At 38.4% G+C, this 144179-nt stretch overlaps 3 protein-coding genes, 2 long non-coding RNA genes and 2 other non-coding genes across 9 annotated transcripts; 4 read left to right on the top strand and 3 right to left on the bottom strand.

Annotated features, from left to right (window-relative positions):
* Positions 1–11603: 11603 nt before the first annotated feature.
* On the bottom strand, positions 11604–11676 carry trnar-ucg (transfer RNA arginine (anticodon UCG)). The gene has a single exon. It is a non-coding gene; the product is annotated as a tRNA-Arg (tRNA).
* Positions 11677–40312: 28636 nt separating this feature from the next.
* On the bottom strand, positions 40313–43871 carry mrpl46 (mitochondrial ribosomal protein L46). Its single transcript, XM_067445180.1, has 4 exons — positions 43578–43871; positions 43075–43276; positions 41127–41297; positions 40313–40809 (listed from the first exon to the last, which is right to left on the bottom strand). Exons 1-4 carry the CDS (start codon positions 43815–43817, stop codon positions 40562–40564), a joined length of 861 nt encoding a protein of 286 aa, XP_067301281.1. The 5' UTR covers positions 43818–43871; the 3' UTR covers positions 40313–40561.
* Positions 43872–44080: 209 nt separating this feature from the next.
* Positions 44081–55712, top strand: mrps11 (mitochondrial ribosomal protein S11). Its single transcript, XM_067451955.1, has 6 exons — positions 44081–44262; positions 44765–44881; positions 46069–46167; positions 46978–47107; positions 47903–47968; positions 55273–55712. The coding sequence occupies exons 1-6, from the start codon at positions 44183–44185 to the stop codon at positions 55378–55380; spliced, it is 600 nt and encodes a 199-aa protein (XP_067308056.1). The 5' UTR covers positions 44081–44182; the 3' UTR covers positions 55381–55712.
* Positions 55713–75528: 19816 nt separating this feature from the next.
* kif7 (kinesin family member 7) lies at positions 75529–113173 on the top strand. 2 transcript variants are annotated; one of them, XM_067445176.1, is made up of 19 exons: positions 75529–75678; positions 78910–79300; positions 79704–79904; positions 82513–82900; positions 83896–84436; positions 84611–84754; positions 85519–85716; positions 88655–88803; positions 99690–99814; positions 99948–100109; positions 102158–102360; positions 103766–103963; positions 105685–105810; positions 106209–106385; positions 106487–106702; positions 107994–108200; positions 108688–108886; positions 109935–110096; positions 111860–113173. In XM_067445176.1, the coding sequence occupies exons 2-19, from the start codon at positions 78973–78975 to the stop codon at positions 112231–112233; spliced, it is 4098 nt and encodes a 1365-aa protein (XP_067301277.1). In that variant the 5' UTR covers positions 75529–75678; positions 78910–78972; the 3' UTR covers positions 112234–113173. The 2 variants fall into 2 exon arrangements, with proteins under 2 accessions (XP_067301277.1, XP_067301276.1); XM_067445175.1 differs by having other exon boundaries at positions 84587–84754.
* Positions 113174–113819: 646 nt separating this feature from the next.
* trnar-ucg (transfer RNA arginine (anticodon UCG)) lies at positions 113820–113892 on the top strand. The gene has a single exon. It is a non-coding gene; the product is annotated as a tRNA-Arg (tRNA).
* A 4510-nt stretch (positions 113893–118402) lies between these two features.
* LOC137076596 (uncharacterized) lies at positions 118403–133295 on the top strand. Of its 2 annotated transcripts, XR_010905264.1 has the most exons (5): positions 118403–118921; positions 120027–120212; positions 122490–122557; positions 124068–124308; positions 132440–133295. It is a non-coding gene; the product is annotated as an uncharacterized lncRNA (long non-coding RNA). The 2 variants fall into 2 exon arrangements; XR_010905263.1 differs by lacking the exon at positions 118403–118921 and having other exon boundaries at positions 119452–120212.
* On the bottom strand, positions 132000–138487 carry LOC137076612 (uncharacterized). Its single transcript, XR_010905265.1, has 2 exons — positions 138361–138487; positions 132000–132581 (listed from the first exon to the last, which is right to left on the bottom strand). It is a non-coding gene; the product is annotated as an uncharacterized lncRNA (long non-coding RNA).
* Between the last annotated feature and the right edge of the window lie 5692 nt (positions 138488–144179).

Below are 144179 nucleotides of genomic sequence, written 5' to 3'. Positions count from 1 at the left end.
AGTTTTAGAGCACTGCTGCTGATCAACTTTATTGAGATGCAGATGTAATTTTCCAACAGGATTTGGCACCTGCACACACTGCACACAAAGCAACCAATATTTGTCTTAGGGGCCATGGTATCTGTTCTTAATTAGCCAGAAAACTCACCTGACCTTAACCCGAAAATCTATGGGGTACTGTGAAGAGAAAGATGCGATATGCTGGACCCAACAATGCAGAAGAGCTGAAGGCCACTATCAGAGCAACCTTGGCTCTCATAACACCTGAGCAGTGCCACAGACTGATCGACTCCATGCCACGCCACATTGCTGCAGTAATTTATGGGAGTAGAAGATAGTAAAGATTCATGCGTGATACGCATAGATAAACTTCACAAGTTATATGAAAACATACATAATACCTTAGTATATGTTTAAGGCGCCGCTGGGTGGATTAATTCATATTATTGAATCTGAGGTTTAAGTTTATTCCTCGTGTCTGCATTGGTATGAGGTCTTTGTGTGATGTTCAAAGAGCCTTTGGAATGTGCGGGTTGAGGGAGGAGGGGGACGATGAGGCGTCTGTATAGTATAGGTTGATTTTGGGCCTTCAAAAAGCTCTTAGTGACTGTGTCGCGACAACAATTTAAATTTATGTCTGTCTGTAATAAATGAGTCTCTTCTTCACAAGGTTATGCCAGCTGTTATGCTTGTAGAACAAAGGGGATCACGTCACGTGACTCATCTTGTCCTTGTGCTGCTTTTGAGATAACGCAGGTAAAGGGGGAGAGATGTTGTCTTTGGGCCAGTTGAGGCATCCTTGATTAGTTTTACGATCAGTTCAGGGTTTGGAGAGGGGATCTCTGGAATGCTTTGTTGTGTCGACTCGCTGCTGTAATATACATATTCCTACACAGAAAACCTTAGATCTCTGACATTGCCAACAAGGGGTATATAACAAAGTATTAGGATGAACTTTTGTTATTGGCCAAATACTTATTTTCCACCATAATTTGCAAATAAATTACAAATAAATAACAATGTGATTTTCTGTATTTTTATTTCTTATTCTCTCATTGTTCAAGTGCACCTATGATGAAAATTACAGGCCTCTCTCATCTTTTTAGTGGAAGAACATGCACAATTGGTGGCTGACTAAATGCTTTTTTGCCCCACTGTACATAAGTATTCACAGCCTTTGCCATGTCACTGAGCACAGAATTTGCATCCTGTTTCCACAGATCATCCTTGAGATGTTTCTACAACTTGATTGGAGTCCACCTGTCAGGCAGGTGACCAAAAACCTGATGGTCACTCTGACAGAGCTCCAGCGTTTCTCTGTGAAGAGAGGAAAAACATCCATCTCTGCAGCACTCCACCAATCAGGCCTGTATGGTAGAGTGGTCAGACTGAATCCACTCCTCAGTAAAAGGCTGCTCAATATAATTCTCTGATCTGATTAAACTAAGATTTAATACTTTAGCCTGAATGGCAAGAGTCATGTCTGGAGTAAACCAGGCACCACTCATCACCTGGCCAATACCATCTCTACAGTTAAGCATGGTTGTGGCAGCATAATGATGTGGGGATGTTTTTCAGTGGCAGGAACTGGGATTGAGAGAGATGAATGCAGCAATACAGAGACATCCTTCATGAAAACCTACTCCAGAGCTCTCTGGACCTCAGATTGGGGCAAAGGTTCATCTTCCACCAGGTCAACAACACTAAGCACACAGCCAAGATAACAAAGGAGTGGCTACAGGACAACTCTGTGAATGTCCTTGAGTGTCACAGCCAAGACCCGATTTACATTGTCATTAGGGGGCATTGTTCATAGAATTGAGGGATACATGAATTTAAATATGAATTTAATCTATTTTGGAATAAGGCTGTTATGTAACAAAATGTAGAAATACTGAATTGCCGTAAATACTTTCCGGGTTTCACTGTAAGTTTAGACAGCCAAATCCATTTAAACACTAGGTTTTAAATAAGAAAAATTCCAACATCCACCCACTCAATTTTGCTCAGTTCATTTATTTATTTTGAAAGAGGTCAGGATTTGAACCCAGGATACCTTATAAATTAACTGAAAACAATTTTAATTGACAAGCATGTCCAAAATATGTCTTGCATTAAGAAAAACTACTTTAATATCTCATTTAACCAAGATTGGCACTGATGGCTTCTCAAAAAAACATTAATGACACCCCTTAAAAAATACATCATTACTGCTTTGAAGTTGTTTTTTTTTAAATATAAATCATCATCAAGGACTTACCGTTTTGTACGACAAATGTACTCTGAACACATTTTGGTCATTCATTAAATGAGCGAATGCTGTGTCTTGTACATGTGGATGAGTCAGAGGCCCATGCTTGTGTTTCATTTCACAGGTGTATCAGAGGCCTTGACAGTCAACAAGTATAGTCACAGAGTGCTTCTGACTTTTCCCCTGACACTCACAAACTGTCTTCAAGACATCTCCAAGGACACCATTCAATTCTACTGTGAAAATGCGTCAGCCAGCAATGCCGTGTATTGAGCAACTTCCTGTCGTTTGGGCCAAGACGGTTGTCACTCCATTTGCTGTGAAGATACAATCAATTGACATAAAAGAGAGGAAGCACCCACTCCCGTCCATTTTTGATATCTCTAGAAGTGAGTCATCTATAACATTTGATTCAGTCTTTGAGAAATATAGCAAATATTAATTGTGTAATACAACGTGGATATTTGACTAGCTCCGAGCCCTGATTATCTGGTGCCTTTTATGAAGTAATATGAATATAAATGCATAAGCACTGCATCTCTGGTTTTACACAAACATGTAAAGGTAACGTCTGACACAGGGCAAGTATGACCATGGCAGAGCCTGCAGAGAATAAAGCATTCCTTTATTCAGGTTAAGGTCACATCCATGGTGGAAACGCCTGATTGAAGGAAAACTGCAGTTCTTAAGTTTCAGAGCACTGAATGGAAATGTTATTGAAGTGCTGAACAGACAAAAACCAAGCGCTGACACTATACAGTCAAAGAAGGAGCACATTTTGTGCAGGGAGAAATACTGAATACGGTACCTTATGTGCCATTTGGCCCAAAAGGAGATCACTTTGCATAAACAGGTACACCTTATCCTTAAATTATATACATATAATTTCTCATAATATTTGCACATTTGTACATGGAACCTTTCCATTACACAAAACAGTACTATCAGGACTTTATCCCATGACTCTATCTGGATGCTTTCCTCCCCCGCGGAGGCACAATGTAAATGGACTGCATTTATATAGCGCTTTTAACAGACCCTATGGCCATCCAAAGCGCTTTACATTTTGCCTCACATTCACCCATTCATACACCGACGGCAATGTCAGCCATGTAAGGCACCATCCAGCTCGTCGGGAGCAGCTGGGGTTAGGTGTCTTGCTCATGGACACTTCGACACTTGGTCAGGTGGAACCGGGGATCGAACCACCAACCTTTCGGTTTGCAGACAACCTACATGAACCACTGAGCCACTGCCGCCCCGAACGCACAATATACTAAATTGACAACCTACATGAACCACTGAGCCACTGCTGCCCCGAACGCACAATATACTAAATTGATGTGTGGTTAGTAAAGCTGCAAGCTCCTTTGTTAACAAAGTGATCTGGCATTGTCATGTTGGAAAATGCAAGGTCTTCCCTGAAAGAGATGACGTCTGGATGAGAGCATATGTTGTTCTAGACCCTGGATTTACCTTTCAGCATTGATGGTGCCTTTCCAGATGTGTAATCTGCCCATGCACTCATGCAACTCCATACCATCAGAAATACAGGCTTGTGAACCAAGTGCTGATAACAACTTGGGTTGTCCTTGTCCTCTTTGGTCCGGGTGACATGGCATCCCAGTTTTCCAAAAAAACTTCAAATTTTGATTAATCTGACCACTGAACAGTTTTCCGCTTTACCACAATTCATTTTAAATGAGCCTTGGCCCAGAGAAAACGTCTGCGCTTCAGATCATGTTAGATGTTAGATATGGCTTCTTTTTTTACTTATAGAGTTGTAGCCAACAATGGAGATTGGCACAGTGGATTGTGATCACCGAAAATATTTTCTGAAAGTATTCCTGAGCCCATGTTTCCATTACAGTAGCATTCCTGTATGTGATGACAATCCGTGAGAAGATCTGTCTCTGTGCAGTCGTCCCAAAGCGCACACTCGTCTCACAGTGCAAATATTGAGTTTTCTTTCAAATCCTGTGCTTGAACGGACAAACTCACACAAGAAGTATGTCAAAATGTCCATCTTGATGAGTATCCAAGACATAGTCTGTAGCCTACTCTGTATATATCTTAAGTGAACTTTATACAAAAAAGACGACGACTAGCCTTGCATGAGGTCTTAAAGGGGCAGTAGCCTTTACTGCTGTCTGTTTAATGTCAAACAAAAGATAAAGACATCACTCACTGCTCTTGAATGAATAGCTTTTTTACGTTTAATAAGGATACATTTTTAATTTAAACAGTTGCAGTTATTTTACATTTGATTACTTTATTCCATTTCTCTACCTAAAATCTAATGTTAGACCTACCTGAAAAACCTGAAAAGCATTGTTTATTTTATTCATATATTTGCCCAATAGAATTTATTTGTGCTGCTGCTTGTATTTAAGTTTTCTTTATTTTCATGTCAAATGGTAGTAGTCCTTTTTTCCCTGAACATAGCAAATACCTAACTTAACTGAAACCGTGAACCTAAAACTGTGATACAAAGCAAACCGTGAGCAATACTGTTACACCCCTAGCGTAACTTTTGCAAGGGGGTGCCACAAAATATTGGAAATTTTCAAAGGGTGCCTTGACTGAAAAAAGGTTGGGAAACACTGGAATAGACAACAGCTTCACTATACAGGTATTTGCAGCAATTTTTGGGTAAACAGTACAGAATATGTGCATTGATTATTACATCAACTGCTTTTAAAATGGAGAGTGATGGAGATGCAACATTGTAATGTTATGCTCTTGTATTTAGCCCTGAGATATTCCTTACTATCATAGTCAAATGTGAACGTACACCATTTTTCAATTAAATAAATATTATTTAAATAAACTATATTTTAGTTTAGTAATATTTATTGAATATTTTGAGGAGTTCTTTTGGTACTAAATACTATTTGTGCAATAATTATGGTCCATTAATGACCACTTAAAAAAAATGTCTTCTAATATTGATATTATTTATATTACAATTAGTGTAGTAATTAAGGTTAAAATAGAGAAATCCAATGCAAAGAGGCCAATTAGAATAATTTTGTGCCCGTAAAAAAATGACACAAGCAGCGATAAAAGGGCCCTCGCACCCAGTGGCCTCAGGAACACAGCGAATAGTGGGCGACATGAAAATCCAGACAACTTCCGGCAAATTTAGATTTGCTCTGTAAGTAGTCTGGCAAAGAGCTCATTCAAACCATATGTAACCGAGGCCAGCTAGTTGCTGTGCGAGTAAACCTCACTCCTCTGATCTCGAGAGATGCTCTAGCGACTGAGGCTAGAGGTCAACTCTCATGCCGGCGGACCCGGGTTTGAGTCCCGGAACACACAGTTCGAGTGTCTGAACAGAAGGGTTACACATAGACTGTAAAAAATATGGACTTAGTGTCTGTGGCATCCCCCCGATAAGCCGTTTTGAAACTTAAAGTAGAGACGAGCTGGTCTTACGAGTGTCGAACGACATGAGGGTAAGTAATAAATGACAAAATTTAAATTTTGGGGTAAAATAAACCTTTAAATTAATATGTATTTATTATTTATTGATACAGTCTAGTAATTTAAAGGTTAATACTTTAAAAATAGCAAAAAAAACTAAAAAGAATGAAAAAAACAAAAAAAAAACTAATCAATTGCATAAAATATATATCAAAATGAAATTAAATAAGCTTTCTGGACAATTTTCATCACAAATTTAAAAATATTCAATCATTCAATTCAGGACAGTTTTGAATTCCAGCACTAGCTCACATGCAAGAATCTGCCCTTCATGTTAACTTTTAACAGATATAACAGATTCATTTAAAAAAATTATGTTTTGTGATCATGTTAAACATTTCACATTTGACTGATCTTCTGATTGTTTCTTTAAAGTGCAGATTATTTAAGGACATCAAGATCACCACTGCACTACGATTCAACAAAGGTAGAACAATCCAATTCATTAGATTTAATTTACTCATTAGCTTTGATTTGAGCTGATTCTCTGTTTATTTCATAAAATGATCAGGACGACATACAGCTTCCATGAGAAAAAATGGTTACATTTGAAGCAAGGTATTCAATAAAGCTTATCAAGTAATTTAATTATCCAATAAAGGTATTGCATATTCATGCCATGGACTATATGAACTTAGAACTGAGCATGATTTTACCGCCAATTTATCTACAGACATACAGCAGACAATGCCATTTCATGAATGCCACTAAGCATTAAACATGGTGATATAGATCAGACTCTAATTCCCTCCTATAGTCTCAAGATTGTGTATATCCATCAAGGCTGCCATTGGGAAGTGATTAAATGTAAATTATTGAAGATAAAGGAACCAATAGATAGGCAAAGTAATCCATTTTTGTGCTCATCTAGTGTTTAATTAAAAGGCTTGGGCATGCTATTAGCTGTACCAACAATTAGCTCTGTGGATTATGCTTGTAAAGCGCTGCGTACCTATAAGTGAGGTCATTATGGTTGTTCAAAGACCTTTCATTTATAAGACATTTTATTAGCTAACTAATCCACAAAGAGTAGAGATGAGGGCATTATTATGATATTAAATACGCTCCCTAAAATTAATTTATAAAACAACAAAGTGCCCTGTGTCTGCGTCGTGATGAAGTAATTATGAAATTTGGAATTAAAAACAGACTTTTAAACAAAATGCACTTTCCCTGGGCTTCATTTATCAAAACCCTTTCCAGCTAGACAATTCACGGCCATGTCATTATGTAAGAGACGGTGAAGGTTGAGTTGTGCTGGTCTGCAACATTAAGACATGAGATGATAGATGACAGTACAGTAAGATGACAGTATAAACTGTTTGCTCATACCAAAGTCTTGAGGAAGATAGATGGTAAACTACAAATCTAGAGCGAATACTTTCAGGGTCTGAGACATTTACAGCTCGATACTCCACATTCTTAATGAATTTAGACATTATCAGATATAGATTACATTTTTAATTAATGGCAGTCAAAAGACCTAATTAACAAACAGTTTTTGAATTATCCTCATTTGTCTTTTTCTTTTTTTCTTCTCTTTTTTGCTCTATAAACCGGTGCGTTTATGATCAAAATGAACATTTTAAATAATTAAAATATTATGATAACAAAAAACCAGTTTGCAACATCAAGCAGCATAACAGACTACTTTTGTCCTGCTGAAATAATTATGGCTGTCACCGCAGGCCTTGCACATTCAAGGTAAAAAATGCTTTTTACTGTTAAAATAAGGTAAAATGCGGTGCATTTTGGGGTCAACAATTTTAAACGAATTTCATCAAAAAGAGTTTTAGATGTCTGTGAAATAATGTAAAGGTTATTATACAGTGTGCAATCTGTCAAGGGCCCTTTGCACAATGCAAATTATAATTTGACATAATTTTACCGTGATTAGATAAACGCCATAATGACAGCACTTTTCTTGCTTTATCAACATTTCCGGATCACAATAAAAAGCCCTCTAGAAGTATACTAGCTGTGATTACCCACACTAACTTTTATCATGTTTGAAAGCTCTGTTGAACAAGTTAACAAAAATATATTTTAAGAGCATTTTCATTAAGTTATAAAAATGCTATTTCTGTGCACATATAGCAATATAGCAGTGTATGTATAATATGTATACAATGTTATAATGAACTATGCCTTTCTCCGCTGACATTCTATGATGTTCAAAGCGTTTCTAAGGATGCTGATTTTTAGAAGGCAGACTGAGATGGTGAACGGGAACATGTTTGTGTAAGATCAGCAACACATTATTAGAGGTTCGATAACGTAGTCAGGCAAAAGGCTAATCATATTAATTGACGGAGAGCGAAACTCTGAAGTGCTCTGCAAGTGAAAATATATATATGCTAAACGTATAGGCTACTCTAACACACAAGACACACACACACACACACACTGGTGAGTAAAATCTAAGAATTTATTTGGCAATGGCTGATGATTTTTACATTTTTAGTCACCCAGAGTGAAGATTTACTTGCATATGTAAGGGATTTACTCACGTATTATGTGTCCGATGTTGTAAAAGATAGATACCATTGTGCTACGTTTACAATAGTAAAGAAAACTGAGCGGGGGTGAGTGAGTGGAGGCGGGGGGATAATTAGCATATTCTCGATCAGCACATACTAAATTATAGCCTGGTCTTACCAGACTCTCGTACAGCATTTGTACATAGAGTCTGGCCACTCTCCATTGACATATGTTTACTTCTGCGAAGGAGGGAAATCCGTTGAAGTTTAAAACTATTGGATCTCCCCAGAGCCACTCTGGATCTGCCATAACCAATCGCTAACGTTTGGTCGTGACGTATGTCATGCGCCTTTCTTACATGGAAATCCTGCAAAATAAAGGTGCATGCATGCCACCTCAGTGATAAAACTTGTGCATTGAGAACTTACTGATCACGTGGTCTGTAACATGATTGTATGCTGTAAATAAAATAACATATGCTTGGTATGTATGATAATAAATGCTGCTATAAATAACGGCCCAATTCATATGTTTACGTGCTATTATTTAAAAAATTTGAGCAGTGATGAAAAATATTGCTCTTGTGGCATGGCAGCATTTTAAAGAAATAAAAGGGCATCTATAACAGCAAAGTGCAACCATACGGTGCTCTGCAGTGGTCAAAAACGATTATTAAACAGTAAATTTTGAAGTGATATATTCTTCTATATATTCAAATCACCCGATCCAAGCGAGACTCGAGCCCGGTTCCGCCGGCATTGGAGTCGGATGCTCTAACAAGGAGGCTTAAGGCTGAAACCCCTATTGTCAATAGCTAGAGCGTCTCTTTAGATCAGAGTGAGGTGTACTTGCACAGTACCATTACACTAATATGAGGTAACGCAGCACTCTTTTATCATATTAGATACATTATTTGAGTGTGTTGAAAGTTATGTTATAATGCTACTCAGTGGGTTCGCTCAGCAGCTACTTACTGAGACACTGCTGTAAGCTAACACTAGAGCAATATTACCCATGGTAAAACTTGGAACCTGCGGTAAATCAAGAAAACAAGATTTACAGTTAGACTAATCATTGTTATATAGCTCAACACAGTTAGTATTCTGTCTTTCAATGTATCCAAACAGTTGCTCCTGTCTAATAAAACACATAATATATTAAAGCATTTCTGGTATTTCCATGGTTTCTACTAAATAAAACCGGAAACAAGGGTAACGCAGGTATGATGTCATTGATAGGCGAAGCACGCACATGGTCTGTTTCCTGGTTAAAATAACTTATTTCTCTGGATTTAAACATTCTGGGAAACATTTGGGATAATGTAAGTACACAAGTCAACAAAATATATAATTTAGTTGTTTTTGGATATTTGAATCCAAAAATCTTACATATTGTGCCTTTAATGTTACTGGAAAAACATTTGTTCATAACTTTGAGAGAACCTTGCCAGAGCATTCTAAGAACCATCCCTGTTAGCATGTCAGACCTGTAGGGATATACTGTGTACACTGTACTGTCTTTGTCTCTTCCTCTATCGAAAGTATTCTTTTCATGCCAGGTGAAAATCATAAGTCAGACTACTTAAAAGCAACATCACACCTTTCCTTTACCAGCCGCACAATTATTCACCATGTCCATTTGTGTCTTATGTCCATATTGCACAAATCCCTAACTGGGCAATAGTAACAGTGATAGATTAAGTACAAAACTGTGTTGTAAGCATTTTCTCGTATGCTTAGAAAGAGAAAAAAAACAGTAATAACAGGTTTTCCAAGGCTACTGAACTTTTTCAAACTGTAGTGGACAAAAATAAGCTACTGAAGATAAATAACAGTAATACAGCAAACTACAATGTGCAGCAAGGTTGTTGTTTTTTTTTAAAGTTATTTATGGTGTAGAAAATCTGCATTCTCTTTTGTAGACCTTAGTTTGCTTTACAGTTCTACTTAAGTAAACCACAGTTGTCTCATAAAATTGTTTTAAAACAGAGGAAAACGTGCTTTATACAATTAGTGCTGAATTGTTCTTTTCAGAACATCTCTTTGCTGTGGTCCAGTTTACCAGCAGAGGCCATGAAGCTCCTAACAGGGCTATAAATCTATCGAGGTCAGGTGCAAAGACAAATCTGTGGAGCTCACAAGCCCTTTGTCATACACAAAAATGAAAGCCTTTATTTAAGTAAGCAGTCATTTTTAATACAATTATAAGACGCAATTTCACACTAATGCTAGTAGCTCTCAAATTATTCTCTATAGACAAATGGTTTCCAGTAACCAAAACCACCTTTATCAGCATTTTTCAATCTGATCAAAACCATTAATGTGAGTGTTTTGCATGCTATCGACTGCATTAGTAAGTCTGTAAGTTTATTAGGTTACGTTAGGTGAAAAATATTTGTAGTAAGTTAATCTTCTCCTCTCTAATGTGTTTGGTAAGCCTAATGTCCGCTTAAGTGCTGAGTTGCTGTTTTCTACTTTAAAGAGAGGCATTAAATTGATTAGAAATATATTGTGTCGCCACAACTTAAATTAGTGGTTATTTATGTAAGGAGACAAATATATTTATAGCTGATGTTTAGATGTATGAATCTAATGTAGATGTTGTTCTGGACAACAAAATGGGAGATATGTTAATAATATTTGTGCAATAAACTATATAGAAATATTTAACAGTTTATATGTCACACAAGCCCTGAATGGATTTCAGTGTCTTCACAACAAACTGCTCGTTTTTTTTTATACATAAAGCTCACAAAGGTTGTGCACAAATTGCATTTTTCACACTAATATATTTTAGACCACATTTAGACACTATGAATTAATATTTGATTTTACTTGGGACAGTTAAATTGAGACAGTAAAACAAGCAAGCAAGCAAATATTTTCTGGTTTAAACTGTTGATGAAAGGCGTTACATTCTCATTCGGGCAGAATTATACCTTTAAGAATACTGGGTATTCACAATAGGCTAATAATAATGATACATGTGCACACCAGATACATGTACACAAATAACTATTAGGATGTGCTAACGTTGTATGTGGCATGGAATCCGAGATGGCATTTTCCACGCTAAACAAACACCCTCAGCGGTAGATTGCGCCCCCCTCGTTTAACCAAACACATTGCGCTTTGTTAAGCGATAGTTAGCGTTTGCGAAATGCGGGCCGTTTCCTTCTATTAACCCAGCAATTTGCACCGACGAAAGGGGGTGATGCTCGAACGAAACGGTTGTTGAAAACGAAAGTGACCTATCTTCCGTGGAGGAATGGAACTTGCCGTCAATTGCGATGTGAGCAGAGAACAACAGCCCTCAATTATGACTAGAATTCGCATGGAGTCTCAGTGGGTGGTTGCTTATGGTTCAATTTATCCTTTTAAAATGCCGACCCCGGCAGGACTCGAACCTTCAATCTTCTGATCCGAAGTCAGACGCCTTATCCATTAGGCCACGAGGTCAATGGATATTTGCTGGCAATTGACAAGAAAAAATGTGTTGTAAAAAAGAAAGAAAAAAAAGGATGTTTTAATCCTTCTCTTTGCATTTTTATTTCCACTGCTCTGGGTGTGTGTTCGATAGATTAAATGCAGAGGCAGAGCACAAATTCCAAGTAGGCCTATGGGCCACCATACTTGGCCACACGTCATGTCACTTTACTGTTTTGTCCACCTTAAACCACTCGTGTCCTCATTTTTTCAAGGGGAAGGTTTATGGGAAGATAAATGTAGCCTATGGTTGTTGTTTTTTGTTTTTGTTTTTCTTGGGTCTTTTTTCAGTTCTTTTGATTTAATGGACATACTTGAACATTTTACATAGGCTATGAGTTACACCCGGCCGGAGATGATGGAAAAACACATGGAGAGCAGCAGCTTTCATTTCAGCTCTGATCACCAATGGTGAGAGAACATTCTGCTTGGTACATTATTTTTAAAAACACACTTGGGTCTTCGCCCAACAAAGTTCTGTCAGGCTAGCACACTCCCATAATGTTTATGTGTTGGGTCAGGAGGCGGAACTCCGTCTGCAGTCTTTTGAGGCTGTTCGAACGCATTCTGGTCAAATGCTTTTTCGACTACCTCAGGAAGTGGTGGAATGCGGACAAGCTAAACATGTTTAAAAACCCTGTTTATAATTATGTTTAGCATTCTCCACTTGTGTTCGGAAGAATGTTAGTAACCATGTCAATCTCGGCAGCCACTGACAACCATATGTGGGGGGGGAAATTATATGGTAGTCAATGGCTGCCAAGATCTGCTTGGTGTCAAACATAGTTCCAAATATCTCCCTGTGTGTTCAGCAGAACAAAGAAATTCATACAGGTTTGGAAGAACTTGAGGTTGATCATTTTAATTTTTTTGGGGTGGACTTTCCATTTAATACCTGGTGTAAACAAACAGGGCTTAAGAAAGCAATCCAGTTAAACAAGTGGACAAGCTCAAAACGCTTTAGACTTTGTTTACACCTATATTTATTTTTAACACAACTTCTTAATACCTATTACCAGCTATAAACAAGGCCTGAATGTCCAATTAGTTCTATTGTATCATTAAAACGGGCATGAACAATACACTTGAGCAGTTCTCAAGTCACTGACTCATTATGGCATGAGAACAACTCTGGACATATTAGTCTATGAATGATGAGCACAATAGAAACATTTGAAGCGTAGAGAAGACTTGTTTGATGAGGTAATGATACACTTGTTTTTATTAAATCATTTAAATGGAAATACATTTCAGGATTTTTTAATGATACGGTTAAGTTTTAAATACTTGTTTTGTTCTTGTGAGCTGGATTATGCAACAACCTGGGGCCTATTGCACAAAACTAGAATAAGGGATTAAGCCGGGATATCTTGGTGATCCTGGCTCGATTTATCCACCAATAAAGTTATTTTTGGTTATCGTTATCATGTTTGGTGTGAGTGTACCTTCAGGGTATGTTTACATGACAGTAGTGTACTACATTTTATATACAGATGACAAGATCACCAAGATATCCTAACTTAATCTCTTATCCTAGTTTTGTGCAATAGGCCCCTGAACCAACACCTGAACTGGAACTTATTAAATACTGTCCTGTAAGCACGACTGTGGTTGCTGACTAACACAGAGAGAAGTAGGTATATGTGACAACGCTGCCTTTGTTCAGCTTCAGAGGCAGTCAGGGGCATTTTTGCATGCCAATTCCAGCTTAATCAACATTCTCTTTCTGAAGGCTCTGTGCACCTAGTGGATAAGGTATCTGACTTTGGATCAGAAGAGTGCAGGTTTGAGTTGCTGCGGTCGCAGTTATGCGGCAATGCACCCTGCAGAGAGATCTTTACACGTGCTACGTGGTGTAACAAATGTACCCAAATAAAGCTGTAGTTTTAAAAAAAATGAATCCCTTACATTGGAGCAGTACTTGTTTACAAATCACAATGGAGAGAAGCAGTTCTAAATGAACAGATGTAAATGCCATTAGTGCAGTCTATTACTAGATGAAATGTTATAGCCTATACAACCGCCTCTAGCATAACTTCATTGTTTATTAGTCATGCAGAGTTCTCCACATTTGTGTGATTTATGTAAGTCTGACAGATAAATAATTTTTACAGAGCCTGACTCTAGCAGTGAGTTTAATAAAAACACATTTGTTCATGTTAGTTCACAGTATTTTAACTAATGTTAACAGACTGGTTAGATTTTAATGATGTATTAGTAAAGGCTGAAATTAAGATGAAGTAAAATTAATAGATGCAGAAAAATGATTAACATTTTTCATTGCTATTTCTAATGTAGTTAACTAAAGTTAATAATGTCTGTGTACAGCGTTACCATGTCATGTATTTATCATTGTGACAAAATATACATCTGATAAATGCTGCAGCATAAAAAAACGCTTGTTACTTACAAAACAACAGCTATGATGACAAATGAGTGTATGGTTTTCTACCCCAGTGGGGACTTTAACCTGAATGCACACGGACTCATAGGGACTCGTGTCTCCGTGTGGACCTAAATTGAGGTCCCCATGAGGAAATAAGCTTTTTCTTGAAAATTTAAAAATACAGAGCATTATTTGTGATGGGTAGTTTTGGGGTAGGGTTAAAGCTTGGAACATACTTTGCAAAAACAAAGAAATTAGTTAGTTTTCTCGAGGTGGCAAAAACAAGAACAAAGTTCGTTCTGGCAGTACATTCCATACTTCACGAGAAAAGCAGGTGCCGATCATTCTGCGTTTCTCTGTATTAACCACGCCCACTTTAAATGTCTGACCAATCACACGATAGTTCTCGGACACCCGCAAGAAAAAAGTGTCGAAAAAAGTGTCGAGAACAAGCTGCAAGAACTCCCAAACCAGGGCTGCTCATGCAAATATGTCATTTTGTTCTCACAGCCCTGGGAGCGAGAACTTTTTTCTCTGTTCTTGCGGAGTATGTTGCAGTCTTTAGTGTAAGACAGGGATGGTCAAACTCAGTCCTGGGGGGCCACTGCCCTGCAGAGTTTAGCTTTAACCCTGATAAAACTCACCTGCCTATAGCTTTTTCTAATCATGAAGCCCTTGATTAGCTGGTTCAGGTGTGTTTGATTGGGGTTGAAGCTAAACTCTGCAGGGCAGTGGCCCTCCAGGACCGAGTTTGGCCAAGGGGATAGAATACAGTCCCCACAATAGTAAAGCTTTGTGACCCACAAAATTTTTTTTAGTATTGAATGCACTTTGCCAAAATACAGATTATAGGATACCAGTGACTCTGAGCAATAAAAGAACAGACTGAAGAATATTGTAGACTGGCCTGCAACGTCGTTAGTGGGGTATAAGGTTGTGACAATTATAGGGGCAATTATGTTATATATAACAATGTAATGATAAAAATTCAACTTTCATATATTTTAGATTCATTGCACACCAACTGAAATATTTCAGGTCTTTTATTGTTTTAATACTGATGATTTTGGCATACAGCTCATGAAAACCCCAAATTCCTATCTCAAAAAATTAGCATATTTCATCTGACCAATAAAAGAAGAGTGTTTTTAATACAAAAAAAAAATCAACCTTCAAATAATTATGTTCAGTTATGCACTCAATACTTGGTCGGGAATCCTTTTGCAGAAATGACTGCTTCAATGCGGCGTGGCATGGAGGCGATCAGCCAGTGGCACTGCTGAGGTGTTATGGAGGCCCAGGATGCTTCGATAGCGGCCTTAAGCTCATCCAGAGTGTTGGGTCTTGTGTCTCTCAACTTTCTCTTCACAATATCCCACCGATTCTCTATGGGGTTCAGGTTTAGGAGAGTTGGCAGGCCAATTGAGCACAGTAATACCATGGTCAGTAAACCATTTACCAGTGGTTTTGGCACTATGAGCAGGTGCCAGGTCGTGCTGAAAAACGAAATCTTCATCTCCATAAAGCTTTTCAGCAGATGGAAGCATGAAGTGCTCCAAAATCTCCTGATAGCTAGCTGCATTGACCCTGCCCTTGATAAAACACAGTGGACCAACACCAGCAGCTGACATGGCACCCCAGACCATCACTGACTGTGGGTACTTGACACTGGACTTCAGGCATTTTGGCATTTCCTTCTCCCCAGTCTTCCTCCAGACTCTGGCGCCTTGATTTCTGAATGACATGCAAAATTTGCTTTCATCCGAAAAAAGTACTTTGGACCACTGAGCAACAGTCCAGTGCTGCTTCTCTGTAGCCCAAAGTGGCTTGACCTGTGGAATGCGGCACCTGTAGCCCATTTCCTGCACACACCTGTTCACGGTGGCTCTGGATGTTTCTACTCCAGACTCAGTCCACTGCTTCCGCAGGTCCCCCAAGGACTGGAATCGGTCCTTCTCCACAATCTTCCTCAGGGTCCGCTCACCTCTTCTCGTTGTGCAGCGTTTTTTGCCACACTTTTTCCTTCCCACAGGCTTCCCACTGAGGTGCCTTGATACAGCACTCTGGGAACAGCCTATTCGTTCAGAAATTTCTTTCTATGTCTTACCCTCTCGCTTGAGGGTGTCAATGATGGACTTCTGGACAGGGTTGGGTCGGCAGTCTTACCCATGATTGCAGTTTTGAGTAATGAACCAGGCTGGGAGTTTTTAGAGTTTAGAGTTATTTAGTTGATTCAGATGATTAGGTTAATAGCTCGTTTAGAGAACCTTTTCATGATATGCAAATTTTTGAGACAGGAATTTTGGGTTTTCATGAGCTGTATGCAATAATCATCAGTATTAAAACAATAAAAGACCTGAAATATTTCAGTTGGTGTGCAATGAATCTAAAAAATATGAAAGTTTAATTTTTATCATTACATTATGGAAAATAATGAAATTTTTTGAGAAGGACCTGTATATATATTAATTTTGTAATTTATAGTAATATATATACTAATTAGCCTGACAAGCCAGACCCACATCAAGATGTTTGGTCTGGAAACTCACCATAGGCAGGGCTCAATCCGAGGGGCGGGATAAACGGTTGTCTTTCAAACTCCCTCTGCACGCGATAGGATAGCGCTACACCAACCGGAGCAACGACGGTGAAGTGGAGCTCACTGACTGATTAAACATTCGCCGTATCCGGTCGGCTAAACTCCGAACACATCTTCCCTTTTTAAGAATGACTTCAGTGCCACTCTTTGTTCTTTTCTCAGAGGAAAGCTTAACTCCAAGTCTACCGGAGGCGCGGGCAGAGCTGATTCGAAAGACCGCCGCCGTTCGCCAGTTTCTGTGTTGACTAGAAGACTGTGTTACTAGAAGCACGCAAACGCAACTCGGCCGTCGTCATTATGGCCCCGCCCGCCCACTCTATAGCCTACACGATGTGATTGGGTCGTCCAGATTCTGAGGAATACAGTTCAGATAGGAATTGAGAGTTGCTAGACCACACTTGCGGGCAAATTAAATTTGCTGCCGCTAGGGTGCGTCTAGATTTCTAGGCTATATAGTAATTTGACCCTGTATGACCCTATATATATGAAATATATAGTAATTTTGTATATATGTATATATGTATATATGTATATATATATATATATATATATATATATATATATATATATATATATATATATATATATATATATATATATATATATATATATATATATATATATATAATTATATTCCCATATTGTGAATCATATACATTTGTAGCGACTTAGGCGAATCAAACACACAATCGCCAGTTACATTTAACAAATATGTTTTGAAAGTTGTGCTCACTAGCAGACCTTCCCCCAACACAGCAGAGGGAGATTCTTCAGTCACCCTGGAAACCATCTGATAAGGTGTTTTTATGGCCCCGAAAGGAATTTGGCCACATGAAGTTTCAGACACAAAGACACAGAGCTTTTGCCTCAAATTATAGACAAACCATCTATAAATGAACATGCACCCCAGGACATTATATGTAAACACATAACTGTCTTGTAAAATGTTTATTCTGTATGGTATTTTGCATCTTTTTATCTTTGTCTTAACAAATTACTAGTTCAGATAACCTCATATATGTCATGTCTCCTATCAAATTAATGCTCACTTCACGACTTACACTTCCATGTATATCACTTATTCAGAAAATGCAGTGTGTGTTTGTTGCATTAATTATAGTATGAAGACTCAGAGACCCACTGAGTCGAACTTTCAAACAAAGGGCAATAAAGTCTGCTGAGGAATTTCCCGCCGGGAAATCCCAACAATCTCATTGGTTAAGTCTAACCCTGGAGGGTGGGACTACGGCCAGCCCATAAAAGGAGGACCTCGGATGCCCTCCTCCTCTTCCTCTCCTCTCTCTTCTCTCTCTGGCTGAACCAACACGTCATCGTGGCTGGCCCTTAAGCCATGCCACCAATGCAGGCCCTCCAAGCAGGCCTCATCTCTTCCAAAAATCTTCTCTTCTACAATCCGATCTTCAAGAACACGAAGCATCGCTAAAGCAAACAGCCGCTTCCCTCCCAACCTCGGAAAGGACCGCCGGACACGCAGAGACACGCAGAGACACATACGCACACAAGCGAGAAGCCAAAACGAAACCAAAAAGAATGCAAGTATTCTTATTCTTACTGCTGTAAAGAGGGTGTGTTATTCTCCCGTTGGGATAAATTAACTCCGTGAAGGTCGTATTTGGTTGAACTGAAGGAAAGCTGTTTCTTACCCTCCCCCACTCTCTTTGTCTCTCTCTCTCTCCCTCTCTTTGTCTCTCTCTCTCTCTTTTATCTCTCTCTAACTTCAGTCTATTCATTATTCTCTTTTATGTATTCTTTCGTTAATATCTATACTTCTACTCTCTTGATGCATATTTAGTATGTACTTTCTGTGTGAATTGTAGTGTTATTTTTAGTCTGTGTTTATTAAACCTTCAAAAGACATTTAATGAGTTGAATCTGTTATTCTGCCACATACACAAAGTCAATGAAACTTGCGATCTAAACGTTACCTAACTGCTTATGCTACTATGTTAGTAAAGTAAACTGTATGACCATTTGAAATATTGAACTTATCCTGATCAGTAAAGTTAATGTTTCTTATGCGTTCGTAAAGCAGTAATCCCTTTATTGAGAATTGATTTGAAAAGTCTATAACTAATTTGCAGGACAAACTTAGTAGGATAATTTCAAGCAATTCCGTAAAGGGTTACTTGTATTTAATTAAACAATTTTCCCTATCGGAAAATTTTAATACGTAATGAACAACTGGCAAATCATATTCATAAATTCATGAATATTGAATATTAAATCCCTTTTGAGTTAATTATTCCCCGAGACATTAAACTCATAAGTCGTTGTTGTTACATATTGTATATGGTGGAGAAATATCGGGCAAGTTTCAAACGTTTGTGTATGTGTGAATGATATTCATATTCTATTCATTGTGTATTTTTGGAGTATTAATAACCTGCACGCGCGTTTTGTTTCGTTTTTGTTTTGTTGTTGTTGGTGAATTATGAACGGTACGCGGAAAGCGAACACAAGCATAAACAGATGCTGAGAAATGTTGAAGTAGCCGGATTATATTAATAAAAATATGAACGGTACGAAAATCCGCGTGATCTCCGAAAAACTCTGCAGCCCGTAGGCGCAATAGGTTTTATCCGCGTGATTTTCAAACAAATGTATTGTAGGAAACCCATACATTTGACTCGAGCAATATATTATGTGTTCCATCAAAATAATGAGATTTTGATGTGGTCTGTAGACACGTACGTTGCGTTATCCCGCTTGATCTGAACTACGGAAAGTTTCTATCATTGCGGAAGATTGGGACAGGGCGAGACTCTCCTGTACAATATAAGGGGCCTCAGAATAATTATTATATCGTTAAGATAAACGATAACTCCTGGTTTAAGTCTGGCTTAGCTAACCAAAGACTTGAGACCTAAAACATTTGAATCAGAGATGCTGAAAACCGTCAGCCATATTGATAAATGTCTATTGGAGTCCATGTAAAATGCGTGAATAGGCAGACGGAAAATTCCTGCATTCACCCGTCTTGTTACGCGTGCATCTAGAGCACCAGTCATTTGTAAATGATTTGCAAGAGCCAGTAAAGCACAGAACGCCAGGGCGACCCAGAAATTGCAATGCCGCTTGCAAACCGCCAGAGGGCGACTCAAGAATTGCAACGCCGCTTGCAAAACGCGAAGGCGACTCAGAAATTGCAACGCCGCTTGCAAACCGCCAGAGGGCGACTCAAGAATTGCAACGCCGCTTGCAGCACGCCGGAGGGCGACTCTAGAACCAGACAAAGCCATCTGGTGAGCATTTCCGCCTAACTAACTCTAGTCTAGGGCGGGCGCAACAGCGCCATCGTGTGGATAAATTCGGATAGTTTCACTCTCCGTTATTTGATTCGGCCTTAACAAAATAAGTTTGAGCCTATAAATTGTTTATTGCTTACTGTTGTACACAGTTTCATTTATACAATTTTTCTAGCAACAACCAAATCTCCTTTCTCGCTGATTAAACACCCTTATTCGAATTTGAAGTTTAAAAAGAAACATAACTTCCTCTAACCCAAAGTGAAATTAGGTTTAAGTCACAGACAGTCCAATTGGAAGGGAGGACGCCACCGTGTGGCTATACCCTGTTAAGTCAGCGCAACACTAAATCCCTACGCCCTTCCTGATTAATTCTTTTATTTGGATAACTCCCATTTAGAGATTAATCGTTATAGGGTAGGATTTTTGATTGGCTTTCTTTTATTTGATTTTCCTTACAGGCTTAGTTAAATTTCATTTAAACTTGCTTTGAATTTAATTTGAATTAAGTTGAGCGTCTAATTTTTTTTATTTTATTTTATTTTTATTTTATTTTTATTTTTAATTTTCAATTTTCAATTTTAATTTTTAATTTTAATTAATTTTTTTAATTAAAAATTATTATTATTATTTTTTTTATTTTTTTTAATTATTATTATTTTTATTTATTTTTTCTCTCTGCAAAAGTTTTTCTTTTCCCCTACCAGTGGGAATAAAGCTCAGTCTGGTAATTACAAACAGTATCAAAAGTGCTTTTGTTTATCATTACTTGACAGAAACTTTTGCCTTTTTCTAAATTGCTCTTGATATTTAATCTTCCACTTAAGCGACCTCAATCCACCCCGGATGAGCTAAATGGGATAACCCATAGTACAAGCCGAATTTTAGTATATCTTGAGCATTTAGCCAATTAATTTCCCTAACACTCCCGGCGCGCACGCTGACATTCCTTTCATTACAGACCAATTCATCTTGTGTTTGTTTCCACTGTGCTCTTTCCTATCCTCACTGTTGGACTATCACGATTGTGTTTCTTTCAGTTCACCAAGAGACCCCAAGGAGAATTAAATAGTCCCGGGACGACCGAGCAGCAGTTCACCAAGTGACCCCCCAGGGCTACCGCCCACCTAATTGTCTGAATTGTCTAATTATCTAACTGTCTAGATCAGTTAGCCAAAATTCCCAGCTATCCGTACGATAGCTCATTAGCTTAGAACAAGCTTGCATTGGCTCTCTCTCTGTGTGTGTGTGTGTGCTGTGTTTCTTTCGTCCGCAGTAATGTTCCGTGCACCCAGTTCCGCCGTCCCGTGGGACCGCCTAACGACATGGCTGGAAGCGCTAACGGCCACCAGTCAAGGAAGTCTGGTGCAGCTGAGCCAGGGACAACTGGACACCGAGCTAGACCAGCTGATGACACACGACCCCACGCAGAGCTACTCCAACAAGGAAGTGGCCAAGATCCTCGGAAGCCTCGCCCACGTCCTCATCGCACAGGCACGGCTAAGCGAAGGGAGCTACGACAACCTGGAACAGGAGGCAGCAACGCTAAAGCTTCAAGCCAAGGAGGCCCGGAGAGACCAAGCCCTCACCCAGCTTCGTCTAGATCAGCTTCTAGACACAGAGAAAGACGACGAAACAGACAAAGAACAAAGAAAAGAAATAGAAAGACTTCAAAAGACCCTGAAGGAGCTCCGTCGTGACACCGACCGACGAATACAGTCAGAGAAAGACACCAGGAAACAACTCGACGAAAAGCTTCGGCGTGGCGAATCCCTCCTGGAGAGAGCCACTGATGAACTTAAAGACAGAGACATTAAAGCTAAAGTCTATGCAAAACATTTGCAGTCGGCACAAGCCGAGATCGACGAGCTCATCCAGCAAAGACACGAGCTCAAAGATGAACTTGACATGGTGCAAAGAGAACTGAGACAATCATATATAGTGCAACGTTACCGGAAGGGGGAAACACACAACACACAGTTTCCCCTGACCAGTTACTCCGCACATTTTAGCCACGAAGCAAGAGCTACGAAGGGGAATGACAGCCCCCTGTTTAAAAGAGCACCCGCCAGTCTCCACGAATCCCCGTCAGCAGCAAAGGAAAGGACGCCCTTCCAGGAAGTCAAGGTCAACAGCCACGAAGCTTCAAAGAACCTTGACAAGCTGGCCAGAAATATTCCTACTTTCAGCCCAGACCCGGCAGGAGGACACGACGTCCACGCGTACTTAAAAGACATAGACTTTTACTTGCAAACTGTCGCTCACGCGAACAACTGGGACAGACTGTACCTGCTCAGGGCCACGTCTAATCGGGACGTACGCAGCTTTCTGGATCGACAACCAGAGGCCATCAAAGCGGACTACTGGCATCTACGACAAGCTCTAATTCGTGAGTACTCCGATCCCGAGTCAGACCAGGGGTTCATCACTGCCATGGACCTCAAGCAAGCTCGACGTGAGACCTCACAGAACTTTTATAACAGACTGCGACGTGCCTACTTCGGGACACGTAACGACCCAGGCATGGAGGAGGACATCAACTTCAAAACTCTTTTCCTCCGAAACCTGCACCCTACCATCAGTTACCACCTGGGGGTGCTGGCGTGCCCGCGCAGCATGGGCACGCAACAGTTAAGAGACTTGGCTCACAAAGCTTACGTCAAACAGAAAACCATTTCTGAAAAGACTGTAAAACAGCCCACCATCTGCCCTGTCTCTGTGCACCACCCAGAGCTAACCCTAGAGGGTGCCAAACAGAACCACAGTTACCGACCCGTCAACAAAGAGTCCAAACCACTCCAAGCCAGCAGAGGGCAGCGTGGTCGTAATGGCGACCGTCCACGGTACCAGAGCGATCGCTCTGAAGGATCCTGGGACCCGCCTCGCCCAAAAAGCCAGCGAAGAGGCCACTCTCGACGGGACAATGGTAGGCCCAGACCTGAACCCACGTCTGGCAAAGAAAGTGTAGCTGCTTCTGAAGTTACAGAGCTCATAAAGATCCTGAAAGAGCTCCTCCGACAGAAACCTCACAAGGAAGACAAGAAGGACGGACCAGGTACAGCACGACTAGACATGATACCTGAAATCAACCTTCCCGCCCTTCCTGCAACTGAATCATCCACCCTGAACACTGTTCCCCAATCACGGACTAGTGTACTAACTGTTGCACACCCACACGTCAGCAGCACACCCACACGACAGCTGACAGCAACAGCCTCTAATCAAGACAGTATCATGGCGCAGCCCAGCGTACCAAAAAGCGCTGTTTTGATTGTTTGCACGCATAATGAGACACTTGACACATATCCAGACGGCTTATCAAGCAACACACAGGTCCCCACACCAAGACTCCTGGGAAACCTGATCGAGAAGGGGATGGCTCGAAAACTCTATCTGACTATCACTATGGAAAGGGAATTTAAGCTCGAAGCCCTAGTTGACACTGGCTCCGACCTCACGCTTATATCCGCCCAACTGTTTGAAAGACTCAGATTTGAAGCACAGAGGAAAAATCGCACCCTTAACCTTCACACTTGTAAGCTAAATGTGCAGTCGTATAGCCAAAACGACATCCAGCTCAAGCACGTAGCTTCCATCCACCTGACAATTGGACCTATGAGGCTGATACACCCAGTCTATATCTCCCCTATGAACACTTATCCGTTTCTCATCGGAAAAGACCTGCTGGACCGCTTCGAACCCGTACTGGACTTCAAACAGCTGAAAGTCTGGGCTCAAGTGCGTGACCCTCTGCCCCTTCAGACACACACATCGTCTGAGCAAGACTGTCAAGTCACAGAGGTCACGGGAACTCCCACAGAGCCAGACTGCCATGTCACAAAGGCCACGGGACCCCCTGCAGCACACTGTGACAACACAGCCTCAGCCCCAAAGCCAAGTTCAAGTTCGCTACTTTGCACATTTCAGCTATCCAAAGACTCTGATGCCTTCTGCCCCCAGGTCATGAATGACCTACAGCTGAATGACATTATCACAACGAATAGTATCCCTGCACTGTGGGCAGACAACTCAACCAAAAGTCTACCACTGTGCAATGCAATCAGTAAAAACACAACACACGGCGACATGTGGGCACCCCCGAACCCCACATCCTGCCACATTGTTGCAGTGCTAACCCACAGCAAGCGATCGACACCGGCTACAATGCCGGCCTTGCAGCTGCTATCGCTAACTCCGCAAATTTCCAACAACGATATTGCGGATATGCAAACCTCTGACACTGCAATAAAGACAATTCTTGACCACCTCTCAGACCCCTCCAACCACCCTATCACTGACTCTGAGCTCATTGATGACTCTAGCCACAAGCATCTACATAACTCCAGACACATGATGCGTATTATGGACAACATTCTCTGGTGTGCACCCGATGGCAACACAGCGCCACAGCTTGTAGTGCCACGGTCGCAAAGGGGGGTGATGCTAATGTACGCCCACAACACACCATGTGCGGGACACCACGGCACCAGAGCCACGTATGACACACTGAAACAGGTGGCATATGGGCCTGGGATGCATCAAGATGCGGCAGAGTATGTTAGAGAAGGGCTAGTTCGCTGCCGGTTCCAACCAGCAAACCCGAACCACAGAGCCCCACTGCAACACAGAGGGACCACGTTCCCATGGTCAAATCTACAAATCGACCGGGTAGAACCCCTGCCCAGGTCCACAAAAGGCAAAAAGTACTTTCTCACAGTGGTGTGCCAGTTTACCAAGTGGGTGGAGTGTCAACCAGCACCCAACGACACCGCCCAGACCACGGCATACCACCTGATGAATCACATCTTTTTCCTGTCAAGATTGCCACTGAGAATCAACTCAGACAGAGGCATCCACTTCACTACTGAGGCCATGCAACAGATCTGGAAATGCCTAAGAAACGCGGCCGTGATCATGCTCCTGTGCCTCCAGACAATCAGAGGCCAGCCACCACCAGACATCATCACACCGGGTCCAGCCTCGGGCATCGTACTGAGAGAGCAACCTGGACTGCTGATCACCAACTGCAAATGAATCCTCAAAAGAAAGACATACTCTCCTGAACTTCACATCAGCAGCGCAAGCTCCTCCAGCCCTGCACACAAACGCAAAGGGGGGGGAGGAGCCCAAGCCCTCTGCCTAACCTTACACCAGCTTCAAGAACCTTCTCCTCCAGCACCAGTTAGTCACCTTGTAGGCAATACTGCCAAGCCCCACACTATATCATGCATGTGATTTGAGAAAGAAGGCCTTAAACGAACACAAGGCCGCCTCTGAAGGGATTCTCAAAACCCCAATGACTTTGAACTTTGAAACAGAGAAACCAAAGTGGATCACCAGAAGGCACCCAGCCTGGCCACAATGCGAGGCACGCTCTGGAAAAGTTCCTAGTCAGCATAAGACATAAAAGTGTCAAGATACACAGTCCATCTTCCTAGGCAGGAGACCTAAAGGACTGACTGGCCATTGCGAGGAACATGGTTCCACCCAGGGCTGCAGAAAGCCCACAGCACACCTGCACTACACAAACGGACTTCTGGATGACAGGTGACGCACCGTCAGGGCACCTGCTGCCTCGACACCTGCTGCACAAGCACAGAGACCTGAACTGGCTACTGTCTGCCTTATCTGCCGTGGAACGACCATCACTTCAGGAGACACAAACAACTGGAGCCTAACATGGCTATGGTGTGTCTGATCTTCCTGAATCTTTGATATCGCTCGTTGTTGTCCATAGGAGGGACAACAACTAGCGAAAGGGGGGATTATGTAGCGACTTAGGCGAATCAAACACACAATCGCCAGTTACATTTAACAAATATGTTTTGAAAGTTGTGCTCACTAGCAGACCTTCCCCCAACACAGCAGAGGGAGATTCTTCAGTCACCCTGGAAACCATCTGATAAGGTGTTTTTATGGCCCCGAAAGGAATTTGGCCACATGAAGTTTCAGACACAAAGACACAGAGCTTTTGCCTCAAATTATAGACAAACCATCTATAAATGAACATGCACCCCAGGACATTATATGTAAACACATAACTGTCTTGTAAAATGTTTATTCTGTATGGTATTTTGCATCTTTTTATCTTTGTCTTAACAAATTACTAGTTCAGATAACCTCATATATGTCATGTCTCCTATCAAATTAATGCTCACTTCACGACTTACACTTCCATGTATATCACTTATTCAGAAAATGCAGTGTGTGTTTGTTGCATTAATTATAGTATGAAGACTCAGAGACCCACTGAGTCGAACTTTCAAACAAAGGGCAATAAAGTCTGCTGAGGAATTTCCCGCCGGGAAATCCCAACAATCTCATTGGTTAAGTCTAACCCTGGAGGGTGGGACTACGGCCAGACCATAAAAGGAGGACCTCGGATGCCCTCCTCCTCTTCCTCTCCTCTCTCTTCTCTCTCTGGCTGAACCAACACGTCATCGTGGCTGGCCCTTAAGCCATGCCACCAATGCAGGCCCTCCAAGCAGGCCTCATCTCTTCCAAAAATCTTCTCTTCTACAATCCGATCTTCAAGAACACGAAGCATCGCTAAAGCAAACAGCCGCTTCCCTCCCAACCTCGGAAAGGACCGCCGGACACGCAGAGACACGCAGAGACACGCAGAGACACATACGCACACAAGCGAGAAGCCAAAACGAAACCAAAAAGAATGCAAGTATTCTTATTCTTACTGCTGTAAAGAGGGTGTGTTATTCTCCCGTTGGGATAAATTAACTCCGTGAAGGTCGTATTTGGTTGAACTGAAGGAAAGCTGTTTCTTACCCTCCCCCACTCTCTTTGTCTCTCTCTCTCCCTCTCTCTTTGTCTCTCTCTCTCTCTTTTATCTCTCTCTAACTTCAGTCTATTCATTATTCTCTTTTATGTATTCTTTCGTTAATATCTATACTTCTACTCTCTTGATGCATATTTAGTATGTACTTTCTGTGTGAATTGTAGTGTTATTTTTAGTCTGTGTTTATTAAACCTTCAAAAGACATTTAATGAGTTGAATCTGTTATTCTGCCACATACACAAAGTCAATGAAACTTGCGATCTAAACGTTACCTAACTGCTTATGCTACTATGTTAGTAAAGTAAACTGTATGACCATTTGAAATATTGAACTTATCCTGATCAGTAAAGTTAATGTTTCTTATGCGTTCGTAAAGCAGTAATCCCTTTATTGAGAATTGATTTGAAAAGTCTATAACTAATTTGCAGGACAAACTTAGTAGGATAATTTCAAGCAATTCCGTAAAGGGTTACTTGTATTTAATTAAACAATTTTCCCTATCGGAAAATTTTAATACGTAATGAACAACTGGCAAATCATATTCATAAATTCATGAATATTGAATATTAAATCCCTTTTGAGTTAATTATTCCCCGAGACATTAAACTCATAAGTCGTTGTTGTTACACATTTGTATATCTGTGAATCAACCACAAAAAATTGCAATACAAACAAGTTTTCCAAGTCTCCTCTTTCTCCCCTCCCTAAAAGATAGTTTAGTCCGACGGTTATTAGGCCTATTTATTTCAGATCAGTTAGCAGCAAAAAGGAGAGAGATCCCAAACAAATGCAAGTCCTACCCCAACTAGTGAACAGGACCAATGCTCCGAGAACAGTTGAAGTTAGAAAAAACTTTGTACAGTTAGACTGACTGAAAATGAAAATAATGTTATGAAAAAGAAAGGGAGGCCAGGACAATTGCTTAATCAGTCAAAACTTTTTTTTTATTATTGATTTATTTGTCTGTTTTGTAAGAAATCCTTATTATAATCCCTATTACCAGATGTGGGCCCATCTTTTAGGCCCACTGTATATTATATGAGTGGCGTCGGGGGCCCACATCAAGCTTTTTCCGGGGGGCCATAATTCCCAGCTATGGCCCTGACTGCATGTATTATAAAGCAGCTGAGTGCTGCCACTCTACTGTATGCCAGTAAGATGTCTCTCAGCTGAAGTGAGAGTGGATCATGTAAAGATACCACAGCAGGATTACGATGCCAGACGTTGAGATTTAAGCAGTCAATAATCCACAAACCATGAAAATTAAATAAACAACAATAAAATATGTACCAGCTGTATTCATAGTATGATTAAACATCAGCAGTGACATTCAGATGTGACAAGTTTAACTTATGGGAATGTGACATTTGCGTAATTTTCACTGCCTGAGTTTCCTCAATCATCCTAAATAGACAGAGGGTAATGCCAAGCTGCCACTCATCCAGACCATGATGCTGGTACCATATAAAGTGAGTGGTGCTTGTTTGCTTGTGCAAAATATTGTCTGAGTTTGTAGGTAGTTGTCAGGATTGTCAATGCTGTTACTTAGGTGAACTGGTTGCTAGGGTGTTGCTAGGTGGTTACTATGGTGTTCTTGCTGGTTGCTCTTCAAGGTGGTATTTTACTGATTTCAAACAAAAGTGTGAGTTTAAAAAAGCATACCTTTCCTCTACAAGACTCATGATTTAAGGTATTATTGAAGTTCAAAATTGGTGTGGGATGCAGTTTAATACATGGGTTCAGGTAAAGTAAAAAGAACTGTAATTGTTGCCTTAAAAAGCACAAATGGTCTGTAGATTAAAGCCATAAACAAAAATAATTCTGTGATTGACAATCTGAAGTTTTAAAAAATATATAGATTTTTGAGATGGACACATAATTGGATCATTAGCTTGTCAAGATATATGCCTTGAGAGAAAACTCAGAAAAAAACAGGAGGAATGCCAGTTCAGTGTTGCCAAATGAGAATCTGCCAGAAAGAGATTGTCTATATTATATTGGGACAATGTTATTAATCTATCTGCAGTGAAATGAGGTAGTGAAACAAATTAAAGATTGAATGCAAATGTATTCAGACACTATGTGCCAGAAGAGATGCAATATATAAGTGTGACCAGGAGTGTGGAAAGATGCAAATCATTAAAAAAGCAGCAGTTCACTTTTGTGTTTTAGAATGGACTGTTCATAAAAGCCCACCAATTCCAGTTTTCCTAATTCACACTCTAGTTTGAAATACCGTTTTCACATCCAAACTAACTGATGACAAACACACTGTTCTGGAAAGCTGTAGTGTGAAGTGCATATTGATTCCATGACAAACAAGACCCAGCGTTTTCAGACAACGTGATGGAGCAGCGGCTAAGAGAACCACACAGCAATCATTCAAATCTATAGCAATCTATTGACTGACAAACACCACCTAATCAGTTCCTCTGTATGGGAAAGGGCAAAAAAACAAGACCACGAAAGAGAATAAAACATTTAAAAAGGCAGCAAGGAGTACAATTGGTGATTATGTGCGCATGGGTTTAACACCTTATGCCATCTATATCATGAATGCATTAGGACGGACAGATCTAATTATGAGATCTCCTTCTAGTGAGAGTGGATTTCTCAAGGACTCTGATAATCCTTAGGGAGATGATGATATTGGAGCGAAAAGCGGTTATTAGTGTTATCAGTGTAGATTTTTAGGGTGATTAAAATGTAGAGCTGGACATAAAATTATAGATGGGGCAATGTCAGTAAACTTTTAATTAACCTGTGAAATTGCTTTGGCTGTTTCATGTTCCAATATTTACTGACCTATGACAACAAAATCCAACTGCAGTAGTTTGGCAATCACACTTTCAAAGAGGCTCTTTGTGATTCAGTTTAGCTTCAGTGTTGCCCTATTATAACAAATAATTTCCCACAACTGGAAATGTTGCATAAGGTTAGACACATTCTGTGTTTTGATGTCTAATGGTCCATACTGAGCATTCATATGAGGAGGGTTTAAAGGTGCACTATGTAACTTTTCTGATCACTAGAGGTTGCCTATATTCAAAACATAGGCATGGTTTGATGATGCCAAGAACACAACACATGAGCATATTCCAGCAAAAACCAGCATATACGCTCCTGAACAAAATCTTATGACCAGGGGATTCATTGCGAGTTTTACACATTTCGCACTAGTGGATAATAACCGGGTTGTAAGTGCTGCTTCAAAATGCCAAAAGAAGAAACAGGAGCAAGAGACGAAAAATAGAGAGTAGGCAATTTATTGAAAACTGTATTTAAACTGAAACAGGCCGTTCATCAGCTGATCAAAAGTTTAAGTCCATAGCCCAAAAATAAATGCACAACAGTACTAAAAGTGTCAAAAAAGGACTCAGTAGTGAGTAGCCTCACCGTTCTTGTTGATCACTTCAAAAACTCGTTTCGGCATGCTTGATGTGACTGTTTCCAGGAGGCTGGTGGGAACGTTGCTCCATGTGGTGAAGATGGTTTCACGAAGGGCATCCTTGGTCTGGAACTGACGTCCCTTTTTGTAAACTTCCCTTGCCATCCATCCCCAAATGTTCTCAATGGGATTTAGATCAGGGGAACCCGCAGGATGGTCCAAAAGAGCAACGTTATTCTCCTGGAAGAAGTCCTTCGTCAGGCGGGCTTTGTGAATTGCAGCATTGTCCTGTTGAAAGACCCAGTCATTACCGCACAGACGGGGGCCCTCGGTCAAGAGGGATGCCCGCTGCAACAGATCCACATAGCCAGTCGTCGTTTGACGCCCCTGCACAACCTGAAGCTCCATTTTCCCGTTGAAAAAAAAGCACCCCAGATCATGATCAATTAATCAATCTTTATTTATATAGCGCTTTTACAATCACGATTGTGTCAAAGCAGCTTCACAGTGTCAAACAGGACAGTATTGCAACAAAATTAGATTTGGCTGTACAGTCGTTCTGGAGAAAACAGTGATGTTATCAGCTTATTTTAATTTGTCATATAGCGACAATGTTGGCAGATCTGCATTATAGTTTATAGAATTAAAACCTAAATCATAAATTTTATTTGTATTTTACAAATAAATTTTATTTTATTTTATTTTATTGGATGGAGCCTCCTCCACTGTGCCGCGTAGAAAACATTTCAGGTGGGATGTCCATGTCATGCCAGTAACGTTGGAAGCCATCAGGACCGTCCAGGTTAAAAAAAATTCTCGTCAGAGAATAAAACTTTCTTCCCCTTTTCAATGTCCCAAGTTTGGTGCTCCCTTGCAAATTCTAAACGGGCAAGTTTGTGTCATGGGAGGAGACGTGGCCTTTGAAGACGTTTTTTGTTCTTGAAGCCCTTCTCTAGCAGATGACGTCTTATGGTTATTGGGCTGCAGTCAGCATCAGTAAGGGCCTTAATTTGGGTTGAGGATCGACTTCACAGACTGTGTCTTCACGGACCCAACACGGACAACCACTTGACTTTTTTGTCCCATAACTCAGGATTTTTGAAGAAATGTAAAATGACTGTCTTACTGCGTCCATCCTCAGCAGCGATGGCGCGTTGCGAAAGGCCTTGCTTGTGCAGCTCAACAATCCTGCCACGTTCAAAGAGAGAAAGCCTTTTTGCCTTTGCCATCAGGAGATCTTGACAGTATGACTGCTTTAAGGACAATGCCATGAAAGCCATATTTTTGCGCAGATTTGACCTTTTTATGGCTATGGTCTTAAACTTTTGATCAGCTGATGAACGGCCTGTTTCAGTTTAAATGCATTTTTCAATAAATTGCCTACTCTCTATTTTTTGTCTCTTGCTCCTGTTTCTTCTTTTGGCATTTTGAAGCAGCACTTACAACCCGGTTATGATCCACAAGTGCGAAATGTGTAAAACTTCAATGAATCCCCTGGTCTTAAGATTTTGTTCAGGAGTGTATTAGTTCTCTGCTAATGTCTGTCCTGTTTGACTTGTGTGTTTTGAATAATGACGTGCACTGAGCCTCTCTTCTCACCATCAATAGTAGACACGCCCCTCACCTGCTGATTGATTACAAGTTTGTTATTGCACTCGGCCCGAGTCCGTTTTGTAAAACGGTTGTGAAATAAAACTTACCCCACCTTTAAGTGTGTTTAAAATGATGTAATAACGTTACTCTGAATCTTGTTGCACAATGCTAAGAGTAAAGCATTTCTGCCAGCTAAAACCAGACGCAGAGGGTAACGCAGATATGACTCAATTGACAGGCGACTCCCTCAGACATCCCGGCTCTTTGGTTAAAATAGCAATTTTCTTACGATTTACAAATAGTTGTAAACATTCGGGATATTGTTGATTTGGATATAAAGCATTCAACTGAACAAAATATATAACATTGGCCTAGTGTTTATTTATGCAAGCCTGTTTCTGCCACCAAATAAAAAATGATTTTTTGAAAATGAATTTTTTTCTCACAATTATGAGTCATAAAGTCAGAACTCTGAGATATAAACTTGCAGTTACGTGATATAAAGTCACAATTCAAACTTTTTTTAACAATTTTAAGCGAGTTATAAAATCTGAATTCTGAGATATAAACTCGGAAAGGTGATGTAAGAAGATTTCCAAAAAAGGCTGTTGTTTTTGTGTTTTGATCTTAGTGAACTAACATAATTTAGGAAAACAATCAATATCTCTGTATCTCTCATTTAGCCCTATTTACAATGGAAATGTTTGCCTGCTATTAAATGTAATGCCATTACATGCATGATTATTTGTAAGTCCTCTGCGTGTGTGGGAGAAAGAATATAATTAAGTTAATTTAAATTAAATAGCTTTACAAGTAGCCATATTGCAAATTGGGGCCAATAGGTTTTTACTCTTTTTCATGCATCTACAATTAGAAGTAGGTTACATGTTATTGAAATTTACGAGACATGCCAGTCGAGGCATGTACCCACTAGACCCCTGAAGCTGTGCTGTGGAATTTGGCAACAAGATGTTAGGAACAGATCCTTTAAGTCCTATAAGTTTCGGGGTGGGGACTCCATGGATCGGATTTGTTTGTTCAGCACATCCCACAGATGCTCGATTGAATTGAGATCTCAGGAATTTGAGGCCAAGTCAACACTTCAAACTTGTTGTTATGCTACTCAAACCATTCTGAACCATTTTTGCTTTGTGGCAAGCTCATTATCCTGCTGAAAGAGGCCACAGCCATCAGGGAATACTGTTTCCATGAAAGGGTGTACATGGTCTGCACCAATGCTTAGATGGGTAGTGTGACAAAGTAACATCCACATGAATGGCAGGACCCAAGGTTTCAATCAATCAATCAACTTTATTTATATAGCGCTTTTACAATCACGATTGTGTCAAAGCAGCTTCACAGTGTCAAACAGGATAATATTGCGACAAAATTAGATTTGGCTGTACAGTCGTACTGGAGAAAACAGTGATGTTATCAGCTTATTTTAATTTATCATATAGCGACAATGTTGGCAGATCAGTATTATAGTTTATAGAATAAATAAGACCTAATTCATACATTTTATTTGTATAATAAGTTGAATAACTTTAATCATATTTTTAGTGTCCCCAACTGAGCAAGCCAAGGCGACAGTGGCAAGGAACCAAAACTCCATCGGGGCATGATGGAGAAAAATAAACCTTGGGAGAAACCAGACTCAGTCGGGTGCCAGTTCTCATCTGGCCTATTAACACACCTTGTAAGATTATTATTCTGGCAACCTTACAGGTCAGAAATCATTGTGTATTGTGACACCTTTCTATACAGTAGCTTGTCTGTTTGATCGGACACAGATCCAGTGACTCGTGTTGTAGCTTACAGTCATTTGTTTCAGTGATTTTCTTCTGCTGAAATTGCAGACTCTAAGTTGGCATCAAAAAGTAAGATGTTAAATTAAAAAATAAAGTGAAATGAAATGAATTATTGGGTCTAATTACTAAATATTAGCATTGCCTAAAATGCTTTCTCAATTTACAAAAGAAAAACACTGTCCTATTTTAGCTTAATGTGTTTGGCTTCAGAATAAAGTGTGCATAAACATTTCATGTACTTTATTTATTTATTTACTCTGTGGAGGGATTCAATACGGTAAGCTCAGCCAAAGGCATGCATGATGTAGCCACATGTTTCTCACTAATTACACATTTTGTGTTGCACCACGGTGTTTTTGAACGTTAATGTGAATTGTTGAGCATTAATTGATTGATGACCCCCAGCGTCTTCTCCTGGCTTCTATGGCTTAATTTAAACATAACAAACAAGTGCGAACAGTAATTGCTTCATTTGGCAGGCCGGTGTGGAGCAATTGCTTTCAAAAATGTGCATTTATTGTGATTCATAGTTTTTTAACAGCTAATTCCTGCAATTCACTGACACAATTTCAGAAGCAAACATTTACAATTTGCCAACACTCTCTCAAAATAGCTTCTCCCATTAACACATTATGGCTAGATTGTTGTGAAAGAAGTTCGAGAGGGTGACGATGAAGCCGTAAATAGTTGGTAGGGTGAGAAATCAAGAACAAACATCAAATGGATTCTATGGAGATATATAATAACCAGACAATGGGAAATTTCCCAAAAGCCATTGTAAAATCTATAGTTCTCACCCTAACTGGGACTTCTTCCAACATTCCTAATCCTGCTATTTCACCCAAAGGGATTTCAGATCAATTTCAGTCGTCCCATTCTTTGAATCCGTACCAGGTCAGGGAAGGGGCTCGCTCCCCCCGTCTTCCTTAGCACTGCCCAATAGGTGTAATTATGATGGATGGGGCAATTTCCAGAAGCTCTTTTTTGCCAAGGGGGTCATACCCATCTTGCTTTCTTACCAATGTAATGACTTTTCAAAGGAGCACACTCACAAAAGTGCATCTGCAGCATAGTGTTTGAGAGCTGACCTAAGGCCAGGAATGGAAAAGCAACAAATCATTGACTATAACTGGTAATGGCACCTAATGGCACCCTTTGCTTTGTGCTCAAGGAACCCATATTTAATGACACATTTTATGTTGTTTTTTCCCCCCGTAAAGGTTACCCAGTGTCAGATTTTCCTCAAAGGGACTGTCAAATGTCAAGACACACTTTTAATTTCAATTTGTTTAATTATTTGCCAGAAGATCCCAGCAAATAGTGTCTGTTATAAATTTGTTCTAAACATTAGTGTAATGAATTTATTTTTAAATGTTCTGGGAACACTGTAGAGAAACTGTATGAGCAGGTTTATGGATTTCAAATTGGGGTCCATTGGCTGGTGCTAGAGGATCTGCAGACAATGTGACAGGAAAGAAACTACTTTAAAATGTATTTATAAAAAAAGGTAACACATTAAATAAGACATTCATAAAATGTTTAATGATTAAATTATTTTGTTTATAAATTAATTTGTTTTTGAAAGAAGTCTCTTCTGCTCACTAAGGCTGCATTTATTTGATAAAAACTACAGTAAAAACTCATTTAAAATAACAGGTTTCTATTTGATTACACTTTAAAATGTAATGTATTCCTGTGATGTCAAAGCTGAATTTTCTGTGTCACATGATCCTTCAGAAATCATTATAATATGCTGATACTGCTCAAGAAACACAAAGCAATTTTTTGATGAATAAATGGTTCTAAAAGCAGCCAGGGCTGAGTATATCCGTAAACTAATAGAAAATAATAAAAAAAAACAGGTTTATTTATTAATTTTTAATTAATGGCTAGATTAGCAAATAAACAGATATAACCTGAACAAAATATTCCATTAGTTTTGTAGTAATGACTTTATGAATTTCTTCACTAAAAAAATCAAAAGCATCAGAAATACAATTATAAATGTACAACTTTTGACAGCATTTTATGATTAGGCCTCAATTATCACCCCTGAAGAACAACTGCAGTGCTTTACAATTATAGGACAGGGAGAGCTAAATAAACTTATCATTGCATCTAAACCAACAACATGTTTATTAGATCCAGTCCATTAAACTACTGAAAGAGTTGTTACCTGTAGGAGCCTCTTCTCAATATTATTAACTCGTCTTTATCTCTAGCAAATTACAGACCTATTTCAAATCTTTCATTTCTGTCTATAAAACCATGAAGAAAATAGTTTTCGCTCATTTGTGCTCTTACTCTTAGCTGCTGACCAAGACTGTATCTCAATACTAGTTTTACTTAACCTTAGTGCCACATTCAACACCATAGATCATAAAATACTCTTAGATTGTCTACAATATTAAAGCAAGTGGTTTAGATCGTATCTATCAAAACGTTACCAATTTGTCTAATTAAAGATAACGTCGGTAAGTTATGTAATGTGGCAAGGATCTGTGTTAGGCTCTCTGTTATTCTCAAAATACAGGTGCTGGTCATATAATTAGAATATCATCACAAATGTATTTATTTCACTAATTCCATTCAAAAAGTGAAACTTGTATATTACATTACACACATGCTGATATGTTTATTTCTTTTCATTTTGATGATTATAACTGACAACTAAGGAAAATCCCAAATTCAGTATCTCAGAAAATTTGAATATTCCTTAAGACAATATAAAGAGAGGATTTGTAGAAATCTTGGCCAACTGAAAAGAGCATGTACAGCACTCAATTCTTAGTTGGGTCTCCTTTTGCCTGAATTAATTCAGCAATGTGGCGTGGCATGGAGTCGATCAGTCTGTGATCAACTCAATGCTTTTACAATGCTGTTTGTGTCAAAGCAGCTTCACGGTGTTCAACAGGACAATATTGCAACCAAATTTGATTCGGCTGTACAGTCATTCTGGGGAAAACGGTGATGTTATCAGCTTATTTTGATTTATCATATAGCGACAATGTTGTTTCTATACAATTAATTAAGACCTAATAAATTAATTTTATTTGGATATTTAGTTGAATAACTTGGATTGAAATTTTTGTGTCCAAAACTAGGCAAGCCAAGCCAAAGGCGACATTGGCAAGTAACCAAAACTCTATCAGGACATGATCGCCCGAGGTGCCAGTTCTCCTCTGGCCTATTAACAAACAGTGTATGATTATTATTATGGCAACCTTACAGGTCAGAAATCATATTAGATCGGAATATTAAAAATGTCTGGGTATCATGCTGGAGACGGGGTTATTGAGGATAACATGTCGGTGATTGCATTCAGTTAATCTTGTGAATTGGTCAATTTCATCATTTAGTCTAAGATTAACATGGCAATCCCCCTCTTCACATTTGACATGGTGCCATCATGTGTTAAAACGTGTAAGGCGAAGCTTGAATTTATGGGTATGTCCCTCTTTGGCTAATGTACTTTAAAGATGGAGGGGCAACATGGCGACCGGCATTCGAACCCCTCACCCGTATGTATTTTCAATGGCATATTATAAACTTACGAGAATACTTTACTTGAAAGAAGTAAATATACATTAATGAGCACATATATTTTTGAAAGAACTAAGTGTTTTAGCTAAGAATAAACTAAAAAAGTTACACAGTGTAGCTTTAAATTAAATTCAAAATAAGGAGTTTTTACTTAGTGGACCAAAATCCTGTACACTGAGTCTCTTAGAATACAATTTGCATCTAGAAGAATGTTGAAGAGGGCTGTCACAAAGAGGTTTTATGGTATATAATACAAGCATAAAGTCTTATAGACTAATAGACTCTTTGCCTGCTCAGTTAGTCCAAATTAGCTTTCGTGGATTAAAAAAAAGCTAATGGAAACAGTGTTAAGTTAACTGGGGTTCAGTTTCTCCCGTGGGACTTTATTTCTAACAACTAAAAGATTTTTCATTGTTCCCTGCACATTATAAATTATCGATTGACTCTAGGCTTTGTTTTTAAGCAGCAGTAATTCACTTTAATTTGAAATGGGACTTGGTGTCTAACAACAAACAAACAGAACAGAGGGGGAAAAAATGCAGTTCTAATATCAATTCTAATTTCATCAAAGAGTGTTTAATCCTCTCAGACATGACAAAGCACTGTGATAGGGGTGTGAGACACGAGCGAGGACCAAACATGCTGATCAGATAATTGTGGTACATCCCCTCAATAACCTCACCTGATCTCATATAGCTGAGCTCAGCGTTTGAGGTCTTTAAAGGGAGGGAAGGTTCGTACCCGGACCCATTTATTGCTTTCCCAGCTCCATTTAGATGTCTCTTAAGACCTCAGAGCCCCCGTTTTAACCTTCAATTATAAATTAGGTTGTTGAAGTAAAGCGTGTTTATGAGCTAAATGTGGCCAATTTAATTTGAAATGGGAGTTAGGCTGAAATGTCTTCACAGCAAACATGCATAATGTTCTTTTTCTCCCTGTTATTAGGTTAGACACTTGAGGACGCTTAGGTGCAGAAAGCATATGTGAACTAATAAAACTTGAACAATATGCCAATATCTGAATTAACGGTAGACTTGAGATGCAGTACCTATAAAATACTTTTTCATGTTTTGTTGCTTTACAGCAATGAATCACAGTGGACTTCTTGTGGCTTTTTTGACATTGGCCTGCAGGAAAAGAATGGATTTAAAATAAAACAATAAATATCCACCCTTTTAATATGACAAATAAATATAAAAATCAAGTAAATATTTAAATAATTTGTATATAGTCAGTTTCAATTGATTGTATAAAAACAACAACTCTAGAAGAGCCAAACTATGGTGAGTCAATGTTGTGACAGAACTTACATCATTAAAGCAAAAAAAAAAAGAGAAAGAAAAGACAAACAATTATTTTTGCCAAGCAATTAAGTGGAAAAGTAATTGAAAAGTACAAGTCTGGGGATGGCTACAAGAAGACTTCAAGAAGTCATTGAATATCCCTTGGAGTAGTATAGTTAAATCAATAATTAAGTAATGGAAAGTGCATGGCACTGCTGTAAATCTACCTAGAGTTGGCTGTCCTCAAAAACCAAGTGACTGTGTTAACAGGAAGGTCACAAGAGCCCGCTGAAAAAGTTGGTTCTGTGGTCTGAAGAGTTTAAAATAAAGCTTTTTGGCAATCAAACAAAATGCATGTTAGCCAAACACTACATGTAACAGGTATAAAAATCATACTGTTAAATGTACGTATCATTTAGTAGAATTCGCACAAATGTTTTCATTATATACTTGATGTACAGCTGCCTTATTAAAAATGAGTGCTTTCCCTTTAAAGGTGCAGTGTGTAGTATTTATGAGGATCTATTTACAGAAATTAAATAGAATATACATAACTATGTTTTTAGTGGTGTATAAAGACCTTACATAATGATCCATTTTTATTTGAGAAATTTCTATCTACCATCATTTTGCGCCAGCATGGTAGTAGCCCTCTTCTCTCTCAGACGATGACATCTGTGTCCTGTGTCGGCCACCGTAGCTTCTCAATGTGCTTTGAACGAGATATTTAAAGGCTGGAACAGCAAGTTAGGTAAAGGATTTTTAGCACAACACGAGAGTGTTCTCAACTCCAGTCCCCCGGATGTTTTAGATATCTCTCTATTCAACACACTCTATTCGTGCGACAACTAAAATGTCCTGGTGAGTAGGGAGTTCAACAACACTAAAAAGCTCTTGAAGCCTTGACCAGGTTTGAAAGTCACAAAATCTGCAAGACTGCATGTGACTTGGGAGATTTGTTTTCCAACAAAACACTCACAAAAAGCTGAAAGGCTAAAAAAGACAACGTTCATATGAAATGGCCAAATCATTCTCAATCCAGTTGAGAACCTATGGATAGACTTGAAAGGAGCAGTTTTGCAGAAAGAAGCATGCAGCTTTGGAAAAAAGATTGAAGAAAAATCGCAGTGGTCAGCGAAAATAATCCACAACTCAAGGCTGAAATGGCTGTCATCAAATTAAAACTGACTTGATGTGGATGAATACTTACGCAAATTATTATTTATTTCCATACTATTGTTCATAATATTGCATTATATTGTTTATTAACTGTACATTTTCACTTTAAAATGAAAGAATATTTTGCTGTTGAACAATGACAAAACAAATTAAACATTAAATGTATAGGGAGTGTTCAGCTTTGGGGTATAAAGACCCCCTCTTGTGATGACCATGACTCTTAATCTCAGAAAAATTGTCAAGCAAAATGTGGGTCATATCCTCCCCGCTGAGGTTTTTCTAAAAACGATCTCCTTTCTCAAGTATGTTCTCTTTAAAATGTCACCCACTGCACAGCTCACAGCTGCACAATTAATGAGGAATTCTGAAAGTCATTTCTCCTTCAAATTCCAAAACACTGGCAGTAATGACAGTCTACAGCCAATTTTTAGAGACCTACATAATCAAGGTGCCTAAATAATTCATTGTAAAACTAATCCCAATTTCCACCGGAGCAGCACAAAAGTCAATGACTATTTGACAGCTGAGCAAGAGAAAGACATAAAAGTGCATAAGAAAAACCCCAAGTACAAGGCATTTAAATTTGACAAGACCGATACCGACCAAAAGCATAATTGGATATCCTTTGTATTTTTAAAAAGAGGGAAGGGGTTCCCACTGGATGGCCTTTGACCACTATTATTCATCTATCTACTGCCCTCAAGTGGTAGTACTTTAAAAGACAAAATATGTGCGCTGATAAACATAAAACAAGGAGATCATATGCTATAAAATGGACCATTTTTAATATTGTATACACTGTCACAGACGTTTCCATTTACCAAGCAATATAAATAAATATACAGATACCAGGCAGGTGACAACATACAAGCATATGGGACATAATGTAAAACCCATATAAGGCAATCTGAACATTGCTCATATTGTTATTTGCCATCATTAGATTGGATCTAAGGTCCAAACTTATGGAATCCACGATTATCCACCAATACTCCGTTTTGTTGGTTCCTTCCCATATTACAGAGCCATAATGAAGCGTCTGACTTGTTTCAAGTACTCTGGCTTCAGAAAGTCCTGGAGTTCATCCTTTTTTACCCAGGCAAATGAATTCTTCTCCAGGGGTAAGTGCTTATGACTGGACAGCACAGCTTTGAAGAAGAACACCTTGGCTCCAACACTGCCCTCTTTCTGAATGTCCTTTGGGTATTTGTATTTGTAAAATCCACAGGGTGCATTACCAAGGAAAGTAGCCTTCAGATCAGCACCTACACAAGTCAAATTAAACAAAGCTAATAATTTAACCTATAGCACATTCACTTTATCATAACTCTGTTTGGCTGAATTTCTCTGATATTACAATTTTGTGCATAATACCTACTATGGTTTTGGAAATGAATAAAAAAGAAACCTATATTTTTTTATGACTTTGTCAAACTATTTTTAAAAGTACAAACCATACTAAGCTTTTCTTTAACCAGTAATTAAGCGGTTAAACTGTAAACAGCCTATTAAAATGTTTGATCCACAGGGAAAACAGACCTGCCTGAAGCTGTCTAAACGGATATTGCCACAAAAATCTTACCTGGAAGACTTGCAAGGGCACGTTCGGCTGTCTGTCGAAGCGTCTCTCCCATCTGCCACTGTATCTGAGGCAGGAGCCAAAGCTTTTGACTGCCAAAATCCTTCTTCACCAGCAAGATGAGACTGTCTGCTAAACAACGCTCTGAAGAACTCATGTCTTTCTGGTCATCACCTATGGAGTGATTCATTGAGGTAAGTCGTGTCGAATTAATATAAGTGATTTATCCTAGCACATAAAAATACACAAAATAACCAAGGCTAATAACTTCCCTAATAACACCCTCTTGCAGCCACATCTTTTCTCTAATGATGTGTTTACCGGTGTGAGGGTGGAGCAACCTGTCACTCACATGAGAGCAACCAATAGCAAAACACAACCATCCGAAATCTAGGACAAAATCCCACCCTACATTTTTTCTTGTTCAAGAAGCCGTTTTACACAGATATACGTCATAATAGGGAAGAAAAGATGGATGCGTTCCAAAATCACACACTCTCAAGTAGGTACTTACTTTGAATAATTAATTACTGAATGACTGCTATAAGACATGTTCTATATATAGTTTGAATGTGTGTAGTATTAAAGGTCCACTGAAGTGCCTTTAAACGCACCGCATTATTCAATGTGTTGATGTAATTTCCCCTGAAACAGCTCCAGCTGTTAGCAGCTCCTCCCCTTTTTTGAAACAGCCAATAGCGTTTTGTTAATATACAGTTTGACTAGAGCGCAAGAGCAGACCTTCCTGTTTGGTAAAGCCAGTTTCCTTTAACACTGTTTACCATCATAATCTCCTCCATATCGCTTTAAAATGCAGCATTCTGTGCAGAATTCAAATGGGTCGATATGTTTGTTGTCTGCGCGGACTCGCGCATATGATCCGCGCTGTGCTCTCGTGTCTGTAGTCTGTGATGTAGAAATTAGTAAATGTGTGTTAACAACTGACCGATTTCAGCAGCCGCTTCAGCAGTGTAAGGGGGCGGGCTTTAGAGATCATTTTGATTGGACAGAAGATTTGATGAGAAAGTGAAGTCTGCGATGATGTCACCAAAATCTGAGATTCGTTTTTTAACTGAAGTGGGAGACTGTAAATTTTGAATGCTTTTCTCCTAAATACAAATTTTGTCATAGTTTTGGAACATACCAGCTTATTCATAACTTTAAGGCTAACACAGTTATACTAAAAGCTAAAAAAACTTAAATTTTGATTTCAGTGGACCTTTGAAGAGATAGTGAATTTGATGTTTATCTGCTTACCCTCAGGGCATCCAAGATGAAGGTGTATTTGTTGTAAATACTGAATTTAAAAAAATGATGTCATCATTTACTCACCTTAATGTTGTTCCAAACCTGTATGAGTTTCTTTCTTCTGCTACACACAAAAGAAGATATTTTAAAGAATGTTTGTAACAAAACAGATAGAACAACCATTCACTAGTACCATAGTATATTTTTCCCTACTATGGTAGTGAATGGTTGTTCTATCTTCTTGGTTACAAACATTCTTCAACATATCTTCTTTTGTGTTCAGCATAAAAAACTCATACAGGTTTGAAACAACATGATGGTGAGTAAATGATGACAAAATTTTCATTTTTGGGTGAACTATGCCTTTAATGTAATCTGGACATACTACATTCGCCGAGTTGTCATTATCATGTGACCTCTACCAGTGTCAGTTATGTTGCTTCACTTCCATTCACAAATCCTCTCCCGTGGCCTCATGGGATAGTAAAGTGTCCATCATATGTACATTTCAGAATTTTGCCGAAAGAAGTAGGTCATCCAGGTACTTGTTGCCTACTCTTTTATGAGCAGTGTAAATTCGGACATACTTTTTTCACATACTGGTTTTCGCTTACTATATAGTAAGGGAAGTGTGCAATTTCGTATGCAGCCTATCAGACCTTGATATCCGATGCTTACTAACTAACGTTTGCTGATTGCTCACCTTGTGACCTTAGAGCTGGTTGAAATTCCTTAAGTTTCTGTTCCCAAATATCCTCCAGATCTTGGGCTGTAACGATTTCTTTGTCTCTATAATCCTCTTCCTCATCTGAATCATAATCTTCTTCTTGTTTCCGGCTCATCCGTGCAGCATCGTCCAGGAGTTTCACCTCATGGTCCGCAAGCAGACTTCTCTCTAACTCCATCTGAAACATTTAACAATCCTATGAGTGTTTGACAGGTGGCTCATGGCACACATTATTATGGCTGTGCAGCATTATAACTTAAGATATGAATGCATACTAAAATACATAGACACACAGCTTCAAAATATGCTACATACATAGCGTACTAAATTTTAGGGAAAGAGCAAATATACATGTACCATAATCTATACATTAAACCACACCTGTGCATACATGTTATGATCATGGTATATTTACAATAATAACAAAACCACGACAATAAGAAGAATTTAATGTGCACTGCATACTGATTCTTTCTTACCTGACGCATAAGCTCCATGAACTCCTCCTCTATGGGACTCCTGTCCTGAGAGACCACAGGCATCCTCTGCACACATACAGCTCCATGTAGCGCCCACGGAGATGTAGCACCCGCAGTTTTGACAGTTTGCGCAGACCACTGTCGATTAGTGTACGAAACATGTCGCGCCTCTCTGTTTAATGTAGTAGTAGTTATTATCCTCCAGAATGGTCGATAAACTCTAGCGAAGGGCGCCGCCATGTTGACACCACGTGTTCCCGTAGTGCTTTGCGGAGTTTGCGAAACAGACGCCACTATTTCGGATATAGGGGGAATAGATTTTGATGAACAATCGTTTGGCGGTATTTACAAAAGATAACATAAAAATAAAATAGTTCAGGTGTGAGCTATCACTATACTTAACATAATTCAAAATACTTTACTACCTTTAAAAATCGCATTGGATACACTGGCGTCTAAAATATAAGAAAAACACCCCTCTGAAAAAAGTATCATTATGACGTTCCCATTACACACACATTACGCGACCATCAATGTCCGCAAATCAACCTAAAGTCATGCATGTGTGTGTTCGTGAATAAACGGTTTCATTTAAAACACACATTATGTATTTTAGGTTATACAGCCTCATTCGAGGTTCGTGCCAGCAGCTTTTTGAGGGCTTAAATTCATCTGGACGGTTAATGTAAGTGGCTTATGTGGTTATAAAGCAGCAGCACATCTGATTAAAGGTTTTTTTATTTGTGTAACTGACATTCTCTATAATTTCGCTTTGTTTATGTTACTTAAATAATACATTCACTGTCATAACACATTTTGCCATTATATTACCCTTTTTTTGGTAGTACCGACACAATGAACATTATATGATATATGTTATATGATAATGCTTTTTTGGCAATACCATGGTTTCTTTGGACATGTGCAATGCTAGCACTGTTTTTTTCTTTTTCTTTTTTTCCTTCTTACATTTAGCATGATTAATGGTATTGTTTTGAAGTAGTCTACATGCTTGTACCATATTCATTATCAATTACACCTGCATATTTTTTTATTACCACTTTCCACATTTTACAGTATAGTTTTGATAACATTGTCACCTTTTGTTTGGGTTCCAAACCTCCAGATCTACATACTCTGGACATATTTTGTTACTAAAGGATCTAATTGCTTGTTTTCTCCTACAGTGGTGGACATGTGGGGCTTCATCGTCCGTTCTCATGCAGTGCCATCCGATTACAAGAGTCTGATGCCAAACCAGAGGAAACCAAGAGCCCATCAGCACCAGTCAAACGATTGAAAGAGTATGACAGAAACACAGACAGCATGTCAGCACACCTGCTATCAAATATAGCTTTAACCCTAGGGCTTGCAACCCTTTTTTGACAGATCCTATGATGTACATAAACACATATGAGAAACCCTGAGATTTCTCATCCCAAACATTTAAATGATTGGTAGTGGAACATGGTTTGCACAGACATATTAAGAGTCTATATTCAAATATTCTCTATAGCTCTATATTAAAAAAAATTGTAAGCTTAATGCATAGTTGTGTTTGGAGTCAATCGTTTTATTTGTGATAACCATAGATGATACTGCAATGAGACAATTTATCAAATTGTGTGGAATGCTGTCATACAAAGAAATTAACAAATGCAAAAACTAAGTGAACAAACTAAATATTATGAACTGATTATATTTTAGTTACTGTATGCTTCTGTGATCTTAGAGTTTTTAAATAAAACATGTAACACTTGTTTAATTTGCCTTTTTTTTGTCAAATAATATTGTCAGATAAATACCTTAACCAAGTTTAGTGTTTTCTTTGTTAATGTATTAACTCACATTAACAATGATAATACAAACGTTGGTTAAAGGAACTGTATGTAAGAAATTATATAAGATATTGTCATTTAAAAGTTGTTGTTGCAGCCCTCAACTGATGTTGATGTTGTGTTTTTGCCTAAAGCTCCACCCTCCACCTATCTACCAATCACAAAGTCAGTAGTGTTTCTGCATCCGGGTTGCCAGATCTGCTCTAGTTACCACAGCTGCAGCTACAAACGTTGCTGCTGATCCTGCAGCCTATCTGGCAACCTCGAGTTAGGGGGAGGGGGAGATGGGATACACTGCTCTACAGTCATTTGAAAGTGCTTGTAGTACCAGTTTTGGCCACAATCTTACGTACACTTTCTTTAATAATTTTAGTTAATACAAAAATACAGCTGTTCATTGTTTGTTCAGGAACAAACAGTACATTAACCAATGTTAACAAATACAATATTTGATTTGAAATTTGTATTAGTAAAAGTTGAAATGAACATTAACTCATATTAATAATGAATTAATTTTATTTAACATATTAATGTTAAATAAAGTAGTTAATTAATGAAACCTTATTGTAAAGTGTTACCTTTTTGGCCACTAGGATGGATGGATGGTCGGTCAAATATTTGTAATTGTTTGTTTATTGCTCTTCCCCATTTAGCCTCTTCCCTCCATTTCCGGGTCAGGAAAGCTCCCTGTCGTGGGACAGCAAGAAGTTTGAAGAGTTACCAATCGCACACATTAAAGCCACATATAACAAGTAAGTTGCCTGGCAAAAATGTACAAATTTAAATAGAATTTGTTTGGTTGCCGTGTGCATGCTGCTTTTGCATAAACTTATATAAGCTCTTAATTATGCCTGTTCATTTATCCATCTAACAGTGTGTGGGTCAAAATATTTTTGTTGCATATCATGTCCTACCGACATCATGTAGTTCAGTTTCGATGCACATGTAAAATTAAATTTTGGGATTTACTGTACTCATCTCTGGGCTACAGATAATTATAGTGTGTATTATAATTGTTACTTATGGCCACACGGAATCTGTGGAATTTTATTTTGTGATTTCTGCAAAACATTTTTTGAAAAATCTGCAAAATGATGTAGAATGGTTGTAAGTGTGTTAAAAGATCTAATAATATTTGAACTGAAAGCATTATAAATAAACTAAACGTTAAGCTTTACAATACAAATACAAAGAACAACTTGTTTTTTTAAACAAAGTTTAATCTCTCTTAATGTACATCCACTAAAAGACTAAAAATATTGCTTTATCAATTGTATTGTAGACAAATCATTAAATAAACAATTTCATATCATTCAACAATAGAGCAATCTGAATACCTATAAGTAATTTTTGTAGACAAGTTACGTTTCCTTAATTTCTGTAAGCGCATGTTCAGTGTGGGCCCGCATATACCTAATACTGAGTTTACAGAACTCAGCCCACACACACACAAATTTGTCCTCCATTTCTCCAAAATACTAGGATTTTATTGTCAACATTTTATAAATACTGCAGGCTGGCAACATATAGCTGGCTCTCTTGTCTTTAATTTCCTGCTCTAGCACACATATCCAAGTCACAGATAGCGCTGGCCAGTACATGGTCCGAACCTCGTGTGGATCAGAGGGCTTCAAGAATGTGAAGAAATCTACTCCTATTGCAGCGCAGACTGCTGGGATTTCAGCTGCTGCGGTAAGATGGACACAATTCTTGTTTCAGAAGGATTAACAAATGCATATCATTCCTGTATTGTGCATCTTTTTGTCACAATGCGAGTCTGTAATTTGGATGCTGTCCACTTGATGGCAGCACATTTCTTTGTAGTAATTTACCACACCCTGCTTGGTTATTAAAGTACCTCTGAATCTTCTTTAGGTTGTGTTGGATTAGTTTTGCTGCTTGATTTTGAATATTTATTTAAGTCATGCTGCAAATGTAATGTAATATTAGAAACAGGGTCAGTCAAAAACATAATTAGAAATTAAAGGACTTATAATAGATGATTTTCTGTTGTTGTTGTTGTTGTTAAATATGAAAGTCTTATGTGTGTTTATGTATCCTCATTTCTTTTTTTTCTTAGTTTTTGCTCGAGAATATCAGCAGTATATTTATTGACCGTTGCCGTGATGTTTATACTGATAATCAGGCTGGCCTAGAGAAATGTAAAAATTGAAAATAACATTTCAAATCTTCTGTTTCATGTTTATACTTCTTTTTGGTTACTTCCAAGCAATTTGTTTGTAATTTCATCAGCCTGTGCCATGAAGGGTCTAATGACAACCCTGAGTCACAGCAGGCTGTATAATCAGTATATGACTTCACACTGATAACCATTAATTTGCTGTATGGACACAAGCATTATGATCTAAATTAGTAGTTTCGGACCAACCTCAGATTCTAGGCTCCTGCAGTTTTGTGTTTCCTCAGTGATTGATTAGTTTTTATTATGCTAAATGCTCTAAATGTATGTATGTTTGTCTTGAGCAGAAGGCGAGGGCGAAAGGGGTCACCTACGTCCGTGTGTTGGTGAAAGGACTCGGCCCAGGGCGCTTGGTGAGTAGCTTACTAAGGCCTTACTTAACGCCTATAAAGATTTACATTTAAAAATAGATCATTATTAATCCCTTGTGGATTAAACTAAATTGTTGTTGAGAACTGCCAGAGAATATTACTTGCAGTAATATTAGTTACTGTGATATTTGCCATTGATTGCACTAAGACTTACATATGACCATTTGTCTGTGACGGTGTGAAAACCAAAGTGAACATTTGCACATTTGAATGCAAATAGGCCATCTTGAATATGTTTAGCTGTCTGCATTATAATTTACCTCCGCTCTCAAATGAGACAAAAACGAGACAAAAAAATAGATGTCGCTTGGTTTTCTAATAAACTTCAGAGGCAGTACATTTGTCGTGAAAAGTAAAAGAATGCAAAAGTATAATCATTCAAATATTTGTAATTCAAGGGTTCAAGATTCCCTATATTGTTGATGTCCTTAAAGGCACAATATGTAATGTTTCAGAATTAAAAATATAAAAGATCACTATATCTATGTTATATATTTTTTAAAGTTGTGTGTTTACATTATCCCGACAGTTCCAATTAACTTCTAAATCCAGAGAAATTAATATTTTAATTCAAAGACACGGACCGTGTCTTTATTTCCGTTATGTCGCCAGTCTTTCACGTCATATCCACGTTTGCGTCTTGCTTCCTGCGAACTCGGCGGAACCGTCAAACTCAAAGAGGAACACTGACAGACAGTATAAGGGGAACCCCCGTATAAAAAAGTCTGTATGATAATGGATCATGACTACTCTTTGCCTGTACGTTTTGCCAGCTCAACAAAGCGCAAACGTACGGGTGAAAAAAATGACCCGAGAAGATTTTGGGACAGTAGAAGAAGCAAGAGACGTGTAAACCTTGGAGAAGCCTTTGAAAGATGCCGAAATCTTCGTGACAAGCTCGGACTGCAGAGAGATATGCTGATCTCGCTTGCGTTTTAATAAACAGGTCATTTAAGTAACCATTCAGCTAACATAATAATCATATAATCATAACATGCTGTATGTTTGCATATTGCATAGCGATCTTGACCACATTGAGACGCGTTTAGCTGAATACGTAATGTTATACATTTTGTATCGGCTTTTCAAACAGGCGGATTCTCTGTTTTTGGAGACTGAAAGAGCTATTTTTTTAAAAACTGATTCAAAAGTATATTTCTATCCGTATATTTGGTGACACGATGCTGTCATGTGTAAAACGCAGATGGACTAGCTATTATTGGTTTTATATGTAGCTGGAGAAAGTAACGTTATCTTCATAAGGTAATATGCCACTATCTTGGTCAATTAATATAAGGTGACCGTCACTTTTATCATATGTTAATACTAGCTACATATAATATTGATTTAATAATGATCTACTTATTCATATATCTCTGAGTTCCAAAATAAATGTTTATTAGAATGATTGATGAACGTGGGGAGCGACACACCGCGTGTTCCAATGAACAACGTATTGCTGGTGCTGGTTCTCTCATTTACTGTTTTATGTTGGTAATGATAAACTAAATTGAAATTTATTTCCTTATTGAAGAGTTGATATACAGAATGTTCGACAATCGCGGATGCCATGTCAACATATCAATAATTTGAGTAACTCAAATTATGATGCGCGGTTAATATGTCAACATAGCCTACCAACTTATAGGTATGTTGGCATAGCGACCGCCCGCACAACATTCTGTCTCGCACATTATCTAACGTTACTGATAAGTTTGTTAAGTAACGGTAGCTCGCTGCTATTTCATTAGATTGACATTACATAAAGTGAAAAGCCGTAACTAAACTTAACAATAATAGAGATGTAATATAACAATTACCTTGTCAGTGAACATGTTTTCTGCTGGAGATGCCAGATTCGCTGGTTGACAGTGGCAATAATGACAACAACTCCCATGAGCCCACGCACTTTCCCGACGTCATCAAAGTACGTCTGTTGTTATTATTTTGAATGAGTGACCCCGAGTGGCCAAAAGTTGCATACTGCACGTTTAAAAAAGAACATTTAGAAAATAGCAACTGATGAAAACAAGCTTATAATTAATAATTGATACAAAAATGTAGTAATGTCAACATTTTACATTTTCTAAAGAAAATTAACCGTGCTTGAGTATTGTGAAAGTTACATGTTGTGGGTGATTCCAGGGAATTGTTGTGTAGTTTTTGTCTTCTGGATAAGACAAAGTCTTAAAAGACTTTAAAGTCTTTAAAAGTGTCCCTCTTTAATATAGTGCATCTGGGAAGTGTTCAGACACAGCACTTTACTTTTTCCACATTTTGTTATGTTACAGCCTTATTGCAAATTGGATTAAATTAATTGTTTTTCTCAATTCTACCACCAATACCCCATAATGACAATGTATCAACACTGATACGCCTACGTTTGTTTGAAATTTAAAATAAATAAATAAAATAAAATATAATTCACATGTAAATAAGTATTCATAGCCTTTGCTCAATACTTTGTTGAAGCACCTTTGACAGCAATTACAGCCTCAAGTCTTTTTGAGTTTGATGCTACAATCTTGGTACACCTATTTTTGGGTAGTTTCTCGCATCCTTCATTGCAGGACCTCTCAAGCTCCATCAGCATGGATGAGGAGCATCGGTGCGCAGCCATTTTCAGATCTCTCCACAGATGTTCAATCTGGCTCAAATCTGTTTTAGTTGGAAGATGAACCTTCGCCCCAGTCTAAGGTCCAGAGTGCCCTTGAGCAGGTTTTCATTAAGAATGTCTCTGCACATTTCTGCATTCATCTTTTCCTCAGTCCTGACTAGTCTCCCAGTTCCTGCCACTGAAAAACATCCCCACAGCATGATGCTGCCACCGCTATGCTTCGCTGTAGGGATGGTATTGGCCAGGTGAGGAGTAGTGCCTGTATTCCTCAAGACATGACTCTTGCCATTCAGAAATTTCATCGGACCAGAGAATTTTGTTTCTCATCATTTGAGAGTCCTTCTCGTGCCTTTTGGCAAATTTCCGACTGCTCACATGTGCCGTCTAGCCATTCTACTATACATGCCTGATTGGTGGAGTGCTGCAGAGATGGATGTTCTTCTGGAAGTTTTTCCTCTCTTCACAGAGAAAGGCTGGAGCTCTGTCAGAGTGACCATCAGGTTTTTGGTCACCTGCCTTACTAAGGCCCTTCTTCCCCGATCGCTCAGTTTGGCCTGGTGGCCAGCTAAAGGAAGAGTCCAGGTGGTTCCAAACTTCTTCCATTTATGGATGATGGAGGCCACTGTGCTCATTGGGACCTTCAATTCTGCAGAGGTTTGACTATACATCTGTGCCTTGATAGAGGCCTGTCTCGGAGGTCTGCAGACAATTCCTTGGCCTTAATTGCTTGGTTTATCCTCTGACATGCACTGTTAACTGTGACCTTATATAGACAGGTGTGTGCCTTTCCAAATCATGTCCAATCAACTGAATTTACCACAGGTGGACTCCAATCAAGTTCTCAAGGGTGATCAGTGGAAACAGGAGCACCTGAGCTCAATTTTGAGGCTCCGTCCACACAAAGCCAGAGCTTTTTGTATCTGATCTTTTTTTCAGATACAAAACGACTTAAAACGATGTAGTATGTTTGCCAGGCCAGTGTGTGGCACTGTAGTTCTCCCACAGAAATACACTAAAAACGGAGAAGAGGAGTTTTGGATAAAAGGGGTAAAGCAATGGTTGGAAGTGAGGCACAATCTTACAATAAAATAACAATAAATACATTTGCTATTTAACAGATGTGTTTTATTAACGCCTACACCTACCCCGACCCTAAACATACCCTTATAATAATGCAAATACGGTAATTAAATGACGTATTGATGTGTGCATGCCCAGTGCCCATAGTTTTATCCCTTAACTATTTCACCGTGCTGGACGTAGTGTGATGACATCACCGTTTAGCAAAATATATGGATTGGCTGTACACACGAAAACGGAAGATTGTCGTTTTCCGATTTATCCACTTTGGGACCCGGTTTAAAAAAATATCGGATTCATGCTTCCAAAACGCCGGATCCATGTGGATGAAACGCTGATACGGTACAAAATTTATACGTATACAGCTAAACGCGTCTCCGTGTGGACGGGGCCTGAGTGTCATGAAAAAGGCAGTGAATACTTGTACATGTGATGTTTTTCGTTTTTTATTTTTAATAAATCTGCAATTGTCATAATTCACATTGTCATAATGAGGTATTGTTTGTAGAATTGAGGGGGAAAAATAATTTAATCCATTTTGAAAAAAGGCTGTAACATAACAAAATGTGGGGTCTATAGAAGTCTCTTATGCTCCCCAATGCTGCATTCATTTGATAAAATAAAAAAAATACAGTAAAACAGTAATATTGCAAGGTGCTATTAGAACTGAAAATTATTTTACTATTTTTTTAATGTAATGTTTTCCTGTGAGGGCAAAGCTGAATTTTCAGAACTATTACACCAGTCTTCAGTGTCACATGATCATTCAGATATCATTCTAATATGCTGATTTTCTGCTCAAGAAACAGTTGTGCTGCCTAATATTTTTGTGGAAACTATAACCAAGATTTTAAAAAAAAAAGAACAGCATTCGAAATATAATATTTTCGTATATTATAAATATTTTTACTGTCACCTTTGTGACAATAAAAGTATTAATTTCTTAAAAAATTAAACTTAAACTTTTGAACAGTTCTGTGCATGAGTTTGTTTGTTTTTTCCATTCAGTTAATCATCTTTAAAGTTAAATTGTAATGGCTCACCTCTTCTCAACAAAACTCAACAAAGTTTCATTTGTTTTATATCCATTTATTGGTGTTTTGTTTGTTCCGATCCTTAACCCAGAGGATGACACCACTAATAATAAAAAAATAAAAAGGCTAGTACAATGGAAGTGATGTTAAACACTGCTGCACAAGAGTGCAAATAGGCATTCAGAGGTGCTGTTCACAGCCTGAGGGGCATGGATGTGCAAATGAATGAAAACAGGTTAGGGGTGTATACTAAATACTTCAACATTGTATTAAAAGAAAATTGGCTTATTAGTACCATTATTTCTGCCCTGTTAGTTCTACAGACATGAATGATACCTTAAAGGGGTACTTCAACGCTGGGAAGATGAATATGTATTTAAACTGGGTCAATGATGTAGTAGAAATGTGAAATTATTTTGGTTATTTTGAATTTGGTGCTTTCTAGACTGAGATAAGACAGAAAATGTATTTTTGTCTCATTGGGATGAAAGACAACAATTCCCAGAATGCTTCCTTGCCCTACGAAGCCACTGCTACTGGATCACTTTCCCCACCGTGTTCTTTTTCACAAAATCAGTTCAGTTAGAGAACAGACACTACAATTAAAAATTGAACGTGTCTGTTCAATATAATGTGATATAGCCGCTGAGGGAGTGGCACAGCACAAATGCTGCAGGAGTCAGATTACACCCACCGTGATGAATGAGCTGAGGTAAACGCGTCCGCGGCAATGCATTCACAGCGCATGTTCAGTCTGGCGAGTTTTCAGTTCATGCCTTTGGAAGCTTAAAAGTAGGATAGGTAGGAATTGGTTAAACTTTTTTTCTAAATTTGTTTAAACTTGCTTTATATATCAATACATAATTAAAATGTAAGTACTCTGAAAAAGAAAGTATAAAAAATTAGTGTCTGTAGACCTCTCATGACAGATAGCAGATAAACATCAAATGTACATTTTTGGGTGAACTATCCCTTTAAGATTTAGTGGAGGACTTTTTTAAATTGTGAACCAACCAGAACACCCAATTGCACAGGGGCACCAAAGCATCATTGCAGCAACTTTTACACAGGCAGCTACATTTTCTGAAATACAACCTAATATGATCCTTTTACAAAGTTTTGATTTTGTTTTTGGAGGCTTCTAGAATGCCTGAATGTTAAAAAAAAAAAAAAACATATCTTTCTATTTTACATTGTTACAGTGCTAGTCTGTCAGTAACGGTCTGTTTACTTCCTGTCTGTATGAATCCCCTCCTTCCGAAAAGCAAAACGTTCTTTGATTAGTCGGCTGGATCAGTGCGTTATGATTTGTCAGCCACTTTGAGCATGTTTCGGAAATGTCATACCCCTTACCATAAATATACGCTTGATTCAGAGTGTAAAAACAGTGTCTCTTGGACATGGCAACAACATATTTTATTTTGCATGTATGCCTTGGGCAGGAATTATCTAAATTGGGAATATTGTGACATTCCCAGAAGAAAACTCAAGACAATCAGTTCAGAGTTCAGAAAAAGTCCTTACTTGATATACAGTTGGAGGGCTTTGTAGCGTTGCAGACCTTTTTCATGCTCAAACAACAATAAAGAATGCAAAATGCATAATAAGTCCTCTTTTTTTTTTAATCGAGTTGACTGTATGATTTTATACCACCTATTTCATCCTGTTTCTTTTCATAATCCTTTCAGTAGAATGGCAGCAATGATTATTTATTATTATCTGTAAGTACCCATATGGAAAGGCAACATAATGCATGCTGACTACTCAATCAATACTCTGAAACTGACCAATGAGTTCTGTGAGCTCAGCGGCGGTCTGCATGCTCTTACTCTGAGCTGGGTGGGAGGACATTTAGGCTGGGTGAGAATCTAATGAGCTCCTCCAGAGCAGCAGGCATCAGGGGGTGTTTAAGACTTGCATTACTTTTACCTACCCTTGGTTTATTCGCAGTCAGAAGCTTCCAGACTAAGTTGCATTTAAGCAGATGGTGGTTGGGCATAAATAAATCAATGCAAAGCCACCAACTGCAGTGCTAACTTATTTGAATCAAATTACTAAATAAGCAAGCCAAGGTAAATACTTGTGCTTGTTTTTAGCAAAAACAGATTTGGATAGTTGGATAGGAATCAGGGATGCACCGATGTTGAAGTATTTTTTTTTTTCTTGTTGTGTCTGGTAAATAGCTAATTATACTATAGACTATTGTCTAATTAAATTCAAATTAAAACCCTGAAAGCTAAAATCAGTCAATACAAATGCTACAATTGTATTTAGGGATCACATTATAATGTGTAGTTTGAAAAATAAATATTTTCAGATTTGCTAAAGATTACATTTAACAGTTTGCATCCTCCAATATCAGATGCATGGCAGATATATAATGCATCACTAATAGAAATATTACTTTATATTTGGCTAAATCAGCAGCTTTCACAAACAAATTCAAGAAGGCCTTATTGGATCATTGGAGTCTCTTCTAGATGGATTGTGTATTTCTGTGGACTGTATCTCAAAAGCTGACTTGGCCTACATTAATTTTGTTCCCCCATGTGTAGTCTGCCATTAAAGGGTTAACTATGGGAGGACTAGAGGTTGTTTCCATCACTGACAACACCCCAGTGCCACACAATGGCTGTCGCCCTCGCAAAGCACGAAGGATGTGAAGAGGAAGAAACCCCTTGAACCCTGAAGTCTTGTTTGTCTTTCCCTCTGCGTTATCATTGACCATCCTGACTGAATAGAGAGGTTGAATGTGGAATTATTCAGGTCAACGCTGTTGGAGAGTAAAGCTTCGGTCTGTTAATGTTATTTACCTTTTTGATAATAATTAAAGTATGAAGATGTCGCTCACCATGTCTGTTTTCATTCTTATTAGGACATGCCTGGCTTTTAGCAATGCATGGCTGCGTAATTTAAAGTGTAACCCTTGGATTCGAAATCTAAATTAAACCAAGAAATAAACAAAGTGACAGCCATCATGCTGGATAAATCGTCAGGTTTTGAATTTGTGGAGTATTTTGTGGAGCATTGCAGTACCATTACAGTAAAAAAGGCAACAAACCAAATAAAGGTTTTTTTTTCTAATCATATATAAAAATAAACTTACATTGCTGATCATAAACCATACAAATATATATATGATAAGACAATTGTATTAAAATTGTTGAGGAAAAGTTTAAGAAATAAAAATATTTGTACTTGCGGTCGCAGATGTTTGGACCATGTATTTTGTGATGAATATAAGTGTTAAAAACAGAAACGTATGACAGGCTCTTAAAGTGTCTGTTTATTGTGGTAAATTGCACAGAATGATTACCCTATGTGTGATGATGTTTTTTTTTAAAATAATAATAAACATTATTGTTTGATATGTTGGCACTTAATCTAAGTCCGTTTCCAAGTTGACAGGCACAGGGTGGAATAGCTCCCTATAAATAAATGGACCCTTGTAAGATTATTGCCCTTTCCTACCATTACATCAGGTGCTTCGTTGCCATGACAACGGCAATTAGCAGGAACTCAGGCAGGCGGTTGAATATAAGTCTGTCCCTAGTACCCATAGCAACCAAGGTCAGGCCTGCAACGCACATCTGCTTTTATACTTGCTTTAGTGCGCGCTATTGCTCAAGGACTGGGGGGAAAAAAGACATAAATGACAATGGGAAATTATTCTCAGACATGTTAACAATGTATAAGCTTTCTGGACATCTGTGGTTTGATCTGAAATCTGAAGGATTCGATGTGATTTTACAAAGGAAAGCAATCATTTCTTGTTGAAAATCTTGTGGATGTTTCGTGCTTTATGCAGGAACTGTTCTTCTGTGCTTCTCCAGCAACAGCTGTCCTTTTCCCAGTCTCCTTTCACACCAAGCGTCAGAGCCACCACAAAACACGTGTCCTCAGCGACAAAGCGTGACTCCTACCAACATTTAACCCAGATGGCCGAGCATCTCAGATGTCCTCAGATCCGGTGGAGGCTCTGACATGGAACCTGAGTATCCCTGCTGGGATTTTGTGGGCAGTGATTAGAAATGGAGCCAACAAGGTTGATTGAATATGGAGTTAAATGGTTTGCCTGCAATATGTCAGATTTTTATATAAGAAAGTATTCCTGGCCTTTGCATGTGTGATGCATTAAAATACTTTTTATTCATCTTGGGGGCCATTTACACATCGTTTTAAACTTTCATTTTAACAACAACTGTTTTGGGGGCCTGAAAATGGGTTGCGAAGTGCAAAGTAGGCCTACCGTTATCGTCGCCATGTAAACCACAAAATTGATATTTTCATCAGTTTATAGGCGCATAGCGTTTCTTTTCAAATAGACGTCGACAACTACTGATGAATACAGCGTTTTTAGTTGTTTTTTAGTCATGGATCTGTGTGAATAGCGATCGTTCGGACAACGTTGTCGCCTGTATGCGAAAGGAAAAGCTTTTCCATTTTTATTACATTGTTGTTGTATAAACATATCAGGAAATCTTTGTACACTGTAAAAAAAAAAAAAAAAAAAAAAAAAAAAAAAATTCATGTCTCCAATTGAAAATTTTCTAGTGACTGATTTTTCAGTTTGCCAAATTGAATATCTGTGAATTGATGCAATTTAATTCACAGGAATTCACAGTGTTCCTCCAGGGGGAACAGTGTTATAAGTGTAAAACTAAAAATACTAATGTTGCGAAATGATAAACCTATCACTAAATCTAGTTTTATCTAAAAATATATATTTTGAAGAAAATAATAATGACAATCTTGCGACCACAATGTGAGGGTGTTGTATGGGATTTTATTCATCAATCAAGCCCATAAAAGTGTTTATAATATTCTGCCATGTAGATTTGGTTGGGTTCCATTCTTTATAGTTAATCTATCCGCGCTTCATTTGACAGTCAAATTGTATATCATCCCTTTGAAAAGTACCCTCAAGCCCCTAAGTTTAATACTTTAGTACTAAAATGTAATACTTAGGGTTAGAGGTTTGTTAACATCCTTTATTTTAATACAAATATAGTGATATTTGCATTAGCAAGCACCACTAACAACTTAGAAAATGTTTTGTCAAAAGTATTTTGTATTATTTCAATAATCTGAACAAAGCAAATAATGACTTCTTCATTAATGCAAAAAGGCCGTTTTGGCATGCAAGACCTAAAATGTGATTATTTTGAACCATGCTTTGCATTTGTAACCACATTGTTCTCAAATCAACAAATGCACTCGGAAATCGCTGAGAGGTGAAAGTTTTAATGGGCTATTACGCAATTACTTCAAGATACAATTTGCTCCTAATTAAAGTACCACACAAATCTCACCTTTTCCTATTGTGACAAAATGCTGAATTGATTGCCCTGAAATTATAACTTCCCTGGGATTTTGTTCAGTTTCTCTGGTTTCAACATTCATGTGTCTCAGGATGGAGTGGAAACCCGCAACAAACAGTATCATGCAGCTGTAAAACACAACCTCATATTGCAATAAATATGGTTGCTGGTTGTGTACTAAAGAATAATTTGTTATAATGTGGCATTCTCTTGAAATGAATATTTTACTTAAATGCTATTTTGCCTTCACTTATGGTTCCTTCAAGGCCAAGGGTTAAACTGGTTGCAAATATTGCAGATGGATTTGGAAGCACACATGACCTGGACCCTAGTAACACTGGGAACCATATAATGAGAGCTACTCAGGCATCCATTTGCACATATTATAACACACACTTTCATACGCTGCAGGGACATACACTGCTGGATATCTGCATAGATTTTGCAATCATAATGTGCATTCTCGATTTAATTGCAGACTTATTTAAAGGAGGTAATCATAGGAAAGCCAAATACATATTGTATCTGGAACGATTTATCAGAATCTTTTGAGCACATACACATTCTGTAACCCTGTTGTGAACACCGTCTCCTCATTTAACAGATTTCCCACAAGCTGTCAGGTTTCTCAACAACTCAACATGTGACAAGCTACCCTGCTAACCTTTCAGATAGACCTCCTCCTATGCACCTATATTTCCGAAACCCCTAATTCTGCTCCTTAACTAGCATAATTTTGCAGAACTATAAAAGCACACTATACTTTATACAAAATAATGGACCTACAGCCTTTCAGCTGACATGTGCATTGTGCAATTTTGTACAGCGCTGTATGTATCATTCTTGCTTTTATTGTTTAGTCATTTGGTCTACGGTCAGGTTTCAGTCTTTAAGAATTTGTGCCACCATGTTTCTACTGTACATGGGTTATTCTCATAAAAACCTGTCAAGAATATTTCTGGGGAATTAAGTATTTCACCTCATAATCTGTTTTTTTCTTTCTTTCTTTTTGGACTAAAGGCTATAACCTTAATTTCCTCCCAATTCTAATCCAAATAAAAACCCATTCCCATTACTGTAATGTGAAAGTATATATATAAAGTGTTATCCTTTTACTGGTTGTACTTATTTATCCTCATTTATAAAAAAATTAAAAAATGTAAACGTGTAACCATGTGCCCTGAAATAATGAGAATGACTTCACTGTACTCTTCAGATTTTTGCTAAGCAGTAGTTCTACCAAAAAAAGACGAAATTAAGAGTCCCGTGACTCATGATCTCTGATTGAACGCTGATGGAGACATCATTTGGGTTGACATCTTTTTTTTATATTACAGTATACATATTTCTCAAAGCCAAAAATTAAAGAAGGAAAGAGTAAGAGTATTAAAAGCAGGAAATACAGCTCCATGGATGGCTTGAGTGCTTGATAATGGGCCTCCGTCCAATTATCCACTTCCAAGAATGTAGACATATAAGTTGTAATTTTCTGTAATGGCAGGCTGTGGACATGGGGGGAGTAGAAAAGTAAAAAAGAAGACGGCGACATTGGAAGAACCGTGATATGTGCATTGATTAATTTTTTTCAGATTTTCTGGCATTTTTGGACCACAGGAGCTGAATGTGCTGCCCTTTAAGAAATGTTGAAGTGTAATATGCCTGTGCCGGCTCCACAGAAGCGTCTTAAAGACGACCTTTTTCTCGTTTTGTTTTCATCCCAAAAATTTCTGTAATACCCCTCCCTCTCCTCGCTCAGGCTTTTAGCAGCTGCTGGCGATGGTACATTATCAAAATGGAATAGGAGGCAGAGAATGGAAGATTAGAATGCTCATTGGGTATTTAGTCAAGAAGCCTAGTGCCCACTTGAGCTCCATTTGGGTGCTCTTACCTGTTCTGCTGCATTGAATAGCACCTTTGTTCTAAAGGCGAAGAGCAGGGGAAGATGGTAGAGCCACTGAGGTTTCCAGTAGTGAACGTATACAACAGCACAAAGCAGTATGAGACTCACAACAACAGAGGCTAAGATATTTTGTAGACGATATTATGAAGCATATGTAAAACCCTGAGATAAGCGCTAATTGTTGAAGCATTACATTAATGGGCAGTTTTTAGCTACTGCGTTTGTTTTTTTTCATCCCTGTTTCTTTACAGAAAAACATCTCTGGCTTAATGTAGACTCATGTATTATTTTCAAAGGCATATAGGAGTCTGTGAGTATGAGTTTCAGAAGCATCCACAAAGAATTTCCGAATGGTTTAAAATGTTTTATCACCAATTTCTTTTAATTCATTATATATATTTACACACACACTATATTGCCCCTCCAAATCATTAACTTCAGGTGTTCCAATCACTTCCATGGCCAAAGGTAGAAAGTCAAGCACCTAGACATGCAGGCGCTTCTACAAACATTTGTGAAAGAATGGGATGCTCTCAAGAGCTCAGTAAATTCAAGCATGGTACCGTGATAGGTTGCCACCTGTGCAATAAGTCAATTTGTGAAATTTCCTCACTAGTATATATTCTACAGTAAGTGGTATTATAACAAGGTGGAAGCGATTGGGAACAAAAGCAACTCAGCCACAAAGTGGTAAAATCATAGAGCTGGGTCAGTGAATGCTGAGGTGCATGAAGAACATCCAAACTTTCCAGTGGCCTTCAGATTAGCTTAAGAATAGTGCGTAAAAGGCTTCATAGAATGGGTTTCCATGGCCGAGCAGCTCATCCAAGCCTTACATCTCCAAGTGCAATGAAAAGTGTCAGATGCAGTGATGTAAAGCACACCACCAATGGAGGGGGGATTATGGTGTGGGGTTGTTTTTCAGGGGTTGGGCTTGGCACCTTATTTCCAAAGGAAATAATTCCTTTGAGGATGGCTCTTTCCTGTTTCAACATGAATATGCACCATTGCACAAAGCAAGGTCCATAAAGACATGAATGAGCGAGTTTGGTGTGGAGGAACTTGACTGACATGCACAGAGTCCTGAGCTCAACCCGATAGAACACCTTTGGGATGAATTAGAGCGGAGACTGAGAGCCAGGCCTTCTCGTCCAACATCAGTGCCTGACTTCACAAATAAGTTTCTAGAAGAATGGTCAAAAATTCCAATAAACACACTCCTAAACCTTGTGGAAAGCCTTCCCAGAAGAGTTGAAGCTGTCATAGCTGCAATGGTTGGGCTAACTCCATATTAAATCCTGTGGATTAATTTTGGGATGTAATCAAAGTTCATATGCATGTAAAGGTAGACGTCCCAAAACATTTGTATTTTTTTTTTTTTTTTTTCATTATAGTGTATATTAAAATTATCTCTGGCTTAATATTGTAACATCTGTTTTGTGGTTTGTTTCAAGTTTATGTTTTCATGTCTTTTATTTAGTTTTAGTCAAGATTCCTGGTTTTGTCATGTGTTTCGCTTGCCCTCATTTGATCGTGTCATGTGCATCCCTTGTCTAATGTGTCATGTTCTGATTGGTTCCCTATTTCATTTTATGTGTTGTGTTGTGTTCTGCTTCTTGTTTCATTAGTTTTGCTTTTTCATTGGTTGTGATAGTCATGTCTGTGATAGCTCCCCTGTGTCATTTATTTATGTCCTCGTGTTTGCCTTGTTTAGTTGTCGTGTTTTGGTATGCCATTCCATGATTCCATGTTTCCATGTCTGTTCATAGTCAACTTTTTGTTCATGGTTTGTTTCATGTTTTGGATTTTGTTATACATTGTTTCATGCTTTTGGATCTTTGGACACTGTAAATAAACTGCACTTGGGTTCTCTTCACTTGTCTGCTTCCACGTCAGCATTGTTACAGCAGTTCTGTGGACTGTCACCTGGTTGTCTTTAATGATGTTGCCTTCAAGGACATTTTGAGAATGGGTCTCAATGAACCCTTTTGTTCCTGGATGCCAGGGGAAAAAACTTTTGTCTCTGGCCCAATATGTTGAACATGCTGTGTTAATAAGTGGCTCCTCATTCAATATAGTACGTACAGATGAGGAACCAAGCAATTCAGCAAAACCCGTCACGGCAGAGTGAAGTCACTTTATGGTCTCCAACCCAGTGCCTGTTCACGTCATGTCATAGTCTATAAGTACCAAGCTCCAGCAGATGAAGAGTTTCACACAACTTGCAAATTGCCAACCATGGCCATTATGCTTCCAAGTTCAGTGGTCCCAAGTCCCGGGGGCGTCCACTACAGCTCCTCCAGGGGCGGCGCCATCCACTACAGCTTCTCTAGAGGCGGCGTCTGCTACAGCTCCCCCAGAGGTGGCGTCTGCTACAGCTCCTCCAGAGGCAGCGTAGCGGAGGTGGAGGTGTCTGCTACAGCTCCTCCAGAGGCGGCGTCTGCTACAGCTCCTCTAGAGGTGGCAGCGTCCACTACAGCTCCTCAAGAGGCGGTGACGACGTCCACTACAGCTCCTCCAGAGGCGGCGGCATCCGCTACAGCTCCTCCAGAGGCGGCGGCATCCGCTACAGCTCCTCCAGAAGCGGCGGCTTCTTCTAAAGCTCCTCCAGAGGCGGCGGTGTCTGCTACAACTCCTCCAGAGGCGGTGGCATCCACTACAGCTCCTCCAGAGGCGGCGGCATCCGCTACAGCTCCTCCAGAGGTGGCGGTGTCTGCTATAGCTCCTTGAGAGGCTGCGGCATATATATATATATATATATATATATATATATATATATATATATATATATATACACACACACACACACACACACACACACACGCTGAACTAAAGAAATATTAGGAACACCATGCTAATGCTGTTTTTGACCCCCTTTCGCCTTCATAACTGCCTTAATTCTACATGGCATTGATTCAACAAGGTGCTGAAAGCATTTTTTTTAGGAATGTTGGCCCATATTGATAGGATAGCATCTTGCAGTAGATGGAGATTTGTGGTATACACATCCAGGGCACGAAGCTCCCGCTCCACCACATCCCAAAGATGCTCTATTGGGTTGAGATCTGGTGACTGTGGGGGCCATTTTAGTACAGTGAACTCATTGTCATGTTCAAGAAACCAATTTGAAATTATTTGAGCTTTGTGACATGGTGCATTATCCTGCTTGATAGTGACAGCATGTCATCAGAGGATGGGTACATGGTGGTCATAAAGGGATGGACATGGTCAGAAACAATGCTCAGGTAGGCCGTGGCATTTAAACGATGCCCAATTGGCACTAAGGGGCCTAAAGTGTGCCATGAAAACATCCCCCACACCATTACACCACCACCAGCAGCCTGCACAGTGGTAACCAGGCATGATGGATCCATGTTCTCATTCTATTTATGCAAAATTCTGACTCTGATTTCTGAACTTCTACCATCTGAATGCCTCAATAGAAATCAAGACTCATCAGACCAGGCAACATTTTTCAGTCTTCAACTGTTCAATTTTGGTGAGCTTGTGCAAATTGTAGCCTCATTTTCCTATTTGTAGTGGAGATGTGTGGTACCCGGTGGGGTCTTCTGCTGTTGTAGCCCATCCGCCTTAAGGTTGTGCATGTTGTGGCTTCACAATGCTTTGCTGCATACCTCGGTTGTAACGAGTGGTTATTTCAGTCAAAGCTGCTCTTCTATCAGCTTGAATCAGTCGGCCCATTCTCCTCTGTCTTCTAGCATCAACAAGGCATTTTTACCCACAGGACTGCCGGATACTGGATGTTTTTCTCTTTTCACACCATTCTTTGTAAACCCTAGAAATGGTTGTGCGTTAAATCCCAGTAACTGAGCAGATTGTGAAATACTCAGACCGGCCCTTCTGGCACCAACAACCATGCCACGCTCAAAATTGCTTAAATCACCTTTCTTTCCCATTCTGACATTCAGTTTGGAGTTCAGGAGATTGTCTTGACCAGGACCACACCCCTAAATGCATTGAAGCAACTGCCCTGTGATTGGTTGATTAGATAATTGCATTAATGATAAATTGAACAGGTGTTCATTATAATCCTTTAGGTGAGAGTATATATTATTACAATACTTTTGACTTAATATAGCCTCATATATTTGTATTTTCAAATGAGTAAGTTTATCTGTTAAACTAAGCCGCCTGCTTCACATATTGTATCTGTAACCCTGTTGTGAACACCGTCTCCTCATTTAACAGATTTCCCACAAGCTCAGGTTTCTCAACAACTCCATGTGACAAGCTACCCTGCTAACCTTTAAGATAGACCTCCTCCTATGCACCTATATTTCCAAAACCCCTAATTCTGCTCCTTAACTAGCGTAATTTTGCAGAACTATAGTAATTTTAAAAGCACTATAGACTTCATACAAAATGATGGACCTACAGCCTTTCAGTTGACATGTGCATTTTGACAATTTGTACTGTATTATTCTTGCTTTTATTGTTTAGTCAGCTGTCATTCTTTTATAAATTTTGCCACCATGTTTCTACTGTACATGGGTTATTCTCACAAAAACCTATCAAAAAATGTCTGGGAAATATAGTATTTTTATTTTGACTAAAAGATGTCCTATTTTATAACCATAAGCACCTACTTTTTTAGGTTTTATTATAATATATATATAACAGCTTAATATGGTCTTGTGTATTAGTATTTTCAAAGGTGTAAGGGTATCTATGATTTTCATAAATAACCACAAAAAAAAATCTTATGGGTTTATTTATTATTTTATTTTAGTTATTGTATTTTTTACAAGAATTTCAAATGTCTCAAAATCATTACTATAATCTGTTAAAAATGTAGGTTTTAAAAAAAATGGTCCTTTGTTTTAAGAAGCCTCAAGTTTTGCTAAAAAATGGCACGTGAGAAGTGCCTGTACCCCTGCAAAAGACCTATGACCGTCAGAATCCAGCACACATCAGTTCAGTAAATTGGCAGCAGCAAAACAAACGCTCCTCATGCAGCATTTGGTTTGTCTAAAATGTCCAACTAGGGATTGCTTGGATGATTAGCCATCAAAATGACAGGTCTCTGTTGCTTAGGAACATGACTAGACTGCATGAATTGTTGCATCGCTTGATCTACTCCAAGCAGACTCACAGTGACAGCACTTGTAGTCCCCTCTTCATATGTGTGTGTTTAGATACAATTATTGCACACAATTCCTTGTTTTTGTATGCCTTATTATGCAGCACAGGCCAGTGAGGGCTCTTGTGCAAAATCGCTTTGAAAAATGTAATGTAAAAAAAAACCAATAATAATATATTTTTTATTATTATTATTATTCCTTTTCACTACATGTGGCACAAGACACATCTGTGTTTATATGTATGGACTATCCTGACAGTCACTTGCAAACATTTCTGAAAGTACTGGTTGCTTTATGATGCTGGTTGCCATGGTTACCTCTAGGCACCAAACAAAAGGGGAAACAGGAAGGGGAGGGGGAGCCCCGATGCAAGTGGGTGACTGCCCTTGTGCTCTGTGTTGAATTTTGTTAACAGGACTATACATGTGTGGTTACAGGACTATATGTGTGGTTTTAGGACACAATGTTAGCTGTACAGAAAGCTATTGAGTAAGCCTTATGTGTTCCCCTTATATTTTCACATCAAACCAGCAATCATTTCAAATAAGCTTTTCGGTTTGTCGTTTTTTTTTTTTTTTGGGGGGGGTTTAGTGTGACCTGCATGTCAGTGATGCATTCAAACATGGTGAACAGACATCTTAGCCACCAAAACAACCTTCTGCTTGGTCATGTAGACTGTGAGTGCCTAAAATGAACTCTCGCCAAGATCAAAATATTTAAAAGTTATGTAAGATATGTAAGAGTTAAAATCGGTGTTGGTGAGCATATGAAACAGCGTCAAACATCAGTTGACAGGTAACAGTTTTATGAATTTTAACTAAGTAAAATTGTGAGAAAGTTTAGGGCTTGCAAAGTCTTAACTGAACGTAAACAGTTGAGAAATAAAACACGTGTGTGACAGTATATTGGATCAGTCCATTAGCTCTTAAAGTGACAGCAGCCCAATATTCCTGCTGCTGTTTGTGTGTTTAATGTTAATCAAACAACAAAAGACAAACCACAATGTGTGGTACATTGCTCTTTATTGAATACCACTTCTAATTTTGATGTAGCCTGACGTAGTCATACTCAATTCTAGTCTGAAAATGAATCTGATACTGCTCCATTGGGCTGTGATTATGGGGCGTGTTTCAACCAAACCAGGAAAGACCTCAATTGGATAGACCTACAACCAATCAGAGCAACGAAGGGACGCATTACGTTAGTTGTCAAATATCAACAAAACTCAACTGCACTGTGTTGCCATGTCCGCTTGTTGAAGCGACCATCAATTGATATATAGACCCATGAATGGCAATTTTACCAGGCAACCTTGCCAAAATAACACACATTTTCCCCCCAAATGACATTGTTTTCCGGAGAACCCCCGCGAGAAGCTATTGTTTTGGACTAGTAGTTGGTGGGTTTTGTTGTAAAAATTTGTGCACCGCACGACCTAAAAATGTTGTGAGCAGGGCCGCAGGGCTAAGTTCGGCTGGCATCCAGGCTAATTTTGATGTGCATTAATCTACATTTCATGCTATTAGAAAACATTTATTGTCTGTAAATGTGTCTGCAAAATTGTCTGTAAAGTTTCTGGCCATTATGGCAAAAAGTTAGTTTTCATCCCAGGTTTGGTTGCTTATTATAACTTGTTCTTTGCTTTTCCAAATACTGCATCATTCCATTTATATTTATTTACATACTTTACAGTACAGTTAGCACATTTATGCTCATTGAACATCAATGTATTTTTATATAGCCTCCCACAGTCTAACCACAGGCTCTCTTCAGCACAATGTTAATAAAAATCATCATTAGAGAAACTCTTTTAAATGTAACTGAACATTAACAGGGTTTCCCTTTACTAAAAAACACATTAAATAACACTACATTTTAAAAATTACTCTCGTAATTGCTCTATGCAAAGCAGGTTGGGAACTAGAAAAGTACTCTGAGAAGTAATTTGTTGGTAAGTGTTTTTTTTTTCACACATTTAAATTTAAAACTAATTAAATGTCCCCTTTGTGACACATAGCACAGGATATTCAGAAACAGATACAAATACTAATACAGAAGTAAATAATGTTTGTTATTTTTAATGTTTGTTTTTACTGAAAGACGGCACAATTTGCTTGCCTACCAAGTGCTCTTAAATTATATTATTATTTTTTATATTATATAAAGTTGTAATAATACAAATTATTAATTCATTTTAACCAGCTTATAAATAAGAGCTATTAAAATGTTAGAATAATACTAGAGTCATGAAAACTATTAAATAAATGGAATATCATAAAAATCATTAAAAAAAATATCTTGTATTTTAGCTTATGTAGACCTATATATATTTTTGTTGTCTATTTGTATCTGTATGTGTGCATATGTAATATCGTATAATATAAATATTTGTTATGTTCTTTCCTAATCCTAATTATGGTGACGTAATGGGCGTTAGGTTTTGTCCTCGTTCCAAGCGCAGTGACGTCATCGGCGTTCGTGAAATCGACGGACCACCTGTCGGTGGAATGGACCTCGCCTTTAAGAAGCTCTTGCAGGATGAAAACTGGAGCTGTTCACAGCACATGGTGCTGAACGACGTCGAGACATTTCCGAGAGCGAAGACACAGAACGGCACAGAAACTGTTTATGCTGGAGAACATGTGAACGGTTTGAAGAGCCTCTGCTGGGAAGCGGAATCGAGCAAGACATCGTTTTCACAGTGTGTAGCTTTCACATGTTCTCAGTTTAATAACCATGTTGATAAAATGTCATCTGTGTGTGTTGGCGTGGGAGTGCGTGCCACAGACATCACTGGACGAAGCAACAGGTAGCTTCAATCGTTAATAACGTGTCATTTTTTTCAGGCGTTTTTCTTCCTTTTTAATGTTGTCAGGAGAAACTGTGCGGAATATTTCACGGCAGGAGGGGACTAAATCGAGAGCTATAGCTCGATGTTATTTCTTCTTCCGTCTGTTCTTTATTTGCCTTTCATTTTAGGAACTTTTCAATGTAACTGTTTGAGCCTTTTAGACCTGTTGATTACAAATGTGTTTACAATTTCAACGTTTATCATCCTGTCAGCGCCTGTTGCTCCCATTGCACATACTATTGAGTGATTCTGTCCTTTTGTGTATTTATATTATACAACCAAGCTTGAATTTATTATTTTATTAATTTTTTTGTCCTAGTGTTTTGCTTATGGTCTTTTGCAATCATTTACATATTATGTTTTTTCCCCGTTTTTTTGTTTTTTTTTCCCAAGTGTTCTTCATTTTTCCCGTTGTGTGAGGCAATGTTGTATAGTTTTTGTGTGCAGACTTTGTGCATGAAAAGCATCATTTTAAACTGGCTTTTGCTTTATTCTTGAGCTCTAGGTTAAAAAATAATAATATGCAGTTTGGCTTGTGATGGCCCCTTAGTGGTTTTTAATTTGTGGGATATTTAAGTGAATATGAAATATTGTGTTATATTTCTGAATATTTAAGGAAGTGGGCTCAAGATCAACCTAATATCAATGTATAAATATGCAATGTTTTTTCTCATTCATAAGATGGCACATTTTAAAATGTCTGTCATGCAAATCACCTTTTCAGATAAGATTCCATTTAACAAAAAATATTTTAAGCTGTTGTTATTATAGCTGGCAAAATCATCAAATACACGCTGCCCACTTCTTTATTTTTTTGGTAAATCTATTTTTATCCATGTAAATCGATCAAAATAATTGCCTGACAGCACTACGTGCATGTATACACTCGTGCATTTCTGTTATCGTCACATCAAATGTCGTGCTGTACACATTTTGCATGTCATTCAGCCAGCGTGACAGCAACTGCACAGATAAGTGATTAGAAAATAGGTGGGTTCGCATATTGGCATGAATGCACAGACAACTTTGAAGGGGACCTGCTTTTGAAGGAGCAGGCCTTTTGAAGCCCCACATGGCCTTAGAGGGGAAAAAAAGATCAAAACTTGATAGAATGTGCACAAACAGGGACACATTTGATGTGTCATTACAATCAGGCCTGGAGGAGAACCCAAGCTTTCCTTATAGTCCCTACAGGCAGCAGGGAGCAAGGACAGTATTTGATCTAGCGTTTCATAGACCCAGGTGCTGGTAGCAGTACTGACTTCTTTTGTAAAAGATGTCATGCTTACAAGGGCATGTAATGAATGCTATAAGTCCTTGGGGCCTTGTGCTAGTATCTGTTATTGGATTAAAATGGCAACATTTTTGCTTCAAGACAAAAACAGGATATAAATCTTTATCTGTGACTGTAACCAGTCCAAATAAATCATCATTAAAAGGTTCTGTATACCTTAAAGGGACAGTTCACCCAAAATTGAAAATGTTCCCATCACCTACTCACCCTTAAGTTGTTCCAAACCTGTATACATTTCTTTTTTCTGTTGAACACAAAATAAGATATTTTGAAGAATGTTAGTAATCAAACAGTTGACGTAGCCATTGACTTCAATAGTAGGAAATACATATCAGAAGAATATAGGTTTAGAATAACTTGAGGGTGAATAAATTATAAAATTAATATTTTTGGGTGAACTATCCCTTTAAATATTTCTGTAAAACAATGGGTTCATTATGGAAATTAAATTTAGTTTTTATTAATATTTCTTTGAAGAGGTGAGGTTACATTTTATAAATGAAAAGCTCATATATTTACTTTGTCATTAGAATAACCTGTTAAACATAAATGTATTATGCAATCATACATTTCTTTTATACAGAAAATGTTTGGCATAAGGGGAGTTTTAAAATTGAGTTAATAACCATAGGGTTATATAGAACCACTAAAACCCCTTTTTTAAATTTTGTTGACAATTGTAATCTAATGAAAAAAGATGGACCGGTCAATTTACCGCCATGCCCGATTTGCGCCTTCCTGAGTTTCATCTCAGCGTTAAAGGCAAATGAAAAACTAGATAAAGAGGGTTAGAATGCTAAATAAGGTTAACTCACAAAATTGTCATATAATGTGATCATGCTGGTGTCACAGGGTTTATTTCAGGGTCAGATGGCGTGTTACACAGAAAGAGGCCTTAATGGGGACCCATGTCATAAGAACTCCCTGCTCCACTCCAGTCTTGTAGCAAACGTGACACCCAGATGAGGAGAACCGTTCCCACCTCTCCTCAATCAGATGAAGGTATAAAATATGACTCATGCAACACGACTCAAAACCTTTAGAGATACAAAGATAAACATATACATCTCAGTGTTGTAATTCAGTCGGATGAAATAATTGCTTTGAAACAGATGCTGTGGAAGAACATCTTTTGATACATGATATATTTGGAATGATTGCATGCAATTCATATCTGTTTGTTGAAAGCATCACCAAAATATATAAGGTTTACTGTTAAAAATAAGCATTGAATGACAAGTGTTAAAGTTTAGAAGTCAAATAGTGATTAATCCACATGATCTGTTCAGTGGTAACTGGGAAGGCAAGTAAATATGATTGATCAAAATCACACAATTATATCCAACTTGAAATGTGATATCTCATTTGAGTGTACTTTAAAATAATACTGTACACTGTAAAAAAAAAAATTAGAAAAAAAGTTACCTGGTTGCCTTAAAATTTTGAGTTCATTGAAATTAAAATTTTGAGTTAATACAATGAACATTTTTTGAGATTCGACAACCTTTATTAAAATATTATTAAAATATTTTGTAAGCATTTTGGGTAATTGTGTGTGTTTTATTTCTGATGACGCAGTGAAACATGCCAAATAGTGCTATTTTCATGATTTATCAATTTTTTTATGTGGTTCAGATACAATAATATTTTGAGTTTCTATTTATTAAACAAATTTCCTTCATTGTATCAACTCAAATTTTTAATTTCAATAAACTCAAAATTTTAAGGCAACCAGGTTACTTACTTTTTTAAGTTAAACCAACAAAAACCAACATTTTTGTAGTTTTAAATCCTAATATTTAAAGTAGATTGTTACATGCCAGTCAGTACACAATATTGCATGCTTGATAAGCACATTGAAGGCCCATTCAGACAAGGGACCAAGGATAACTACTGTATATTAACGTCCGCACCAAATACTTGTTTTCTTCTTGTCATCTGCCACTTTAAGTACTTGACACCTTTACATCAGAATGGATTCTGATTGGCTGTCAATGTTTTTGTTCTGACAGTGATTCCAACTATATTTTTTCTGTGCCGCTAACGTGATTGTTGTTGTGTGAACGTGCCTTAACATTGATTTAACGACATTATGAAATAAAATTAGTGCTAGGGAATCGATTAATTGTGATAAATCGCATCCAAAATAAAAGTTTGTGTTTACATAATATATGTGTGTGTACTGTATATTTATCTTATATATAAATATATATAAAAATCTTAAATATATACATGCATGTGTGTGTATTTATATTAACATAATAATTATACACACTACACACACATATTATGTTTTATTTCAGATGTGATTAATCACGATTAATCGATTGCCCAGTACTACCTAAAATATCTCTTTATTGATCCAGTGTGTGTTGTTTGCATCCATAACATTACAAACACAGAAGGCTCAGCATTTAAATGAGTACAATTGTATATGATGGACAGCATTATGCTAACAAGGGTATCTAGATGTTTGTTCTTGTTATATCCATACCAATTGACTATATGAGGTTTTATTGCATGATCAACCGCTGATTAGTTTCCCTATAGAGCTCAGACAGCCTCCTGTTAAAACAAACAACACAGTACAGCCGTGTTAGTGGTCTGTATCTGAATGTAATTGATTGTGTTTCTCTGTGTTAGTGAAGAAACTGCCTGTGGTAGAAAAGAAAGAGACAAAATGTTTTATTTTTTTGCAAGGCATTTCAGTTCAGTGCTCATGAGGAGGAAATTAATAAGAATTAATATAAATTAAAAGGAATTTCAGACCTTCCTGTCGCATTCTGTGAGTAACAAGCTTGCTTGATGAGGCATCATAATTAAATTACAGCAAAACTGCTTCACCTTAAAGACATGATTTTTAAGTAAATCCTATTACATTATATGCAAATGAATGTTAATTTGTTTCCCCCCCATAGGGTTGTTGTTGTTATTTATCTGAGCCATATGCCTTTGTTTAATTTTCAGTTTTGTATATAATGCTGAACAAAATGTGTAGAATTCAGTTCACAGCTAAGAAATTTGAAGAAGAAAAAAACAATACATTCAATGATTTAATTGGTAAAAATTGAGACACACTGAAAAAAATAGGCAGCTAAAAATTATAACATCTAAAATATATATTTGAAAATGTTATTTAATATTGCTGAATCAACCTAAATACATTTATTTATGCTAACAAAATAACTTTTATGGGTTAAATCAGGATTTTAAAAAAGAACAGCTCTTTAACATAACAAATGCAGGTTTCCATTTTTACTGTGCATGTCTAATAAGCAAAAAAATATTCAATATAATATGTTTCCCTGTATTCATTTAGCATCTTTTATGTCACAAAAAATACAAAAGTAATCAAATGGTAACCATCAAATAAAAAAATCAACTTGTGCAGCATTGGAAATTCTCTGAAAAATATGATCTGTGAATGTCCTCGCTATTCTCACGTCTGTCACTCACCGAAACATAAGTGGCTATAGAGAGTTGTATTCTCCCCACAGAACTGACTAATTAGGTTCTTCTTTTGGAAACGGTAGTCCGGTTGTTTATTTCAACAGTGGGCACAATTTCTCGGAACAATATTTCTGTTGTTCGCATTGTTTGCCCCCTCGTTTCAGAGTGGATGTGCAAATGGTTCGTGAGTGGCAAGTCAAGCAAGTTGCACAAGTGATTATTATGACCATTTGTGTCCATTCAAACCACACAACGACACACTAATACACCCACTTTTACCCACAATGCCTCAGTGGAAATTGTACAAAACGTAAGACCCTCTTTGCAACTAGAGAACATGATTTCTTAAGATTTTAATAATGCATTACTATTCAACCATTATATCCGCCAAGAGGTTGATTGGATAGCCCGCAGTAAAAGAGACCTTTTTCATGAGACGAGACCTTTAGTAAATGCCTGAATGCATGCAGATGTGCAGAATGGTTTAAAAGGGTCTGTCTTTGGTTACAATCTTGACTATTATGACAGTCTGTATCATCCTGGTGCGACGTATGTACAATGTTTCATGCAAACGGATGGCGTTCTGTCCAGTAGAGCATGCTTTTTAACCTACAGGCGAGAGTCAAAGTTATGCAGCATAATTGTTTAGAGAGAGGCTGTGAATGTTTTATGAGGGCAACCCCTGTGCATCCACATATAACTGGTAGCCAACATTGAAATGAAATAAAGGATCAGAGTAAGAGGCTTGAGTAATGAGGAGTCAGCTGATAACCTGTGGATATAAAGATGGATATGGACAGCAGAGACAGCATCTGGAAAGGGCATGGGGATTCAATGGCTTGACATTATTAACTCCAGACATTTTTTTATGAATGTCTTCAAGTCACATTATATTAAACAAGGGTTTTATTGGCTTCCTGGTCTTTTTTGTTTCAAATCCATGTGACTGATCATTTATTTCTTTTTACAAGTAATATTTGTTAGTCATATTCATCCTGACAAAACTGACAACTGTTGTTATTGGAAGCTTTCTTTTGATTCGTAGCTTATAATGCATGTTTTTGTTGCAGTGACAGGTCAGCATTTGAGTTGGTGTCAATCAGCCTAACCAACTGAGAGTGATCAACACATTCTGCTGCATTCGCATTCACATATTTTGGCCACCATGGAAGACTAGTGATTTTGTTGTTGTGAAGTCACCAGTACTGACAACAAGTCACAGTCTGCCTCAGTGACCAGAATCCACTCACCGTGAACCTCGACTAACAGATCATCGCTTTCCAGCTACAAAAGTGACATTGATCAGTGATGCTGGCATTGTGCCTATTAAAAGGCAAGAGGTTAAAAATGCTAAATCTATTCTGTTACATTCAGAAGATTGTAAGAGCAAAACTGGCATGCTAATTATTGTGTTTGCTTTACATGGCTAATGTGATATCCACTATACTGTAGTCCACTCACTCGTATTTTGTGTACAGTGTGCTGTGTTTTCCAAATAAATCAATAAAAGAAATATGTCTCGTATTTGCCCACTTAAGTTGCTTAATGATTCTAATAAATACAATTACGTGCAAATGCATTAAAAGATAGATTGCTATTGACTTTCAAAACCCTCTTAATTTAGCCTTCTTATTTCTGTGAAATCTGTGTAATGAATTTAAATTTATTTTTTTCCCCTTCAATTTATAGGTTTCTAAATGAGTGAACAAGAAAAAAAACAGTCCTGCTTTAATTAGGTGGCATTAACTATATGCACTTAAATAAAAAAATAAGTACAATGTACTTATTGTGTTCATATTGTATTGCAAAACGTTTTTGCTGATATTGGGATACGGGTAAAGTTAAGGACAGGTGTGGTGGGATGGGTCAGTTTAAGGGTAGGGTTAATGTAAGGGAAGTGTCAACAGTCTAATTATAAATGTAACTACATGCAGTTTTAAAAGAAATGTAAGTACAATGCAAAACATGCATGTACACAATAAGTGGATTGAATCAAATGATTAATTTAAATGTGGTTAAGGCCACCTAATATAAAGTGGGTCCGAAAAACAAACAACAATAAAAATGACTTCAAGACAGGTTTCACCTGAAAGGTTGAATCCAGGGCAATATTCATTTTCATAAATATCAGGGAAAGGCAGTTACGTTTTTTTTTTTTTAAGTTTTTTTTTTTTACATAAATTATTTTATGCCTCAAATTTGACTGATGGCAGGCAACTATTTTTTTGTTTTAACTTTGTAATTTCATTTGAATATCAACATTTGTGAGATTTAGTCAGCCGAAACAGTTTTGAGGTTATTTGATCGAATTTTGTGTCTTTGGAAAATGTATCTATGATATTGTATTATGTTGAATATCAAAGTTTTTGAGTCTTATTTGTTAATGAGGGATTCATGGACACATTTGTGTTTTTAGACAGGGGCAAACTTACCCCATGTAATAATTTTTTTTTTTTTTTTTTTTGTAAATGTTGTGCTATAACATATAAATGATAAAAATCTAAATAGTTTCTATTTATTTCTAATAACACATTGGCTGATGCATCACCATCATCATCATCCTGCACGTCTGCTAAACTTATATCCAAATATGTTACAATTTAAAAGTAAATGCAAAGTAAATCCTCCCCCATTATAGCACACCCTCTCTCTCTGCAATGTAAACTGTGACAACTAGCCCCAGTCTCCCCTAGCCCAAAGTACATGCTGCAGTTACAAGCAAAATCAACAATAGCCTAATATTGTTTTTGTTATAGCCCTATTAACAAATGCAAACACAATGGTACTTTTCACTTGTTTATGAAACATAAAGGTTGATTTTCATGATAAAGATCATTTCTCTAGTTTGTTCTATTAAAATAATACAAAACTAAACAAAAATCCGTTGCAAGTCCGATTTTACTCAGGCATTTGGGGAGCCGACTGAATGACATCACTGTATCCGCCGCGCTCGTCATGGGCTGGTCTGGATCCAGGGAATGGGCTCTGGGAATAGGAATGGGATGTGCCCTGAGGACTCAGATTGATGGACTCGTAAACAACAGTAAGTTAGAAAGTTGAGAAAAAACACCTAGAACTTTACATAACAGTAGCAGCTTGAGTGCATATGCACGCGCGATGGGTGTTGTAGGTAAAGCCACGCGCGTGCGTGTTTTCTGAGCTTTGTTTTTATTGTGTGCCGTGAGTGTTTAAAGAGATTTTAACTCTTAATAAGTTTGCTAGCAGCTAGGCTAATCTGACTTTATGGAAAGAGTTAAACACATTCCTCTGCAGCTATGAACTTGTTGAGACTTTTCATATCTCCTCATTGTTGTCATTTTTAGTGTGCTGGAAATGTGTTAGGAAATACTTTTATTTGCTGTTTTTGTGCCGATCCAAATTAGTTTGAACCACGAGCACTGAAAGTTGTTTTGTTTATTTCATATTTAGTTCGTGATTATTTAATTATAGTTTTTTATTGTCTTCTATTTTGATTAACTGTAACCGAGTTAGGGATTGTTTGCCTCATAATTTGTGATTTATTGTTTCATGTTTTTTTTTGTCTTAGATTATAAACGTCTGCATAGTTGTTTTACACAATTGGTTTATTATGTTGTGACAGGTCATTATGTTACATTATTAGCTTATAAAAGATGCACTTTTACAAAACCAAAACTCAAACAATTATACATAAGACACAACTCCATCAGTGAAACCATGTCCCTTTAATGTTTGTTTGACTGCATATGCATTTTAAATAATTAAATCCCAGATGACATAATACACCAACCATGTGCTTATGAGTTCAGAAAAAAACATGTAGCCTATAGTATTTCAAGAATATTTAAAGGAATATACAGTATATGTAAAGTGTTAGATTAAATATATCTAGACATTGCAGAAACTGCTAGAAATGTAATCATCTTTTGAATATTCTGTCATCTTTATTTTCAATCAATCTATTGTGTAGAATATAATAGATAGAGAATTTGTATTAGAATTGAAATATTGCTTATGATTCCTATTATATTGTTTTTCCATTGACGCGACCTTGAAAAGCACAATATAAAAATGTATTATAAATTAAAGTCACAATATTAAATGCAATGGATGGATAAATAGTAATCCACTATTTTGTGGTGAGTGGGGCAAAATTACATTCTTAATATCTGGAATTTGGTTCTTTCTTTTAGTATATTAATTGTAAAGGGCCTATGTGTTTAAATTCCAGAGATATTGGGATCTCAATGTGGCTCCATGAGTAAATTGTTTAGTTGTATACAATTCCATTGGTCAAAAACTAAATATACAGCTTTTATCTTTTTAAGAGGAATGTCTTCAGAACAAATAATGTTGAAATTAGAAAAATATCTCGTTTTCTTATATCAAAACAATTGCTTAGATTGAACATACCTGTCTGAGTACCAAAAATATAAATTTCCCAAAGTTTGCTTGTCTATAACCAGGGGTTGGTTTCACAGACAGGGCTTAGTTCATTTACGACATTTAAATAGCCGCTTGGGTTAGGCTTAAGCCTTTTTTTATATCTTAAATTTTAAGGCCCTGTATATGGTTCATTGACTAAGGATCTCAATGTCGCAATTTTTGAACTGTACCCATTTTCACTGGTCGGAAACCAAAAATGGGTAACGTTTCAAACAGTTTCATTGAAATTTGAATTAAGGGATTTTGTTAATTTTAACTTATTCTGGATCTAATAGAACTTATGTTTAATGCCTCTTAAGGCAGTGTTGAGTCTATTAACTCTTGGTAGCACCAGAAAATGATCTTTAATACTTCTTGAGATGTACATAAACATTGGAAAAATATGTTTTTACATATTTTTGATATTCAGACTTTTTGATATTTTGTGATATTCCATTTATTTTGATGAGGGAAACAAAATACATATATAGTTTCTACTTTATTTGTTCTTCAGACATGGCTCTTTACAAAAAATGTATCCGCTGTATGCAAAGTAGGGATGCACCGAAATTAAATTCTTGGCTGAAGCCGAAACCGAATAATAATGAAATGCTTGGCCGAAGGCCGAATACCGAACGCGGTGTTTCACATTTTTTCCATTTATTTGGCCATTTTTTTACCATTACAATAATTAAATAGTAAAAATTTGCTTTTTACTGTTTTGTGTTGCTTTTCAGAGAAATGAATCAAATAACAAAAATACACTCTGTATGTCTACAACATCAAATGTGCATTGAATAGTGCAAAAAATGTGGATGAACCCACAACAAATAAATAACTGTCCTAGACATAAGCCTACTTAGCCTACTTCTTCAGGAAAAGTGGCAGGTTCTTCTTTATGAAAAGTAGCTTCTCTGCTTTCTCACATGAAAGTCGGCTCCTCTTCTCATCGATGACATGAGATGCAGCACTAAACAGTGCTTCCACACTGCTGACATGTTTGCTGCATAAAGCGCCTGCCTCTCACTCTACGTGGGTTACTATTTGATCGCGTCATTAAAAACGTCATTGTTCGGCAAAAGTTATTCGGCCTTTTTACTTATTCGGAAAACCGAAAGTGCTTTTTTTGGCTATTTTCGGCCGAATAATTTCGGTTGCCGAACATTCGGTGCATCCCTAATGCAAAGTGGCCCAAATTTGTTTTTTTACCATGGAAAATGTGTACAATATACTTATGTAGTCACAATGAGCCATGCAAAGTCTGAAAAATGAAGATGCCAAATGAAAAGTTTTAAGAACCAGAATCTAAATGCATATACTAACTGACATGTCTCCATTGGCCTGTAATGCTACAAATATTGCTAAAGACAGAAACTACAAATAGACCTACCAATATTTGTGTAAAAATACACAACATACACACATAATGGATTACTCTGAATATGTATCCATGTTGTTATTTAATATTTTGGCTAAATAAATAGTCACTCTTATTTATATAAGCAGCTTCACAATGTTAACAGGAAAATAATGCAACAGAATTTGATTCTGCTGTCCAGCCGCTCTGGAGAAAACAGAAATGTCATCCAGCTCAATTCAATTACCATATACTGACAATGCGCATGTGTAAATGTGTACATTAGCATGTCAAATACTAATTTAGGGGTAATTAAATTGTGGCTATAAATATTAATGTTAGTCTTCATAATTATTATTTCTTTTTAACGAAATTACAAATTTAAGCCAGGGACCTTTGGTTGAGTTGACATGAAATGACCCTATTATTATTGACTTAGAGGTTGATTGAAAGGTCTCTGTCAAAGATGTTTTCCAAATTACTCTGTTAATTCCCATTTCTTATTTAATTCAGTGCCTAAAGGAAGCGGTATCACAGCCCCACAAAAGTAATGAGGGTCTGCTAATCAGCTCAGCAATGTCTCCCAAAGGAGTTGGGCAAAGTAAGGTAGAGGAAACCGCTGTACAGGTGGCCATCCGGGTGCGCCCGCTGCTTCCCAAAGAGGTTTTGCACAACCATGAGAGTTGCATCACTGCCGACCCAGAGGAGAGGAGGGTCACCCTGGGCAATGACCGCCACTTCCACTGTGACTTTGTGTTTGAGGATAGCTCTACACAGGAGGATGTGTATATAGACTGCGTTCAACCTCTCATCGAGGCCTTCTTTCATGGTTTCAATGCCACGGTTTTTGCCTATGGGCAGACAGGCTCGGGCAAAACCTACACCATTGGAGAAGCCAACATTTGTAAGTCTTTACACAATACAGATTGCTTTAATAAACAGATTGCTATCAATAAATGATAGCGTAAATTCATCAATATATAGAAGTGCAATGTTTTTATTTTCTTGGGGGTATATTGAGCATTGTGACAGCTAATGTGTTGAGTAAACAGATCAAAAGCACGCCTAAGTTCAATTCCTTACAGCATATTATTAAATAGGCTTCATCTAGACCAGACATGATTCACAAGGCTAGGAAGGGCTTTGTCTGTCTTGTTAAAATGCTTCCATGAGTTTGCACGTCCGTGCTGCCAGCAACACCTCCCCCGGTTCAGTTGCCACCACTCCACTTGCAATCTGAGATCTTGCGTTTTAGCATTCTGCCTCAGAGTTATTCATTAACCTTCTGTTGTTTTTTTTGGCCGCAGCTGCTTTTAGGGATGACGAGCAGGGCATCATTCCCAGAGCTGTGGCCGAGATCTTCAAACTGCTGGATGAGAACGACCTCGTTGACTTCTCTGTCCGAGTGTCGTACATGGAGGTTTACAAAGAGGTCTTCAGAGACCTTTTGGAAGTCGAGACAGCCAGTAAAGACATACATATTCGAGAGGATGAAAAGGGCAACATAGGTACGTTTGAGAAGAGAAGTGATGGAAGATGTAGAATAAGTAGGGATGTGCAAAAACTACACTACCATTCAAAAGTTTGGGTTTGGTAAGATGTAATTTCATTCTTTTTTGCTCATTTATGTGTTGCATTTATTTAACCAAAAGTACAATAAAATGATTGCAAATCTGAATTTTCAAGAGCCGTTTCTCCACCCTAGTGTTACATGATCCTTCCCTGACATGCTGATTTGCTGCTCAAGAAGCATTTCTCATTATTATCAGATTATTTTAATATTATGCTTAATATTTTTGTAGACACTGTAATAATTTTTTCCAGGATTTCTTTTCAGGTTTCAGGATTCTTTGATAAATAGAGGGTTCAAAATATTTGTTTTGTAACATTACAAATGTCTTTGCTGTCACTTTTGATCAATTTAATGTATTTATAAAAAGTCCTCAATTAAAGTGTTAATTAAAACAAGTTTTACTGAGCCCAAGCTTTCCAATGACCCCTTAAAATCCTGAGAGCATCGGTTTATTATTCACTTATTTTTCATTTTGGTATTCTTATCCTCTGTTAAAACCAAGCGGAAACCTCCCCAGTTTCTCTTGAAGTCAATATGAAAGTAACTTAAATTGCAATTCATCGACAGGCTCCAGAAGGGAGCAGAATCTCATTGAAACGAGCTCAATGTTAAAATGGCCAAATTTACAGCAGAAATAAACATGTTTGCAGCTTGGTACAAATTGTGGTTTTGGTCTATACGGCTAGTTTTGCCCTTCATGGCAACTGTGAGGTCGGTGAATTTTTTTTACAACTATTATTATTGCGTTATATAAAGCCTTAAAGTTCTGCATAATTAAGGGTGTGGCCACTTTGAGTGACAGGTGGATAGCCATTTATCCACTGTCTGTTAGTCATTGCGCCACCTCAGCTCCGCCCACGTCCCGCCTCTTTGCCCATTTTCTATTATCTGTGCGTGACATGTGATGACGCGTTGACAGGCTGGCAACAGCCAGCTCGACCCTACTTTACGCTTCAAAACGGCTCTTCAGAATCCTATGGGTGACGTCACAGACACTACATCCATATTTTTTTACAGTCTATGATTAAAATGCATAATTTTCTGTTTCCCAATTTGCATATTGTTCGCATACACTATTCTATGCCATTTTGTAGGGCTGGGTATCGATTCAGATGTTCCATTTCGATTCACAAGCCCTCAAATCGATTTGATTTTGGATTCTTGATTCAGCTCAAATTAATATAGATTTAATACAAATACTATAGGTATTTATAAAAAAGAACAGTGAACGTAATTAAAAAGAAACGAAGAGCCACAAACCTGTATATTAAACTTTTTATTTTAGGTATACCTGAGTACATTAAAGCAGAACGCATCTCTATATTTCAAATCCATACAATTGTTAAATACAATAACTTTATTCTAAAAAAAATATCTGAGAAGTATTTTATTGATGTTTTGATATATTTATTCTAAAACATAAAAAGGATATTGGATGATTTTTTTTTAGCAATTTTCAGTACACGACAAGCTTTTCTTGCGATTTTGCCGCTCGTCATGTATGCATTTACTTTTCATACATGAGAAACGCGTTCATTATTTTTTTACAGTCTATGGTTAATTCCTGGACATGAGTAGTTGCCTTGGTAACGGTCAACAATACCTTAACGTGCTGACATAAGTTGACTAACTATTATTTGACTACGATTTGAATATGTCTAAAATGGATAACGTACGTGCTTAAGTGACTGCTCAAGTTTGATCCTAATGCAAAACAAGCATTCACGTGCATGTGATCTATTTTAGAGGTTGTGTGTTCGGCTTTGTGTTTGTTGTCACATCAAATGGTTCCGCAGATTTTTAGTATTACTACAGCATTTCACCTCAGCATTATAAAAGGCGACAACGCACCGGAAGCTGCCATTTAAACACTGAATGGATAAATGATGTGCGCCTCTTGCTCCTTTGTAAGATCACACAAGGCAAATGGGTGACATCTAGTGGAGAAGACTAGTAATTAGATTTACGTTAATCTTATGTTCAATGTTAGCGGAAATAAATATGGAAAAATATCGATTTGTGGCCTTTGAGAATCGATTCTGAATCGACCAGATGTAAAAAAAAACAAAACGATTAATCGAAAAATCGTTTTTTTTTTTGTTTGTTTTTTGCCCAGCCCTACCATTTTGTAGTATTTGCCATTTACTAGTAAAAGTGGGAGTAGCGTATTCACACTGAAAATTCCAAAAACAAAAAGGGCACTTTAAAAACCTGGATTTAAGGGTACTTAAACTGCACTTATCTAACTGGAAAAACAAAGTGTGGAATGTTGGACACTTTATGTACTTGACTGTTGCAGCTTTAATTACGGGCTACCAGACTCTGATGTTGCATGACAAAATAACCTTATACAAATCATACACTATACATTTGAGTACATAGTGTATAGTGTATCATTTGGGACACAACTTTAATGTTTTGTGTTGTGACTCTTTAAAGCTGCCCTGTTAGACTAGTTGACTAATCAGGAAATTTCAGAACGTTTTTCAGCAATATGTGACTGTTCAGAGAAACAGAAAGACATCTTTTGTGTTTACCCACAGTGCTTTGTGGTGTGAAGGAATGTGAAGTGGAGGGACTTGACGAGGTGCTGAGTCTCTTAGAGTCAGGAAAGACGGCCCGTCACACAGGGGCCACCCAGATGAACCCCCACTCCAGTCGCTCTCACACCATCTTCACAGTGCTCATGGAACAGAGGCGTGGAGGTTCTCGAGCAGCGTCCGGGACTGTGCAGATCCTCTCTTCTAAATTCCATTTTGTGGACCTGGCTGGATCAGAGCGAATCCTCAAAACCGGCAACACCGGCGAACGGCTCAAGGAGAGCATTCAGATCAACAGTGGACTTCTCGCTCTCGGAAATGTCATTGGAGCGCTTGGGGACCCCAGAAGAAAAGGCACCCATATCCCATACAGGGATTCCAAAATCACCAGGTAAATATATATATATATATATATATATATATATATATATATATATATATATATATATATATATATATATATATATATATATATATATATATATATATATATATATATAATTTATAATTATTATTATTTTTTTATGTTATAAATAAAATCTTGTTATATTTTAGAGTAGTGTTTGCTAAACAAGAATCACTTTTACTATTGCTTTCTCTTAAAGTTTGGGGAAAGAAAAAGACTATTTTTTTCAATTATTTATTATCTTTTAAATGAGTGTATTTGAACTGTTTCTTGAAAACAGCCATAGGTGCTAAAACCAAGCACTTATTTGTTTTGTTTCGAAACTGTACAAATTTAGTTTGACACATGCTACTGGTCAGTAATGTTTTTGAAAAAAGGTCACTTATATTCAACAAGGCTGCATTTTTGTTTTCTATTAATATATTTTAAAATTTAATTTATTGCTGTTTTTTATTTTTTTAAAGAAATTAATACTTTTATTCCACAAGGATGCATTAAACTGATCAATAGTGAAAGTAAAGAATTTTCAGTCTCAAATAAATGCTTCAATTTTGAGCCATGTATTCAACAAAGAATCCAGAAAATAAATGATTTTCACAAAAATATGAAACAGCACAGCTGTTTATAATAATGATAAGAAATGTTTTTTGAGCAGCAAATCAGCATATAAGAATGATTTCTGAAGGATCATGTGACACTGAAGACTTCAATAATGATACTGGAAATTCAGCTTTGACATCACTGGAATAAACTACATTTTAAAATATAAAATGTTAATAATATTTCAAATATTAAGTGTATTGTATTTGATCAAATAAATGAAACCTTGGTGAGCATAAGAGACTTCTTTCAAAAACGTTTCTCTGATTAAAATGATTTCAGTGGTACTAGAAAGAGACCGTGCGCAACATCGGCTTTTATATAGTTTAAAAGCTTAAAAAGTTTAAATGGATGTGTCAATCTGTGTTGCATCTTGTCAGGATCTTAAAGGACTCTCTTGGAGGCAACGCCAAAACCCTCATGATTGCCTGCATAAGCCCTTCTTCCTCAGACTTTGATGAGAGCCTAAATACACTCAACTATGCCAAACGGGCTCGCAACATCCAGAACCGGGCCACAGTCAACTGCCGGGGGGAACCTGACCGCGTCGAGGGCCTTGAACTCCAGATCAAAGCGCTAAGACGAGCTCTTGAAAACCGGCAGCGCTCTGAAACCCGCATCATCGCTCGTTCCGACCCCGAGAAGAGACTTCGGCCCTTTGAACTGGACGTGAGAAAGCTGCAAGCGGAGAGCGCCCACTACAGGACGTGCACGGACTCGGCCTACAGGCTTTTGACAGAGCTGCAGGGGGAAGGAACTCTGAATGCAGGTCAGCTCCTGCGGGTGAAAGAGTGGCTTTGTGGCGTTGAGGAAGAACGCAGCGGCCTGACCTCAGCGTCGGGGCTGGACAGTGGCATCGAGAGCAGCTCTACTGAGGAGAGCACTGCGCTAAAAAGGGGGCGGGCAACATTGAACAACCAGGTTGGCTGCAGGCTCATCCATTTTCAAATATTAATATTTTATGTTTAACAATTCATCATAAAAAGGCAATTATGCATCTGTCAGGTCATTATTTCTCAAGCATTCATTTCAGATGTGCTCAAACTGTGATTATCTGCGTAATTCTCACAGCAGTGGGATTTATTTATGCCAAAGGATCCTGACCATGTCAAAGAGCATTGGAACGGAGACCGTGAGGACTACATTTCCCAACTGCAAGCCCAGATACATCAACTAGAACAAGAAAACACTGACTTTCTCGCTGCCCTGGAAGATGCCATGGAACAATACAAACAACAGGTGAGGGAATTGAACTCTTTGAGGTTTTAGTTGTGTTCTTGAAAGATGATTTAATTGTGTGATTTTTCAGCTTTATTCCAGAGGTGGAAATTAATAAATTCTTAAAAGTCTTTTTTTCTATAGTAAATCAAAATGAATATAATTATGCTCTTCTCTAAAATATGTTATTGGCTAAATATTGCTCCTGATGGACCCTTTTCGCATACAGTGAAGTTATTACTATCATAAACCTAGCAAATGTTTTTTATTTTAATTTAAGAAAAAGTACTACATACTACTTTTCAAAAATAGTGGGGTCTGAAAGATTATTCTGCTCACTAAGGCTGTGAAATATTAACACATTCAAAATAACAGTTTTTTTAATAGTAATATTTAACCTGTGATGCAAAGCTGAATTTTAATTTTAATTTTAATTAATCCAGTCTTCAGTGTCACATGATCCTTCAGAAATCATTCTAATATGCTGATTTCCTGTTCAAGAAATGTATTATTTATTTATTATCATTATCAATGTTGAAAACAGTTGTGCTGCTTAATATTTTTGTGGAAACCATGATTTTGTTTTATATATATATAATCTGGGCATTAAATTACCAAACATCCACCCATCCATCCATCCATCCATCCATCCATCCGTCTGTCTGTCTGTCTGTCTGTCCGTCCGTCTGTCTGTCCCAATTCACATCCTTAAAACTGGGGACTGGGGACGTCTTTTGTATTTTTACAAGGTTGTAAAAATGTATGTGATTTTCTCTCGTTCCTAGAGCGATAAGCTACAAGAGCAGCAGGATCTAATAGCAGAGCTTCACAGTCTGTTAGCTCAGCCTGGTGGAGTGGGACTGCTCCACCTGAAACAGAGACCTCACACTGCTCCTATCAACTCACTGCTGCAGACATCAGACAGCTCTGGTCGTCTCACTCCTCCCTACGACTGTGATGTGGGCAGAAGCCTCGCCAGACAGGTAATTGATATGTTTTGATTTGTCTCACAGCATCCTCGACCGCAAACACACGTCACCTTAAATTCAAGAAACAATCCACAGCTGCCGCCACCTGGGCTGGGCCGTTAGTAGTACACAAACATATTTAAACACTTGCCACACACGCTGTTTAATTCTGTGTTTTTACTTCACCCACATACTCTCTGATTCAAGCAAATTCTGCTAATTGCCAAGGTAACACTGATGTTTTAACAGTCGGTTATACACCCTAAACCCCTGTTGTATGACAAGCTGCATTGTATGTATTGTCTGGAGACATGGTTATTTATTAAAGTAATAATCCATGAGCGCTAATCCATTAAGTCTTGTTTATACTTTCGCTTGGCACCAGCCATTCTCCAAAACGACAGATGGCAGTGATGAGAAAATACCAGCTGTTACAGCAGTGAAGTAACTTGCTGAATTTTACACTTACCTAGCTAAGTATGATATTATTTGTTTATGTTCATTTAAAATTTGTCAGTTGCAAAAGCAGGATAAAAAGCAGAAACACTTTTTCCAAAGTTTTTTTTTTTCACAGTTTACAGGGACTTTGGTTCATGTGACAGTGAACAGATTTTCCATTGTTAAAATCCAATTTTAATTTCAAATAAAATCTTTAAAAAAAATAATAACATATATATATATATATATTAGGGGTGTAACGATACGCGTATTCGTATTGAACCGTTCGGTACGAGGCTTTCGGTTCGGTACGCGGTACGCATTATGTACCGAACGGTTCTTGGACTAATTAATTAGATTTGGAAAATAAAAAAGTGTGTGAAATATAATAATATGCCTTCAACAAGGAAGCCCAATAAACAAAACGACATAACAGGCAATGCCCCTGACACCGCCGAAGTGAAAGAAAAAAAAAACACCAAATATGTTTTAGGCTGCTCAGTCAGGTGCTCGCTTACTCAGTAGGCTACGCACTGAATGCTCGTGGCAAAATGGCTATTGCGTTTAACAAACCAGAAATAGAAGATCCTCCAATAACCAACAGGTCTGGTGTTTGGGTGAACTTTGGATTCTTTGTAAGCTATGGTGTTGGCAAGAGTGATGGATAAAAAAAACAACGGTATGTCGCATTTGCTGATGGTAGCCTACAGCAGCGGGAATAATTCATGTCATGTCAATCAACTCATTTACGCCGACAACAAGACGATAAAAAGGAGAAACAGCCACAAACTATCCCACAAACTATCCCCGCAGCATTTAGACCGACATTTCCAACTTATTCAAATGGCAAATGACATCACTGCGGCGAGTGGTCCATTTATAGCCGCGGATATGAGACCTAACGCCCGTTTCACACATACTCCGTCTGCAGTGCGTGTGCGGTGCGTATTTTTTTCAGTACCCATGTTAACGGATTACGCCCGTTTCACACATACTCCGTCTGCAGTGTGTGCGGTGCGTATTTTTTTCAGTACCCATAATGCACGCAGATGCGGTCCGTCAGTTCGTTCCAGGTGCGTTGCGTCTGCAGCAGTGCACGGATCGTTTTCGTACCGAGTCTATTTTTTGCTGCGCTGTTGCTGCATTAAAGTGATAGAACATTGTTCGCATTAAAATAAACATGTACTGACGCGAAAATCTAGTAATTTCACCATAGATGCATATAATTTAAAATATACTCTTGTTTCAAAGTCAACACATGGCTTTTTTTTCTCAAGTAAAGCAACAAAACGACACCTTACCTGGCATTTAGGTAAAAAAAAAAAGTGCCATAATGGATAGCACTCGTACTTTCTTGGAGGTGAAAAGCAAAGTTATTTTTTGACCTGCAGGATTTCTTTTAAAGGGGTCTAAAAACGAAAGAAAAGACGAGGGTCGGCAGTTTTTGAATAGACTATTGTAAGTTTCTAATTTAAAATGTTTGTGATTTAAGGCTATAAACTATGTTTAAATGTTTTGCCACTTGTGTGAGCTAAATCTAAAGTATATAAATATGAATAAATGAATTAAATAAAATGTGGCACTACAGGGTGTGGGGCTCCTGCAACGCACACGCAACGCAACACGCACCGCACACGCTAATGTAAAGAGCTAATGTCTTATTCCTGTAACTACATAGAAGATGGGTAAAGTATAGCTCCATCATTGTTCAATGTAAAAAAAAAAAAAAAAAATCATACTTTGTTAGTTTTAATAAAAAAGGTAATTTATCTGCCATTTTTTTCTTTTTGCTGTATGATCGGGTTGATCTAAAACATACCAAACCGTACCGATCCGAACCGTGACACCAGTGTATCGTATCGAACCGAACCGTGAATTTTGTGAACCGTTACACCCCTAATATATATATATATATATATATATATATATATATATATATATACATACACAAAAATATTAAGCAGGACAACTTTGTTTTCAACAATGCTAATAATAAGAAAGGTTTCTTGAGCAGCAAATAATTTTTTAATATATTAAAATTGAAAACAGTTCATTTTAAATAGTAATAATATTTCACAATATTACTGTATTTTTTATCGGATAAATATTTCCTTGGTAAGCAAAGAGACCTTTCAAAAACATAAAAAAAATACATCTTATTGCTATAATATATAAAATGCTGGTAACCTCAACATGGTGATATGAAAGACATCACTGTTCAACATATATTAGTTTATTAAATATAATAATAGAAAAAGGATATTTGTCTACCAAATAATGAATTCAAATGATGTGCGGTTATATGAGTGTATATCAGATATTTTACAGTATATTGAGTGTCCTAACAACCCCAAAATGTGTTATTTTAATTATTATTATTATTTTTTAAACACAATTGGTCAATATATATATTTAGTTTATTAAATAAAATAATAAACCAAATAATATAGTTCGTTAGCATTATTTTTGGTGAAATTGTAGATTTCTTTTTAATTTAATCCAAAATGTTTATTAGGTTGAAATGGGCGCATCAGTGGACAGCAGCTCATTTTCAGACAAGACCCAGTGGGACAGCGGACATGGAAACGCTTACTATGAAACTTCTGGAAAAGCAGTAAACCGAGATGAAGATGGAAATGTTCAAACCACCAGAGAGAAACGCAAGTATGGAAGATGGTATTAAACATAATACTGATTAGAAGGTTAACATTTACATTTACATTTAATCATTTAGCAGACGCTTTTATCCAAAGCGACTTACAAAAAAGGGTAGAGCAATAGAAGCAACGAAACAAACAAGGCCAACAACCTGTAAGAGCTGTAAGAAATCTCAATTAATTAGCACAGTACACAACTTTTTTTTTTTTTTTTTTTTTTTTTATATATAGCCAGCTACAACAAATACTCACGTACGGAAAATACAGAACACTGGATTTTGATAGCTATGATAACAACCCATTAGGACTAAGGCTGATGCCCCAACTGTTGTCGTTAATGCGGATTCAGTGGCCCAATGGGTTGGTTTTGGATGGCATTCTAGCTAAACGCGCAGCAATAGCCATCGACAGCAAAAACTCACGTACGCAAAATACAGAACACTGGATTTTGGTAGCTATGATAACTATGTAACATACCCGCCTGAAGGCACAAATCCGGATGAGAGACGTAGATATGATCATTAAGTGCTATTCTGTATTGGTCAAGTGCAATAGGAAAAGTGCAGTTGGAAAAGATGTGTCTTAAGATGTTTTTTAAAAATGGCTACAGACTCGGCAGCACGAATTGAGATCGGCAGGTCATTCCACCAGGTGGGAACGGTCCAGGAAAATGTCCGTGAGAGCGATTTCATGCCTCTTTGGGAAGGAACCACGAGGCGCCGCTCATTCGCAGAACGCAAGCTTCTGGAGGGTGTGTAAGTCTGAACAATTGAGTTTAGGTATAATGGTGCAGAACCAGTGGTTGTTTTGTAGGCGAGAACTAGAGCCTTGAATTTGATGCGAGCAGCCATTGGCAACCAGTGCAGTTTGATGAAGCGAGGCGTAACATGCGTTCTCTTCGGCTCATTAAAGACCACTCTCGCCGCTGCATTCTGGATCAGCTGCAAGGGTTTGATAGTGCATGCTGGAAGCCCAGCCAGAAGAGCATTACAATAATCCAGTCTGGAGAGAACAAGAGCTTGAACCAGGAGTTGTGCAGCCTGTTCTGATAAGAAGGGTCTAATCTTTCTAATGTTGTATAAAGCAAATCTGCAGGACCGGGCTGTTGCAGTAATGTGGTCAGTGAAGTTTAACTGGTCATCAATCATAACTCCAAGGTTCCTGGCTGTCCTGGATGGAGTTATGGTCGATGAACCAAGCTGAATGGAGAAATTTTGATGAAGTGCTGGGTTGGTTGAGAAAACAAGTAATTCTGTCTTTGCAAGATTGAGTTTAAGATGATGCTCTTTCATCCAGTCAGAAATGTCTGTCAGACAGGCAGCGATACGAACACTGACTGTAGGATCATCTGGTTGAAATGAGAAGTAGAGTTGAGTGTCATCAGCATAGCAGTGATAGGAAAAGCCATGTTTCTGAATGACGGAACCTAATGATGACATGTAGATGGAGAAAAGAAGTGGTCCAAGGACTGAGCCCTGGGGAACCCCAGTAGCTAGATGATGTGACTTAGACACTACACCTCTCCATGACACCCTGTAGGACCTACCAGAGAGGTAAGACCTGAACCACTGGAGGGCAGTTCCTGAGATACCCATCGTCTTAAGTGTTGACAGGAGGATCTGGTGGTTAACTGTGTCAAAAGCAGCAGACAGATCCAGCAGAATGAGCACTGAGGATTTGGAAGCTGCTTTTGCCAGTCTCAGTGCCTCAGTTACCGAGAGCAAGGCAGTCTCAGTCGAATGGCCGCTTTTGAAGCCGGATTGGTTGTTGTCTAGGAGGTTGTCCCTTTCAAGAAACATAGAGAGTTGATTGAACACAACTCGCTCAAGGGTCTTTGCAATGAAAGGCAGAAGGGATACCGGTCGGTAGTTTTCTAAAAGTGCTGGATTCAGAGAGGGTTTCTTAAGCAGTGGGGTTACCCGAGCCTGCTTAAATGCTGTGGGAAAGGTTCCCGTGTGAAGAGAAGTGTTGACAATGTGAGTGAGTGCAGGAGTGATTGAAGAAGAAATGGCCTGAAGGAGGTGAGTGGGTATAGGATCAAGAGGACAGGTAGTAGGGTGATTTGAAAGGATGAGTTTAGAAATATCTGCCTCGGAGAGTGGAGAGAAGGATGGAAGCGTGTTCGTGTTAGTTATTGAGATGTGCTTGTCAGTTTGTGATGAGGAGAACTGTTTGCTGATGAGGGATGTTTTGTTTGTAAAAAATGATGCAAAGTCATCAGCTGTAAGAGTTGATGAAGGAGGGGGAGGAGGAGGACAAAGGAGAGAGGAGAATGTTTTAAAGAGTTTGCGAGAGTCAGAGCATTTGTTGATTTTGTTGTGGTAGTATGTTGTTTTAGCAGTGGAGACATTTGTAGAGAAAGAAGAGAGAAGAGACTGATACAAGGTAAGGTCAGTATAGTTTTTAGATTTCCGCCATTTCCTCTCTGCCGCCCTGAGTCCAGAGCGATGTTCACGGAGAACATCAGACAGCCAGGGGGCAGATGGGGTGGGGTGGGCTGGTCTGGATGAAAGGGGGCAAAAACTGTCTAAGGAGGATGTTAGAGTGGAGCAAAGAGTGTTGGTAGCACTGTTAGTGTCCAGTGCTGAGAACTGAGCAGGTGGAGGGAGTGAAGATGAAACCATAGTGGATAGGCGAGAGGGAGAGAGGGAGCGTAGATTACGCCGAAAGGTAATCTGTGTAGGAGTGCGTGTTGTATCAGGAGTCAGTATGAGGTTAAGAGTGATGAGAAAGTGGTCTGAGGTGTGTAATGGAGTAACTAAAGTGTTGTCCGTGGAGCAGTTGCATGTGTATACGAGGTCTAATTGGTTACCTGATCTGTGAGTATCCGTAGTAGATACTAACTTAAGGTCAAATGAAGTCAGTAGAGTGCTGAAGTCTGCAGCTAGGTGTTTATCAAGATGGATGTTGAAGTCACCAAGCAGAATCAGTGGAGTGCCATCCTCAGGGAAGCTAGAAAGTAACACATCCAACTCCTCCACAAAGTTACCGAGGTGACCTGGAGGACGATAGACCACTACCACATGGATTTTAACAGGGTGAGTAACAGTGATTGAGTGCGATTCAAATGAACTGGCCGGTAGAGATGGTAATGGATCAAATTTCCAATCATTTGAGATAAGCAAACCAGTACCCCCACCCCTCCCAATAGGCCGAGGAGTGTGTGAAAAAGTTAAATTGGTTGAAAGGGCTGCAGGAGTGGCAGTGTCCTCTGGTTTGATCCAGGTCTCAGTTAGGGCCATGAGGCTGAGCTGAGAATGAGTCCCAATAGATGAAATGAAGTCTGCTTTGTTTACAGCAGACTGACAATTCCAGAGACCAATTGGAATAGAGAGTAAAGTAGCAGAGGATGTTAGGATATAGTGCAAATTATTAGGATTGCGGCGTCTCGTGCGTACAGAGCGTGAATTACGAGTGCTAGTAGTTATAGTTGAGATTTGAAAGCACATGGTGAATACAGATCAGAGAAAAGGCCAGATCGGAATTAGAAAAGAACCGAACACAAATAATGAAAGGAAGATGATACTCAAGTGGCTTGTCGGGGTCCTTGCTCGAGAGGAGTTGCACAGGGAAGAGTTGAAGTCTTTACACTCGTCGGTCTTCACACAAGGAGGGCTTCACACTGCCGCTTCCGCTGCCGCGGACTATCACGCTATTTATACTCACTTGAGTCAAGTGATGAACCTGCTTTTTTTTTTTTAGGTGTTTAGATTGTGTAGCCTGTTTCGTTTGTGAGCACCTACAATCTGCCTAACCTCATCTTATCAAAAATGCCTTTTTACTGTGGTGGTGGTGGTGGTGGTGATAGTAGGCTAAATGTTTAAACTAACATTGTGATTTGCATTTTTGTTTAACATTGTGATGCTTGAAGTGTTTGATCTATGGATTTTATTATAGACAAGTCAAGTGTTGATTTGAGAGGCTAAAGCACTGTCGGTCGCTGGTCGCTTGGTTGTCACTTTTAAAAACAAAAACCTAAATTTAACTAAACCAAAAAAAAAAATGCTCCAAACATTTTTCTCTATTAGTTAATAAAGAAACAAAATGAAATATAACTACTTTGACATTAAAAACAAAACTGAACTATTTTAATGGCTACAAAAATGTAATGGGGAGGATTTTAAAAAAAGACGGGCCGGGCTAGGGCCTATATTTGAGCTTCTTGTCTGTAAGCAGAGTAAAATGAGTAACAAATGCATTTAAATTTCAGTAATTGTAATTGCATTACTTGTTTAAAAAAATATTTAGTTACATCCGCCTTAATGTTAAAAGTAGTGTAATTACAGTAACGTGTTACTGTAGCGCGTCACTCCCAACACTTCACTTCCTAGGTTGCCTATAAAAGCCTGCAGACTGATTTTTATGTGAAGGGCTTGACATGATGCTAGTGAATTCCTGCCAGAACGCTATTATCAGATGCTTTCTTAAAGGTGCCCTAGAATGATTTGAAACAATATGTTAAATTGTTATCTATCTACATAGAGGGTATGTGGCTTATTTAAGGGAAAATAATTGTCTAGATACAGTTTTACAGGTCCATTTACAACCCTATAAATTGTCCCTAGGATGTAATGCTCTGTTTTTGCCTTATTTTGAAGAGTCATGAATATTAATGTAGAGCTCTGCTCTGATTGGCTTATTTCAACAGCTCACAGCAGTTCAGTAAAGCGGCTCGTGAGTCCTGACCATCCTGACAGAACAGACCGACTAAATGAAACTAAGCAAAACATCTCAAATGGAGATTGATAAAACGTCCCCGGTTACGTATGTAACCTTAGTTCCCTGAGAACAGGGAACGAGACGCTGCGTCAGCTGACGCTACGGGGGAACGCCTTCAGCGTGACAGGTGTCTGAAATCGCTATCAAATCACAATCCTACTGACCGTCGGCAGCTGGTGATGTCATCACCGTGCGACCAGGAAGTATAAAAAGGCACCGTGCCAACATGACAACATCCGCTTCGTCTGAAGGGACTGTGGGCAGGCACACCTTGAAGCATGGCCATGTGACGCAGCGTCTCGTTCCCTGTTCTCAGGGAACTAAGGTTACATACGTAACCGGGGACGTTCCCTTTCGAAAGGGAACTCGCGCTGCGTCAGCTGACGCTACGGGGAACGATATACCCACGCCGCCATGCTGAGGGGAGTGCACGCCCCTTACTGGCAGTGAGAACTGCCTGGACGAGTGTTCGCGGGAAGTCTGAACCACTCCCCCTCTCGCCACACAGGCTGCCAGTGACATCATTCCCTACGGTCATAGCCCAAGCTATATGCCTAAGAGAGAACCTAAACAAGTTTTAACTGAGGTTTCCTACTCTCGGCTTGCTCGAGGGCCTGGGACCTACTACTTTCGAAGGAAGGAGTCCCTTAAGGGAATGTGGCTAGGGGACCCGAGGGCGCCACCAGCCGTCACTAATTCGGGAAAACCCTTCACCGAATGCCACCAGGGAGGCCTCACCTGGCATCACTTCTGTGGGACACCCCAGCTTGGCCAACCCTGTCTGTCAAAACAGAGCCTCCGGACATCGCTCTTACTTATGAGCCTCCAGACTGAGGGACTGCAAACTGGCAATGTCCTCCTCAGACCGGAACTCGGAGACGGGAATCCTGGAGAGCAGTACTCAGCTTAGTGCTTCTTACCCTTGCCATCGAGGGGAGTCTCTTCTGCTCGATCCTAGGATCTACTGAGCACATTTATTACAGGGGTGCTCAGGAGGCCTAAAAAAGGCCTATGGACTGATCTACCCGGGAGGCCCCGAGGGGGGCCTGCCCGTCTGATCAGACTCAAGCGGCCGTAAGCTCGGAGACAACCCTCAATGAGGGGAGCTCTTAAGCCAGCTTGGTAGGTAAACCATGCTGTAGGCTAGCCAGTTCCCTGTCCTGAAGGGACTGCGCAGCAGAAACGGAGTCTCGTTGTGCTAGGGCACGAGCCCGCCACTGAGTTATACCGGCCCAGGCCGGGACCCAACGGCAGGCAGCCGCTAGCTGTCAGCCCAAAGCCAGTTCTACGTTCCCGCTTAGGGGAACCGTTTCCCCTCCAGGGAGGCCAGGAGGCGCCTCTACCTGGCACCGTTAGTGCTAGCTGTTAAGAGCCGCCGGAAGGTGGCTTTACTGGTTCCTCAGGCTCATGAGGCTATAACGCCAGAAGCCACCTATGCTAATGGCTAGCTTGTCACCGAGACCTGGTCCGGGAATCCCCTTCCAAAAAGGCCCGAAGAGACCTGACAGCATAATACACTGGCCTACCGAGCGTCCCAGCTCGGGGGCTCACCCTCAGGCGGCCTAGAGCGGCCTACTTCCTGCCAGCCAACGTGCAAACTGTCGGGAGCTATTGTGTTCCCGGGGCTTGCCTCCAGGGAGGCCTGTCTGATGCCACGTACAGTCCGGTCCTTTTAGGGCGCCCTGGAGAGGCCTATTGCCGAATGGCAGTTCCCTATTAGATTGGTGACATACGGTGCTTATCCGATGGCAAATCCCACCGGCAACCCCGCAGGGCCGGGAAACGACCATAGGACGGCCTGAAGCGGCCCGTCCCTGATAGCAGACTATGCTAGCCGCCTGGCTAGCACCCACGCACACTGTCGCAAGACCTGGGAACCGGGGCTCACCCTACAGGAGGCCTAAAGTGGCCTAGATCCTGTCAACCAATGGTCGGAACCCTAGGTCACCCCCTCAGGGGACCCCATGTGAGGCGTGCTGAAACTCAGCGAGCCCTTAAAGTCGGGCTGACAGTGGCTGTCTGCTGGCTGATGAGGACTGGGTATCCAGTCACTACCTGGGGACTCATCCCCAGGGAGGCCGTTAGGGGCCTACTTATGACGAGGTTTCTGCTGCAGCCGACATCGTTGGGGAGAACCCTCCCCGCTCACATGGGCCACGATGTCGGAACTCACCCGCAGGGAGGCCTCCTGAGGCCTACCACCTGACCCAGAGTTAACTGCCCGGACTGCCTCGGCTGGCGTCTCCCGCCAGCCCGCCTTCTATAGTCGGTCCGCCCCAGCGGCCCATAGCAGCCTTCTGCAACGGCGCAGTCTCTCAGGCAGCGCCTACCAGCGTGGACCTAAAACACAATGCCCACAGCAGTGCACTCAGCATAAAACGCCTTGAACCCTCTAAAGCGAGGGGAGTACAACTTACGCCACCTGCCTCCAGGGCGGCCGTCTGGTCGTCCAGCGGTCCGCCGTCCGCGCAAGGGCGTCAGCCGTGACAGTGTTTCGACTCCAGGGGAGCATCCTACCAACCGATGCTTTCAGATGGTTGCGAAGTACAGCTCGACCCGAGCCTAAAAGGTGAAGCAGAAGACACAGAGCAAAAAGTGAAAGATATTGAACACACACAACCGGCCATTTCCTGAACCAAGCCGGGGGGCCGCCCAGAAGTGGCGGCCGCACTAGCTCTGGGGGGCGGGGCTAGCAAAACCAGTCTGACTGCGCACCGCGACGAGACGCCTACCCCGTCCCCACGACCACTGGCTGAGTCGCGATTCATTCTGCTATACACCTTTTTGCATTAATAACAACCCCCAAATGCAGAAGGGGGGTGGGCATTGGCCGGACGACCCTACTGCGGGGAGGCCGGGTAGGGATACAAAGCTCCTGCGGGAATTCCGACAGGAGCCCGGGGCAACTGCCAGGGCGATATGCCACCGCGAGACGCCACCGTCATCCCCTCAACAGCCTAGGCCAACTTGATGCACTAGCATCGGTCTGATAATCCCACAACAACGGCCCTAAAAAGGACTGGGACAGACCTTACTGCAGTTCATGCGCTAGCCGAACCTCACAAATTCATCTAGGTATTTCACTAGCAGAGGTGCCACCGCTACCCAGAGGTGGCTACAGCTAAAAAAGTTCGCCAGGAGAACATACGTCAGTTTATATCGCCGCTGCATGCCCGCGGCATGTGCGGTGGCCTCAACTGCTTATATTACACATATCCAGAAGAGAAAACAGCCTTATAAACTACTGTTGCTACACTAGCAAACATAAGCCTACATAAACACACTGTGTTTATACAAACATCGTTCTAGCCACCTTTACTGGGGAACTACAGGCCCACTTCTCCAACTGTTACACTTTTCTTCATCTTTTGTAGACAAAATATCCCTCAGGGAAGCATAGAGTCCAAACATACGGCATTAAAGAAGAATGTTTGCCCTAAAAGGGGACTCACCCGCTGTCTTCAGTGCCTCATCGCTTCATGTAACATGCATGCTTCGGCGCACTAACCTGAGGGTGGGGCGCTTTATTCTCACATGTAAGGCCGAGGAGGCGGCCGCGAAATCCCGCTTTTCCCAGAGACGATGCACTGTGTGCGGGCAGAGCACACACCGGCCTGGCAGGCTTTCGTCAGAGTCTCACCTCCGCTCATCATCAGCCCGCGCGGCCTGGTGTAAAGCGCGCCCGGGGAGAAAAAAGAAAAACAACAGAACAACAAAGGAGGGGACACAACACCACTTCCGCGCCCTCGGGGGCGGAGACTCACCACCTCGCTTTGGGCGCTGGAAGCGGATATTCTCCCCGATGTCCCTCCTCCTGTTGCGGGTGTCCCGCCTCTTCCACGTCCTACTCCTCCACGGAGGGGGCGCACGAGAGGCCACGCTACTGCGTTGGCCCATTTTTTTTTTTTTTTTTTGATGATGATCCTCGGATCTTGATGGGCCATGGACACCCTCCTGCCTGGGCGCCGCCCCAGACCTCAGCGGAATACACGTTCTATACGCCGCTGAGCGCGCCCTCGCCTCTCTGAACTTTCCCACCACCGCCTCGACGGAGGTGCCGAAAAGCCCAGAGGGCGAGACCGGGGCATCGAGGAGAAAAGCCTTTTCTTTCGCCCCGATGCCCACCAAGTTTATCCACCGATGCCTCTCCGTGGCGACCCTAGCCGCCATCGACCGTCCGATGGCGACTGCTATGTTGTTTGGCCGCCCGGAGAGAGAGATCCGTGGTGCGCCACTCAGCCATCGCATCAGGGGGTAGGCCAACTGGAAAAGCACGGGCTAACGAAGAGGAGGAGTCTCCATCCGACTCCTCCTCCGTCCGCCTGCTCTCGCGACCTGGCTGATCGTCCGCGAGCACTGTGTTCCCCAGACGATGAGCCAGATCCATCTGGGAGCCCCAGGACAAACGGCGCCGCTCAGCCTCGGCATGAGCGGGACCGCTCCCAAATGCTGGCTCTTCTTCCCTCGAGTAGAAGGCCAAGCGAGAGCGGAGCGTCCTCAGTCGGAAAAACGCTCGCAGTTTGCGCAGGAAGCCCCCTCGAGAACCTCCCGCGCGTGCTCTTCCCCCAGGCAGAGCACACAAAGGGTGTGCGTGTCCCCAGGCGTGAGAAACCTGAGACACGGATCAGCGCACTTCCTGTACGCTCCCTTCACTTTGCGTGTGCACTTCATTCCACTTTAGAAAGACTTTCTAGCGAACCAGACAAAACAGTCCCTGAAGACGAAAGGATGTTGTCATGTTGGCACGGTGCCTTTTTATACTTCCTGGTCGCACGGTGATGACATCACCAGCTGCCGACGGTCAGTAGGATTGTGATTTGATAGCGATTTCAGACACCTGTCACGCTGAAGGCGTTCCCCCGTAGCGTCAGCTGACGCAGCGCGAGTTCCCTTTCGAAAGGGAACTTGTTTATTTGGTGTTTTTAGATCATCCACGCACGAGAAAGAGCTCGCGTTCGTGCGGTTGCCAGATTTCAGTAATTAAATCCCCCAAACAGAGCTTTTTTAGTGAAAAGAAACCCGTGTACGCTCCGGTTTTTACCTAAACATGTCCAATCTGGCAACCATATGCATGCAAGCTCTCTCTCGCGCACGGACGATCTGAATCAATGAACCAATAAACAAGTAAGCTGCATTTTATCAATCTCCATTGACTGTCGTTTTAACTTATATGGTGGAAAAGGTGACATTTACTAGAAGGATCGCGTGAACGATCTGTAACCAAAGTATCTACGGTTGTATTTTGTAATACAAAATAATATTAACCTTTGTCATTAGACACACTATTTAGTTTTGTATGGTACTTGGAGTTTCCTATTGTTACTGTACTTGCATCTTGCGTCATCTAGACAATGCGGTCTCTCTAAGAAACTTTCAATTTAATCAGAATTTGTTTAAACAGCTAGTCAATAAGTGGATAAATTACTTACTGCTTGCAGGAATATAGTTGCCCCTTTCTTCAGTTTAAGACGCTGAGTGAAGCTTGCTTGAAAATGGGCCAAACAAACGAACGATTTGCTGTGGTATCCGATTATTATAATAAACCTCAACCATGTGTCAATAATGAGAGCCGTTTTTGCTATCTTCGAGTGTCTTGTTTACCATCAGTAGATTCGGCTTGTTGGACAGATGCAAATGTTGGGGGCGTGCATATAAATGATCCCCAACCCTTGCGTCATGGTTGGGTTTATGTTGAGAAGCACTTTTTTTCTGTTGAATTTTTGATTTACGAGATTTACTTAAGAAATAGGAGGCAATGGTGTTTGAGACTCACAGTATGTGATGTCCATGTACTGAACTCTTATTATTTCACTATGGCAAGGTTAATTCAATTTTTCATTCTAGGGCACCTTTAACTGCTGTTTCTCACCCATGTCATTTTTGTTGTGTGTTTATTTAGTTATTTAGAGGAAAGCACGCAGAGCATATTTACATATTCATTTAAATGGACGGTGTCTGGATATGTGTTAACAATTTTTTCACTGCAAAGATATTTTTACCTTCTTTTTAACTTCTAAATGGAGAACAAAAAAAGAAGTTGCTGGCTGCAGTTCACTTAATGGCCACCGGTGTCACTTATAACAAGGATTTCTGAATTCTACTTATAGTCCCTTTAATTGAGAAGGAATGGTTGTCTATTTAGAAATCTCTTTAGCATTGCCATATTTTTGTCAGATCCATCAATGTAACCTGGACAAAAAAGGATGCTTTATTGCTCCAAGGATCTTCTGCCAGGGCACCCCTGCCTCAGGCACTTGGACTTGGCCATCCTCCAGGCATGCAATCCACCAGGCGCACATGTGAGTTAAACATCCTTGTAAACATTTGACAAGCCTTGAAGGTCTCAGTGTTTCAGGGAAGGACAGCAGCCCATATTAGTTGCTTTCCAGCACTTAGTCAGGTCACTTTGATTTGTTTTGATTGATTCTCCAGCTAACACCAGCATTGGCGAGAGCTCAGTGTGGGAGAGCGTGAGAGGTTTTGGAGGTGAGTTCTGCTCGGAGAGAGGGCTTCTCCAGGCACAGCAGAAGATCAGAGAGCTCTCCATCACCATCCGCATGAAGGAAGAACTCATTAAAGAGCTGGTCAAAACAGGTGAGCTCATTGGGATAATAGGGCAGATTCTGTGACAGTTGTAGACCAGGCCTGTTCCAGTGTGACGTCATGTTGGATCACATTCCTGAATGGCTCATTTTGGCCCTTTTTACACTGATTGATTCTGGTTCAAGTGGCCCAATTCCGATTTTTCCCTCTCATGTGGCACAATGTGACATGTGAACGTGTAAGCAGGGGAAAAAAACGAATTAATTCCAAAATCCTCAAATCTGATCCAGGCCTCAATCATATGTGGTAAATTCTGATTCTGAATTCTGAATATGATTTTTATACGTGCATTTGCATCTGCCATGTAAGTGGTCAAATCAAATATTCCCCAATAAATACCCAGTATGTCAATGAAAAACGGGTCAAATTGTCTTAGGCTGTTTCGCCAGTGTATAGTGTAATTGCAAAAATCAGATATGGTTTGCTTTTAAAAGATGATGTAATCGGGTCATCAGAAATATTTAGTCATCGGAATTGTTCATCAAGACCGTTTTAGATTTATGGGGAAACAAACAAACAGGGTGGATGGACTTTTACCACAATAGTGTGGTTGTGTAAACACACTGCAGAAACATAAATAGGTTCAAAAACAATATACAGGTAATTTTGCATAATAGGTCGCCTTTAATTTAGTTTATTTAGTTGATGAAAGGCAATTAAACATTGTTTTTTTAATTGCATAACAAAATATAAAACCTCACTTTTACTTCATAAACTAATTTTCATCATTAGAGTTTATTGTCTGCAATAATCCAAAAGCTCATCTGCTCTTCCAGGGTGGCATACAGAAATAATGACGTATCCATCATTAAATACGTCATCCCGGCAGCACTTTGTGCCCAAACAATGTGTAGTGAGTAGTGAATAAAATCATTAATAATGGATAATGAGAAAAGTATTGACAAACAAATTCCACCATCTGTCTGTACAATCAGCAACCTTCATCAGTTGTGCCACTTTACAGCAGTGAAAAACACATTTCTATGGTACAAAATGGCAGAGGTTACAGAGCTTAGCTGCTGCAGAAACATTCACGATACAAGTTTTCCAAAGCGTGGGAGCATAATATATTAAATGCTTTAAAGAAGCTCCAAGAGTTTAATGTGCACAGTGTTTTGTGACAGATGTTGTTTATTGTGCTTGAGAGCTGCTTAAATTATATTTTATAGTATAGTCTTTTTTAACTATAAATGTTAGAAATTCACTATAATTTTGCATGAAGGCACCCCGTCTCAGCATATCCATGCAAGTATGTGAACCACAAGGTCACGACTCCAACAGATGGCACAATTTAATGGGAATTGATTTGATTTAGATAAAACGTTTAATTTTCTATCAAATAAACTGGCTGCATTGGAAAGTACAGTAGCACAACAGTAGCAGCTCAATTTAAACATGTGCAATTTTTTTTTTGTATGTTAGACAGCCTAGATACTACTGTTCAAATGTCTGTTGTTGGTAAGAATTGTTTTGATGTTTTTGAAAGAAGTCACCAAGGCTGCATTTATTTGGTCAAAATATTGTGAAATGTTACAATTTAAAATAATTGGCAGTGATTATTGTGAAATATTACCATTTAAAATGAAAATGTTTTTGTTTTGTTTTAAAAATGATTTATTCCTGTGATGGTAAAGCTGAATTTTCAGCATCTTTATTGATCTTCAGTCATATGGTCCTTGCTGATTTGCTGCTCAAGAAAAATTTCTCATTGTTATCTGTGTTGAGAAATGTTGAGCTGCTTAATATTTTTGTGGAAACTGTGATGTGTATTTTTCAGGATATTTTGATGAAATGTCAAAAGAACAGCTATATATATATATATATATATATATATATATATATATATATATATATATATAATAATTATAATTTCCTTTTTCTCTCTCGCAACATTAGGAATGTTTTTACTGTCACTTTGGTTCAATTGAATGCATCCTTATCTTCTCAACTAAAACTTACAGACCCCAGACTTCTCTCATCGTCCATTATGACTTTATCATAATTCTGTAATAATTACCATGTCCTCTCTTTCTCTGTAGGTAAGGATGCTCAGGCCATGAACAGGCAGTACAGTCGTAAGATCTCTGAGCTGGAAGCCGAGGCGGAGCAGGCCCGTGCGGAGCTCACAGAGGCACAAAAGCAGCTGCAGGAACTGGAGGTTCAGGGCAGTCGTGATGCCGCTGACCGCTCTAAAGCTCAGGAGTGCAGGAGGAAAATCGCAGCTGCGCAGAGCAAAGTTCAGGTCTGTGTCTGGCAGCTTTGCCTTGCCGAAAGGCATCATTATGGAAATCCTTTTTGAGTGGCGTTTCTCTATAAAGCCAGTGTCTCTCAAACTTTTTCTGCCATTCCCCACTTTGGAGGTAGGGAAGGGTTCCGAGCCCCACCTGTCCCCAATCGCACCAACAATATAATTATCTAGGCTTAAAGTTTGCCTGTTAACATTTATTTTATTAACATCACGTTTAACCCTTTTATGGTGTACAGTTAAAATCTTCTAGCTGACTCCCAGTGAGTTCTTTTTAAGGCAACCATTATATTAGAACATTTCCCCTTATTGTTTCCATGGCAACACGTCATGCTTATCACGTGACTCACTGCAACCAAAATAGCGCTGTATGACAGAATTTTTTTTTTTTTAAACAAACAAATTTCCTCCCGTTTGCTGTGCCCCAATTGTCATGTCTCTATTCCCCACCAGTGGGCGTGCCCCACCACACTTTGAGAAACGCTGCTATAAAGGTTTTAGAGTTGTCACAATACCAACATTTCTGTATTTTGATTCTACAGCATGAACTGAAAAACACAAATTACAAACAATAGGTAAAAAAAAAAAAAAAATTTAGATACCTGCCTTCTGTATTCAAGTTATGAAAAAAGTGTAACGCCTCTCAAAATGCTTATGCAATGTCCGATGTCATTTGTCGCGCTAGTTTTTTTTTGTAAGTTAAATACGGAAGATGGTCTAGAGGAAGCTAGATATTTTACGTTATACTTTTTTTATTTATACTTTTATGTTAAATATGTATATTTTTCTTACACCAACCCATTGATTCGCTTCAGAAGGCCTTTATAATCCCTGGAAGCCGTGTGGATTATTTTTTAGAATGGATGGATGCACTTTTGTGGGTTTTAAATTTTGGGCTGCCATTCACTGCCATTATACTGCTTGGATTAGCCAGAACATTCTTTTATATAACTCTGATTGTATTTGTCTGAAATAATAATGTCATATACATCTAGGATGGCTTGAGGATTGAGTAAATCATGAGCTAATTTTCATTTTTGAAAATTTGGAACGATCCCTTTAAGTATTACATTCGGAAATTGAAACCAAATGTGAAATAAAATGACAAAATGACTCTCGCAAATATTTATTGATAGCAGCATTAAAATATATTAAAAAAATATATAATAAAAAAATTATAGTTATTTTCATAGATTTTTTTCCCCATTGTGTTGTTTCTAAGCTGGAAAGCTGAAAAATTCTGCTTCATTTGAGATACTCTTTCCACGGCGGTCGTGAGAGCGACTGTGGCAGTTAATAACATAGCAAGCGTTCACCATTCTAATGGGTTTTTAACTCTACATTATCTACCTCCACTTTCTGGCAATATAAATATAGCTCTGCACATGTGTTGTGCCTTCAGGTGTTAAAGCAGAAGCAGCGGGACACTGCACAGCTGGCCTCCCTATCTGCACAGAGCGAGCGCCGTGTGCAGGAACTCGAGAGGAACGTGCAAAACATGAGGCAGCAGCAGGACCTTCTGCAGCGCCGCCTACGAGAGGAGAGCCAGCAGAAGAGAAGGCTAGAGAGCGAGATGCAGAAAGGAAAGCACAGAGTCAAGGTGAGACGACTCGCTGTGCAATTGACCTCAGTGCTGCGTTCGGTCTATTATCGGCACAGGTGGGGAATGGAGCCTGGGAGAAATCGAGAGTATAAATGGAATTGAAAGTGAACTGTGTAATTTATGCTTCACTAGCAGTGGAATTGCAGAAACAATTATTTCTAGGCAGAGGCTGTGGTTTTTCTTCATAAAATATAAAATGGACTACCGTTCAAACTTAGTTGTTTGTTTTTTTTAAGAGAGAGAAATTAGGTGCCTTTAGAAGTGACAGCAAAACAAACATTGATGAAATTATAAAGATTTTTTTCAAAATAAATGCTGTTCTTTTAAAGGAACACGTGGACTTTTTGGGGCTTTAGCTTATTCACCGTATCCCCCAGAGTTAAGTCCATACATACCATTCTCATCTCTGTTCATCCCATAACTCTGTCTGACGCACCCACCGCTATCCTAGCTTAGCACAAAGACTGGAGGTAAACAGCTCCATATAGCCTAATGCTTAAGCGACAAAAAAGCCAACATTTTCTTGTTTACATGTGTGTATAGTGTACTAAGACTGGCGGAAAAATGAAAAGTTGCAATTTTCTAGACCGATATGGCTAGAAACTACACTCTCATTCCTGTGTAATAATCAGGGAACTTTGCCGCCTTACCATGGGGGTGCAGCAGCGCATGAAAATAGTCCCGTTGTCTCGTTAGTTATGTTGACAGAAGTTAGCCTATTTTCAGGCAATGCGTAATATCATTGTGCTGCTGCACCCATGTTATGGCAGCAAAGTTCCTGGATTATTACTTTCTAGGAAATCGCAACTTTTCATTTTTCCGTCAGTCTTCGTACACGATGTAACTATACACATCACAACATGTAAATAGGAAAATGTTGATGTTATTTTGTCACTTATTGAGCAGTAGGCTAGAGCAGTTTAGTTTACCTCCAGTCTTTGTGCTAAGCTAGGCTAGCGGTGGGTGTGTTAGACAGAGTTAATGCATCCATGGAGATGAGAATGGTATGTATGGAGTTATCTAACTCTGGGGAATAAGGTGAATAAGCTAAAGTCCCAAAAAGTCATTCTTTACAATGTTCTATTCATCAAAGAATATTGAAAAAAAAAAAAAAATCTGTTTCCACAAAAAAACTCTGTTTTCAACATTGATGTTTGTTGACCAGCAAATCAGCATATTAAAATGATTTAATAGGGATCATGTCCCACTGAAGACTGGAGTAATAATGGTGAAAAATCAGCTTTGCCATCATGGGAATAAATTACATTTTTAAAATGTATTAAAAATATATAGATATTTTCCAATATTACTGTTTTTGGATTGTTAATGGATTTGTATATTTTATTGTATAGTTTATCAAATGGACTTCTTTCAAAGTCAAGAACAAATTTTACCAAACTTTCGAATGGTGGTTTATAAAATATAAACAATTTTCTTCATAAAATGTAAAAAATTATTTTAAAAAATCTGTTTAGTTCGCTTCAGTTCGGGCCTTTCTTTGTGTGGTGCCGCTGGTGTTGCAGAAATTACACATTTAATGGTCTTTCTTTGTTCATCAGTTGTTGTTTTTTCAGTTCTGTTCTGTAAGGGCTAACATTAGTCATTTTTTTCTCTGTATTCTCAACAAAAATAATCTACAGAGAAACCTCAGTCTCCCAGTTATTCTTGTTGTTCAGTAGCGAATGATTTACCAAACGGCCTGTTTCTCTTTCTCAAAGGAGCTGGAGATAAAGAACGAACAGCAGCAGAAAATTCTGAGGATTAAGACGGAGGAAATCGCTGCCTTCCAGCGTCAGAGGAGAAGTGGAAGTAACGGCTCGGTCGTATCACTAGAGGAACAGCAGGTGGGTTCAGACAGAAAAATGAAATCGTGCTCTTTTCATCAAACCCTTCTCACTGCTATTACCCAGCAATAACAGCAATAAAATATTATTTTTAGATCTGTTTACTCAGACATGGTGTTTAATAGTTTGACTGATGTTTGAAAGATTTTTATTATTGTTCTCTTGTGGCTAAGGGTATATTTCAGTAGCTTTTTTCAACATGTTCAAAGTTTATTTTGTTGCCTAAATTCCACTCAGCCTGGTATTGGTACAGTTTTTATGTTTTTAACTTGAAGCAATGAATTTTCTATTTCCGATTTCATGGATGTGGGTTTGATTTTTTATTTTTTATTTTTTTGAGAATTAACATAATTAAAATGTTTGCCTTGAATGCATTTAAAATATCTGTGTTTGAGCAGAAGATAGAGGAGCAGAAACGCTGGCTTGATGAGGAAATGGAGAAGGTTTTGGATCAACGGCGTGGTCTTGATGACCTGGAAGGAGAGCTTACCAAGAGAGAGGAGATCTTAGCCAAAAAAGAGGCCTTGCTCATGGAACGCAGTGGCCTGGAATCCAAAAAGCTTCGCTCTAGTCAGGTCTGTATAAACTGTATGGCTTTGCTTCATCCAATCATCCAATCATCCACTATTCCACTATATTATGAGTCTTTAAAAGTTGTTGTCTGTTTTCTCTGCAGGCTCTCAGTAAAGACTTGTTGACCTTGTCCAGCCGAATCGAGTCTCTGGAACGGGAGCTCACTGAGAGGAACGGTCTGCTGCGTAGTGGCAGTGCTCAGGACTCTCAGCAGATCAGACAGGAGATCTCCAACCTCCGGCAGGAGAAGGAGCAGCTCCTCAAACAGAGGGTGGAGCTGGACGACAAACTGAGACAGGGCAACCTGCTCTCTCCTGAGGTGGAAATCACTTTGATTTTTTGAATTTTACAAGTCAGTTCTTCTTCAACAATCATTGTTTGAATGTATTAGACTTTGGAAATTCCCATCCAGATTTGTTTGCATCATTATATAATTTACAACATTAGAATTCTGAGGCCAGTTCACATAAAATACGTTACTGCATCTCGTTTGCATGTTTCCGAATTTTAGAATTATTAAAGTTATATTTAGACTGTCCTTGCTAACTTAACACTGCAATATACTACACAACTTTTGCCCAGATTAGCCCGTCTGCAGAATTTGGGTACATTTACATTTTTTCATTTATGCATTTGGCAGACGCTTTTATCCAAAGCGACTTAAATTGCATTCAAGGCACATTTTACATTATTGTCAGTTCTTGTTTTCCCAGGGAATCGAACCCATGACCTTGGCGTTGCTAGCGCCATGTTCTACTGGTTAAGCTAGAGGAAAGCTAGTTGATATTGGTAGTTGATATCGACACATTTCAAAAATCATGTAGTGTGCGATTGCCAGAGACTCAATGGTTTAGCTTTACACTGATTCCATCCAATTAGAGGATATCAAACATGTTTGATATTTTCTACAGAAAATATTGTTTTCATTTTGTGTCTCCTAGCAACAAGGTGCATATTTCTGCACAAGTTTGTTGTGTTTGGAACTAATTGAAAGTCTTTGTCTAGTAGTGTTTTCAAATTTGTTTAGATATAAAAAAGTTCTGTATTGTATTCTAACCTTAAATGCTGTAAACATTTAATAATTCTACAATTTTAACTTTAGAAATTAGAATATCCTAGCCAAATTTATGCTTTAGGATTTTATAATTCTTATACTTAGAAGTCTTAAGTTTTAAGAATTCTACAATTTTAACTTCTGAAATTAGAATGTCCTAGCCAAATAAATATGTTTTTACAATTTTAGAATTCTTAATAGTTTTAATAATTCTAAAACTTTATCTTCTGGAATTACAATATCCATCTTTATTTATGCTTTAGAATTTTAGAACTTTATACTTGTTTTATGTCTTTTTAAGAAATCAAAAATGTAATCTTCTGAAATTCAAATGTCCTAGTGAAATTTATGCTTTAGAATCTTTGAATTTTAAACTTAGTTTTTTTTTTATTATTCTAAAATTTCAATTTAGGAAATTAGAATATAAAAGCATAAATTTGGCTTCGATCGTTTTAGAATTCTTCAACTTTTGGCATGAAAACGTCCAAACCATACTTGTTTACATGATGTGCAAATTCCATTTCTAAGCTGCCCTGTCCTCTTCCTTAAACTTTAGGAAGAACGAACACTGTTCCAGTTGGACGAGGCCATTGAGGCTCTGGATGCTGCTATCGAGTACAAAAACGAGGCGATCACCCAGAGACAGAGGCAGCTGCGGGCGTCAGGGAGCATGCTAACCCAGTGGGAGATGAACCTGATGGCCAAACTCGCCTATCTGTCAGCCTCTGAAACTAGAGCGCTGCTTTGTAAATACTTTGATAAGGTCAGACGGCATCCAAGTTTCCTCACGTTATTCTCATTAATTTCACTTGTGAAGTTATAAGATGACACTTTAGTGTACTTGTTTGTTGTGGTGAGTTTTATTCAAAGAGGTGTGATCTATTATCGTTTCAGTTGGCAGACCGCCGTAAAGCACCACCAGATCTCTGTCAAACTATAACAACACTTGCACGTCTGTGTTTATCACAACCACACATTAGCTTCTAGCCTGTGTGGTCACTTTTACCCTGTTTTGGCAAATGTAGACACACATTTTCTCACATTATTTTTAAATTCATGCTTCCTTTTAGTATATCTTATAAGTTTAGCTGTTTAACACATTAAGAAAAAAGCGAAGACTTGTGTATTTGTGTGATTTTGGAACAGCATGTATTGTGAAAGAGCTTTAGAAGAAAATTGTAGTATTTGTTTATTTGCTTGGCCTGCTACTCTAGTGATATGACTGATACAATGCTTTGTGTATTGAAAAGGTTGTGTGTCTTCGGGAGGAGGAGAGGAGGCTGCAGCTGGCTCTGGCTGAGCTGGAGCTGAGAGTTGATGAGCAGCAGAACTTGGTTGGGTGGTTGGAAGCAGCTCTGGAAAGACAGCAGCTTGAAGCGGATCGCAGACTCACTCAGCAGCAGAAAGAACACGAGAGAAACATCCAGCTACTGCTGCAGCAGTGCCGAGGTTGGACTCCTGACCGCTGCAGTATTGTAATTCACTGCAAAACAACACTGGAGAATGTATCAGAGTATGTGAGGGGAGTGGAGCGGCAGCAATTTCCCCTCCACGATCTCAGCATTCAACAATCACTCCACTCCAGCTCCGCTCCGGGTTCACCATTTCCCGCTCCCCTCTCCACTCCTCCCTCACTGATATCAGAAACGCCGCTCCATCTTCGCTCTGAGAAAATAAACTTTTATGTAATTAAATAAGCTCTGAAGTATCACAAAAGTCTGCTTTATAACATACATTGAATTAAAAAAAAGAAATGATAGGTTCCAATGTGGTTTATTGGAACTCTAGTGAAAATTTTTTCCTACGACATACCAAGCTTATTAGGCTTTATCAGCATCACAAGTTAAATATCATTGCTGCTTTTTGCAGTGCAAAATTTAGTTTGGAAACATGAAAATAGCACATTTTATCTACGGTCACTATACATTACTGATTTCTGCTCATTCAAAATCAGACACGGGTGACTGTAAGCAGATAAGCACTGTAAGATTTGTTTGAATGCATTAGAGCGATTGTGTGTGAACAAGTGCTACCTGTTTAAAATGCGCTTTCACCCGATCATATTCAGTAAGTAGAAGGTACAAAAAATTCCTTGAACTATAAAATCCCACTCATGACCATCACCGTCATCATAACCTTTACATTCTTTCTGATTTGAGTGATCCATCTGAATCAAGCTACTTAAATGTGTTTAACGTGTGAGTTCTGGTTAAAAATGCCGTTATATTATAGGACGTTGGCATGAAATATACTCGTGATGGAGCGATAGTGGAGCGCTCTCGGAGCGAATGAAAACCACAACGCTCCGACTTTTAAAAAATCCGCTCCTCACTCCATTCAAATCGCTCCGCTCTGCTCACATACTCTGGAATGTATCTCTGGTTTGTTAGTAGCTGCTGGAACTGCTGGTGTTACAAAATAGGCAGTGCCATCCATGAGTTCACAAATAACTATGGGCAAATAAATTGAAAGTATTGGCAATCTATTGTTTTTCCAGAGCAAATGGATGAGGGTCTGGCTGGTAGACAGCGGCAGTATGAAGGCTTGATCCACAACCTCAGCAAAGAGCTAACCCTCTGCAAAATAGCAAATCAGGAGCTGAACGTCAAACTGAGGGAAATGTGTTGTCCTGTAAATCACGCTGGGGAACAAAGCAAAGGTGAGAGCTGCTTAGTAAAAATGTTCATTTGCAATGTTATTTTTTTTTTATGTTCAGTATTTTAATCATGTTTATTTTTCAGACCCCCTCCCCCCTTTTTTCTTTATGCAAGTAGCATATTCCAAGTTAAATTCATAGAGCATGCTTTAAAATGAACCCATTAAATTAGTTAAAGGGTTAGTTCACCCACAAATGAAATTGATGTCATTAATGACTCACCCTAATGTCGTTCCACACTCGTAAGACCTCCGTTCATCTTCAGAACACAGTTTAAGATATTTGATTTCTAGTCCGAGAGCGTATCCAAGTGTATGCACACTCTACTAACCATGTCCAGAAAGGGAATAAAAACATCAAAGTAGTCCATGTGTGACATCAGTTAGTTAATTAAAATCTTTTGAAGCATCGAAAATACATTTTGATCCAAAAATAACAAAAACTACAACTTTATTCAGCATTGTCTTCTCTTCCACGTTTGTTTTCAATCCTCAAATAAAGATTCAAACGGTTATGAATCAGCGGATTGATTCATGATTCAGATCATCAATGTCACGTGATTTCAGCATTTTGACACGCGATCCGAATCATGAATCAATCCGCTGATTCATAACCGTTTGAATCTTTATTTGAAGATTGAAAACAAACCTGGAAGAGAAGACAATGCTGAATAAAGTTGTAGTTTTTGTTATTTTTGGACCAAAATGTATTTTCGATGCTTCAAGAGATTCTAATTAAACAATTGATGTCACATATGGACTACTTTGATGATGTTTTTATTCCCTTTCTAGACATGGACAGTATAGTGTGCATACACTTTCATGAAGGAACAGAAAAGCTCTCAGGCTAAATATAAAATATCTTAAACTGTGTTGTGAAGATAAACGGAGGTCTTACGGGTGTGGAACGACATTAGGGTGAGTCATTAATGACATCAATTTCATTTTTGGGTGAACTAACCCTTTAAGTTAACTGTTGCTTTCTTAACTAAAAAGTAAAGTAAGTGTTAGGTCTAAAAGGAAACGTTAATCTTACTTAACTCTCTTTTAATTAACGTACTTATTACTTTCTTTCGTCAATGAATCTCAAAAACCTCAGGTGGAATGACTGAGCTTTTTTCCATTTATACAACCTCAATTTAGTAAAATGCAATCAAATTTTAACTTCATTTAACTGACAAAAGTACAAAGAAAAAATGTCTAATGTTTTCAGTGAGCAACTTAATATGAACTGTGTCACCTTTCCTTTTAATTACACTTTTTAAATGTTTGGGAATTGAGGACACGAATTGTTGCAGTTTAGAATTTTTTTTCCCTCCAATCTCGCTTGATACAAGACAGCTCCTCAACAGTTTATGGTTGTCATTGTCAGATTCTCCTTTTCGTGATATGTTCATAAAATGTCATTAAATGCCTCTGTACAATCCCAATATATGCCTCCATGTCAGTGGTACCTTCACACACATGCCAGTGAAGTTTGCACTGATCCACCTCCATACCATGACAGATGTTTGCTTTTGAACCTGTCGCTGATGAAAGTCTGGATGGTCCTTTTCGTCTTTTAGAACTCTGAGGTCAGTTTTTTTCAAGCTGAAACATGGACTCCTCTGACCACAACACACATTTCCACTGTGTTGTGGATCATCTGAGATGAGCTCAGGCCCAGAGAACTTGCCGGCATTAAAGATATAGTGACAAGGGCTCCATTTGTTTTTTGTGGTTCATTTTAGAATGTATTTTATGTGTTTTTTTTACACCTATCCTCAGGTCCAAATTGTGACAGTTGGCTTTCAGGTGGGATCCAGGGCAGAGTTGTTGAAGATGCCAAGTCCGAGGCAGAAAGAGTTCAGAAATCAAGAGAAGAGATGCGAGAGCTGGTGCATGCCCCTCTTCCGCCGACATGGAGGCGCTCTTCTCTCCCCACAGAGGACCAGTACAGCATGGAGGAGCTCAGGCAGAGAGCAGCTTGTGAACTGCCAAATAACAGAATAATTCAGCCTGGTCTGAATTCCACACACTGGAGTGGGACGGCCTCCCTGCCCCTCACAAGACCATGGAGAGAATCAAGGAGATCAAGCCTCAACACAGGACCACTTTATTCCAATTCAACAATAATTAATGTTCGGAAAAATCCAATGTAGTAAAGAACTTTGTAATTTTTGTAACTTTGTAGTTAATATCTTAAGGAACGTCGATTTCAGAATAGTGCATCTCATTGTTATAGCAAAAAAAATTCCTGATTGATTAATTGTTAACTTGTACTTTATCAGTTGTCGGTCATCTTTGAAATGTACTTTTGATGCATTCGGTCACATTTCAAGCACTTTTTTAAGGAACTGTTGAAGGTTTCTGACACTCTTGGACAATTTTTTAGTGAATGTAAAAGGCGTTTTCTTTCATAAATAATGAAATAAATCTGTTGCCTTGACAGAAAAAAATTAATTAAATCAGACCACATTTCATTACGGAGAAAAACGTAACTGAAGCAAGAACCTCCCTAACCAATCTATGGTAGTCAGTGTCAAATCAACACAATTACTTAGATATGTGAAACCAGAGCAATCTTTAATAATAATAATAATTAATTACATTTATATAGCGCTTTTCGAGGCACTCAAGGTGCTTTATATTTTTTATAAATTATTTTTATATTAATGTGATTAAGGAGCATACTATAAAAAATGCATACTACCACAGAAGAACTACCGAGAAATAACATACAATAATCCGATAACCTGTTAATGTCAGAACGAGCTGGGTACCATCAACACTAGTATCCTACAAATGAGTCACATACATGCACAAACACAGATACACTACTTCAAGACATTGTATTTACATTATATAGCACTATATTTCTAGACCTGTCCAAATCTGACATGAGCATGTGCAAAAGGTGTATATTGTATTATATATGTGTGCCTTTTCCTTTTTCTCCTAGTGTCTCTGTGAATAAAATCAAATCCTAGTTTCATTAAGATAGTACTAGGTTTCTCAGATGAAACACAAACAAAAATATGAAATAATAGAATGTGAAAACAATACTAACAAATTAAAAACAAATTCAAATATGTACTAGCCTAGGCTACTTGGCTTTTTTATGTTTCCACAGGTTTCACAGATGTTATGTTTGTTTTCAAAATCAGTTTAGTTTTAAATAGTTGTAAAGGTTTTGTTTTTGTTTTTTTGAAAGGCTTAGTTTTAGTTTAGTTTTAGTCACATCTTCTATAGGCCTTACAGAATTCGTACCCTATACTAAATTTTACTCTCTACAGTCAGATAGCCTAACGTTACTCGATCTGGATTGAAGCAGCAAACATTCAGTGTAAAAAAAAAAAAAAAGAACATTATTTAATATTTGAATCCTATAATGCGGCCAGCGGAGATTTGTAAATCGCTACTATCATCTATCCTTTTTTACGCAGCCAGTAAGCGCAATAGCGTCTGTGCTTATTTTTACTGTGTAATTTTAACCCTCAATTGTTGTTTTAACCATCAAACGTTGCTTTGTAGTTGTGTAATCTCAGTAAACCTGAATAATCTGACTCATTTGACGGTCTTGTTTGGAAAGTAAGTGATCTTTTGTCTGTGTGCGCCCTCTTTTGTCTTATCGGTGGAAGTGACCAATGCAAAACAACACCTACGCCCCTCTGTCGCTTAGAAAACTACTGAGTTTTTTTGTTTACAGTCTATGGGTGTGACACGTGATTAACAACGTCATATTGTAGGCCTCGTGGCCTAATGGATAAGGCGTCTGACTTCGGATCAGAAGATTGCAGGTTCGAGTCCTGCCGGGGTCGCATTTTTACAACATTTTGGTTGACGTTATATGTGGGTCAGAAAGACATTAATGCCTGGTTTCCCAAACATTGCTTCGAGTTGGCCTTAGTTCAATTACAATAATTAAGTAGCTTTTATACATGTGCCAGTTGTCATTAGTGGGATGAATCATGAGATATTTTAAGATATGTCATGTCAAGGCCTCCAAGCTGCTTCCAGTTAAAACGGCTCAAACATGAATTTTAAAAAGCTAAAATTCTAGGACTGTCTGTGAAACCAGGGGTAAAACGTTCTATTTCGACACCGCTATGCTTAAAGCCGGGGACATTATTGACTCACTCTAATGTTGTTCCACACCCATAGGCCTACAATCTCTGTTCATCTTCGGAACACAGTTTAAGATATTTTATATATTAGTCAGAGAGCATATCCAAGTGTATGCACACTATACTGCCCATGTCCAGAAAGGGAATAAAAACATCAAAGTAGTCCATGTGTGACATCAGTTAGTTAATTAGAATCTTTTGAAACATCGAAAATAGCCTACATTTTAGCCTATTTTGGAACGAAACGTGTTTTCGATGCTTCAAGAGATTCTAATTAACTAACTGATGTCACACATGGACTACTTTGATGATCTTTTTATTCCCTTTCTGGATATGGACAGTAGGCCTATAGTGTGCATTCACTTTCATGAAGGAACAGAAAAGCTCTCAGACTAAGTATAAAATATCCTAAACTGTGAATATCTAAAACTGTTCTGAAGATGAGCGGAGGTCTTACGGGTGTGGAACGACATTAGGGTGAGTCATTAATGACATCAATTTCATTTTTGGGTGAACTAACCCTTTAAAGAGAGTTTTGCTTTAGCTTTATTATAACTTAACCTAATGGTGTATAAAAATAACCACAAGGTGGCTGTATAACCCCACACTTCAAGCTTTTCTGTTCTAGACCGCTGTAAAAAGTTGTCTGAAATTCCACTCACTTTGACATTAATTAATTAATGTCAAAAGTAATTAATTACATTAATTTACCATGTTTGGGGTTTTGAATAGTCAACGGTCATCTTCAGAATGTTTTCGAAAATCGGAGTTCTCTCACCTTCAAGCGCGGATTCATGCTTTATCTAGCCTACAATTCAATTTCGGGTTAAATAAATCCATAGCCTAATAGCTAATAGAGAATCCTTTCAAAGGTAACGTAAATAAAGTTGTGGCAGTTCTGTGTAGAAATTCCCCTTTTCCATGCTTTTGAAATGGTAGGCCTATTTGTCCCTGTAAAATGAATGTCTTAGATATTTATGCTGCGGTTTTGAATCGAATGCCACTATTTTCCGGTTCAATTAAAACGATCAGCTGCCACTCTGACAAAACTAATAGCCTACACACAAACAAAAAAATGTGCATCTAATAATTTCGACTAGCCTACAACAATAAAAATCTTTTGAAATGAGATTTTGTTTAAAAGGTGTAGGCTAGACTAACCATTTGTTAACCACATAGCCTACAGTTTATGTTGTTATGTGCTGGTTTTTGTTTACATTGTAGCCGGATGTCAAATGGTGTTTATTTAGAATGCGCGTGCAGTCATCAATAATGTGCAATTATTCAGAAAATGTGTTAACCAAAGCAGGCCATTTAATCTGTAGCCTACAACATCTCGAGTAGGCCTACATCTACAGACAATAGGCTAAATAAATAAATGAATAAAGAGCCAAAAATTCGATCAACATTTTTTCTTTGCTTTTTTGCCATTAAAGGGCGATTTTACACATTTGTAAACCGTTTCAGTGTCATTTATTTATATTTACTCGTGCGTGGTCATAATATTCCTCTCATGTGCACATTTATGACAACATAGTCTATATGGAAAATCACCGCTAAGGTTCGCTGTTGTCAAAGTGGTAGTTTTCACACATTACAACGTCCTTCATTTGCGCCAACACTTTACAGTCTCATAAAAGGCCTTGCAACACTTTTACATTAGTGTCAACTTAGAACGTGTCAATTAGCAGTTAGCTCATACAGCAATGATTTTACATGCAGTAGGCCTACCACAAAATTCTCACATAGTCTATATCTATTATTATCAGTAACCCACTTACATGCAGACTAATTTGAAATGTAACCTCTCTATGATAATCAAAGATGGAGAATTGTTCTCTTTAGCCATTATAACATGCCAGAGACTGCTATAACATGCGCTCTCGTAAGGCCCATTCGGTTCTCTACAGGTTCAAATCAACATGGTAAAGTGCTGTATAATGTCAAGCGATGTGCTCTGCACGACACTCTCGGCAGCAGGGCACGAGGCACCTCGCTCAACAGACTCACTCACAGGACATTCCTTTAACCCAAGTGACCTTTATGAATGAAGAGAATGGACTCTTCACTTAAACGCCCTTCATACCGCGTGGCGGGGTCAAGAAAATAACACCAGTTAGCCTCTATATCCGCTGCTATCAGAATGGACTCTCTCCCTTCAGTCCTATAAAATGCATGACTGTTTCACTGTCTTACCCACTGAGTAGGGCTAATTATAAATTGACTTTCAGCTAATTATGGGTGCGCGCGTATTGGTATTATAAAGTTATTCTAATAAATTCTAAAGTGAAGATTGCTTTTAAACTCCTTTTGTAGGCTGTAAAAAACTAAACGAGTCGACCCTTAACGATAAGACCCTTCAATGATAATAATAATAATAATAATAATAATAATAATAATGATAATAATAATAATAGTAGCTAATAATAATAATAATAATAATAGCCTAGTTATTATACAATAGTATACAACAGAATGTCATAGGAGATTAATTCATTAAAAACAAACAATGAAGAAAACAGGAATGAGTATTTCAAATGTCAAACATGTAACAAGATTTTTTTGAAATTAGTAAATGGAATACAGTTGGCCAATCAGAGCACGCAGATGCAGTGGATATCAAGAAATAGTTATTATGACCAATTTCCATCTGAATCTTCTGCACACGCGCACTCTAAATGCCATAATTGTGGTCATAAAAATCATCAAACGGTAAGTAGCTCTGGTGAAGTCCACTCAAAGGTCAGTGACGTAGACAAAATTAATGTCAAGGAAATACATTTGTAATAAATAAAAGAATGTTCTCAACTGTTATTACAGTGATTTATTTGTACATCAAATGTTGCAATAATATTGCTAAAAATGTTTTATGTTGGAAGCGATCTTTGGTCTGTTTGCCTGCAAGTGGGACAGCGTGTTTTGACCAATGTGGGACAGTGTTATTTAATTGAGGAAAATGAAATGCCACGTGTATTTTTGTTAAATGAACGCAGCAATATTATTTGTTTTAAGATCAATAGAGGACAACGGGACCCTGATGAGTCCATGCATGTCTCTGGCAAGGACTGCTTATTTCTGTGTGCTTTTACCATAAGGCTACAATTTTAAAAATACATGTTTCATTACTTGCAGATTATAAAAGTTAACTAACAGTTTTGAAGACATCCCTTGGTCCAAAGTAAAACTCGTTGTTGAATCTTTTATCAAGTTATTTTGCTCTATTTATTAACTCACTTCACTGGTTATTATTGCTGCCAGAAATCTGACATATATTTGTAACAAATCCTTTTAAGTAGCCTAGTATATGGTGGATGTGTTATATGATTGTATTTAATATTCCAAATCCGCACATTTTAGACAAAACGATGAAGACAGCAAGAAAACTGTTTACTGATACTAATAAACCAAATACGCGCATTTAACCAGGAGTGTTTTTCAAGCGTGCTTCGCCAAAATTAAACTGTTTCTAACCCAAAACAGCGTCCCAGATTTCAGCGCAAACTGTCCCACAATAGAAAATCCACAAATTCGTACGGCACAATAAGCACAAATATAGCCTGTGTGTCATTTTCCTTTTAAGTACAACATCTGAAAAGATTTTCCTGATTTATTAAAGGAAGATCTTGGGGACTTTCATGATGGCATACGATTTTGATATAGAATATTGTTTTGGGTTCATATGGGAATAGTGCACCATTGCAAAAAGTGTCCTTAATTACCCCAATCCACTTCATCAACATAATTCTTCTCTACATTGGGTTATCAGAATTATTTTTTAAAGCATACTTACAGTCTTGTATTTTTGTCTTTTTTTCTTTAGACAACGAATCAGCTTTATAGGACAAGTGTGTTTGCACAGGGATTTGTCATCGGTTCCAGCAGCTTCTTTAGAAACATAACAATTAGGCACATGATAACAGAGTGCAGCCAAAGAAAGATGTATAGGCTATAGTGAGTCACGATGAGTACATTTGAAATGATAGGCTATAAATATACCCTAGTTTCATCATTTGAAATCCACAGACCTCTTGCTCATAAAGGGCAAATATTGCAGGGGAATGCTGAAACTATAGGCATGATTTAATTCATTTTAGGTTACTATAGGAACTCTGGAACCTATAGGAGACACTCTGACGCGCGCGCACTCAGCAAACCAAGGAAAGCGCGCGCGCAAAAAGGAAGAGAGAGAGGGAGAAAGGGAGCACGCGCGTGTGGTTGTGATTGGTCGCTCGGCTGCCTGCTGCCGGAGTGACGTCACTGCAGGAGAGAACTGCCAGAGGAGGATGCATTTAGTCAGAAACTAGACTCTCTCAAGCCGGAGAGAGAGAACATCAGATCCACAGAGCGCAGAAGGCAAGGGAATGAGAACGAGAACATTGCGTGAAGATTTCTCCTCTCACGTACTCGCATGAACACTGTTAGCATGCTTTTCAAGGGTGGAATTCCCCATATTGGAAATTAAACTGTCCGTTGTAATCCCTGGATGTCTGAGACGCAACATTCGATGGCTGAATACTTAAGGACTGCGAGTTTTGAATGGAAACGCATCACCGAAGAGATGCACGGAAGAGTTTGGCGTTTGACTAGAGGCGTCTGCGCTGCTCTGAGATTTTAGCGTCATGTTCTTTAACGCGAGACGCACGGGAACCTCTGTTTGTCCCCGACACACGGCCACTCGCTTACTTTCTGACAGAGAGAGGAATATGTACGTCAATTATTAAAAGTAAGATTTGTTTTTTATTATTATCTGAATAATTTCTGCTTACTCTTTGTGCGTTGGTCATTTGAACCATGAATTGACTCATAGTACAGCTTGAACCAATGTTTCCCTCACAATACATTATAACTCATAGACAGTAGTCCATAAATTGACTTTAAATGATAAATAAATGCCCATTTGTAAAAATGCATGTATGTATGTATGTATGTATGAATGTATGTATGTATAATGCTAACATTTTACATAAATTGCTTATAACTGACCCCATGTGACAGACAAGGCCATGTTCGGTGGTAAGTACATGTGGCCCTCTGAACACTGTCTGGACTTTGTGCACTCTCAGCAGGTGAATCTAGAATATCTGGAACATTTGCAGTTACTTGATCTTGAAATGAGGGGCATGTGTTTTGGTAAAGTGTTATCTGTTTATTGCATGCACTTGTGACATGCGTGTATATGCACGCATATAAGGGTCTTAGTAAATTGAAAAAGCTTGCCAATTTGCATTATAGCCTATAATAACAACAACAAATTGAATAAGCAATATATATATATATAACTGTATGACGTCACATTTACGTGAGGGGAACGTGGGTTCAGTAGACAACTGAACTACTGAAATATGCTTTGCATACATCCTTGTTAAATACAATGCTAACTTCGTAAACTATTTGGGTCTTGTGTTGAAATCAAACTGTTGGATAAAAGGCTTTACCGTTTGCAGTTTGCGAAATTATAATGAACATAGCCTTAATGATGCACGATGTAGACCTGTAATGTGATTGTTAGGACCCAACGAGCCAAATGACCTAATAATCGCCATTTTAAAAGATTATTACTGACCGGAAGGCAGGGACAAAATCCTGTTTAAATCGGTTTTGATGAATAGAAACCTTGACAATAACTCCAAAGGCTCAATTTGAAACGCACCCAGACAGATATACCGCAACTTCAGGCCTACTATTGAGGATGTGGATTATATGTCTTCAGCACACGGGCTAATCCACGACCACACTTGACTTGTTAACAGGTCTATAAAAAGAGTCAATTAAATGGAATTTGAGTGGAATTTCTTTTATTGCGCATTAACACTATTTTCATTTATCAGGTCAACTTTATGAGGTGTTCCCCATTTAAAAAGTGTTGACAGGAGGTAGTTGCTGTCTTTGGTTATCTAGCTGTATGAGTGTTTATCTTCCTTCATAAAGCTAGATAACCGAAAGTAGAAACGTCCTCCTTAACTGCATGTGGACAAGTTGAGTGGGAAGCAATGATCGCAGGGAAACTGCATGAGGTAAGCAGGCCCTCTGTGTGAGTCATACAGGCAATTTAAATCACTGCAATGTAAAGTAATACGACCGCGCGGATAGGTCAAGTAATGTTTCATCCTTTATTATTTTCAGTGCACCTTTGGACACGTGCACGTTAGTGGACACACTATTTCAATCTCAGACGATTTCGTAAATGTAGTGCCTTGGTTAAAAACAATCATATGTTAAACACATTCCCAATGACTGCATTTACATTACTATTCATTTCAAAAGTATTAATTATGAATGCTTGTTTTAACTTTTACTTCCTTATTGTTTCTTGAAGTTATAATTTGACTAATTCAATCAAAGTTGGTTTTGTTGGTAAATGTGTGCTTTAGTGTGACAATTAAAAAGCTATAAGAAATAAAAGGAGGTGGTCAGTTATTTTATATTAAAATAATAATAATAATTAAGCAAGACAATTGCAGTGCTATTTCCAAAGGGGAAAATGAACAGCAAACGTTCACTTTTTATTTATTTATTTATTTGTTTTACTTAGGCTATACATCACAATCGGGTTGCTAATTTGTAATTTTAAATGACATGCAAAAAAGCTTTTTGTCGGTGTTGTGCGTTGTTAACTTTACGCGGAATGAGTGGATAAACTTCCTAGCTAGTTCCCAAACTGCTTCTTGCTTCAAACCACCCGATATCATTACCTCTACCAGGCAAAACTCACTGTATTATGCCTGCTTTTGTTCAGCACCTGGCACGCGCAAATGAGGCCTGCGTTTAATGCGCGTGGACCTCGATCTTGGTATAATCTAGAGAAATGGACTTCATGTGGATTTTACAATTAGTCTATTAATTATCGAGGGTACATTGATTCTCAAATAGGCTTGGTTGTAAATCTCTTCTCTCACGATGACAAATAAGCATACCTGACTCCTTTTAAACAAATCTTGTAAACAAAATGGCTTCCTGCGTGTTTGTCACACTGACTGATTTAGAGACAATGGGTTTTAAATTATTAAACTTTTTTTAAGCAGAAAGTAGGCAATTTCAGACTATTTTTTCACAACCTCTAGACAGCTAGAATTTTTGTTTTACTTTAAGCCCCACAAAATATCAGTTTTGAATGAAAACTTAGCCTAATTATAGGCGCTATTTAAGCACTTTTGTATGAATTGAACTGTATTAGCCTACCTTATTGCAGCTTTGAACAACTTCGATCTGAGCAACATGAACGTGACGTCATTGGCCCAACTAGCAATCACAATTTAAGCAATGACATCATGCTGAAGCAGCTTCATTATGATTGGCCAAATTAATCTGACTGTAGGCCCACATGTCAAAGATGCAGCGGAAATTAATGCAGAATGATTTTTTTATTATTTATTTTTTGTAATCCTCGTGTCCTTTTTATATGTCAAAAGACGTCATTGTAAAACACCTCTCCTACGCCACTGTAAAAATGACTAAAAAACAAAATAGTTGAACATGTTTAGAGTTAAAAATCGATTCATAAGTGTAAGGGCTAGTTATTGGAGGTCCGCTTCACGCAAAACACACACACACACACACACACACACACACACACACACACATACTAGTCTGTGTTTCGATGCGCTTCCGTTAAGTATAAACTATATTCAAAAATGCTTTATCATTAAATAAAAAAGTATAAAATGTGTTATAGTGAAACAATAGGAATATGCTACATGAAAATCCTGACGCGATCACAAATTAGAAAAAGATTCCAAAGGTGTGTGTAGGCCTAATCAAATTGTAACCTGAATTGGACTTTCCTTGCTTGAAAGTTCTTGTTTTACTGCTCTAAGGATAATCCTGAATAGGCTACTTTTATTTTCAGAAACAGACAGAAAGGTGTAATGCTATAAAAAAAAAATAGGGTGTGTAAACACTATCAAAGTGTAAATTGAGTGTAAACTGAATAAAGAGGAAATCATCTTGATAATTACATCTTGAGGGGGAAAACATAAGGTGTAAAATTGCAATAACTAGCAAATAAATTATAGTGATTTAACAACAAAAAAAAGATTGTTTCATGAGCTGACTAAGCAGATTTACATTCTCTATATTTTCCACATTTGAAAAAAGATGTTTCACGTGTGTGTGATTTAAGGAGCAAATTAGACCTTAGATCAACTTTCCAATTCAAGGTTAATTGTCTGGCATTTATTTGTTTGTAAATGATGTATAATAATTTATCGATTTTAAGTGTGTTTGCATGTCAAATGTAAATATTCTGATTAGTGTCTAATCCTGATGTCTTTTATTACTTCAACTTACTGTAGCCTCTCAAACTGCAGTGTCTTTTATGAGAGACCAGAGGACTGGAGCTAAGGGGAAAAAACACCATCTGGTAAGTGCAATCAAAGCGTATTACAATGCAACATTGTAATTAGAACAATTAGTTGTAGAGTTAATCTGATGCAAACACACAGTAAATCATAAAGTATATGCTAATGAATGCATGCACTTGAAAGGAGCCAAATGCAAATAGTAATGTGCTCAGTCAAGTCCAAGACACTACATGCATTAAATCTTTCATCAGAATATCTATATATCTATTTATCTCTCTTTATTTATATATATATATATATATATATATATATATATATATATATATATATATATATATATATATATATATATATATATATATATATATATATATATATATATATATATATATATATGAAAGCTTTCTGTTTGTGGCTATGTGGCCAATATCTACATTCATTTTGCTATATTTATGCAAGTGTGATTTGTTTTTTTTTTTTTTGTTTTTTTTTTTTCTCACAAATGTACACTCATCCAAGCCCCAACGATGCTCAGGCATTCTTTTACAAATTGCATATATAAATTTCAGTTGTAGATATTTAGCCTTTAAAGACACTAATATCAGTTTCACATTTGGGCTAGCCACCAATAATTTCTTTACAGTAAAGAGCAGGTCATCATCCAAAAGGCTTTCTTGATTATTCTATATATTAATGCTGTATATGTTGTATGTGCTTTTCAAATCGAATCAGGCGGACGTTATGCAGTTCACGCACATATTAGGGCTCGCTATAGCTTTTAATCATAACCGGGGGAAAAACACAAGCGCATAATTATCTCATGAAAAATCCCTCAAAGCATGACCTGTGTGAAAAAGAATGAAAATAAATCTAAACCGTGATGTATTTTAACATGGCTGAGAATACGTGGATAGGATGACTGCAGGACATTAGGCCAAAGGCTTCAATGCGATAAATGATCAGAGAGAGGAAATTATATGTCTGTCTCCATCTCGATAATGATAAGAATGTATGGGCCACTATCACATCGCATATTACTTTATGTAAAATTAATGTGAGCAAAGAAATTCTGTCATCATTCATTAACAATGATCTTTTCCAGCTAAACTGGTTACCTAGCACAATTGAATAAGGGTTATTCAATGAAATTATGGGTGGACAGTAATTGATGTGGGCCGATTCAGTATACCTTCACAGTGGCCAGCATTGCCAATGATAACACAAAAGCCGGACGTGCATGCCTTTGCACGATTTGTGTATTATGTACTATTAACATTACTAATATCTGGATCTTAGTATTGTCTGGTCTGTCGCTGGTTAAGTTACTTAGCATGATAGCAACAAGAAATGTTACCGCTTAGATTATCCAAAGAAATGATATATAGCAGTTGCCATGACATCTGCTTTGGCAGTGCTAAAAGGGGCTTTTTGTCCTTTATTTTCTTGTTTCCCCTTGCCAGCCATTTACACTGCCTTTTTTGAGCAAGAGGGAGAGAGGGAAAAAATGGTGCAATTGTCCAAATGAAAGAAAAGAAAAATAATAGTCAACCCTCATCCTTCTTCAACCAGCTCCCCTCCCTTCTTCTTCAACGGAAGCATTTAGTGCCATCTGTGCCCCCGGAGAAAAGAGGAAAAAAAGAAAGGAGTGAGAGTCTACATCCCAAGTGCCAATGGGGACAAAGAGGCTGCCAGTTGCCACGGACCACCAGATGCTGGAAGACTGCAAGTCTGAATGAGGGGTGTGCTTTCAGGAAGCCATCTTGATGGAGAAACTGGCTGCTGATTCCTAAAATGGCTGTGTTGGCATGAGGTAAGCTGCATCGTTGCCTATATCAGACTAGCTGTTGCGTTATTGCGACTGATTTTGGCTCGGTCTGTTTTGCTTTGCATTGCCAGGGAATTTGAAACGTTAAGCAAACGAATGCTTACGCAAATATGTCTCTTAAAAAGGATGGATGTGTTTCGTGGTTGTTCTGAGCGTAAGAACTTAAAAAGAACTATCACACACACTCTCATCTTTCCTGGCTAATTAGACAATGGCCCTGTTATCTATATGCACACACATCAGACCTTCTGATTTGTAGCAAGCTTTGAACGCAAATGAATCCCTCGTGCTGCTGTATACATATTTTCAAACGGAATGTAGCTATTAATTTACGCTCTCGCTGCGTTAATTGACTGGAGGTAGTGTTATGTGTTTGCAATGGACAGATTCATGTAACTAAATCCTGAGCCATGCCACTTCAACGATTACACATGAAATGATCAGATTTTCAGATGAAACCAAAAAGTGAGAGCTGCTTGAACTCAATAAGTTAATTGATACACTGCCTCCTCTTGACCAATGCAACAGAGTCAACCTGGCCTGAAGAGCACTTTTGTTTCTGCCACTTAATGATACACCAAAGTGCTGGCACAAAGGTGCCAAGTGCCCCTCACCACATTAAAAACATGGTACAGTGTGAGAGTCCTCTTTAACATTAAAACATGCTTTTTGTAATGTTTGTTGCCTCTCATAATAGCCACGGTTTGTATCATTAGCTGGTCAGAAAGTGAGAGTTGCAAAACATCACATTGCCCTCTCGGTTCACTAGGATGTTACGTGGCACGAGGAAATTTACGCAGGCCGCTTGGTTACAGAGAGCTGCGTGTTATGTCATTGAAATGGATGGAAGATACTGAAACGTTCCTCACAAAGGCGACTGGTTGCGTCATAATGGATCGCTGGTGATATGCAGAGCTGTGCTGGAGTGCTTATCGCAGAAAATTATGAAAATAGGTGGAACACAGGCATTCTGAAACATATTTGCTCTAGGATGACAAATTTGCTTTGCTTTTGTGCTTTAACCAAAACAACAAACATGAACAGAGCATAAATATTCAAAATACACTGAAACGTATTGAAATGCGAAGACGAGACAAATGATGCGTCATCTACTGAATATTTAAAGCCATTGAATCCTCCTCGTAATAACAGAAAACCGTTTTTGCATACTTACTGAGCGTGGAAACCCTGTGTGCCTAAAAGACCTCGTTGTCCATAAATGAGAAAAAAATAATAAAAAAGACTGACATTTTATCCTAAAAGAGGAGGTTTGGCAGAATAGCCCATCAAAAAAGACGTGTAAAAAAGATCACTGATGTACGGAAGGTGCCCGTGGAGCTTACAAATAAAGGAAACAATGATGCAAGCGCCTCAGTTAATGAAAAAGAGCAGACAAGCTCTGCATATTAACATAATTGCATAGGAACAAGCAGAGAGGACTGAGCCCCCAATTAAAGGCACAGCGGCGCTTTAGCAACGGCACGTGGCAGTGTTCTATATTTTGAATGTTTACATGTAAATTTGAATTCAAAGCCAAGACAAAAAAAGACTTTGTTACTGTTGTTCCATCTGCGTTCAGAAATGTCTTTTTTCTTGCAGAGAACTGAAGTCTTTACATGTATTCTAGAAATTTCCAGGGATGAATACGCAGTACAGTGCATCTGAATGCAAACACATTATTTTTGCAATCTTTAAAAAGGAGCATTTGCTTTCTCTGTCATGCATGTGACAGATAAGGACGACCTCTGTCCTTTTTTTTTTTTTAAAGAAATAACCGGAGGTTTTAGGATTTCTCATGCCTGTAATGGGCAGAAAACAAAGATTACACACAGTGAACCGGTTCAACAGAAAGATAGTGATTTAAGATTTATCACAGCGCATATTTGTGTCAGATGTTATTAATAAATGGAAATGGTTATCTCCATCTACATGCAAAAAAAATAAACAATCTGTTTCTGACCACATATTTTACACTCATCCTTAGACAAAATAGTAGCATGGAAATGAGCGTCTGCACCTTTAATATGGAATTTCTAATTAGGCTGTGTATCTTGCAGCGAGGGGGAGGGGTTTCCTTCCTCTGCATCTCTCAGGGTTTTATGTAAAAGACCTTCAGTGCTTAAAAATCCCAGATAGGGACACAAAACTAATTTTATACTCTTGAACAGAGTCTAATGCAATACTGTTACACAACAACATTGCGTTTTCCTAAGTGGCCAATAGGTTAACAGCATCAGAACTGGAGATGGTTTAACAGCAAATATGTGTTTGCGAATTTATAGACGCAAGAATAAATGTTCAGGTTTGCGTTTTGTGTGTTCGTGTTGTGTGTGTGTGTGTGTGTGTGTGTGTATGTGTGAATATAAGCGGTCGAGCAGGGGGAGTGGATGCTTGTCAGAGCATAATGTGACTGCTGCAGAGCAGTGGCTGAAAAGTGTTAATTATGCCGCTTGGCACGGTGCCAAACCCATACCAGATTTTTCCAGTTTTCAATATGCAAATCATGCACTGAACTGTGTATTGTTTTTGTGGTTTACCAGTTCTTTGTGTTTTCAGTCAAACAGAATGCGCACGCAAGCATCTGAGTCCATATGCATATTTTTCTTTTTGCATCAAGCAAGCAACAATTGCATTATATTGCTGTGAAACAACCCCAGTCCAAATGAATCATTTCAAGAAATTCTAGTAATTCAAATGGGTGTGTGTGTGTGTGTGTGGGGGGGGGGGGGGGGGGGGTCTTATTCCTTGTCATATTTGGATTACTGTCTGTAGCTCTCTTTATGGATATGGTATATGTGGATTTTTAGGTATGACTCGAATGATTATATGATATTTTCATGGACTGAAAAGGGCAAATCTTTGAAATGTCTCCCAAGGTGTCTGGCACAATAATCAATTCTACACAAGGTAATTTGCGTGTGTGTGTGTGTGTGTGTGTGTCAGTCAGTCAGTCAGTCAGTCAGTCAGTCAGTCAGTCAGTCAAGAAAGTCTGTTTCAGGGACTTTTTTTAATTTATTTTTACACAAACTCTCCTTACACATATTCAGGCATCAATAGCAATACCACTAATGATGATTAGTAATAAATAAAGAGCAAATCTTTAGCTGTAGGCTCTGTGTTGGTAAACAGTTTGATAGTGCCCACATTATTATTCCAGACCTCTCTCCTCTTCTACAATGGCAGCATTGTACGGCGAGCACTTGACGTGGGTGCGCGGTCCCCCCTGTTTCCCACCATTGTCTGTACGGATGGAGTGCCAGAGACAGTGGAGGGTAATAAGCTGAGAAAGATGCTCAGGCCCAGACAGAGCCAGATGCCTAAATTAGCACCCGAACCCTAAGAGACGATCCTCAGGGAACGGCTGAGGACAGGATAGGGCTTTATTTCTCCTCTGTGCAGTGCTAGCACCATTGTATGCTTGCGCAACCCGGAAGTGCGTGATTATTTGCACAATCATGTGTGCTTATATTGCTCATATTTTGGCAGTGCGTGCTAGAGTATCGAGTTGTTCCAAAGGATTTGTATCAATTAAGGTCGACGCTAATGAATTCAAATGCATTTTGTTGGCCTGGATGGTTCCTTGAAGACTCCATGGAACCTTTCGATTACACAAAATGTTCTATAAAAATGTAAAACATTTGAAAAAGAATGCATTTTGCATGTAAAATCACAAACAATTCGAGTTTGAAGGAGAGTTTGTTCCTCTCCCCTCTTCTGCTAGGGCACAGTAGTTGGGCAAGCAATTAATTAAAGCTCCATTACAATATATTACCCAGTAAAATAGAGGCAGCGATACAGAAAACCACAGAGAAAGTTTACACTGGGACAGCGACAGTATGTCACAGCAAAGCAAAAGCCACAAAGAAAGGAGGAATTATTTTTGATAAATCGAAGAATAAAAAGTATTGCAGTAGAGTGCTTGTGTGCAAAGCCTACGAGGACATTGTGTCACCAACTGAGGGTTTCCGTCCTCGACACCAGCACGGCGGGACAAAATAGAGCGAGATAAACAATTGACGTTAATAAATACACTGATGATGAACAATGAAATATGGAGGAAACATGTGTTTGGTGGGGAATGGATGTGGTGGGGGGAGGGCTTTTACTGTCTGGCTCAGTCTGTGGCCTCATGTGGCAGTTGCTGCAGCTGGCATGTTAATATCAAAGGCCTATGGGAGGTGGCTATCTGGGAATATTTGTCTGGCATACTAACAGTTTTCTTCCCATCATATGTCATCTTTATGTCCAGTGTTATAGGGTTTCACATATTTATTTCTGAAAGCCAGCTCTGTGAGATTTCATTTCTTGCTCTTCTTGCTCTGATAAAAACGTTGTGCCAGATTAGATTGTGACACGTATATAATATGACTGCATGGCAAGTGCTCGTGGTGACTGTTCTTATACAGAAGTTATATTTCTGGCATGTTTTACTAAAGAGATATCTCTCGAGGACAGGTTGAGAATGGACAATATTGAAGGCACTTAACAAGGGTAGGTGAGCGCTGTAAATCGCTTTCATCAGTGGTCATAACTGAGAAATGGACAGTGGAGAGAAATGACTCAGAAGCATCTCTTGGGTTCGCGTTTAAGACCATTGTGTGTTTTACGGGAGAATTCCCCTTTTTTTCCCCCTTGTGGATACCTCAGCTGTCGATCTCGTCTTAATCTGGGGATAAACACGATTATCCTGCGAAGGGTTGTTCTTAGCTTTGTATCAGCTACGGGGGAGCTTTGAAATGGTTCCCCCCACCTTTTTTCCCCGTCCTTGGACGAGTGGTCTTGAAAAGCTTGGGATTGGGATTCCCGAGCAGGACTCTTGCTGGAATAACAGGCTGCAAAAAGAACCGCAGTCAGCAGAGTGGTAGATCAAAACTGAATTAGACGCAGGTAATCCAGAACAACAATGGAGACATTAAGATCACAGAAGTATACGGCACTTTAATCTAGATCATGACCAAGCTTGACAGATGGATGAAAGTGAGCATTGTACCTTAAAGAGACAGTTCACCCTAAAATTAAAATATTCACCCTCATATTGCTATATATGTGTAACACAAAACTATAAGATTGCCTTTCAGAATGTTTTTTATGCGTGTATTAGTCATGCCTGTTTGGAACATGAGGGTGTGTAAACGGTGACATTGTGTGAATTATGCATTTAAGCGAGGCTATAGGCTGAATCTACATATATGAAGTACCCTCATGTGACTTCAAATCAGTTTAGATGACAAATGAACACTTTTTTTGGTCCTTATTATTCAGGTCTATGCCATTAAAATCATAAGTTCTGAGAGCATAACCTTGAAAAAAATTGTCACGTATGAAAGCAGTTCTTTCAGACTTCTCTTTTGTTGATAAAAATGAAGAGTGCCAAAGATGAGGTTAAAGAAGACTAGAGTTGCGTTGAAAAGGTCTGGCAATGTAATTTGTAATAAAGCATTAAAATGAGACACAAGCTAAGCCTTCATTGCAAATCCTTAAAGCAGCCACTCACAGGAACATCAATAAACTGTATCCTGGAGGACGCAAGAGCAAAGGGCAGGGCTAGGAATTCAAAAACAGGAGAGTGGAGTCCAGGGAACACTTAAACCTCCATCATGGCCCCACCATTATAAAAGACCTTGGGATATAATTATCCTCACTTTGTAACTTTGCTTCGCTTTTTGCCCACTTTACATCCTAATGAGAAGAATTACCATCGCTTTTAAAATGTAAATAGTAAGGAAATTGTTGTTTTATGTTGCGAGTTTTATCATTTGTTGAAACATCATATTTGTTGATCTACTCCGAAATGGATGGTTCACCAAAAAATAAACATTGAACCCCTTGGACTTTCATTGTACAGACAAAGGGAATATCTTATTCTGTGTTCATTAATGTGACTACCGTAAATGATTTTCATAAGGATGTGTGATCCTCATTGTTGCTATCAGAGTCAAGTTCAAGTTCAAAGCCTGTAGGAGTCCCATGCAGCCAGACTGGGAACTTCTTCATCCACCCCTGTGAACCAGCTCACCCCTTATAACCCACACCCTATCTGCCCCTGTCCCCCACCCCTGTCATTTGGTGTCCGGCTGGAGGGGGGCTCTCCACTCTGTGCCGTTGCTAAGGGAGCGAGGGCTGGCTGGCCCAGCAATGCGCTGGTGAAAAGGCCCGCCTGTCAAAGTGTCTGAGGGAAGTCAGCCTGGTTGGCTTGCCCCTCCGTACACACACTCTTATATATACAGCGCACTTGTGTGTGTTCTAGACCCTGGGAATGGCAGCAAGCACTTTATATTCATCAGCCCACCCTCCCCACTTGTCGCAGTGACTTTGGTAAACAGCCCCCCCCCCTTCCTATAATGTCTACTTCCATCCCATAATCCTCCTCCTTGCAACTTCTCATATAGGAACGATGTATATATATATATATATATATATATATATATATATATATATATATATATATATATATATATATATACCAAAGATATTATGTACCTCTTTTGCTATTGGTACAAAAAAGATCCCTGGTCTTTGGTTCTACGGTGTTAATACACTTTCCTCTCTTAGTTTATTAAGAATTCAGTTTGGTGGGTGGTGGACAGATGCGAAGATACTAGGAACTTATGTTTCTTCTAGAATCAACATAGTAGTACAACTAGAATGTCACGAAGGGCTCTGTTCCCATTACAGTAGAGCGCGGTGATGAGAACAAGTGAGAGTTGAGTGAGTGTGTGTTTTCTTGAGGTCTCATTCAAGGCTGAGGACGAGAACTGAGAATAAAAGGCCAGTGATTTGCATAAGCTGCATGCTGTCTGAGGGTTTTGGGATGGGGGTGGGGGTGGGGGGGCTAGAAGGGAAAAAAGATATGCGGGAATATAAAAAAAGAGACGGAAAGAAACCCCACATTGTAGAGGCACAGAAAGAGAGAGGGGGCTTGAATGAAGCAGAGGGTGAAAATTGACAGAGAAAAGGGTCTTGCCAAGTCTCCTGCAGGGATTAAATTGTCCATAAACCTCTCTACATATAATTTGGGTAAAACTGGTAATGGCGTTGGTACAAATCGTACACAAATTCTAAGGGTGACGGGGTATAGAAAAGATTTGCACCACTTTTGGAAGCAAATGAAGAATGAGGGATTGAAAACAAATACGGCCAGTGAATGTAAAAGTGTTGGGAAGTTGTATGCATTACCCTTCACTAGATAACCACATTTGTTTTTACCAAACAGACAACGTTATTTGAAGCAAAATAAAATACTTAAAATGATCTCGAAATCCCATCCTTTTAAGACTATAATGACTAAGCCGAGTGAACATGCTGATGTAGTAAAATTGTAGAATAACACAAACACACACACACACCATACTGCAATTTAAATGCTTGATTGCTCTCATTAAAAGAACAACTGAATAACCCGGCAGAATGATTTCCAAAATCTACAACCTTTGAGTTTTAGGAGTGTAACAAACCCATAACCTATTACATCTATTTGTGGTGAGAAACAAGAGCCATTAAAACTAGTTGAAAGCATGTGTTTGCATTGCATTGTTTCAGTTCACCATTTTCGCAGACTGGTTGATAATTCTAAACTCTTCATAAGCATTTACATTACATTATATTTTTGCACGTAGCAGATGCTTTTATCCAAAGCGACTACAACAACACCTTCATCAAAGAGCTAACACTCATCATAGTACACAATGCTGGGTTTATTAGACAACTAGATTAGGAAACCAGCTATAAAAGAGGGGGAATGCATTTCATTTGCATTTCAATCGATCAGATATTTTCAAGTTGAGAGTGGAGAGACGTTCACAAACAAGACATAACAAACTTCAGTTTTGGGCACACAGGATTATTATTTTATTTTCCTTTCAGAAGTGTTAAAAAAACATCTTCAGAGGCTTCATTTATCCCTTGCGACCATGCAACTCTCATATCTTTGCATCTATTTCTAATGTTAATTTTCATGTGGTTTTTATAATGAATAGCACTGACTAACATCACAGGGATAACCTTCACTTGAGTTCTCCACATTGTTGTCCATGCCAATATATTATCTGACATTCATGCATCATAACAGTAAGCCATAACAATATTTTTCTTTTTCTTTTTCTTTATCTCTAACCAGGCTCCTGGCAACAAAACCTGAAAAATCCCCATGGTTGTCGTCAGCTGCCGGAGAAACGGAGGCCATCCAGCTACGTTTGAATCAAATGGTCAATCACATCACCTCAGGAATCCAGTGTCCAGCATTTCGTCCAGATGGTTCACTGTGAGGATATTAAACAAGCAGACGTGAGGGATGGCTTTTAAAATGTGCACTAATTGATTTAACTGGGTGTCTTAAAACTGTTCAGTCTTCAAACAGTCACTAATAGTGGATGGGAATTTGGGCTGTTCCCCCCAGTTAATTCTAAGATATTAAAAATGTGTCAGACAATCTTATAGTTTTGTATAAACTCAAGAGAATAATGTGCCTTAATGTGTCAAATGTTTACAATGAGATGTGGCATTATTGAAACAAATGTCAATATCTGTGATCCTCCACCCACACCCCATTTAATACTTCCTTGTCTCGAGTAAAATGTATGAACGTTCATAGAGTATTGCTAAAATCCACGCCCACGTTCATATTTATAAAAACGTGAAGAAGTGTTAAGCACCACATCAGGGTTTAAACAGATGTACACCCTTTTCCTTGTGGCAAAGAGTCGGAGTTCTGCGGTTATTTGGACATCTAAGCTATTTTTGCCGCTCGCAATTCTCAAGTAAAGGATTTAGACGTGGACTGGTGCTCTTTTATATGTTAATGACATTAAGCGCCATTGCGTGGCGTTTACAAGGGGAGATCTGTAACCAGATCATTTGCGATTTATACATTTCACATCTGGAAGAGAGGCGCGCGCACGGTCGTCGCATATTGGTCGTAAGATCAAATGTATGACGGTTTCTATGCAACATTATATAAATATATAAATAAATAAATAAATGTATATATAATTTTGTTTATCATGCATGGCTATGTATAGTGTGTAGCTACATGTATTATGTAGGCCTATCTCTAAATGTATTTGTCTAATTGTATGATGTATGACTACAATTGTAAAGCTGTTCTAATAAACATGCATTAAAGCTATCTGAATGGTTGTTGACATTGAAAAACCGCTTTAGTATTGAACTGAACTTTAACAGGGGGTGGACGTCAACCACGGCTTCACCTGCAGAGGCCACAAGTTATTTTGTAAGCAGCTTGACGGCTCAGAGGGCTCTCCTGTCAGCACCTTGGACAGCACATAATAAAGTGTGGAAAATAACCAGCAAATGAATCACCTCCCTTATTGAAGCAGAATAGAATGAGTCACCTTAAGGTGTTTTTTAAAATTTAGGAAGGAGTTTAAATATCTAATTTTGTGAATGAGATTTTCTTGATTGGCAGACTTTCTGTAAATCATTTACTGAGATTATGTGAAGAATTTATGTTGTATGACTTAAAAGAGTAGCCTAGGCTATCACAATATTGAATATATAAAGTAAACATTTATTATTAGCCTTGCAAAAAAATCGTTTTTCCATTTGTTATGATTGAGCTGTAATATACATTCAACACACTGACAGCTGAGGAGAAATATACCTGATGTAAAGCACATGCGGGTTAAATCAGATGTATAAAGCTGATGTATCTAACCAATTTCACAAGATTTCTTCTTCAAGTAAAATTCAGTTTGAATGGGTTTTTCCTCCGCGGTTCACAAAACCATAAAACAATTTGAAAAATTGTGAGTCCTGTAAATGAATCGTTCGTTAAACGTCGAACCACAAAACCTCATTTAAACCTTTATACAAATGAACAATGATATCGTAAGTTCCGCGATGAAGGTGAAATCGTGCTGTTATAGGCCTTTAGCTTTTTTTTTTTTAGGAGATTTAAAAATCGGAAATGTAATATTAGGCCTATAATATTTTTCTTTGGCTAAATATCTCCAGTTGCTATTCATTGTTTGCAGGTCGCACAAAGCTAAACAGATTAAAAATATAAAAAAATTCTGAATTATCTGACCTAAATGTAGGCCTATTGCAGGCGGTCGTTTAATAAATACCTTGTATTAGTTGGCTACAAATTATGGGTTCTGTGCATGAAATATTTGGACTCATGTAAGATTTTCTTTCTTTAAAAGCACACTTTAGACGCGGAAACTTTTCTTCATGTTGTTGGATAATCAAACTCCTTCCCACCTGTTTATTCTCTTATTATGGTTTAATTGTCGCGGTTAAAACAAAAAAAGAAAGAAAGAAATTGTAAAAAAGAGAGAAAGAGGTCTGACGATATCGACAAAACAGAATTAGGTCATTTATTTAATTGTTTTCATTTATTTTATTTTAAAACAAACAACAACAACAAAACACTGAACGTCGATCCAGCTATTCAATAAACATTTACTGTGAGCAAATAAACAACCCCTGTATTAGATTTCCAGCAATCTAAACTAACATGCAGCATTCATATCTGCATAAGCCTGTGGAAAAACAGGAGACTCGTTAGTCGTCGGATATCAAGTTAATATAGTAGGAGAGACCCTTGGACTGCTGTAACGCGGGGTAAGTGTAACACCATTAGTTTACAATTAGAAATCACCTACAGGGGTGAAATCCCAATCATAAACACCACCCATCCGAGGTGGAAGATGAAGTTATGAAAAACATAAATGATTTACAAGACATGAAGAGGAAATAAAGTTCAGGTCTGCTTTATAATTTATTTTGATGAGTATATTATGATATATCATTTGATTCAGCAGGTCGTCTTGTTTAATTTGAAATACACTCAAGCTTGTCATTTAAATGTTAAAATTCTAAATATTATATATGACCAGACCGGAAGGGTTGTAACACTTTGCAATGTAGGCCTATACACTGTTAACAAAATATATATATTTTCATGATTTGTTATAACAACTTTTTATATTTAATTAATGTGGTTCAGATAACACAATATTGTGATATCTCCTTCATTGTATTAACTTAAAATTTTGAGTTTAATAATTGAAGGTATAGCCAGGTAACTTACTACTACAAAAAATGTAGCCAATGAAGTCAAACTGGTCTCATATGGTTGTTCGCACATTAAATATTAAAAAATATCAATGTATATTGTATTAGTAATGTTTCAACCCATCATGGCAGGTGAAACAAGCACTCTTGACACTAATTTAAATAGGATATAGATTTAAAAAAGAGAGAATAAATGTATTTATGAAAATAAATTGTATCAATGTTGAAAAGTGTATCAAAAAGTGTCTGATACACACCATGATCTCCCCTATATTTACCACAGCTTGTTGACCTCTGTGGTTTAGACAATAAAGGGTTGTGACCTGTTTATGGTGGACCAAGGGTGCAGACTGACTCCAAACTGACCAGACACGTGCCCTTTGCCCCAAACAAGCCTCTTAAACATCATCAATGCATAATAGCAACTGGTGAGGGTGTGGAGAGGGGGAATTATTTTGTTATTGTAATAAAGCGTTATGTTATAAGTTAGATTATGCACCCGAATGCATATCTGCCTTGATTTATTTATTTATTATTGTGGGTTATTATAAAAATGTTAACCAATCTGCAATCCAGCAGTCAGAAGAGTGGACCTCATCAGTGTCAGATTTGAAGTTGATGTCAACACTAGTCTCTTGAGGACCGTCACAGCTGACACAAGGGTCAGAGGTGATGTACTAGGTTCAAGTGGTTTGTCCAGTTATTCCCAAAGGGCCAATCGAATAATAAAGAAGAAGATGAAAGCGATGACATTAATTTTCTCTGTGTCCACTATTAATTCCTTTGGCTTATTTTTGCTTTAAAATACAACATTTTAGTTGAAAGCATCTGGCTAAATAAGACTTAGGCCTTCAGATATTTTTTATTTAAGGCTAGAAACACGGATTTTCTTTTTCTGTGCCCTGAAAAAATAAGCTATTTGATCAAAATAAACAAAAAAAAAGCGTTTCGGTTTCTAACATCAAAGGACGCCATGGTAGGCCTACATTTTTATGTACACCCTCCCTTGCCTCCTATCCTGGTGAATTCTGCATTCCAATGTAAGATATCCTTGCGTCATATTTATATTAAATTTAAAGCATGAGAATGCAAAAAAAATGAAGAAATGACCCACAAAGTGCGCTCGCCAACTGCAGGTGTTAAGTCACGTGGTACTGTATGATCGTTTGCATTCATTCATTTATTCTGCTCGGATTTTCTGCTTGTCATAAGCAGATAAATAGCTACTATTGTACAAAGAGGCACCGAGGGCTCACCTATTTAAAAAGCACTGAGAAAATAATCTTTAGGCCTGATGTTAGGGAGACAAAACAACATGTCCCACCCGTTATACCATAAACAAACTTATATAGATATATACATAGGCCTACATGACTTAAACCACATGAGTCTTCCATAGACACAATGAGTCTGTATCTTCTATCCCCATACATAGGCTACATACCTACCATCACAGAAAACTTTCTGCATTTTTCATTTTTCAATTTAATCTGATTTATAAACTGTTCCTTATGTGAAACCAAAAAGTAGGAGAGATTTCGGATATTGCCATCTTTGGGGACATTTTGTCCTCTTAACGTAGCACCACACGCTGTCTGTTTTGTTTCCCGTAATATTTTAAACGAGATGAGAGTATGGGTGGCGATCAGATAAAGATTATTTTTATTATCTATATCTCTGGATGGCACACCATTTTAACAGTGTGAGTTTCCTGTTGGACAGCATTTTTTTTTACATCTGAAATTAATTTTAAATCATAAGATTCCTAAAAAATATGAATTATATATTCGTTTGAGCGACATAAAAACACTATATTTCAGACGCAGAGAGCGTGCTGCAACACTCCTTGCTCTCTCTCCCCTTCCATACGATCCCCAAAATACTGAAAGATCCACGGAGAAAAAAAGGCTCAGCACCGAAAGACTTTCATTAGGAGCCAGACGAGCAGCAATTAGCAACAGAGCAGCTCAGCAAAGCCAAGAGCGCCGGGATTATTGTCCGATCATTTATATCTTCCAAACCAGTAAGCATTAAAGTCTGTATTGTAAGTTAGCATAAGAATAGGAACAGGTCCTGTGAACTTCCCCGACCTTCTGACCCTCTTTTCCGAGATGAATAGCACCACTTTCAGACACCCCAGCCTCTTCAACAGGCTTGAACCATGCCTAAATTCCCAATCATGGTAATTTAATATATCTTAAGCCCCCCGGCTGCTTGAATCCAGTTTTTCTATAGTTTGATGTAGGCATCTATGTCGCCTCACCCTGTCATTAGGGCTGCTACGGGACTGGCTTTCTCTCGTTAACCAAAAAAGCCACGGTGAATGGTCTTCCCATCCTTTGAGTATCATTTTTATGAAAAACAATACAGAGAACAATTAGTCTGCAACAATGACATTGTCAATAAGCACACAAACCCGCAAAACATAAACTGAAATCTAACTCTTTGAATGATTTTCTAGAGGGTAGGGGTTTCTCGAAATAACTAAATAGTAAGTTGAAGTTCATGACTGGCTCTTTCATTGCTCGATGACAGACAGGTTTGAGGCATTAGGCGCGTGCGCAGGAGTCTAACAAATGCCCCTGCCTCTTTGATGAATGGCGAATATCTAATGAGGCAGATGGGCACCTACTGTACTTTTCATTGTTTGCTGATAATGCATCGATTAAAGAGCCCAGGCACATTTGATTTAAATGTAACATAAATGTGTATGAATGGCTTTCCAATAATAATGAGACACTGAGGATGCGAGACCTCAATTTTTTTCCCCGTCAAGCGCGCCCCACGCGAACTGCCTATTCACGAGTCTGCAGAACTAAAGGAAAAAGGCGACATCTTTTGGCTGGAATAACAACAATAGAAGGCGCAAGCCTTTGAACAAGGCATTGAACAACCACTCGATATTTATCCTGAAACAGACGCATGCTATTATGCAGAACTAACAGGCACGGCTCGTATGAAAATAAACCCTGAATAATCAATAAGGTATCAATAGCCTACCCCACAGTGATCTCCATCTAGAGCATGTGCGTTGGTGTATGCTGCTGGGTGGATATTAAACTGTGTGAACATCAAGGCATCAACAACATTAATTATAGCGAGTTAATTTATGCATAGGCTAATTGTGCGTGATGTCACATCGCACCTCGTTGTATCGCGAGAATAAACAGATCTTTTCTCAGTCTTTTCCTTGTACTGGTAAACACCAGCAACCATTCTCATGCATGTTATAAAATCAAACACTCACATTGTGAATACAAAATATATAAAATAAATGATTGAATAGAGCGCCAAATGTATGTACATAAATATCAAACCTATTTGATATACATTAAAAGTAATGCTCATCCTCTATTTAAACCATGTTAATTGCGTGTTATCCAATTACTTTAACATCTGACCGTGTCTGAGAGAAGGGGAAAGTTTTAGAGGACAGCAAACTCACTCACTCGAGGCCTATATAAATAGCCAGTCTCTGCGGTTCATGAGGTCCACTGTTGTAATTCCATTTTGACTTGGCTTTTAGTGGTTGTGGTGCAGTGTTCGGCACACAGAAAGGACCCTTTACACATAATTACAGCTAATGTAACACTTGGCAAGAGGAAGGTGCCAAATTTGGCGCATAGCCAACACTAAGAGCTCCAGTACAAAAGCCCGCCATGATGGATGCATAAGCTGCTAAGACAAACAAATGCGCCTTATATGTTTTTATTGGGAAAAACTTCAAATATAACATAATTGCTTAAAAAAGCCTATAGCTATAGCCTAAATGCGAGATCATACGAATCGACTTTTTTTGACATTAGTAGGCTATAGGCCTATTATAAATATTAGGCCTAATTAAACATACAAATTGGTTTATTTTCTGACTGGCATATCACGGGGGAAATTCGTCCTAGTTAGAAACAACAGAATTGTCCAAATATTAAACATCAACTTATTCTAAAATATGCACTGGCCTCTTTCAACATTTAAATAGAGGAATCAACATAAGACTGGATTAAATAAGTAGATCACAACGAGGGAAATTGTGCTTGAACGCGCACGTGTGATTGTCATTGCTCAAAAGACACTTCTAGAGACCAGTACATGGAGACTCAACTATTTGAACAAATATTAAATTACCGAATATTTAAAATCACTTGCATTATGAATTGTATTATTATTATTAAGATTTTAAAGAATTATTTAATCTGGCAAAGAACATAACTGAAGGTTTCAGGATGTACTGTAGCCTACTTTTCATTCGAATTAATCTCTTTTTCAGATGAAATCTTTCGTTCTCATTGAAAATATCTACTGTTCTTGATGCAAATATTCCTCTAATTTGGCGCACTGCCAAATGGGCCTCTGGTTAATTGCACACTTGGTATTAGTCTGTGAGCCTTTGTTTCACATATGAGATCAGAAATCTAGCTTAGAAAACGTATATTTCGTAAAAACACTTTTCATTCTTTCAAATTATAGCTTACCTAATTAATGCACTGAAGTGACCCAAATGATAATCAATATTAATCTAAGATTTATACATGTGCCTTTTACAGCTCACAGTATGTTTTGAATTAACGAACTAAAGATGAAGGTGACTTGTAACCAGTTATGACATTTGATTTTCTATTCAGTTTGAAAATGCGTTATGAGCAGGATGTTTTCCACATACTGCTAAATAATCAACACGAGCCATAATTGTCTTTGTCATCAGGTCTTTTGTCTACTCATTATCGTCTAAATCCTACGTACCACGAGACTGAATCGTTTCTATAGAGACAAAGAAACGCAGACATTCTAAACTCCAGTTGAAAAGCTTTTGATCAGTTTGGAGATTTGGCACACGTCTCCGAAATGTCAAAGCAAATCACATGATGCTTATGTAATGATAATAATAATAAATAAATAAATAAATATATATATAAATATATATATATATATATATATATATATATATATATATATATATATATATATATATATATATATATATATATATAATGATAATTATTAATTTCTATATTTCCAAGCATCTGAATGGTTATATTTTTTGAACAGCTGTAAGTTCACATATTTTTATATAAATGAATGTATATTGCATAAAAATGTATATCTACTGTTCTCTTCGTTTCAATAAAGATTATTTCTTTATGAAGCATTCCGTCTGTAGGGCAACATGATAAAAACCAAATTCGTTAGTGCGAGAAAGAAAGAAAAACCTTCATAAAACCTATAGAGCCTTTACACGATCAGATATGAGACCGCATAGTCAGTACTCAGAAATTTCAACTCATTTTGCATAGTTCAAAAACAGTAATCTACTTTACTCACATTTAGAAAAGCTTGTCTAACAACACACATTTATATATCACCCTATATAAAGAGAATAAATGAATCAGCGTATATCTAAGGTTTGAGAAAAGTGTCTTTTTCAATCCATTCAGCAAAGCTTGCACCATAACTCACAGAGACATTCAAAGTGGGAGATGGTGATGACCAAGAGAAACCCTGAAAAGATGAGCCATTTAGGTTAGATTAATTTTGTGTGTGCAGTGAGGGAGTTTTTACTTGTCAAAAGAGGGAAGTTAAAAAAGAGGAAGTCACACAGTGGAGTCATTGTCTAGCAGACCACCACACTTATACAGCGATTCAGATTCTCCTTTCAGGGCCCAGAACCCTGCGCAGGACTAACACAGAATGTTAATGCACTCTGCCCGTTGTGAGAGCAAGTACACACTGCTGCGGTTCTTTTCACATGCAAGGGGACGTTGTGATTTGTTGACTGTTTTTTTCGTCCTCTTCTTCCTGCGTTGCATTGAGTGAAGTGTAGCTCATTGAAAGACGGAAGGCAATGAAAGATTTTTGGGGGGTTGAGACTCCGGCAACCCCCCTGAGATGTCAGTTAGTGCCACCCAGGTATGCAAGCTTTGGTTTAAAGCTATTTTGGCTTTTGACACTATACAGTGTTGATAAGTTTTAAGCTTAATTCTCATATTTTATCACGGTCAGGTGAGATATATCCAAGTAATGGAGATCAATATGTCGTTATACTTAAAAAGGTTCTTTATTGGCTTGAACATATTGAGTTCAATGTTAGCATGAACCTCCCCACTGCAAAAAAGGTTCTTTAGATTATTAAAATGGTTCACTTAAATGTTCTTTCGGGGAACCAATAATTGCACAGTGAAACTACTAATTTGGAAGCTTTATTTTAAAGAAATAATTTCTCTCTCTTTTTGTAATTTTAGTTTAGTAGTTTCATGCTGTAACGAAAATTACACACAAAAACAAATGTGTAGAAGAAATTATCTGTCCCTTTATTTAAGCAATTATTTAAGACGAAATAAAAAAAAACATTTGCATATAGCCTATTTGGCTTTCTTTCCGAGGTCAATCAGAAAAATGTGGCAGCATTAACCAATCAATAAAAAAAATACGTTTAACTAAGAGCATGATGCATTACAATTATGTTCATGACACATTCTAATTCTTGAATGAATACAAAAAAATATAAAATTCATGCCTATAACAGCACTTTTGAAGTTTTGCTTCCCATGAATAAGTAATAAATAAGTTTTCCTTTATTTGTGTGGAGGGCAGCACTAAAAGTCTCAAATGAAAATTCTGTCATCATTTAGCCTACTCGCTCTTATGTTCTTCCAAACCTGTATGAATTTCTTACTTCTGCTGAACTGAAAAGAAGATATTTGAAAGAATGTCAAGGTAATCAAACAGTTTACAGGCTATTGACTTCTATGGTATTTTTTCCATTTTTTCCTACTATGGAAGTCAATGGCTACCAGTCTTGTTACAACATATTCTTCAATGCTTATTTTTAGTGCAACATGCAGAAAAAAGAAACTCATGTTTAGAACAATGGGCTAAATTTTTATATAGTTCTCATTAATTTACATTTGCTGTTTGAGCTCATGCTATAATGAATGCAGAAATATTATCTGAGTCTTTTAGAGCAAACATCTGTCATTACTGTACATGCTCTTTTTCTTTAAAAAAATAAATAAAAAAATAAATAAAAAATCCCACTGGTCTCGGTAGGATCGCGATCTCGATTAAAACGCCCTTGTAATCTTATTACTAAATGACAATGATTCGACTATGCCAGTCATGCCTATTAATCTTTGACAAGCAGGACTAAATCCAGGAACATTTAAATCTGCAGTGGAACTGGACAGTGCCTCTCTCACAGATAGAGCAGTTGTCGAGGCTTATGAACGAAACGCTTAAAGAACTGTAAGAAATGTATTTCAATTAATCATAAAATGACCCTGATATGTCACTAGACATTAAGAAATTATGTTAATTTCAAATACAACAGTTTTCCTGCCAGAATATTGTCGTTTAAAAGTTGTTGTTGCAGCCCTCAACTGATGTTGTCAAATTGGTGTTTTGGCCTGAAGCTCCACCCTCCACCTATCGACCAATCCAGGTTGCCTGTTCCTGCTGGATCCTGCAGCCTGTCTGGCAACCGCAAGTCAGGGGGAGGGGGAGAGGGGATACACCGCTCTACAGTCATTTGAAAGTGATTGCAGTACCAGTTTTGGCCACAATCTTATATACCCTTCCTTTAAGACACGAAAATGCGTTTAAACAGTGCAATTTCTTGGAATGTATATGCCAAAAATATTTTTGACATGCATATATGCACTTTATGGTATTATATGCATGAACCACCCACCCCATCACCCCCATCCTAGCCTAGAGCATGTCATAGGCTATACCATAAGTATGCACGGTAAAAACAGGATCACATGGTAATGCGTATAGTGGAATTGGAGCATAGCCTATATAGGGCCCAATGAAAATTGCTTTATATTTTCCCAAATTCAGTTTTTTTTCAATTTAGTTTTAATTTTTCTGGGTACTGTTTTTTTTTTTTTTTTTTTTCATTGTAATGGTTAAATAATTAAATTTAGTCTAGGCCTATATAGTAATTAAAAAGCATGTCAAATTGAAATAATGAAACCTATACAATTTAACAAAAACTTGATTCAAACAAAGTTTAACAAAAATTATCTTTTGGGCCCTATGGAACGTTTTTAGGTGGTGACAACAAGTGACTGTTAAAAAAATGTCACAGAATCATTAATTCAAAAGATTCGTCAAAAACCTGGATTCCCTTAATAATTAAAAAAGTGAAGTCTTAATAATCAAGTCATTGAATCATTCATTTCAGGCATAAAGATCTGAAAACTTTAGTAAAAGTACAGACTCCTTACAGCCAAAATGACTAAGATAAGTTACCAATTCCAATACAACTTGAGTAAAAGTCTTTGAGTATCTGATTTTAACAATACTTAAGTATTTTATTCATACTAAATATAGGCTCAAAGATGCACTAATCCTTGACACCTGAGACATGCAGTGAAAATAAGAAACAACTGATTTGTATGAGAAATCATGCTTATTTTCTAAAATCAAAATGAACTGGAACACCTCAGTATTGCAATAATTCAAGGTCGACACAACAGCCTCTTAAACATCTACAAACTCTCAAGTTAAGCCTCAGTGAACAAAAAGGCCATAAGTAAACCAACCAATATCCTTCAAAAAGGTCTTGTCAATATAGCGAATAAATAATGTTAAGTAAAATGAAATAGTCAAAGCCTTCTTGCACTGGATGTGCTGGTTTCAGCCATGAACTCATCTTATAAATCAAACACTTGCGATTCATCAGCTCCCTGCTAATGCACTCTCATTCATGTAAAGTAGCCTTGTTGACAAGTTTGAGTAAGTAAAGGCAAATCGCACAAGATATAGTACCTTCAATGCCCTTAGATGGCCATATCACTTCTTTATTGCAGAAACAAACT

This window comes from Pseudorasbora parva, chromosome 1, assembly GCF_024679245.1.
Source record: "Pseudorasbora parva isolate DD20220531a chromosome 1, ASM2467924v1, whole genome shotgun sequence".
NCBI classification, from domain to species: Eukaryota; Metazoa; Chordata; class Actinopteri; order Cypriniformes; family Gobionidae; genus Pseudorasbora; species Pseudorasbora parva.
Note: the sequence above shows the minus strand (reverse complement) of the source record. Positions and strands in the feature narration are given on the sequence as shown.

Excerpts from the sequence above, each read along its gene's own strand:
- mrpl46 (XM_067445180.1), bottom strand. The coding sequence starts at position 43,817 with ATGGCGGCGCCCTTCGCTAGAGTTTATCGACCATTCTGGAGGATAATA. Across the intron at positions 43,277-43,577 it reads TCATGGAGCTTATGCGTCAG|ATGGAGTTAGAGAGAAGTCT; the intron begins GTAAGAAAGAAT and ends TAAATGTTTCAG. Across the intron at positions 41,298-43,074 it reads ACCAGCTCTAAGGTCACAAG|GTGATGACCAGAAAGACATG; the intron begins GTGAGCAATCAG and ends ATCACTCCATAG.
- mrps11 (XM_067451955.1), top strand. The coding sequence starts at position 44,183 with ATGTATTTTAGGTTATACAGCCTCATTCGAGGTTCGTGCCAGCAGCTT. Across the intron at positions 44,882-46,068 it reads CCAGTCAAACGATTGAAAGA|CCTCTTCCCTCCATTTCCGG; the intron begins GTATGACAGAAA and ends TTCCCCATTTAG. Across the intron at positions 47,969-55,272 it reads GACTCGGCCCAGGGCGCTTG|TCTGCCATTAAAGGGTTAAC; the intron begins GTGAGTAGCTTA and ends CCCCATGTGTAG.
- kif7 (XM_067445175.1), top strand. The coding sequence starts at position 78,973 with ATGTCTCCCAAAGGAGTTGGGCAAAGTAAGGTAGAGGAAACCGCTGTA. Across the intron at positions 84,755-85,518 it reads TGGAACAATACAAACAACAG|AGCGATAAGCTACAAGAGCA; the intron begins GTGAGGGAATTG and ends TCTCGTTCCTAG. Across the intron at positions 102,361-103,765 it reads CTGCGCAGAGCAAAGTTCAG|GTGTTAAAGCAGAAGCAGCG; the intron begins GTCTGTGTCTGG and ends TTGTGCCTTCAG.